At 34.7% G+C, this 144,179-nt stretch overlaps 5 protein-coding genes and 1 non-coding gene across 8 annotated transcripts; 1 reads left to right on the top strand and 5 right to left on the bottom strand.

The window, feature by feature from the left end:
- Positions 1–29,740: 29,740 nt before the first annotated feature.
- LOC138691976 (gastrula zinc finger protein XlCGF17.1-like) lies at positions 29,741–46,500 on the bottom strand. The gene is made up of 6 exons (XM_069814678.1): positions 46,352–46,500; positions 44,038–44,135; positions 42,181–42,291; positions 40,879–40,961; positions 35,740–36,474; positions 29,741–33,388 (listed from the first exon to the last, which is right to left on the bottom strand). The coding sequence occupies exons 2-5, from the start codon at positions 44,131–44,133 to the stop codon at positions 35,775–35,777; spliced, it is 990 nt and encodes a 329-aa protein (XP_069670779.1). The 5' UTR covers positions 44,134–44,135; positions 46,352–46,500; the 3' UTR covers positions 29,741–33,388; positions 35,740–35,774.
- Positions 46,501–51,375: 4,875 nt separating this feature from the next.
- On the bottom strand, positions 51,376–72,116 carry LOC138691978 (gastrula zinc finger protein XlCGF17.1-like). The gene is made up of 5 exons (XM_069814679.1): positions 71,976–72,116; positions 66,757–66,854; positions 62,292–62,402; positions 57,562–57,644; positions 51,376–55,320 (listed from the first exon to the last, which is right to left on the bottom strand). The coding sequence occupies exons 2-5, from the start codon at positions 66,850–66,852 to the stop codon at positions 54,627–54,629; spliced, it is 984 nt and encodes a 327-aa protein (XP_069670780.1). The 5' UTR covers positions 66,853–66,854; positions 71,976–72,116; the 3' UTR covers positions 51,376–54,626.
- Positions 72,117–72,122: 6 nt separating this feature from the next.
- Positions 72,123–79,140, top strand: LOC138691975 (uncharacterized). Of its 2 annotated transcripts, none has more exons than XM_069814676.1 (2): positions 72,123–73,405; positions 75,134–79,140. In XM_069814676.1, the coding sequence occupies exons 1-2, from the start codon at positions 72,481–72,483 to the stop codon at positions 75,238–75,240; spliced, it is 1,032 nt and encodes a 343-aa protein (XP_069670777.1). In that variant the 5' UTR covers positions 72,123–72,480; the 3' UTR covers positions 75,241–79,140. The 2 variants fall into 2 exon arrangements, with proteins under 2 accessions (XP_069670777.1, XP_069670778.1); XM_069814677.1 differs by having other exon boundaries at positions 72,127–73,455.
- A 2,062-nt stretch (positions 79,141–81,202) lies between these two features.
- On the bottom strand, positions 81,203–107,816 carry LOC138691970 (zinc finger protein 45-like). 2 transcript variants are annotated; one of them, XM_069814666.1, is made up of 5 exons: positions 107,652–107,816; positions 105,133–105,218; positions 99,022–99,162; positions 96,212–96,294; positions 81,203–86,642 (listed from the first exon to the last, which is right to left on the bottom strand). In XM_069814666.1, exons 2-5 carry the CDS (start codon positions 105,211–105,213, stop codon positions 85,571–85,573), a joined length of 1,377 nt encoding a protein of 458 aa, XP_069670767.1. In that variant the 5' UTR covers positions 105,214–105,218; positions 107,652–107,816; the 3' UTR covers positions 81,203–85,570. The 2 variants fall into 2 exon arrangements, with proteins under 2 accessions (XP_069670767.1, XP_069670768.1); XM_069814667.1 differs by lacking the exons at positions 81,203–86,642; positions 96,212–96,294 and adding an exon at positions 97,509–98,091.
- A 9,723-nt stretch (positions 107,817–117,539) lies between these two features.
- Positions 117,540–130,731, bottom strand: LOC138691969 (zinc finger protein 239-like). The gene is made up of 4 exons (XM_069814665.1): positions 130,596–130,731; positions 129,370–129,467; positions 122,830–122,912; positions 117,540–119,472 (listed from the first exon to the last, which is right to left on the bottom strand). The coding sequence occupies exons 2-4, from the start codon at positions 129,460–129,462 to the stop codon at positions 118,758–118,760; spliced, it is 891 nt and encodes a 296-aa protein (XP_069670766.1). The 5' UTR covers positions 129,463–129,467; positions 130,596–130,731; the 3' UTR covers positions 117,540–118,757.
- TRNAT-CGU (transfer RNA threonine (anticodon CGU)) lies at positions 121,108–121,180 on the bottom strand. The gene has a single exon. It is a non-coding gene; the product is annotated as a tRNA-Thr (tRNA).
- Positions 130,732–144,179: the final 13,448 nt, after the last annotated feature.

Raw genomic sequence — 144,179 nt, 5'->3', positions numbered from 1 at the left:
AATATAAGTAAACCGTACTTAGAATATTACAAGTTTTAACAAACTTCACAGTTGATTTCCATTGCAAGTTATTGTTACACTCCAACATTCCAAATATCAATGGTGATGATTATAGGAATAGAATTTTTATGCACTAAAATATATAATAAGAAACAATGTCAGCACTAGGTTGTGCATAGAAATCATAGACATAAACAAACGTCATATCGGCATTAAATCCTTGTTTCTCTTTCCATTTCAGAATATAGAAATAAAAGTTTTAATACCCATTTTGAGGTCAGACGGTTGCCTTTCAGGGTGGGAGTTGCTCTCCTGCCTTGGAGAACATTAATAACAATATTAAAACAATAGTAGATAAACCTCCCGTCTGTCTCACGTTCGCACACGCTGCATTTTGATTTTGGTGCTGCATATTAAACAGTTTGAATTCGAATTCCAGTCCAGCCAATTAGAACAAGGTATTGAGTGAGGTTGCACAATTATGTAACTGCCCACCTTCAGTAGCGCCATCTCTCGGGAATTATCGGAGTTGTCGAGTTTGGATTTTGTTTTATTGATAATAATAATTCCACAAAAAATAATAGATAAATTTATGAGAAAACCGATATATTATACGATATATGCAATCAAAATTTCGATATCAATATTACGCTATATCGGAACGAAAATATCGGTATTTCGTAAAAACCGATACAGTGAAACATGCCTTTGCGGTCACTTCATTTAAACGGCCACCTGGCCAAAAGGCCAATTTTCTCTGGAACCAATTGGATTTGCCATAAGATCAATACAAATTGCCTATTTATTTAGCGGCCACCTCATGCGCCGGCCAGCGGCCGGGGTCTGTTTGGATTGGAACCTGACTATAACAGTCACTGTACAACAAGAAATCTTTTCACGGATACTGTCTGACCTATTTTTTCGATGGTTAGAGGACAGAGAGCAATATCACGAGGACAATAGCTAAGTGTACAACAGTACACCCTCCATATCTTGGGGTTAGTTGGTTACTGTTTTATGACTCTTTTGTCACTTTCCACTCCGACCCTGCAGAGCTATAAATTCTTACTCGTTTTTAAAGGATTGAAATACGGACGTTTTCTATCGAAAATGTCACAGTATGTTTTAGGTCAGTAGTTAACCATTCGAATTTTTTATATTTTTTTCTCCCCTTTCCATCTTTTTCTATTTATACCAGCTTTTATGAATTTTTCTTCTTTTCATTCAGTTGATTCAGAGGAACTGTGAAGTTAGTTTGAGAGAGAAATCATGTCTAAGAATAAACCTAGAGTGGTAGGGTATTAAGTTTAGAGGTGAGACGAAAAATGATTGAAGAAAGTGAGAAGGGAACATCTGCGAGAAAAATTGCAGAAATATTCAAATGTGGAAGGACACAAATACACGGTATAATTAAGATGAAATATTAAAAGAATGGGAGGAAAATATGCATGGTGGCCAAAAAATGAGAGAGAATCTGTGTTTAGTAATGTGAATGATTTCGTTTACGAATGGTTCAAGTGTGCGAGGGCGAAGAAATTGAGTTTTGAAAAGGCTAGTTGCAAGAATGGAAGAGGCTGACATTAATATGCACGATTGTTGTACGCGCACAGTACTAAAAAGTCAATGAAATTCAGTACTTTCATGCTGATTCATATCTTAATCAAGCGGCCACCTGATAAAACGGCCATTTTACAAGGTAACTTCAGATGGCCGCTTTAGACAGGTTTCACTGTATATTGTTCCCATCTCTACCATGATCTTCACATCCCGCACGTTTCATGAACAATCTATCCCAACCCAAAGTAACATTAGCTAAAGATAAACTAGGCCTAACATAATCTAAGCCAACCTGGAACTACGCACACGATGCTGCTGCCATCTACTTCAGCCTATGTACAACTCTGCGAATTCGGGCAAAGGAAAGAATGCATCTGCAAGGATTTCTACAGTACAGATTGCATGACAAATCGTGAATGGACGCGTGCAAACTACGAGCTGAAATATCTAATCAACCGGATGGCTGTACATGGCTTTCATTTCAAGCTCTGCATAACCAAGATCTACCACGAACTGAGAATATACAGGGACATCACTTTATTTTTACCAACATTTTTAACATTAACCTCGCTATACTCGGAAACACTGTTGCCCCCTTCCATTACAGGAGTTTGATGTTACTAGTGCAATATGTAAACAAATCATTTTACTAGCTATAGGAGGAGAGAAAAGTAGTGTATCCATTTATGTTGTAGGGAAATACGTTATTACGATTTTCAGTTTGATCATCACTTTTACGGAATTTATCAAAATACAGCAGAGTAGTAACATTTTTTTTCAAAAACTCAACTTTTTAGGCGGCTATGTTCGTTATGTAATGTCTACTTTATTTAGCATATGAATTATTGATGTTAACATACAATATAGAGAGTGCATTTAAATTAAGGGGCTCATAAGTAAAGGGCTGTAAGTGCACTTAAGTTACTTTTGAGAAAATGGGGTTTACATATTTAAGCTTTCGTAAAACCGATGAAATTTTTATTTAAATTTTAATGTGTGATGCGATTAAAATATCCCTTTGCCACTAAAATTTTAGATACTTTTGCTTACACTGGATGCACTTAACTCATGTTATTACAAATGTCACTAGCATTCCTTTGCTTCTAGCCACCTCAATTCAAAATAAGCTAATCTGAATTTTTAAACAAGTTGCTGAAAATGGTTGCCGTTCATTACAATGCAGGCTTCAATTCTTTACGCATATTGTTAAAAACATTTTGAAGCATATTCTCTGAAATTGAATTTATCGTTTCTTGAATATAATTTTTAGTACGATATTATTAATATAGGTTCTTTCTTCTATAGAAAACGCAACCATATTTCTGAAACACACTATACACTGCAGTGTTTACTTCACTGCTTGAAGACTTCGAATGCAACAGCGGCCGTAAGTTTGTGTGTCTGACGGGAGCAAGGACATTAGTGAAGGGGTGAGAGTGAAATACATTCAGAAATGCAGGTACAATAAAAACGCAAGTAAAAATAAAATGATGTCCCTGTATGTGCGAGCGATATCATGTACTGTATATCCTAACCGAGGAGATTCCATAGCAAAGCTCTGTATCGAGTGATAAACTTGACCTATACACATTTGCGCTTATTCCTTTCTTCATAATTCGACACGACATAGCCGTAAAATTCTAGCATCCTTAGCAACAACGACATGTGGTGATAACATAAAACTCCAGGATTCCCATTATCGTCCAACAGTTCAGCATAGGCGGAGTTATGGGGGGCACTGCTCCCCAAATTTGTCTGACTTTTTTTTTCTATTATTCTATTAAATTCAAAAGATTTTTTTGCTTTTGTTTATGATTAAATTACTGTGCTTAAATTGATGAATTTAATGTCTTCAGATCATGTGTCTGGACTGTAATACTGTATTTATTTTAAATTTCTGAAGGTATAAGAATTCCTATGGAATGGAAGCACTGTAATGTTTCTTTTGTAACAGCCTGTACTCATGTGTTAGAAGCCTTCAGGTGTTCAGGCCGCCATTAGGAGAAATATGAATAACATATGGCAAAACAATGCAGAAAAAAGAAAAGTGATCCCGGTATAATGTGTGAACTTAAAGACGAGATTAAATAAAATAATTAGAATTTACATTTCATATGATACATTCGGAAGATAAGCTTCATATAAAAAAAAAGTTTCTGTTAGCACTGTTACGTAGCTTTATTGATGTATGCTTGTGTTTCCGTACAAGAGAGAAAAAAAGGGAGATTGTTTCAAGTTATGCCCTATTATATAGTCGCGACGCTGTTATTCCCGGCGTGACTCCTCCTCTTTGCTTACGTCTGAGGAAGTCAAGGCTCTATAAAGTCTAGGTAGGTAGTATCGTTCGCCATTTTTGTTCTTTCGTTGCCGAGCTACCAGACGAGGGATCTATTTGCCACACCGTTAAACATTATCATGTCGTAGCTCCTATGATAATAAATCAAACGCACTGTAATTCAGCAAATAATAGAGCGGCAAATAACGTCCTCGTGTGCTTTCTGCGAACGCCAACGAAAGAGCCAAAATGGCGGGCTATTATATTTTAAGTATTTATCCAGCCTTAGGAAATGCTTTACATCTTCATCGGCGAATCACAAGACGCACACGTTTAAATGTAGCCGACCTGCAACGTGATTGGCTGCCGGAAATTAGAGCGACGGGACTATAATTTGTACTAGACCTACAGTTCAAGCCCTATACAACTCGGTCCGAAACATCGCGGATATGGATGTAGTAGTATTTATTGATATAGTTCACAAAAGTACAAAACTCAGGCCCAATTGTATAAAACTCCCTGACTAAAGATCAACTATGATCGAAGATCGAAAAGTGAACCGAGTTCAGACACTTCTTCTATTGTATAAAACTTTTCTGCGATCAAATTACCTTGGTTCAAATGCAATCTAAGTTCACGTGAAAAGGATTTGGCAACATCGCATAAACAGATGAAATACGTGATGCGCGGACCATGTTACACAGGTTTGTTCAGTGTTGCCAATCTAGTGACTTTAACTCTTTTTCAACAACAATTTCTTTTAACTTTTATATTGCTTAAATAGGGATTTAGTGACCTTTTTAGCACCCCATAGTGACAAAATTTAATCTTTCTTTGTTGATAATGAGAAATCTAGCGACTTAACAATTACTTTTTGGCGACTTTCCGTATTACATTCTGTTGGAGACACTGGTTTTTTTTGCTATGTAAATAATGGCGGACAATAAGAAGAAGGTTGACTGTTCTCCAAGTTGTTATCATGTTATGGTGTTTGATACTGCTAAACATAATAAAGCTTTATAAAACGACAATTTTCCTTTATTAATACAGTTAATTGAACATTTATGAATGTACCTGTCATATCCATTAATAATTAATGGTTGTTATAAACATAATATAATTATAGGTTATGTTATTTGATACTGCTGAACACGATAGAGCCTTATAAAATATAAGAATGTTTGTGTATTAAGGCAAGAAATTGAAAGAAATATATATAAATGTACCTAAAATATCTATTAAAATTAATAATAATGGATATTTTATTTGCACAATCTGTCACTCGTATATTTCAAACAGAAACGAAATAACTGAACTTGGATCATTTAACTTAATCGGAGAAATTTCTTCAGTCAAAGTTGACTTAGTTTGAGACAAATTAATCTCAGATTAAACTTTATACAACACAAAATTCCAAGTTCAGCTGAAACAAGGATCAATTTAACCTCTGATCTAAGATTAAATGGTTTATACAATCGGGCCTTAATAATTTAACAAAAGATCTATATACAAATGTAGTTCTACATAATAAATATACAATTTCCTAAACTAATTAATCTATCGCAAATCTCAATAATTTATTGGTTCAAACTTGCACTTACGTCTTGTTTCAGTGCATATTTAAACAATCGTCATAACCCTTAAGACTTTAAACCTTATTTACTTGCTCCTTTTCAAAATATAATTGTAATATTTAGGTCTTATTTTACATAATAATTTATTATTCCAATTAGGTGAGCAGATGTGGACATACTGTAAGTCATGAGCCTGAAATAGCTGAATCGGTACATTCCATATGTAGATTAATCTTTCTTTCTTGCAATATTTTCATGTCAACAGAAACGTTTGCGTAAATTCTATGAAGACTACCGCATACCTGCTTAAAAAAAAAACTTGACAAGTTGCTTACATAATCAACCTCAATTTAGTTTCATCATTGTGTCGCATGTACTCATTATCGATTCATTGCTATTATGATGACCAGGGAACGGATTTATATGGACTAAAAATATATGAAATATGTAAATATATATGTAGTTATTTTTACCAAAATATGGAATTAAATATGGATTTTTACCAAAATATGGAATTAAATATGGACTTAAAATTATAAAAAAATGACTATGTACGTTAAATATTGGTACATTTTAATCAAACTAAACAAAAAATATAATGGACGTACCTTATCTTCCAATGTAGTTTCAACAAAACACAATTTTTATTGTCTGTTACCATAACAATAGGTTACAAACATTTCTTTCAAGTGCTGAAAAGTGAATCTTCTTCTATTGTCTCTGAGGATAGATTTATACTGACTAAAAGAGCGTTCGACGTCACAAGAAGTAACTGGTACATAATTCAATTTCACAATATCTGCTGGGGATAAGTCCAAGTTAATCTTCACTGTTGATTCACCACTCATCACAGCAACAACCTTTTGTAGTTCTTCATATCCAGGGTTTTTTGAAAGTACAGTGTCCACCTTAGCTCTTACTGCATCTGCAACTTTACCTCTACCACGATTCAGTTGTTCCACAGTACTATTTATAATTTCAAAACTTTCAGATAGTGAAAGGTGCCTATTTTGGAGACTTTTGAGCGTTTTTATGATGCATGAAAATGTATGCTGAATGTGAGCTAAGTCATTCTTCACACTTATGTCACAGGTAACTGTTTTCGCAGTATCAATTGAGACTGCATCTTCAGAGTCCAATGCAAGGAGAACATTGTTAATAGAGTCTATATGTTCGGCATAATATTCAACTGCTTCTAGCCATGTACCCCATCTAGTTAAAATTGGCTTTGGTGGCAATGGAATTTCAGGGTACATTTCTTTCAACACGTTAACTCTACTGGGAGCTTTGAGAAATACTTTTTTCACTGATGAAATCAACAAATCTACTTTAGGGAAATTGTCTCTGACCACTTCTGCCACACGATGAAATGCATGCGCCACACAAGTAAAATGAGTCAATTTAGGATATACAACAGATAATGCTTGTCCAGCTTTGACCATATAAGGGGCAGCATCGCTAATAAAGAATAACACATTATCGTACATAATACCCTTTGGCCACAGGATACCCATAGCTTCGTTGAACAGTTTAACTATAGTTTTGTTATTGCACTTTTCTAGAACATCACAATGTAAAAGAATTCGTTCAGAATATTGTTCACTTAACAAACCGATAACTACATTACCAACAAGTCTACCTTCTTTGTCGGGAGTCTCATCAATGGAAACCCAAATTGAACTATCTTTAATTTCATCTCTTATCTTCTGTATTGTCTCATCGTAGATGGATGGAGCATACGTCTTCCTAAGTGTTGACTCATCCGGGATTGTATGTTGAGTATATTTTTCAAGGAATTCCCTGAAGACCTTATTCTTTAGTTTGTAGAGAGGAATATCAGCAGAGATGAGAGAACGGCACAGGTCGATGTTAAACTCAGATCTTACATTCGATGTTGTTGGTTGTGTTAAAAACAATTGTCTCTGCTTGGAATTTAGTTGTTTGTTGGCCTGATGTTTACTAGTTGTAATGTGTTGTTGCACCAGGAACTTTTGTGTAGATGATATTGCACACTGACACAAATTACAAAATAATATTTTATTGTCAGTTGATAAACCATCTTCTTTAAATTCTGAAATGTAACTTGTTAGTTTTGATTTTAAATTGACTGAATGACGTACTTTTGGCATATTTACCGTCTTTATAGTATGATTTACAAAACTGAACCTATGTGTACTCTGACTGGCATTTAACTGTTGAGCTGCACAACTGAAGTCTGTTAAAAATTTTAAATTAAATTAATACAGTTTTGTAACTTACTTTCCCATTGTTGATAGGACTGCTAATTTTCAAATAACTCTGATGTTAAAGGGATTACTGAACATGTGTTTAAATCTCTATTGTTGAAATGTATTTTTAAAAGTTAATGGAATTTTGTTTTGTTTTATTGTTAAACCTAATATAATATGGACTGTTTTATATGAAATATGGAAAATATATGGAAATTAACGAAAATATGTACTAAACTCTAAAATATGGAAAAATATGGAAAATAAAAGTAGGATTTTTCAACCCTACACATTGTGAAACATAAAGATAATGCAAAATATAAATTATATTAGCTTTATAAGTAAATATGTATTTACATATAAATCCTTTCCCTGATGATGACTAATAAATTTATTATAATTGTATTCTTATTGAAATTAAAATATATTAGTTAACCAATTTATAAAGTCAAATTTTCTTCTAAACTTTTACTAATTAATATAGCTATCGGAATACATTAATAACTACCTTAATTCTCTATTTTCAATTTTTTTATTATTATTTTAAAAACCTTGACGTAATTCTATCTTATTTTCAAAACCAGTCTTCTTATCTTATTTAATTAATAATAAGTTTTTCTGATTTTAGGAAAATTTAATCTTTGTTGATGCCTATCTCTTAGTAGGTAGTTTCGTTCAGTATCTATAGCGGATATGGATGTAACACTGTAAGAAACATGCCCCCCGAAAATACCTTTATTAAATGATCATATTCCGATATACTGTACCACGGTCAAGCTATAATGGGGGAAGAGGTAGATGATGTCTCCCATAAACCCGTTATATGGGGATTCTAAGGTTATGCTTTGCCCCCTCCCCCCAAGGTAATGGTTGTCTCTCCGCCTATGGTCATAACCGTAAAATTCTAGCGTCCTTAGCAACAATGACAGGTGGTGACAACATAAGACTCCAGGATTCCCATTATCGTCGAACAGTTCAGATCTACATAGAATGCAACATATCACTTACCTGCGTGAATTGCACAGTCTTGAATCCCATGTTTCTAGTGGACATCCCCCACAAGCCGCAGTTGTCCATCTCCGACATGAAGCAGCAAGGACCATACGCACATCTGCAACGAGCACCAGCACGTGAGTGCGCGCAATACTGGCTCAAGTAATCATGCGGTCCTCTCCAACATAATAAAGTAACAATTGTTGTTACAGGAGTGCACTCCTTGTGTAATGGCAGATCTCTTAGTACAGGGACATCACTTTATTTTTACCATCATTTTTAACATTAACCTGGCTATACTCGGAAAGACTATTACCCCCTTCCATTACAGGAGTTTGATGTTACTAGTGCAATATGTAAACAAATCATTTTACTAGCTATAGGAGGAGAAAAAAGTAGTGTATCCATTTATGTTACAGGGAAATACAGTATTACGATTTTCAGTTTGATCATTACTTTTACAGTATTTTATAAAAATACAGTAGAATAGTAACAATTTTTTTTTTTCACAAACTCATCTCTTCAGGCGGTTATATTCATTATGTAATGTCTACTTTATTCAGCATATTACTAACCTAATTTATTCCTGAGAATTTTGTGAGCACTTCCGTAAGAAACCCCAATTTCTACAGCTAACTTCTTGACCGACTTATTAGGACCTCGCTGCATCCTTTCTCTAGCATCTTCTGTCACCTTTGTTGGCCATATTGCACTTTTCTTCCTTTCTGTACACTCTGTTGCTTTAAATTTATCTACCAGATTAATGACACTTCTACGAAAATATTCCGTAATGATATAATCAGGAAATTGTGAAAAAAACTGTTGTTCACATTCAGTTATATTGTAATTCCAGTTCCCATCATCGTCCTTCATACCTACAAACAGTAAAACAAAACTCTTGTTTAAATAATGCTGTTAAGTACCGTACCATATTATAGGGTACCGTACTTTGGGTAACTCTAATCTTCACTTGCGCTCAGTCCACACAGATAAATTCAGTTATGCTACACACCATACCTGTGTGAAAATAAACTTCATTAATATAAGCTCTTTCTTCTATAGAAAATGCAACATATTTCTGAAACACACTGTACTCTGTACTGTTTACTTCACTGCTAGCAACAGCGGCCGTAAGTTTGTGTGACTGACGTTAGCAAGAACATTAGTGAAAGGGGTGGGAGTCAAGTACATTCAGAAACGCAGGTACAATAAAAATTGAAGTAAAAATAAAATGATGTCCCTGTATAATGGCAGATCTCTTAATATAATATGTCAACATGTATGTCGAACATGGAGTAAAGCTACGGTTTGGCTACGGAGATGTTCGCCGACGATCATCGCTGGCGATCTTCGCTGGGATTCTGTCCCGTTGAACGTCAACGAACGTCGCTGGGCTCGACGAACATCGTCAGCGTTTGCCTTGGAGGCAGAAACCTGGCGATCATCGCCGAGAAACCAATTGTAAAATTACAGTAGGTCATGGATTAAATCATTTAATAACGTGATTTATACATCATACGGTAAAACAGAAATCTTTCTGCAATTTCTCCACTAATGAAGACGAGATGGCAATTGATCAAACACAAATCCCTGTTCGGCATGAGACAAAAAGAAGAACCAACGTAAACAATAACAAATCTATATTTTGCAACAACCAGAACTGTTAATACAATTGAGGAAAGTGATTCATAATTGAAGGACACACACGATGCGGCAGATTTAGCTACGGAAGCAGAAGTTTGAGTGTGAAATAGTAAGTGAAGTGGAATTCCGAGCAAAGGAGAGAAGTGCAACAACCTCCTCACATCATTTCTTTTATTTGTAACATTATTTCCTAAATAAATGCTCCTGAATAAAAAAAAATTAAATTGTAAAAAGCAAAAATAAAGTCTTTATATCATTGGTTTTTACCTTAAAGTTATGCTTATCTTTCAGCTAGTCTTATTGGTTTGTGAATAAATTTTGTGGGTAATTTTGCAATATCATTTTCAATTGAACTTGAAACAAATTGAAATTGTTCGGGAGAAAGTCTGAAATATTCCTTAAAATTGGTGGGTTCATTTTCAAGATGTCTTAATATCAATTAATTAAAAGACCCCTCTGTATATCTATTTCTAAACATGACATTAACTGCTTTAAAGATCTGTACTTGTTTTTCCAAGGCAAAAATTATATTATAACGTTATCATATTGTCATCCACTTATCAGCTGATCAGCACGTGAGTGCGCGCAATACTGGCTCAAGTAATTATATGGACTCAAGACTTTACCCTCAAATGTTTCAATTCAATTTATTATGCCATTAGACATAGCCTACATAATAGGCTTCGACAGAAACACAAAAGAGAAAAAAAAATACTTTTGAAAATAGGCATATAATTGAAAACAATGAAAACACAAAATTATATTCCCGCAATAAAAGTCCCAGGGCATAATACACATCACCAGGGAACGGATTTATATGGACTAAAAATATATGAAATATGTAAATATATATGTAGTTATTTTTACCAAAATATGGAATTAAATATGGATTTTTACCAAAATATGGAATTAAATATGGACTTAAAATTATAAAAAAATGACTATGTACGTTAAATATTGGTACATTTTAATCAAACTAAACAAAAAATATAATGGACGTACCTTATCTTCCAATGTAGTTTCAACAAAACACAATTTTTATTGTCTGTTACCATAACAATAGGTTACAAACATTTCTTTCAAGTGCTGAAAAGTGAATCTTCTTCTATTGTCTCTGAGGATAGATTTATACTGACTAAAAGAGCGTTCGACGTCACAAGAAGTAACTGGTACATAATTCAATTTCACAATGTCTGCTGGGGATAAGTCCAAGTTAATCTTCACTGTTGATTCACCACTCATCACAGCAACAACCTTTTGTAGTTCTTCATATCCAGGGTTTTTTGAAAGTACAGTGTCCACCTTAGCTCTTACTGCATCTGCAACTTTACCTCTACCACGATTCAGTTGTTCCACAGTACTATTTATAATTTCAAAACTTTCAGATAGTGAAAGGTGCCTATTTTGGAGACTTTTGAGCGTTTTTATGATGCATGAAAATGTATGCTGAATGTGAGCTAAGTCATTCTTCACACTTATGTCACAGGTAACTGTTTTCGCAGTATCAATTGAGACTGCATCTTCAGAGTCCAATGCAAGGAGAACATTGTTAATAGAGTCTATATGTTCGGCATAATATTCAACTGCTTCTAGCCATGTACCCCATCTAGTTAAAATTGGCTTTGGTGGCAATGGAATTTCAGGGTACATTTCTTTCAACACGTTAACTCTACTGGGAGCTTTGAGAAATACTTTTTTCACTGATGAAATCAACAAATCTACTTTAGGGAAATTGTCTCTGACCACTTCTGCCACACGATGAAATGCATGCGCCACACAAGTAAAATGAGTCAATTTAGGATATACAACAGATAATGCTTGTCCAGCTTTGACCATATAAGGGGCAGCATCGCTAATAAAGAATAACACATTATCGTACATAATACCCTTTGGCCACAGGATACCCATAGCTTCGTTGAACAGTTTAACTATAGTTTTGTTATTGCACTTTTCTAGAACATCACAATGTAAAAGAATTCGTTCAGAATATTGTTCACTTAACAAACCGATAACTACATTACCAACAAGTCTACCTTCTTTGTCGGGAGTCTCATCAATGGAAACCCAAATTGAACTATCTTTAATTTCATCTCTTATCTTCTGTATTGTCTCATCGTAGATGGATGGAGCATACGTCTTCCTAAGTGTTGACTCATCCGGGATTGTATGTTGAGTATATTTTTCAAGGAATTCCCTGAAGACCTTATTCTTTAGTTTGTAGAGAGGAATATCAGCAGAGATGAGAGAACGGCACAGGTCGATGTTAAACTCAGATCTTACATTCGATGTTGTTGGTTGTGTTAAAAACAATTGTCTCTGCTTGGAATTTAGTTGTTTGTTGGCCTGATGTTTACTAGTTGTAATGTGTTGTTGCACCAGGAACTTTTGTGTAGATGATACTGCACACTGACACAAATTACAAAATAATATTTTATTGTCAGTTGATAAACCATCTTCTTTAAATTCTGAAATGTAACTTGTTAGTTTTGATTTTAAATTGACTGAATGACGTACTTTTGGCATATTTACCGTCTTTATAGTATGATTTACAAAACTGAACCTATGTGTACTCTGACTGGCATTTAACTGTTGAGCTGCACAACTGAAGTCTGTTAAAAATTTTAAATTAAATTAATACAGTTTTGTAACTTACTTTCCCATTGTTGATAGGACTGCTAATTTTCAAATAACTCTGATGTTAAAGGGATTACTGAACATGTGTTTAAATCTCTATTGTTGAAATGTATTTTTAAAAGTTAATGGAATTTTGTTTTGTTTTATTGTTAAACCTAATATAATATGGACTGTTTTATATGAAATATGGAAAATATATGGAAATTAACGAAAATATGTACTAAACTCTAAAATATGGAAAAATATGGAAAATAAAAGTAGGATTTTTCAACCCTACACATTGTGAAACATAAAGATAATGCAAAATATAAATTATATTAGCTTTATAAGTAAATATGTATTTACATATAAATCCTTTCCCTGCACATCACCAACTATAAACATATATTCAGTGTTGCCAAGTGAGCGGTTTTGTAGCTAAATCTGCTGTTTTCAGGACTATGGTCAGCTACAGAATTTTACTGTCAGCGGCTAGCTATTTATTTGGCGTTTTTTGATGATTCTGGCAAAGGGAGATGTTATGTATTTTTAAGTTTTTCTTTGTGTAAAGATTTTTCAGTGGGTTATTTTATGACGCTTTATCAACATCTTAGGTTATTTAGCGTCTGAATGAGATGAAGGTGATAATGCCGGTGAAATGAGTCCGGGGTCCAGCACCGAAAGTTACCCAGCATTTGCTCATATTGGGTTGAGGGAAAACCCCAGGAAAACCTCAACCAGGTAACTTGCACTGACCGGGAATCGAACCCGGGCCACCTGATTTCGCGGACAGACGCGCTGACCGTTACTCCACAGGTGTGGAGTTGTGTAAAGATGTTATAATTGTTTTTATATGTACTTGTGGACAAGAATGTTAGTTAATCATAGACCAGAGTTTAGTTTGGTATTATCACACTTTCTCATTGTGCGAGTGTAAAATATCAACGTATTTGGTGTAACCTGCCTCATCCATTGTTGTTGTACAGATAAGGTACTATGCGGCATTCGTTAAACTCTTAATTTAATGAATCTATTGATTTTGTAAATGAATTGATATATTTAATTATAAAGAATAGATAATGAACTGAATTATTATTTAATTTTTCATTCCGCATTATAGTTTATGTAACACAGACATAGACCTACTTAAAACTTTAAACCAAACTCATTGTTGGTAGGCACGTCTCCAACTCAGTGTGAAATCAGATTTCGAACCGACTGTGATTTGATTATTTCCGAAGTGTCCAGTATATTCTTGATGTACTTTATTCAATTTTGAAGAAATACTGTATAATATTTTATTTAACGATGCCGCGTAAAAATCCATACGTACAAAAATTTAGAGATGTGTGGAAAAAACATAGTGTTGAAAGATAGGATGGAAGAAGCTGCCGGTGATAGTTCGAAAGTTCGGTGTAAATGGTGTAAGGTGATACTGAATGCAGAATATTAATGGCGAAGTGCATCAACATTGGTTAAAAATGCAGTAATCATAGATTACGGAACGACGGTTAAACAGTAACAGTGGTTAAAATGTAATTTCTGTGCACCATTCATAATCACCGATTACTAAAACATGGCTAGCTGACACCTCATTTAACCAGAGTAAAGTTTATTATGGTAAATTGTTTCTACAAAATGACTAAAGGAAAGCATCCATACCACTGCAAAGATAATAGTCAACGTCTAAAAACGACTGCGCTCACTACGTTCTACATCGAAATGAACGTGTCCTACATTTTCGCGTTGCATTTGTTTGCCTTTAGGCGCTGTTATGTTTGCGAGTTGTATTTATTTGTTTTTCAGTACTGTTAGGTTAAAATCGTACAAAACGGAAAATTGAATGCAAAAATGAATATATCCCAATGTGAAGCTGCAGTATCGATAGACTTAATTACTAAATTTAAATATATTATATAAAAAGGATGGAATATCCATAAAGGAAAAGGATGCAGAAGATTAGTTAGGAATGTGTGTACGATCTTGGACTCCATTTACACCAGGGAATTGTGCATTATCCTAAGATCCATCCATAACCTCTCTTTGTTCAGCCAGTGACATAGAGAAAGGGATATTCGAGCATTCCTTCTTAAAATACAGAAAATAACAGTTACATAGAATCGTAATATAAACAGTAGATTCATAGGAGAAAAATGGCTGTTCTTATGTTATTTCAAGTGATCCATTTGTAGATTTTGATAAACGAATTCCCTCCTGAAATTTTCTGTCACCCAATTCCTCGTAAGAATTCTCTCTTTCCACTAAAGAACCTTCACGCTCACGCTCTATACAAGTAATTCAAGTACTGTACAATAATAATCGTCTTCGAAATAATCACCTGTGGCTCTGGCCGCCATTTTCCTTTACTTGCTCTACTAATCGCTGGTTATGTCCTTTAACCTCTCGAATTTGGCTGGTTAGAGATTACTGTGGTTAACCTCCTATTTAAATCGTAACCGAGGTTGATCCACCGTAAAAATGCTTAATCAAGGGTTAGGTGACAATTTTAACCGATGGTTACACTAACCGACTTTGATGCACGTGGGCATAAGATTTAATTACCCGTGCTGTTAGAGACAAACACAAAAAGAGTAGGGAGTGTTTTTCAGTTGCTCGGCAACAGTTCCTAAGATACAGTTGCGGAAAAATAACTTTGGGGATTGCAAGTATGTTTCCAATACTACACGCTTCTGGTCAGAGGTGAGTGTTATTTCAATTTCCAAAGAATTAGAAATATTATATTAGACTTTTTTTTTTAATTTTAAATCTCATTATGGTTCGTTCCAAATTTAAGGCTGAGATTTTCAGTGATGCATGTGTGACCATCCCTGAAAGTGGAATTTTATTTCCTTATCCTACCATTGTTAAATTAAATTTTGATCATTCGAGCTGCATTGAGAAGACTTCAAAAATGTTGTAGCACTTATGTATTGCACCAAGATGTATAGTTTGTATTTCGAATTTAGAAGTGATGTTTTAAGAAACATCTGAAGTTTTTCAAATACAGTTTAGTGGGTTTTTTAAGCTTGTGCAACGGTTATTGGAATTCTGAGTTGGCAACACTGCATATATTTCAATTAGGCTGAATTTTCAAAGTTTTCTTATGATGACATATTGTCAGCCTATTTGTGCTCTAACGGTATGGCTAATAGTCTACACGATCACTGAACTGATGTCTGAAGCTTGGAATGGAACAATAAATTAGAAGGAAGCAGAACTTACTAACTTTCCTCATTACTATATACGCTTGTGGAGTATGCTATTTTCCTAGTTATTAGGTTGAATTTTCTTTACCTACTTTGATTAATAATTAATATTAATAAATAATACAATAATAATAAATAATAAATAAACAACATAAATTTTAAAGTGGATTTCGGTTTTCAGCGTTCGTACTAATCCCTTCAAGTGATGAAACAAAATATGGTACATTTTCATGTTAAGACACATCAATCATATACTGCATTATTTGTCAAATCATTATTTTTAGATTACAAGAGAAAATGCATTTTAGTACTAGATAAAGTAATCTTAAATTATTATTATTATTATTATTATTATTATTATTATTATTATTATTATTATTATTATTGAGTTTGAGTTTTAACTCGCTGATCTAATTTTAATAATTATTTGTCCATATATTTCTTGCATTTGGTCTATTGATTCATGTAGACCATTCCATTATTTCAATTCTCATTGTACTAATTTTATAATTATTATTTGATCAATGATTGATGTAGACCATTATATTGTTTGTATTTCATCTCATTGCCATTTTCTATCATTCATTCTCATCATCATTATTTGTTGTTTTGTTCTGTTTTGTATCGTGCAAAACTGTAATTGGCCTTGTGCTGTTGTTTTTGCACGTTAAATAAATAACTAAATAAATAAATACATAAATAAATACATAAATAAATAAATAAATAAATAAATAAATAAATAAATAAATAAATAAATAAAATAAATTATTATTATTATTATTATTATTATTATTATTATTATTGGTTCACTACAGAGCATTCCGAATTTACGTGCTTTGGTGATATATCTAGTAACAGTTGGCAACATTGAGAATACGACCATTATTATTATTATTATTATTATTATTATTATTATTATTATTATTATTATTATTATTATTATTATTATTATTAACGGTTCAGTCATTTCACGTGCTTCGGTGATATATCTAATAACAATTGGCGACATTGAGAAGACGACCATTATTATTATTATTATTATTATTATTATTATTATTATTATTATTATTAATGGTTCAGTGATTTCACGTGCTTCGGTAATATATCTAATAACAGTTGGCGACATTGAGAAGACGACCATTATTATTATTATTATTATTATTATTATTATTATTATTATTATTAATGGTTCAGTGATTTCACGTGCTTCGGTAATATATCTAATAACAGTTGGCGACATTGAGAAGACGACCATTATTATTATTATTATTATTATTATTATTATTATTATTATTATTATTATTATTAATGGTTCAGTGATTTCACGTGCTTTGGTGATATATCTAGTAACAGTTGGCGACATTGAGAAGTCGACCATTATTATTATTATTATTATTATGTTTATTATTATTATTATTATTATTATTATTATTATTATTATCTTTTTAAGCAATAATTTTACGTGAAATCCGCAAAACATACCGACACCCAACATGGCTGCGGTATATAACAGACTTCAGACTTCAAAATGTCAGTTTTAATTGTACCTATAGTGGCGAGCCATTATTTTACCATTTATGTTTAATTTGAGTACACATAGCAACAAACGTTATTTCACTATGATATTATACAAGTCATAAAAAGAATCTTATTCGATGATAATATAATGGGTCACCGGTTCTACTGATCTACGAATCTAGTATTTGTGAAACCCATTGAAATCTAGGCTTCACAACTGGAAAAATTCCAGCGATCTTACAAACTGCAGGGGCTGAAGCTGACAAGGAAGACGATACTGCAGTATCGCTGTCTTTGTCTGCAGCATGTCATCCTATAGAGTTTGTCTGTGTGGTCTTGTGCGAACCTAAAATTACATTCTCAGGTTTATTTTTTTTCCGCTGTATGAAGCTAACAACTGTTTAAAATTGAAGAATGGTGACTTCGTTCACAGCAAACAACAACTCTACATGCAAGTATACACTAGTAACTAAAAATTATTGATGAGTTCATTCTGATACTTAATATTTGTAGGCCTAAACATAATTTAATATATCAGAACACTGTTGTGACATTACGTGTAAAATGAATCACTTATTACGTAGCAAAATGTTTTTGTTTTTTCAGCCAAATGTTTGAAGACAGGTCTGAACTTCACAAGTGATACCAATAAGGCATCATTCATGAGGCAACTAGGTCAGGAGATAATTGGGTAGGATGACCAGTTCCTTTCCCCTAAAGCAAATATACACAACCTTATTTTGATACGGGTAAATCTACATAGCATTGATTTTTAATCATATCAAATTTTGTTTACTGGACATCCTAAAGTGTCTTCAGTAAATACAAGTTTATATTATATATTATCAAATAAAGATTAACAAAGCCACCGGCGTAGCTTAGGCGGTAGCGCGCTTGCGTGCTGATCCGGAGTTTCGCTCAGTCCTGGGTTTGATTCCTCAACCGTAAGGCGAATGCCAGGTAATCTATGGCGAATCCTCGGTCACGTCCCGCAAAATACTGTATCTCTATCACCATTTCCATCGACGCTAAATAACCCAGTAGTTGGTACAGCGTCATTAAATAATCAAGTAAAAACACAAACATGTGTTCTGAGTACATTTTTGCCACCATTTTTAAAAGTAAAAAAAAAAAAAAAAAATCATGACATGATCGGTATCAGTTTCAGTTTAAAATTAAATATATTAGCAAGTAAGACTATATCAACGAATGAAAACATAAATAGTAATATCACAAATTTTTCTCCAGTGTGGTAGAGTTATTTACTATTTAACCCCTTCAGGTCTAGTGTACATTGTTTCTTCTTTTTTTTTCTTCTTTTTTGGAATGTCTTCGATACTTTTACATATTTTGAAAAATTCAATGTAATAGAAATGGAGAATATTATTTTTGACACATTTCTTTACGTGAATTAAAAATAAAATTTAAAATTTTGGGGTCCCAGGGGTAAAATTGTCCCCAAATTTTGATTTTCTGTGTAGACTTGATTCGGGAATTTTGGATCCCGAGAATGATTATGTGATAGGTTTTTTTTTTTCATTTTTTTAATATAAATTCAGGTCGGAAGGAGTTAAAAAAACTTGAAAATGGTATAGATTGAAATAGGCTTACCCTCTGAAACATTAGGAGGGTAATGAAGCTATTAATCTATAAAGGAGTAACATATTTTTATATCCGGAATATAGCTGGACAATTCGAAATTCGCGCCATCCCACCTCGCTGATGAGTACAGATGCCATGATAAATCGCGAATGGAAGCGCGCTAACTACGAACTGAGGCATCTAATGGAAGGGATGGGTGTACATGGTTTTCATTTGAAGCTCTGCACAACCAAGATGTACCAGGAACCAAATACCGTGTGCATATGATCAAGGTTCAGTGTATTGATGTACGTAATTTATTACGGAATCGGAAATGGTATTTTGTTTGAGTTTCAGAATACCGCGTAAGTACTTGCATACAGCCGCTTATAACTTAAAAAAATTAAAAGCATACGTGTTTTTTTTATTGATGGTACAAGGGAAAATAAATAAATACTTAAAGAAATGTTACTTGTACAAAAATAAATCAAAATAACGACGTACTTTCGCAATATTCTAGTAAATTGACAATGTTTCGCCGCTTAATGTTGTTTCACCTCTGACGTGAAAGGTCTAGGATATCATATACATTTTAATTTCACGTGATTATCTGTCGTGCTTTTTTTATAAGTATTTCAGATGCCCAGGAAGCCAGTTTTAGTTTGAACCTCGCCAGTCACCATAACAATTATGTTATCCTAAATTATTTGTTACAAATTTTCTAAAATATAATTTTAAATAGGCCAAGGCCAAGTATAAATATCTATGAAAAATTTAAGAAACATACCTTCAACATAATACGTAACAAAACACATCATTATCTATTAAGTACTGTATGTGCCAATTAGCGTAAACTCAGTGAACTTTAAATCCTGTAAATACGAAGTGAAAATAAACTTGTTTATAACTGATTTATTACGAAAGGAATAATATTAATAAACAAACCTTGAAAACCAACAAAGTGAGTGTATGCATCTACAAATATAGACAGTTCTGACATATAGCAGGCATTCCGAATCTTCAATAAAACTGAAACATTTATGGGATCACAAAACAGCTGTATACAATGAACTTGAAAATCAACGGCGTAACTTTATTGATATAGCGGGCGAGACCCAACAATTTGGCTAGAATTCTGATACACCACAAACCACAAGTAAGACTATAAAAATGTAGTTTATACAATATTTCATACAGGGACATCATTTTATTTTTACTGACATTTTTAATATTAACTTGCCTATACCTCTGGATCAACGCCGTTTCTTACCCACTTCCACAACTGGAGTTCGATGATACTGGCGTAATATACAAACAAATCACTTTACTAGGTATAGGAGGGAAGAAAAATAGTTCATCCATTTACGTAAACTAGGAAATATTGCGCTTTTGAGTTTGATCATTTTCTTTAGGTTTTCGTTAAATCAAAATACAGTACAGCATTAACAATGAGTGTTTTTACTCACGAACTGAGCTGTCCATGCGAACGTATTCATTATGCAGTGTATATTATACTATCTACAGCACATTAGCGTACAATATAGAGAATGAAGTTAAATTGAAAAATAATCATAATATGGATATTTAAATACATTTTTAAAATGGTGGCCGTTCATTTCGATACATGCTTCAGTTCTAATGTGCATATTATCGCACTATAGACTATTCTATCTAATCCCAGTTACCAGTTTCGTTCTTCGTACTAGTAACGCATATTGAAATAATTCTGTACCTACTCTATAAAAGAGTACCTTACGTACTGTAAATTCAATCTTCACTTCTGCCCGATCCGAAAAGATAAAATCACTCAGACATACTATCTACTGTCCGTCCAAGTGGTTATGTCGCAGGGTCGTAGAAAGGAAGGAAATCACGTGACAGTTAATTACTTAACAAGGCCCTTTTATTTAAGTTATTTTAAACAGTTGTATAATATTACGTAGACGTCCAATTCCTAACAGAAATTAATGTTCTCAGAAAAGAGCTAAGACGACAGCCCAGCCACTAGCTGGCGGATAAAATCTGGTGAGGGAAACCGGGATACGACGTAGGCAAATGGACAACTACCTGTGCGAAAATCATTCATTATTGAAAGCTCTTTCGTCACTGGAAAACGTGAACATATTTCTGGAACGTACTGTTTACTAAGACCGCATATAACTGTATATGCAGTCTTGGTTCTGTGTAGAGGACGGTTGAACTTCATTAGTGGAAGGGGTGGGAGTGAAGTACATTCAAAAACTCAGGTACAATAAAAATTGAAGTAAAAATAAAATGATGTCCCTGTATTTAGAAGAATTGTCAATCATTTTGTCATTAATAATAACCGTAAAAATTGCCAAAAACTGCAGCCATATTTTCATTTATTGTCTTGTTTTTATCGCCAACACGCATTTAGTTTATAACACATCAACAATTAACGTTTGGTACGACCGCGAACGTAATTCCATCGACACACACTTATATTGTAACATTAATTTACATTGAAAATCGACATTAGCACAATCACGTGTTCTGGATAGTAAGCCTCCGGGTGACAGTTAATTACAGTGTTGCAGACGTATGGCTGCGGCTAGTAACTAAAGAAGGCTCTGGCTAAAGTGTCCTAACCGAGGATATTCCATAGCAAAGCTCTATATAGAATGATAGACTTAACCTATGCATATTTGTGCGTATTCGTTCATTGATTCAATACGATATGCAAGAAGACAATTTTGGCTGTTGAAGGTTAAAAGAGGGTCAATGACTCTGAAATTCAATTTGATATATACAGAAAACTCATATTATAAATCAAGTTAGAGATTTCCAAGTTTTATGCAAAAAGTTAATAACTTCAAAATTCCATTATATTCGCATTTAACGACATCACTTTATTTTTACCAACATTTTTAACATTAACCTGGCTATACTCGGAAACACTGTTACCCCCTTCCATTACAGGAGTTTGGTGTTACTAGTGCAATATGTAAACAAATCATTTTACTAGCTATAGGAGGAGAGAAAAGTAGTGTATCCATTTATGTTACAGGGAAATGCGATATTACGATTTTCAGTTTGTTTATTACTTTTACGGTATTTTATCGAAATACAGTAGAGTAGCAACAGTTTTTTTTTCACAAACTCAACTCTTCAGGCGGTTGTATTCATTATATAATGGCTACTTTATTCAGCATATTACCGTACTTTCGATAACTCAAATTTCACTTCTGCTCAGTCCACACAGATAAAGTTATTCAGTCATGCTACACACCGTACCTGTGCGAAATAAGCAGGGCCGGGTGTTTATGGAGATCATGAAAATCACGACATTTAAATAGATATACACAATAGGTTTTTACTAATCTTTACGAATTAAGTGATTCTGATTAATAATATGCGGATAAAATAATCACGACAAATCGCGAAATAGAGTTCTAATAGCGAAATATGAACAAATTCGTCAATTATTATTGTGTCGTTTTATAGCGAATTTCATATTCTGAGTTCTTTTTTCGGCCTATTTTTTCTTTTGAATTTGTTATAATATCGAAGTAGGCAACATTGCATGGTATTCCAGGTGTTCTGATTACATTAGTGAACAAAAAAGACGGAGAATTCAACATTTCACTAATAATTTGAAAATGTTAATTTGAGGGCTGCCAAGTTTTTTTTTTTTTTCGTGTTTAATGCATGTGTGTCAAATACAGTCTCAATCCAACAAATATTGTCTATTGGCCATACCGCACCTTTACCAGAATCCAACGAACCTTTAATATTAATTATTTGGAAAGTAATATTCATACTGACTTAATACTCCAATTTCAAAATAATTGTATTTTTCAAAATTTCCATTAATACCCGCCAAGAGTACAAATCAATCTCCAACAATCTCCGCCGACACCAGTATTAAAAAACACAAATGATAAAGTTAATCTCCATAAATACCTGCTCCTGTAAATAAGCTTCAATAATACAGGCTCTTTCTTCTATAGAAAACGCAACCATATTTCCGAAACACACTATACTCTGTACTGTTTACTTCACTGCTAGCAGACTTCGAATGCAACAGCGGCCGTAAGTTTGTGTGGCTGACGGGATCAATAACATTAGTGAAAGGGGTGGTAGTCAAGTACATTCAGAAACGAAGGTACAATAAAAATGCAAGTAAAAATAAAGTGATGTCCCTGTACAATACTAGTGGCTTGTGCAGCAAATGCTGCAAACTAAGTTCATTAGACGTTCAAATAAACATTTTTCAGATTTATTTTCAATGAAGAATACCAGACATTCTGAAAGTTATTTGCTTCCATAGTAATGAAAGATACTCTCTCTCTCTCGGGCCAATACTGAAGAGAACCACGCATATAAATATCTACACCACACCGCCATTAAATATATGAAAAAGACCCAACCCCAATTAATTAATAACTATAAAAATATTATTATATTACGTAAGTTTTATAGCTTTCAGTAACATATACTATATAGCCGCCACTCAGTAAAATATAGAAATCAAAATCTAATTTAAGTTATTCTCTACATCTACTTATCTAGCCCCAAAACGTTTCACTTTCATATAATCAATATAGCATTAATTTGTACAATTAATGAAAAATAGTCACATCATGGCATTAACTACAATAATATTTCACTTCTAATGGTAATAATGTCATCGAACCACCTCAAGTTTTGTAGTTTTTAATATCCAATACACAGCTGTACTCAGAAAATTACACCACAGAATCGAACCTGTAAATTATTTTAGTAAGTTAAGTTTTTAATAACCAATTTAATTTGAGCTCTAAATATGTCAGCATTCTTGCAGATCATGGCCTTCGTGTAATATTGTTTACTGTAGTGTGTGTTTTGTTTTATTCTGAAATGCAATTAGCTAGTTCTCAAAACTGACGACAGATGGATTTTTGAAAACAGGAAAATTATGTTGAAAAATTGACATTTCACTCAAAACTACTATTTTAATGAAAAACTTTGAGTTCCAAGCTTCAGAATGAGGGGTCATTTATTAAAATCCGTTCAGCCGTTTTCCCGTAATTTCCATTACCAGTTCAAATTATATATATATATATATATATATATATATATATATATTATGAAGGACAAAGACAGCAATATTATACTAGTGCGGGTTGCATACTTCTCTGCCGGCATCACCCATTAACGCTTGGAAGCCATTCCGGTCGTGAAGCATAGAGTTCAATGTTAAATGTTATGTTTTTTTTTTTTTTATTTACTGACGCTCTCAACTGCAGAGGTTATATCAGCGTCGCCGGATGTGCCGGAATTTAGTCCCGCAGGAGTTCTTGTACATCCCAGTAAATCTACTGACATGAGCCTGTCGCATTTAAGCACACTTACATGCCATCGATCTGGCCCGGGATCGAACCCGCAACCTTGGGCATAGAAGGCCAGCAGAGTTCAATCACAGTCTAGTATATAGCCTACAGTCACGAAGCTCAATACGTAGTAAATATTCATCCATAGATAGTTGCTAACCGCTAGGATCGCGACTATCGCCTCATTACAGACAATACGAAATAGTATCTGCACAGTCTGTTGTTTCTAGTACCCTCACAACTCAAGCTTCGTGACTGTATATACTAGACTGTGGTGAAACCATGCTTTTCAATCTCACTTTTCAGCACTAAATTCGTAAATGTAAAAAAAATATATACTTATACTTATTGCAAATAAATACGTATTGCCAAGGCCGCCGACAGAATTTATAGGTCCTATGCAATATTGTACTCGGACCCCCGTTGAAAAAAGTAACAATTACAAGTTACCAGTTATTCCAACCATAATAATTATTTGCAAAATAAATAAGATAACCCCATACACAGATACGAACCTAAAAATATACACTTTTGTTACGTTGAAAACTTTTAGCAAAACTTCACATTAGCGCAATATATTATATTCATAAAACATTATTCTTAAACACCTGTATTTTCTAGCTTGCAGTCCAACATCAACAAACAACTCTCCTTGACTTCATTGATGCAAAATCATCAATTATATCATCAAAATTTAAAGACCTAGCACGATCGCTCTCCAGACTAAGAAGCCAAGGTTACTCAGTTGTTTTTGACACATTGTTTATCTGAATATATTTTTTATTTCCTTCATTTTGCTGAAGGATCTTTCAGCATCAGCAACTGTCACAGGAATTGTATAGAATATTCTAATGGTTATACAGATATTTGGAAATAAAGTATCCAGTTTTAATTCTCTCAGACTATTTAGGAGATTCATAGGTTTCAGTGGGGTTGGCCCTAAATTATCACTGATCTCTTTATTAATATCTTCATAATATTTTTTACGCAGTCTAGCACTCTTATTAATATCTTTAAATTTTTTCTGTCTCTCCTTGTGCTTCTCAGCTCCCGACTTATGCCTGTACTTGTCCATTGTGCAGTTAAACTATAACCAGTAACACTAATGAACAGAATTTACTAGACAAACGACAACGAAAAGACGAAAGTTTCGACATGAAACATACAATGTACTGAAAAGGAAACGTATCCTGCGACTTCGGTTTGGGAGAGTCCACTAGCATATTGTGGTGGGCCAGCGGGGGTTTGGTAGTTAAAAAGGACAAGCCAATAAATAATTGAACGTGTTCAGTACAAGCGACGGGAACATAGTTCAGGCAAATGCCGGGGCCCTCAATTGTCGTGTCGTGAATGTTAATGCGGGAAACCGATATTCTATTATATAAAAGTCAAATATTTGCATATGAAGTGGTAATTTGTAATAATTCTACTATTGTTGAGTTAATATGTCAAATTTAAGTAACAAATATTCTTACAAAATTTTATAGTACCCGTATGTATCTACGAATAATTATTCATGATAATAAAAGGTAATCAGACTCACTTAATCTGACGGGCCCATATGCACTCGCCCCCTTTGCCCCCCCCCCTTCTCGGCGACCCTGCGTATTGCCAATTTCAATTACATTACGTCCAATAATCGTATCTGTCGTAATACGACATCATACCTTTCCATCTTATCTTTACTTTAAAATTACGAACCACGTATACAACATACCTGTTTCTTTTTTCGAAAGATGGGACATGACATATGCGCTGAGATCGGAAAAACAACTGAATACCACATAGCGTGAGAGACCTGTTGCTATGATAAGAACAGTTGATTTGCCAAAGATACAGTTCCCATGTAGTGAGTACTTACCATTTGCTGTATACACAATGTCAGCTATTAATACTTTAAATGTCTCATTTTCTGTCGATTTTTATGTTGTTTTATATCTTCACGTCAACTGTCAATGAATATTTTAACGTCAGCTGGTAGCTCGCATCAGCTTATCACGTGATCGTCTAAATTGGCAATGTAGCGTTGTGGTTTCAAGTACATCAGCTTAACTGTCATGTGCCATCTTTTGAAAAAAACAGGTATAGGAATAATTGCATAAAAGATAAAATGCTGTCCACAACTTACCTTTATGGAATATAATAACTGGAACAACTGCACAACTCACAACACAACTACATAACACAACCGAACACGCGCGACTAAGCGATTTCGTGGCCGGGCCGTACGGACACACGTGAAACAAAAGACAATCGAAATGGTGGTAGTAAAATTCACGACTATATTATTAATCTGCAGTGATTGGGAAAAGTGACATAAGTCAGTTTCCACAAACTTTTTTGATCATTTATTGACAACTTACACTGGTTTATGTCGATTTGATTTTTTTTCTGTATGAATTATTGTAATGGGAGGAATACTTATGTATTTTTTTTTTCCAAGCGAGCAGATGTTCCGTAAGTTGTCAATAAATTATCAAAAAAGTTTTGTGGAAACTGACTTAAGTCACTTTTCCCGAGCACTGCAGATTTAAGAACTGACTTCAGTAGTCAATTGCAAGGTTTACGGAATATAATGGCGTTCTCTTGAATGCACGGAAAGAAAATAGAGATTTAGTAACATATTAATTTAGGTTATCATAGCGAAATAAAGGAAAAATATTATGATGTGATTCAAGGTATAACATTGCAATCGACGAAGTCAATTTTCGAAGCAATCTTCGCAAAAGCGTTAACTACGTAATAACCGCGTCAGGGTTTTATTTTAGTTCAGTGAAAATAGCTCGTATTTTACCGAAAAAAAGACAACTCTCAGCTGCCATAAAGTTATTCACTGCTTTAATAACGTTGTTTATCAATCTTACAAAATAATGGCCGTGAAGGACTGGAAAGATGATAGCGAAACAATAATACCATTCTGCCTGGTGAACCAAAGTAAAATGTGAGCGAGGTTTTAATTGGTACGCGATATGTATTTCTTTACTATAGCATTTCCACATTAAGATAGAAATGTATTTGCATTTTTGGGTTCTAGAAGAGTCATAGATATAGCAAACAAAGAAATTGAGTGCCAACGAAAATTTTACACCCAAAATAAGGGTCGAAATTTCCAGTGAAAGTGGGGGCGTGTAGAGAGATGAGGGCACGAGGGATCACTCCTCCCAAGTCGAAGGAGTCGGTAGCAATGAAGGGCAGCATATTACGGATCACAGAGGAAAAGGAAGTTTTTGTAAGGTCGAACCAGTGTTAGGTTAGTTTACGCTTTTGCTATACCTTGCACATACTCTCAATTGTCTAGGAATGTGCCCTTTTTTCCAAGGCATACCAAAACCTAAACCTGTCACTAATTCGATCTTACGAAACTCGCCTGCAATTCTAAGTCTCCCGTCACTTTGCTAGTCCCTCAAATAGCCTGACCTAACCTTGTCACATTCCTCGTCCTCCTGTCACTTAACTCTTTGCAGCATAGCGGTTCAAAAGAACCATTGTTTTCTTTCTCTCTCAATTTTATGGCACAGATATTCCATCAAGAAACCACTTCTTGAGTATACATAGAGGTGCCATCTATGTTTTGAAATTGTGTGCAGAGTTAAAATGTTGAAAAAAATTGATCGAAGCTTTGTTATGGTCCATGAAATGAAAAACATAAAAAATTAATTTGTGCTGCAAAGGGTTAACTATCTTCTCATATAACCCACATAACCTAAATATACACCAGCAGAGAGTGAAACATAACCACGTATGAAATTTTTTGTTAATAAAATAAGAATCTCTGAAACATTGGACACAAATATCAACAATATACCTCTACTAGAAATTTCTTGGTTTGCATATTAATAATACAATAAATTGGAAAAATCATATCAAAGAAATAACCCCCAAACTTAGCTCAACATGATTCGCAATTAGGTTGTTACAACAATTTGTAAACAGCAGTATCTTAAAGACAATATATTTTGCCTATTTTCACTCCATTATGTCCTACGGAATAATATTTTAGGGAAATTCTGCAGATAGTAAAAATATATTATTACAAAAAGAAAAAAGAGCAATTAGAATAGTTGGAGCAAAGACTAGAGAAATGTTAAATGTTATGGTTTATTTAACGACGCTCGCAACTGCAGAGGTTATATCAGCGTCGCCGGATGTGCCGGAATTTTGTCCCGCAGGAGTTCTTTTACATGCCAGTAAATCTACTGACATGAGCCTGTCGCATTTAAGCACACTTAAATGTCATCGACCTGGCCCGGGATCGAACCCGCAACCTTGGGCATAGAAGGCCAGCGCTATACCAACTCGCCAACCAGGTCGACAAGGCTAGAGAATCATGTAGATTATTTAAAAAAAAAAAAATAAAGTTTCTAACCTTAACAAATCAATACATATACTCTGAAATAAATTTCCTCTTATGTAACAAAGAAAATTTTCCAACTAACTCAGCCATACATAGTATAAATACCCGCAGAAGGAATGATTTTCATTCGCCATCATCAAATTTATCATGCTTTCAAAGGGGAGTACGTTACATGGCGATAAAAATGTTCAATAGTCTTCCTGAAGACATTAAGAATTATAGCCAAAACCCTGCATTATTTAAGGTAAAACTAAAAAATTAATTAATATCTCACACTTTCTATTCTGTAGATGAATTCTTGACATTTCACAATACTGTGTAAATATTTTAATACTATTAAATGGTAAACATATTACATTGTATAAAATATTGTTATTAAGGTATTAATTCTGTACTTATTTCATATTTGCATTTTATTGTTAAACGTAAGAATTGGACATGTTCTTTATTCTATGCTATAAAGCAAATGTAAGAATATTATGGAACGAATAAATCTATCTATCTATCTATCTAGAAAACAATGTACTGTAATGTTAACGCTGATAGGTTCCAAAATATTAATATAGAACGAGAATTACACTTCAAATTATTAATAAACCCTATCACTGTCTGTGCAAAACATCTAATTTACATTAACGCAGCTGTTCATCAAAGCTACCTTACCTGTCAGTAACAGATGTACCACCTTTAAGTAATGTTTTGTGAGAGAGAGAGAGAGGAAGGGATGGGGGGGGGTAACACGTCACAGACAAACGTCACACCCATATGTTGGCGACACTGTGTACTTGGTTATAATTGTAACGGCACAGGTGATCAGCTAGGTATGTAACTCTTTCTCCACTCTGGCGCAGTAACTTATATAAATCCATATAATATGTATTTATTTTCTATTATATATAGCAATAAAAACTAATATTAATACATTCATAACAATAAATTAACATTCACTCCATTGTCCTTGTTCAGTATTGTTGTTTAGTCAACTGTCCGAAGAAAGGGTCTGAACACTACAAGTTATGAGACAATTAAACCACGAGATAATGGGGTGGAGTGGCCAGTTCCTTTCGCCCTCCATTGCATACATCGCTGACTAGATACGTGTTACACTAATCAGATATCAGACTGACTTCAGATGTATACAAACGAGAATGATACAGTCCAATGCTATTAGCAGTGAAAGAAATGAACTAGCATAAAACAAACATTTTTGTTAAGAGTGTGGCTTAGGACAATCTCATTCTCAGCCCTTCAATTGTTTTTCCTGTGACACATACTATCAATTGAGATGTACTGCCTGGTAATAGACTTATTCAATATGTAAAAGTTAATTTATTTAGAAAAGATGAAAATTGGACGTAATAATTGAAAATCTCCCCAGAAGAAGGATGTAACATCAGATTCTTGATAATTATGATGTAAATTGTTATGTTATATTTAACGATTCCACACCTGTGGAGTAAAGGTCAGCGCGTCTGGCTGCGAAACCAGGTGGTTGCCGCAGGTGGCCCGGGTTCGAATCCCGGTCGGGGCAAGTTACATGGTTGAGGTTTTTTCCGGGGTTTTCCCTCAACCCAATACGAGCAAATGCTGGGTAACTTTCGGTGCTGGACCCCGGACTCATTTCACCAGCATTATCACCTTCATATCATTCAGACGCTAAATAACCTAGATGTTGATACAGTGTCGTAAAATAACCCAATAAAATAAAATTTAACGACGCTCGCATCTGCAGAGGTTAGGCCTACATCAGCGTCGCCAGTGTGCTGGAATTTTGTCCCTCAGTTCTTTTACATGCCAGTAAATGTACTGACATGAGCCTGTCGCATTTAAACACACTTAAATGTCATCGACCTGGCCCGGGATCGAACCCGCAACCTCGGGCATAGGTCAGCGCTATACCAACTGGCTAACCAGGTCGACCATATGGTGTGTGGAAAAATAATTTTAAAGCATTTCTTAACAACTACAAATTATTGCGTTCTACGGCTAAATAAACTTGTACCATTACTTAGTCAAATGGTTATGATAGTAAAAACAAGCCTAATGAAATACGAATCTGAAACTTTTTTCCTTTCTCCTGAAACATGAATTACAGTTTTGTTGGTTACATCCTTATTCCGGAGAGGTCTTCAATTAATGATTTAGTAAAACATTTTCAATTAATAAAACCGTAAGACTGCAATATTGGCTGCAACTAGATGTGGGGGAATAGTCTGTCATGAGTAGGGTTTCCACCTTTCGACAATGAAAAGTAGGGACACTTCATGCAAACTAGTGGGGGCGGAATGGAATACAATTATCATTGGTCTCAGCCCCTTAAGGCCCGTAACACACTTGCAGTTTTCGCTAGCGAGAAATGTGTTGCGAGAAAGAGGCGAAGAGCCTTCCTCCACACACTTGGCGAGTTCTCGCTATCACAGATCACACCTCGCTATGATCATCTATGCACTATCTTCATGCAGAAAGCATTTTTCTGATTATAGTAATGACTCGTTGGGGGAAATATTATAGGTTATGTATTTACGTATATTGTAGTACTTAAATATATAACCTGTGAGTACATTGTCGTACTTTACAAATTACGTACGAACGCTATGTTGAATCTGAGTATTCAGGTGATGAGGAAATGGAGTTACATGAACACATTTTGTTAATGAAAAGAAGAAGTAGGCATAAAATTAAAGCCAGAAATGTCTGAAAATCACAGAGCGAGTTTTGGATACTGGTTTCGATTTGAATGATGACACGTTTAGGCGTTATTTCAGGTTGAATGGACCACAGTTCTTTGCCATTCATGATATGATAGAGGATTCTTTGCTATGCTCTGATTAAAATTATGTAAACTGTGAAGACATACAGATACATTATTTCAAATGTTTAATTAATACTATTAAATCTCATCAAAATGAAATATAGCCCTATTGATTTTGAGATAATCTGATATTTGTCTCCAGATTTCTTCTTTAAGTTTCGTGTTTTTATAGTTTTCATCCCGTGTATCATATACTGTAAATAGGCCTACGGGTGACATCGTACAAGTTCGACAAGTTTCTGACAGCAATTATCAGCCATCTTTCCTCATTTTCAAATAAAAACAATACAATTCATCGCCACCTGTGATATCTTTTTCTACATTCAATCGTCATAAAGAGTATAAATGTCAAACAACTTTGATAAATGTGTCAAGAAAATTCGCTGAGCTACCGATTCCAGCGAGAAACTCGCGCGAGGTTTTTGCCTCGAACGAGAATCTCTTCCAGTGTGTGGACGCCCATTTGATTCCATGTTATCAATTTTTTAATTCTCTCGCAACACATTTCTCGCTGGCGAAAACTCTGCAAGTGTGTTACGGGCCTAACACACAACAGCGAGAAATATGTAATGCGTTTGTCATGCTATAGACAATGCTTTCCTTTAGCATGGAGTAATGCTCAAAATAAGATATAGCTGACATTGGTTGGCTAGCTATTCTTTGAAACATAGCTATCCAACTACCTGTATTTTCTATTTCCAAAGGCAAGCAAACCTTATTGTAGCCTACACAATGTATATTACGTGAATGAAATTGAACAATTAATAAAAAGTCAGATGTTCAAATTCCTATCAGCGTATATCAAACCCAAAGAACATAGTATTATATACAAGGTTTTCGATGAAAGTGCATTCTGTATGGCGTAATAAAATTCGTGTTTTAATTATCTATACAGATATGGCTCCACTGTGTAGCAACATATTTCTCGCTGTAATATGTCTACACACATACTACATAGTTCTCAGTGTAATGTGTTACAAGCCTTACTATCATAGATGTAATATCAGTGTGCGAAAAGTAGGAACACTACACAACTGGAGGGAGGGGTGAAATACCCAAATATTACTGGTCCTTTCAAAGCTCTTCAATTGTTATGATTATTATTCTTCTGGTCACATTTTTCATTATTATAACCTCAGTTTGATGTTCGATGGTTAAATGTACCTTATAATTTTCTTTACCTCCTGTCAAATTGCGCAAATTTTACATTTTATTTTACATATGGTACGTACTTTAAATTAGATACAAGAATTAGGATCTTTGTCACTGAAACAGGGGCAAAGATCTCAAAACAAATATACAATATTTACTACATAAATTTACAAAATTATTTTTAAATATGGAAATTAAATATTTTATAGTTAACAAATAAATATCGCACCATGGAAATTAATGCAAAACCTAAAGCATGAACTGGCAGAATTATATGCAGCAAGGGGAAGAAATAATTGTAATTAAGTTGAAAGAATGTTAGAATGAAAATCAACGCAAAACATGCTGCGCAAACTAGTAAATTTAATTGAAACAAATCATAAGAATGTCACATTAAATGAGCACTTTAATAGATTCCACAAACGGAGTTTTCGCTATCATAACTTGAACGATTTTCATGTCACCAATTCCCACGTTTATTGCACTGCAGCCAGTCTTCATTTGGGGATCCTGAGATGTTCCATTAGATCTGAATTCAAATTTTCGTTCTGAGAAGGAATTTTACAATGTTACATTTGTTCGGATCAAATATCTGGACATTTAGGGTCGAATTCATAGTCGTCACTTATAAAATGAGGAAACACTTAAGTAATGAGCGTTTCCTTAGCACTTATTTCAGATCGTATTGCAGAGACGCTACTCATTCATATGCCCTGAGCATTCCCTTGACATCGAAAGAAATATGGCAACTTGGCTAGACGTGAGCGCTATCGTACATTCAATTGTTTTCCAGAGCGTTCAAATTGTTAAATCGGTACTATTATTGTACACAAATACAGAAGTAAATGTTATAGAGCTAAAAATTATACAAAATGTCGAGAAAGCATTTTACAGAAGAAGAAAGAAGTGAGCTAAGATAACTAGTTATGAAATATAGATATAATCGAAAGTAAAAAAATCTGATAATTGTTCTCTCCGAAAGAAGAAATTGACATGGGATAAAATTGCAGTTGGGTTTATTGTAAACTTGGAAATATTCCTGTAAGTAAATAATTTTAATTTATTTTTCAGTTATTCTTATGGTAAACAAAGTGGAAGTGGTATAATTACGGAAATTGTAACAGCTTATTCTTTGGGTAGAATACAAACATAAATGCAAACAACACTTCGTTGGGGCCTGAATACTTTTCGGGAAAAAAAAAAAAAAAAAAAAAAAAAAAAAAAAAAAAAAAAATATAAAAATAAATGTACCTGAGATGATGCTGTAGCATAAAATCTCAAAGCAACCAGTACTTTCAGCAGTGGTGAAATCGGTAAACCTCATGGTTGTATTGTGAATTTCAATGAGAGACACCAGAATATCCACAACACTCTTTTTATCGAAAAGATATCTCCTCATTGCTGGTCACTGTACATCTCTAAAGGGTTTTCCATATCTCTGATATATCTTTTGTTTTGCCGAAACACATTTTCATTTTTATTATAGGACTCAATAAATTCAGCAAACTCATAATCATCATCCATTGTACACTGAATCAGCTGATTACAATGCATATAAGGAAACACTTGAATAAGCTGAAAAGCTACCTTATTTGAATAAGTGTTCACCAGTGGGATTTATGAATTGGAAATCATTGTAAGCAACTGCTTAAGACTTTCCTTACGATAAGTGTTGACTATGAATTCGGCCCTTACAGGACAAATTTGAAATTCTTTCAACCATTTATTATCATAATACCACAGTCTACTATATACAGTCGCGAAGCTTGAGGTGATTTTTTGCAAATCTCGTGATAAAGCGCTCCAAGCAGTTAGCAACTAGAAACAATAGACTGTCCACGGTCGACTTTCGACTGTGTCGTATTTCCATCGAGTGCTAGCTCGTTGCGTATTTCACATTGATGCTTGTGAAATGTTCGTTATTGGTTGTAATGAAAATGTTAATGGCTAAAATACAATAATTGGAATAATAATATTTTACTAGAGACGTAGAAAAATTAAGTTTGCTTTAATGAAATTTATTGATCACGTTTTATTTTCAATTCTGGTGGGATTATTATTGCTTAGGCCTACTTTTTTTTTCAAAGGATATGTTTTTAATTATAGCTGTTAATTTTGTTGTTTTTTTTTATTTGTTACTTTACTAAAGACGTAGAAAAAGTCTGTTACAATAAAATTTATTGATCACGTTTTATTTTCAATTCTGGTGTGATTATTATTGCTTAACCTCATCCCACTTTGTTAACTAAGTAATCCTACACTACAAGTACCGGTACACGTAAGTTACTCCATTAATTCATATTTCCATTATTATTGTTGTAAAGGGAAATGCAAATTAATATTTATTGGTTTCATAGTTAATTACCGCTATAATCTTGAATGAGTGAAGCGATTATAGTAAATTTCAGTTCGTTTTGCACAAACAAAAATAATATTAACCTATTTCTTGCAGGTATCTTCGAGTTTATGGCGGAATTTAATATACTTCATTAAAATAATAAATTAACTTTATGCATTTAATATGTCAATAATGGAAGGAAGGTGTTAATTTTTCCAAAAGAACACAACGAAAGTGTAACATATTTTGTCGTCTACTAGGAGAGAGATCTGCGATGATGAGGCGATAGTAGCGATTCTAGTGGTGGGCAACTACCCATGTTTGCATTTTTACTACATATTGAGCTTCGCGACTGTATATAGTAGACTGTGATGATACACTGCTCTCTAAAATTAACTGAGCGTAATGGGAATTAAATGAATGGCTTTTATAAAACACGCTATGAAATGTTTCATGTAAAACAATTTTTATCTCTAAAAACAAAAACGAGCAAAATTGTGTTAAACTTTATAATTGAAATATCTCAAAGAATAACCCCCTGAAATTAATTAAATTACTTACCGTTGACTCTGTGTATTGAGGAATATTCATTCCACTTACTTTGCATTCAACTTGGTTCCGGAAGTGTGCGTACGAACATGGTATCTTAGGCTTCCTACATGTGAGAAGGATTTCTCACACACATTACATTTGAATGGCTTTTCTCTAGTGTGAGTACGTAGATGAATTCTAACAGTTCCCGGTTGAGAAAAACATTTGCCACAGATATCGCATTTGAATGGCTTCTCGCCGGTGTGTGTTCGTACGTGCGCTATTAAATTTCCCGATTTTAAGAAACCTTTCCCGCAGATATCACAATTGAATGGCTTTTCACCCGTGTGAGTGCGAACGTGATCCCTTAGGATTCCCGACTGCGAGAAGCATTTCCCACAAGTATCGCATTTGAATGGTTTCTCGTCCATGTGCGTGCGCACATGCTTTTTTAAAGTTCCCAAAAAGTAGAAGCATTTCCCGCAATTGTCACATTCGAATGTCTTTTCGCCAAAATGTGAATGAAAGTGCATTTTTAAACCGCGGCGAGTTCCTAATACTTTCCCACAGATGTTGCACTTGTATGAAGTTTTCTCTTTGTCATTGGTGGACTGAGGCTGCAAACTGATCTTTCTTCTCATTATCTGGTCGTGAGTCTGCGACTCGAGTTCACTTTCAGAGGCAAGGTTCTCAGATGGCACACAAGTATCAGGAATTATGTATTTCATCTGCATCGTCTCAGTCTCATCAGAATTAATAAAAGTACTGAAAAAAAGAAAATGGCATTAGCACAGTAACACGGGTGAATACAATAAAAATTTTCAGTTTTCTAATCGTTAAGCTTATAAGGTCACATCCTAGCGAAGTGCCAATTACATTTAATAACCTCCTAATTTTTATAAACTTATACACAAAATGTCAATATCCGTCATTGTTCTTAACTTCACTTTTAAAAACATTTATTGTTGTGTTACCTCAATATGAACGGTGAATCTGAGCACACAATTATTTTAGAAGAGTAATCTCACTAGAGGTTTTGATCTAGAGGAAACCACAACTCTAGTGGGATTTAATCGATTATTACACGATTAGAAGAAAGTATATAAAGATTAGAAGAAATAAAGTACTCCTATACAATAATAGTACATTATGCAACGAGCCTATAATGGTAGTAATTAAGATGCGAGTATGTTTATGAAACGAGCGCAAGGGAGTTTCATAATTTTCATACGAGCGTCTTAATTACCATTACAGCCAAGTTTCATACGACTTTTTATGCTCGACCATATTTGTAACTTGAAATTATTCATAAGTATTCATGTTATTCTTATCTGACTGGGGAGCGGAACTGACCTTGTGCAATATCTCGTAAATTGTGAGATGTGCGCAGACGCGAAAGTATTGATTTTTTCCGAGAAAGAAATGTCATTGACCTTCACATAATATAGAGAGTAAAATAAAAATTAATCTTGATATAACCTTGAAATTAATTTAGACACTGAAAAACGAGATGACAAATTGAATTTATTTCAGTATTATTTACAATTAACGTTAATTATTATAGTAACAGAACATAACCTTCTGCGACAGTATTGGATTTCCAGCCTCCGTGACGTTTCGCTAGTTGTCTTTCGATTGCATATCAGAGAATAATCGATACTTGCGCTTTCATATTGCTACAATGGTGTTTTCTGATTGGTGGAACACCTGAACTTTAATGAATAGGTGTACTTTAATGAGGTCCATTAAAGGGCTGCTACCAGGTGTATAATTACTACATTTCGGCATGGTCGAGCATAAAATATGAATTGACTTACTAACCTATCTTGGAAATGTATTATTCTATCATCTCATTATTACAAACTAGCTAAAAGCTCCCGGTGTTGCCCGGGTTGTCCTCTTTGCTTGTTAGACTTTTCGGAAAACTCAGAAACTCAACTATAGAAAACCAAAACGAACTGTCTTTACTAAGATTTCCTCGTCCATAAAGATGAAATCTTTACATAGAGTCATTTACACCAATTAATGAACTTCTTAGCCGAATGCCTAAAAAGGATTAATTCAATTTAAAACAACTGTAGGTCAGGTAATGAAAGAAAACATTTCATCACGTGTCTTATGTTCAAATTTTTTAAATTTGTATGTGTGTGTGTGTCTATATATATATATATATATATATATATATATGTGTGTTTACTTATTTCGGCGGTGTTAAGGCCGTCAGAACTTCTCTTCTACATTACCAGAAATACAAATAAAATAACAGAAAATCGAACTATAAATTAAATAAAACCAAACGAAAATATATACAGGCTACAGCCACACAAACTTTAAATGAGTTAGCATTGCTTTGATTTTCATTCTCCATTCTCTAGAGTCCACAAAGGACTCTGGCTTCTCCTACAGCTCTCGCCCAATCTTTCTTGTCCGCAGCACACCTCCAGCATTGCCTTGAAGTTCAGCAAAACAAAAACATACCCCTCGACCCACTTAACGTTAACTCAATGTTCTACAGATCTTATATTTTATCTCTGCCGGTCAGTGACTGTTAAATTCCAAATGGCTTATCGTAGTCGTGCGAGTCAGCTTGTCCAAAATCATTACAACCTTTCACCAGTCTCCTTTCCTTCCCATCACAAACGTGACGCTGCACAGAAGCAGAGATAAAGAAATTATAAGATCTGTACATTGATCTATGCTGTGCTGACATACATTTCACGTAACTTCATGTCTATATATGCATTCACTTAAATTTCAGAGACAGGTGACGATGAACAGGGAATTTCCTTGTTCCCAGTCTGAACCCATTGGGGTGTCATCGTGAACCAAAATTTATCTCTGTATCAGTTCTACCAAAGAATGAATATAGCCTATAGGTATATTTTAATTTACATTGAAAGATTTTTTTTACCCCTTGATCGCTGTACGCCTGCTTATATAATACCCAGTTTTTTTAATCATGACTTGAGAAATTATATCTCACAAATTCAGAACATATTAATTATATTATTTATATACAGAATACAGATACAATATAAATACGCAAGAAGTCATTTTTTAACATAAAGACTAATATTCTGAGAGACATATACCGGTATTTTAGAAATTAAGACATTGTTCTTTCTACAACGCATAACATACTACAACATTGATTATACTGATAGAATTTCGCAGTAATAAATTTTCGGACATGAATAACACTACATATATTTTAAAATTAATAAAGTGTTATTTTGAGTGGGCTTACGTACATTCACATACTACATTAGCAAAATGACAAAAGTATCATTGAAGTGCTTTTTTATATGTGTAAATTTTTTTTCACTCCTTTTTATAAAATATAGTTGAGAATGTGAAAAAAACACAGTTTTTAAATTGATGTCTGCAACTTTGAGCGACTGTCCTTGAGCTTCATTTTAATAGATGACCATTACAAATGCTAGTCGCATTGAAATTGCAATTGCTTAAAATCGAAAGGCATTTTAGTGGGAATCATAGGATTACATGGGATAAAAACTTCTTCTTTCGTTTTGACAGTTAATATTGTCACTTCTATTACGTTTTTCATTACTTTTTTCTCACCAATTCTCACTACATTGCATAATTTTGGTGGGTCAATATTTTTCGCAATAGTAGTATCGGTGATTCAATATTAAGTATTCAATTATGTGATGGCAATCCTTGTGATTTCAAAGAATTCAGTTGGATAAATACAGCCTGCTCACTATGTACAACTGCATCGAGAAATTCATAATACGGTTCTGGACTGCATAAATATACTTACTGTATTAATTGTCTTCCAGATTTTAGCCTTCATGATGTATCAACAATGTAATTTAATTTCGTGTTATAATTTCCAAGGCCTCGTGAAAGTCGATGTTGAATACAACAGACAATAATAAAAAACAATTGACTGTAGAAGATTTTGCATTTTAATACTATACATAAATATTTGATCTACTTATTGCAGGTTAGAATCAATATCAATCAATCAATCTTCTTAATGTATCCAGCTGTTTGCTGACAACATAAAGTCCACTGTAGTCTATTCAGTTGTACTGCAGGTTAGAATAATATTAATATATTTCAATAAATCTACATGGTAGCAGAATTTTACTGTACACAGCAAAGATAGTCTGAAAATATAACAATACGCCTACAGCTCAAATAGTTTTACTACAAAGTGTACTACTTGCAAACTTCCACTCGATAATGAGTTTTGGAATAATATTCTGGGGAAATTCCACAGATGGTAACAATATATTTCTATTATAAAAAAGAGTAATTAGAATAATGATAGGTGCAAAATCTAGGGAATCGTGTAGGACTATTTCAAAAAAACTACAAATAATGCCCATGGCTTGTCAGTATATCTTTTCATTAATAATCTTCCTCGTACGTAATCGTGAAAACTTTGTAACTAATTCAACAGTTCATAGCATAAATACACGTCAAAAAAATTACTTTCATACTCCATCGGCAAGTCTATCGTGATGGCAGTAAAGATTTTTAATAGCCTCCCTATCAATATAAAAAATTATACTCAAAACATAAGATTATTTAGGGCCAAATTAAAGAAGTACCTAATTTCTCACGCCTTCTATTCTGTAGGTGAATTCATGACATTCAATAACACTTCATGAAATTGATACTAAAACTTTGTGTTGTACTAGTAGACTATATTGTAAATCTCGTCTGTATATATTTCATCTAGACTGTGACTATAAATTAAGACTTTATAATAGTATTAAGTTTTTTGACTTGTTCCATATTCTAGCTGTAAGCAATGTATGAATGCCATGGAATGTTAATAAATATAATACAATACAATAACTTTGGTAATGCAGATTTCGGAAAACAACGTTTAAAGTTGAATCTATATTACTGATCACTATGAAGCGAATATTTGAGTAAGAACATTTAATGAATATAAATATTCTCGGAATATATACAGATTATATATAAAATTGTTGAGAAAAGAACACTCATTAATATAAACAAATAGAGAATAAATTGTAATTTGTTATTTTGTTAAGGATCAAACCCTTATTCTACACGTGCAGGATGATCATACATTACCTTAATACAAAACAATTTATAAATGATCTACATCAACATTTTCAACTAACAAAACTGTGCGTAAATTGACGACATACATTCTCCACTCACCTCTCCGTGAAGATCTCATGTTCTTCTGTCGTCACTTCTTCCTTAATCTCCTTTTTAACAGTAACCACGCCAAACGGCTCTTCCTGAAATCAGTAAATCAATCGCTTATTTCAGAAGATACACATGTTCTTAGCTACTAAGGTTTCCGAAAACTGCAAAAAACTGTCTATAGCTTATAAATATTGGATGTATGTTATTATTTTAGGGTGATATTTTACATAAATTGGTAAAATCTCGTAAAATCTGAATAGGCAAAAAAAAAAAAGGTATATATATATATATATATATGTGTGTGTGTGTGTGTGTGTGTGTGTGTGTGTGTGTGTGTGTGTGTGTTTGGAAAAATTAAAAAACCTTGTTTTAAGAGACACTTTTATATATTAGAACTACTGTACTGTATAGTGTATTATTCAGGCCTATTCCCTTTAAATACACCACAATAAACGTGTTTTGTTGCTATAAACGCAGTTTTAAAGCACTTTCTATTCTTCTTTTAGGATATTTCAGTTAATCCGAACTTTTGTTAAACCAGTCAATTTATCCCCACAATTAGTCTGGATTAAGAATGTTTTACTGTATTTAGAAATATTTTAAATAAAACTTTCATTAACTGGGTCCTGGGTCATACACACATTCCCACTAATCTTCATCGTTTTCCTTTATGGATACTCCATCTTTTTCATATAAAATATATTTTAATATAGTAATTAAGTCTATCAATACTTCAAAATCACTTGGGATATAATAATTTTTGCATTTCGTTTTCAATTTTGTACGATTTTAACCTAACAGCACTGAAAAACAAAGAAATACAACTCGCAAACATAACAGCGCCCAAAGGCAAACAAATTCAACACGAAAATATAGGACACGTTCGTTTTCATGTAGAACGGAGTAAGAAGAGTTGTTTTTAGAAGTTAATTATTATCTTTGCAGAGGAATGGATGCTTTCCTTTAGTAATTTTGTAGAAACAGTATATCATCGTAGATTTTACGCTGGTTAACAATTTTTAAGTAATCGGTGATTATGAATGGTGCACAGAAATTACATTTCAACCAAGGTTGCTTATCAATTGTCATTTCATAACCTATGATTACTGTGTTTTTAACGGATGTTAATGCACGCCATTAGAGTCCAACAAACTGAGATAAAATTGTAAGAATGATACTGAAGAATTTAAAATCATGTAATATAACAGCACTCTGAGTTAGGCTTTATGAAGATGTTAGCCTACTAATAGAAAATAGAAAGTGTTCGAAAAGCACGAGCTGGGAACAGAAAAATCAATAAATTTCACTCACAACAGACTCACTCTTCACCAGTGGGCATTTACTGGGCAGTGGAGTTCCCTCAGTTTCTTTTTCCCATTTGGCATCGTAATTGGAGTCCGTGCTCTCTAATGTTCTTTCTTCCTGTGGAATACATAGACAATTTCGTAATTCACTGTTGTTCGCTGAATTAATGTCTTAAAGTTTTTTAGTGTCCTTTTGCGTGCTAATGCTTGGTTAATATACAACAAAATGAGCAAATACATACAATGCAATGAATGACATGAGAACTGAATTGCTATTGCTTAAAGATTTACGGTAGTTGAGAATGACTCGTCGGTGTTACTTATACCGTTTTCCATCTAATGGGATAAGCTCGGAAATAAAGGGTTTTAGGGCAGGTTAAAAAACTTAAATTAGACTTGTCTTCTCTCCTTTTCTCTTATCTCAATTCTTTTATTTTTTATACTCATTTAGATGTAAATTGCACATTACATAACTTGTATTGTTATTAATGAACTATTTATTATTATATTATAATTTACTTACCTTGCTGAAGAGTAGATCCGAAATCGTTCCGTACTGTTTCCTTGTCAAGTCTAATGTCTTATCCATAAGGCCCGTAACACACTTGAAGAGTTTTCGCTAGCGAGAAATGTGTTGCGAGAAAATTCAAAGATTGATAACATGGATTCAAATGGACGTCCACACACTGGAAGAGATTCTCGTTCGAGGCAAAAACCTCGCGCGAGTTTCTCGCTGGAATCGGTAGCTCAGAGAATTTTCTTGACATATTTATCAAAGATGTTTGATATTTATACTCTTTATGGCGATTGAGTGTAGAAAAAGATATCACAGGTGACGATGAATTGTATTGTTTTTATTTGAAAATGAGGAAAGATGGCTGATAATTGCAGTCAGAAACTTATCGAAATTGTACGATGTCACCCATAGGCCTATTTATATGATACACGGGATGAAAACTATAAAAACACGAAAATTAAAGAAGAAATTTGGAGACAAATATCAGATTAAGTTATCTGAAAACAAATAGGGCTATATTTTATTTTGATTAGATTTAATAGTATTAATTAAACATTTGAAATAATGTGTCTATATGTCTTAATAGTTTACATAATTTTAATCAGAATTTAGCAAAGAATCCTCTTATCATATCATGAATGGCAAAAAGCTGTGGTCCATTGAACCTGAAATAACGCCTAAACGTATCATCATTCAAACAGAAACCTGTGTCCAAAACTCTCCCTTATTTTCGTAAGATACAATGTGATTTTCAGATATTTCTGGCTTTAATTTTAGGCCTACTTTTTCTTTTCATTAACAAAATATGTTCATGTAACTCTATTTGCTCATCATCTGAATACTCAGATTCAACATAGCGTTCGTACGTAATTTGTAAAGTACGACAATATGCTTACAGGTTATATATTTAAGTACGACAATATACGTAAATACATAACCTATAATATTTCCCCCAACGAGTCATTACTATAATCAGAAAAATGCTTTCTGCATGAAGGCAGTGCATAGATGATCATAGCGAGGTGTGATCTGTGATATCGAGAACTCGCCAAGTGTGTGGAGGAAGGCTCTTCGCCTCTTTCTCGCAACACATTTCTCGCTGGCGAAAACTCTTCAAGTGTGTTACGGGCCTTATATACTAGTGTGTTCAATCAGTACAAAATCGGCATTAGCAACACTAGCGAGTTGTTGTCAATTACTGATTTAGCGAGTTTTTCAGTACCCTATAACAACAATAATACAATTTCCTATATTGATAATAAGGGATCTAGTACTTCTTCTAGAGAATTCGAAACATAAAAATGTTTTGAAGTTGATAGATTACAAGGAATTGCCTCTTATACTTACATCCAGGCAATGATCTGCCTCTTCTGTATCTGAGCTATCACCTGAATGTACAGCCAATGGGTCGACCTCAGGCTCCATCTTGATCACATCCATCATAACTGAAACAACAGTGCCAGGAAATATGCTGTTTATGAGCTGCATATGCGACTTGGTTCACTTCAATTGAAAACGTATGCAATATTGAAGGCCTTATTACGATATGAACTAAGCGCGACCTTTTATTAAAAAATGTCAGTTATGCTCCGTAAGTTACGTCCTCAGCTCATCTGTGAATGTAGGTATGCTTAGAATTGCTTATTTTCATTCATTATTAAGGCAAGGCGCAAAGCGATACAAGTGATGTTACATAAGTTTAGAGATAAATGACTTTGAAGTTGAAAAGGAAATTAAAATAGTAGCTATATTATGCAACGAGCCTATAATGATAGTAATTATGAAGCGAGTATGTTTGTTTATGAAACGAGCGCAAGCGAGTTTCATAATTTTCATACGAGCGTCTTAATTACCATTATAGGCAAGTTTCATACGACTTTTTATGCTCGACCATATTTCTAACTTGAAATTATTCAGAAGTATTCATTTTATTTGTATATGACAGAAGATTGGAAGTGACCTTGTTCATAGCTCTTAAATTGTGAGATGTGCGCAGACGCGAAAGTATTGATTTTTTCCGAGGAACAATAATGTCATTGACCTTGATGTAATGTAACATTAACTAATTTTGATATAACCTGGAAATTGATTTAGAATTGAAAAACGAGATGACAAATTGAATTTATTTGAATATTATTTACAATTAACGCTAATTATTATAGTAACAGAACATAATCTTCTGCGATAGTATTGGATTTCCAGCCTCCGTGACGTTTCCCTCGTTGTCTTTCGATTGCATATCCGAGAATAATCGAAAACCTGAACTTTAATGAATAGGTGTACTTTAATGACATGCATTAAAGGACTGCTACCAGATGTATAATTACTACATTTCGGGATGGTCGAGCATAAAATCTGTTACACGACTATGTTGCTGTAAACCTACAGTTGTACATGTTTGTACCTATATTTTTAACATACATATAGTAAATACCTATTCTAAAACAGTTTAGGTATAAATAGGTCCTAAAGTCACTTGTATTATTTTGCCAAAGAAATATTTTTGTGGAGAAGTAATATAAATGCAAGGGTTTCCAGTATTTGTATATTAGGCTATTTATAAGAATAATAAGAATATAACTTACAACACTGAAACATTCCTGTCTTAAGACAGCATTTGAGCTTTCTTAGTATATTATGATACAAAATGTGTACTGTATGTAGTCTATAACCGAAAGAAGTGGGTTAAGAATACTTTTAATGTTCAATGAAATTCAGTCTTAGTCGCTGTCCATTATGTCACTAGCTTCATCTTCTCTCTCTGCTGCAACATTTGTCACGAATGCTTCTGAAGGCCTCCTACTGCCTTCCTTGAATATATATATATATATATATATATATATATATATATATATATATATATATATATATATATATATTTTACAATAAGAATTGAAATGTGTTGTGACTGTGATAAAAGTATTGAAAATTGGTTTATAGTGTCACATTGGCAGTAATAAAAATGTGCAATATTCGTTCAGTGGCCGGTGAATACTCTATCTTGACCAATTACTGTATTATAGTAGTGTCCAATTTTATTTGTAAAATATTATTGTAGCAGTAGGAAAATATAAAAATAATGTTGTTGGTAGTTACTTATTTCCTTTTGTTAATGTGTGTTACTTTTGCACCTAATCCTAGTTTTTATTCATTTGTCATGTCCTATATTACCTTGTATGATCCTTACGATGAAATACAACACAATCGGGAAAATTGTGAAATTTAGTAGGCTAACTGACTATAAATAGACCCTATAGCCAATTTCTATTACACTTATTTCGACAGTAAAACACTTACACTTCATGGACATAATTATTACACCGACAGAAAACAGACATAACCCCTACATATGATTTTTTCGTCCTTGCATCAGATTGCAAATGTAGAGAAATGAAACAGAGCTTACAAATGCCATGTGTGACTGGAAGCAACATTGACGAAGGAATGGATGCATGTTATTGTTAGCAGGATACAAATCTGTGTTATTTAAAGACATGCTGTTAGTAATGTTTCTCGTTCCCGTTTTACATAATATACGAAGTACGAAATTTGCAGGAAATTCTGTACTCCGATTTTGTTTTGTGCGGAAATCAGATGGTAAAATCAAAACTTATAAGGAAATTAAGAATAATCTATAAAACGAAAACTTTGCATTTCTAACCTTTGTTATCCCAATACACAGTTGAAACGAAACAGCGAGCCTCAAATTTACGACTTAATGTATTTCATGCCTCGACGTTTAATGACACAGATTTCCTACAAGATGCACAATAATTTATACAAAATAAATGACGAAGGTAATGTATTTCATGCCAGTACGGTGTATCATCAAGTATGTCGTGGTCAGAATTTTTCAGTTTCTCCATTGCTTGCGTATTCCTATGTAAAATGATGAAACCCAAACCAAATATTAATATTCTGGAGCAACTCGTTTGAAGCTAAACACATAAAAGCGGAAACTAGTCAAACCTGATCTGTCACAAATTCGTATATACAAGGTGTATAAGAGAAGTACGAAGGGAATTGCGTCAGCGATAGTTTAGCCAAAGATATTCTAAAATTTACAAACCTAGATCTCACCTTGTGAGTACATTCTTTCCCTGATGATTTTTTGTATAAAAGCCAAGATTCATTTAATACTAATCATAATTTTAATACAAGACATAAATGAGATTTCCATCCACTACCCGCTGTTACATAAAAAAAAGGAGTAACATGTATTACAATCTACAATACACTGCCTAATTATGGTATCTTAAAGTTTGGAAGGACCATGAAAAAATGTTTAGGTTAGGGTGACCAGATTTCAAAAATGAAAAAAACGGGACACTTATTAAAGTTGACATGCATCAATATTTTATCTAAATATTCATTATTACTTGTGTTATATAATGTCAGTGAGCAATATAGACCAATTTTATTTATTTTAAAGTAATAAATACTTCACTGTTTACAATAACTAAACCATAATAATTATGCAAGTACATAATAGAATAGTATGGACATTTGGGGTAAGTCATTGTTAACAATTGTTTATATTACTAGTCTGGATTAATTAGGTTAATTTATTTGTATAAAAATACTTCAGATTAACTGGACCTTACATTATATCCATGTCATTATATTCTAAACTTCTTTCATAACAACATTTTTGCCTAATATTGACTTTTAACTATTTTAATATTCTTCACAAAGATCAACTGTATAATCAGCATCGTATTTCTTTGATGAGTGAATTTCCTCTAGAAGGGTTAACCTTCCCTTCAGGACACTATAGAAGTCCATGCAATACACATTTTTGAAATGACATTTTGTGATTAACTTGGCATTCATTTAATTCATTACGATGACATGTGATGGAAACATTATAGGATTAATGTTTTATGTGATTATTAAATGAAATAAAAATTATTTTAACAATAACGCAACGGGACGCAATTAAAAAAAAGACAGGAAATTTGGCGGGACGAGCATACCTTCCTCGGGACAGGTGACAAGAGGCTGAAAAAGGGACATTACCGTCAAAACGAGACGTCTGGTCACCCTAGTTTAGAATTAACAGAATTAACCAAATTTCTATGCTATACACATACCTTCTACAGAACTGAGGAATTGTTTCTGCATGTCAATTGAATTAATCTATTTGATATGAATTGTACAAGTTTGCATAGCACAACTAAGAAATGCTTGTAAATTGAATTAATCTATTTACTATGTATTATAGATTTTTGTATAGCTTAACTGATGAATTGGAGGTCTATATGCTGTAAATTGGATAATAAACTGTATAACTCAAGTGATGAATTGTTTAGATTTGTAAACCGCTTGCTATGTACTGTATATTTCTTTTAGAGCCATCAATGTAGCTCAGTTGGCAGACTTGCTAGTCTGCTGATCCAGAGCTGTGCCTGGGAATGGATTAGATTCTGTTTGGGCTGATTACCTGGTTGGGTTTTTTCCGAGGTTTTCCCTAACCATAAGGTGAATGCCAGGTAATCTATGGCGATTCCTCGGCCTCATCTCGCCAAATACCGTTTCACTATCACCAATCTGATCGACGCTAAATAACCTAGTAGTTGATACAGCGTCATTAAATAACCAAAAAAAAAACCTTTTGATACATGAGCAAATTATTTCGGGACGCAGGACGCATTGGTCGAAATCGGGACTGTTGGCAAGCTTACGGGAAGAGTTTACTTAAATTTGGAATTGTCAACATTCATGCATGACAATTCTTCACGAAAAATATATAAATGCAATACCAAATGTTTAATAGTTAACATTTATTTGAGATTTAACACACATTCAAGATCAACTAGTGAGAGACAAATAATAGAACCAGAAATATAGTTTTAAAAAATCCCAGCAATTTACCAGTATTAAGCATATAAACAATTAAATAACTTGCGTAAATTTATAACCTATAAGGAAGGTTACTTAGTAATAAAACGAAAAAAGACAAAGTAATAATACTTTCTGAATGAGCAGAAATCGCGTTCGGAGTTACAGTAGGAAGAGAAATCTGTAGTACAGAAGAGCAGTGTAAAAGAATAAAAAAAAAAAAAATATTGTACTATTTACGAGTTCGAGAGCTTTAGACGTAAATTTCTGTTGGATTGGTCTGAAAGATGCATTTTGGACATAGTAAGATACACGCTACTAAATGATTGACAGCAGGAAGTCTCATGACTAAAACATACTGCACACAAGTGAACAAGTATTCATATGATGTGGATGAATTCAATGTTTCAGTCTGAAAAAAAAAAAAAAAAACTGCGAGCGGACGAAAGAGATTAGTATTGTTACTAATTTATATATATTTATAGTTACATAAAATATAAAATAAATACATAATATTGCGCGCACACAGTTGACCAAGCTTGTGTTTGGGGGCAGTTCCTACAAATTACTATTTTGTACTGAATGAAACATAACCAAACTTCAATAAAACTACAAAACCAGCGAAAGGGAGAGAAACTGGTAGAAATTAGTACCGGTAGCCTATTTATTACTACATACAATATAAAATAAATAAAAATTACTATTGTAATGAACGTCCGTTTGAGCAAGACCGTATTCAGAGGATATTCCTATAAGTAACTATTTCGTACTAAATGGAATATAACGAGTTTTAATAAAATTATAAAACCAATACAATTATTACAAAACAGGAATAATTACGAAGATAAAAGTAGAGAATCAATAGTATATTGACATTAAGAAAGAGAAACAAGGGATGAAATTAAGAAAAAGAAAAAAAAAGGAAAGGGACATGAATATTAAATAATTTTTTTTTATTTTGATATACCGAAGTACATATGATGTTTCCATGCAGATATTCTGCGTCATCACATGATGAAAGAGTGATGGAACGGAGAAAAATTCTCTCCGGCGCCGGGATTTGAACCCGGGTTTTCAGCTCTACGTGCTGATGCTTTATCCACTAAGCCACGCCGGATACAATCCCGACGCCGTTTAGAATCGTCTCATATTAAGCTCCATCTCTTGGGTTCCCTCTGGTGGCCGCCCTCTCCACTACGTCATAGATGTCTATGAACGCAGGACCGAAGTCCATACATGTGTTGAGGTGCACTCAGATGAGTGACTGATTGGCCGGGATCCGACGGTATGGGCGCCGTCTTAAATCACAAAGTGATTTATTACGCATATCACATTTATTTTGATGTACCGAAGTACATATGATATTTCCATGCAGATATTCTGCGTCATCACATGATGAAAGAGTGATGGAATGGAGAAAAATTCTCTCCGGCGCCATAGACATCTATGACGTAGTGCAGAGGGCGGCCACCAGAGGGAACCCAAGAGATGGAGCTTAATCTGAGACGATTCTAAACGGCGTCGGGATTGTATCCGGCGTGGCTTAGTGGATAAAGCATCAGCACGTAGAGCTGAAAACCCGGGTTCAAATCCCGGTGCCGGAGAGAATTTTTCTCCGTTCCATCACTCTTTCATCATGTGATGACGCAGAATATCTGCATGGAAATATCATATGTACTTCGGTACATCAAAATAAATGTGATATGCGTAATAAATCACTTTGTGATTTAAGACGGCGCCCATACCGTCGGATCCCGGCCAATCAGTCACTCATCTGAGTGCACCTCAACACATGTATGGAACTTCGGTCCTGCGTTCATAGACATCTATGACGTAGTGCAGAGGGCGGCCACCAGAGGGAACCCAAGAGATGGAGCTTAATCTGAGACGATTCTAAACGGCGTCGGGATTGTATCCGGTGTGGCTTAGTGGATAAAGCATCAGCACGTAGAGCTGAAAACCCGGGTTCAAATCCCGGCGCTGGAGAGAATTTTTCTCCGTTCCATCACTCTTTCATCATTAAATAATTTGCTTAATTTTTTCTTAAATTTATTAAAATAAAAACACCTAGGTCAGGATTTATTATCAAAATGGAGTTGTCGATAGTCATATTATATGTCACCATACAGTTCATAAACAGTTGAAGGGTCCAGGGAAAACACACGTTTAGCCACATTGTGCAAATTTTTCAGGAGAGCGTTTACAGACTTGTAGAACTGACAGTTTCTTCTCATGTAAGCGCTTCCTTAATATGCTTATAATGTGGAACCAAGAGAGTTTTCCTCCTGTATGATTAAGGAATCTTGAACATCTCAATTTTAACTGCCAGAATCGATTACAATATAAATATTACTAAACTTGGACTAAAAGTGTTTCTGCCATGAACCTTTCAGTAATATCGAATTGTGTGATAAATGAAATATTTTCTTGTTATGGCCCACTCACACTAACGCATCATACTGTGGCATATGAATGTATTTAAGTGGGGGGGGGGGGTCTGGAACGACGCACCATGTCGCAATTGGTTTGAAAGAGAAAAATAATTTTGGAGATTTGGAAGTTGTTGGGTAGATGTAGAGGTTTTTCTGTCTGAACCTGAATTATTGTTGTTATCTTTTCATATAGCCTGTCTGTGCATGTTCATGTCTTTATAGGTTAGAAATTAAAATGTATTCTGAAAAACTAATTAATTTGGTGAATAAATATCCATTTCTTTATGACAAAACCACAAATAGTATTGCAATAACAGCCCACGTGATATTTCCTGGAAAGAAATTGGTAACACACTAGGACAGCAGTTTTCAAAGTCGGGGGTCGCAGGATGATTAAAAAAAACAAAAGAAACGCCTTACTGACAACATTTATTTTGTACTTAGGAACATAAACAACATTTAACATAAAAATAAAAGTTTCACTAGTTATAAAGTAAAAGTTAATTAATTTGATAAATATGCCTATTTTTCAGAATGGAGCTTCTTAAATCTGGACCAAGTATTCGTTACACATAGGGATACCATGTCAAGTTCAAGAAGATTTTTCGCTTTTGTTTAGTTGGCAATCATAGACAAAAAACTTAATTTACATACATACAAAATTGCAAATGTTATAAAAAATTTAAGAGCTTCTTTTGCAAGCTCGAGGTATTTAATAAAAAACTTCTCTATGCTCTACGATTAAAATGTCTAATTTCTATATTCCATTACCAGGTTGATATTTTAATGAATTTGTCCCTTTTTCTTTTTTTGATGTCAACTAGTTGAATGTAAGTGCTTAAAAACTGATTCAGAATCCATCTGTAACAGTCATAATTGTTTCAAGTTTCTTCTGGAAAATACTCAAAAGCTTTTGTTTGAAGTAATACTTTCAGTAGTATCCATTGGTTTTGAGCGAAATTATGGTTGTTAGAATTTTAGAGGAACTTGTATTTTTAAGATGGAGCCAAGAACCAGGACGGTAATAACAGAGGGACGCAAACAGAAGTGTTGTTCAAAAGTAGATCGCGCTTTCCGAAAGTTTAGAAATCACTGAAATATACTAGACGGCATACTCAATGGCCGGTGAGATGGAGCTACGATAGAGGCGCTTGCCAATCAATTGCATGTTCTGCCTCCAAGTGTTGCCTACTTCCGACCTAACGTCACGCCACTATACATTTAATCCCTTTCGCCCGGAAAGACTATTTAAGATAGAGTCTTGGGGTATGCTCTATAGAAAGAGCTCATTGTGTCATTCATGACTATCAAAATCCCATATTTTTAGGTGGTATAGTTCCTGAGAAATGACTTATTTTATGTTTAATACCTGAAAAGTGCATTTTAATTTTTTAAATGGTTGAACAAAGGCGGTACTGAACATAACGATTTATGATATATGTGTTTGTCGTTTTGAACTGCTAATTTTATACACCTATGAGTCAAAACTGAAAATCACTTTTATGCACGGAGCTATCAGAAAAATATTTTCCTTCATTTAAGACATCAACATACAGAACTTACTGTATCAAGTCTCATGCATTGCGAAATGACTTCATGTTTCGTTAGTTATTAAATCCCGGGTCACTCAGGTCACTTATGCGAAGGGAGAACCATTCAAGCACAAACATTGGGTTTGCTTATATGACTCATCTTAATGAGGTCTTATGAAATACTACATTTATTCAGCTGGAAGGGTGTCTGTGCCTTAAATGTTCCAATTTACTACCTTTCAAATTACTATGATTGAGTGAAGGAACAAATTTCATATTAAACAATAAATCAGTGTGCCGTACTTAGTTCAATTAAATTAGTAGACTCTATTATTAGAGTTATATATTTCACGTGTTTTATTATTGCTTTAGTGTAGTGGACTATTAAGTATTAATAGTCAGAGAAGTGCAAATTATGTTTTATTTATAGTGTATTGTAACAAGAGTACGACAAATGGTGTGCGCTTCCACATAAAGGAAAAGGTGTTATTTTATTTCAAGAATATACTCCAGGAAATAAATGGATTTTTTCTAAGGAGGGTCTATCTTCCTCTGAATGGCGGGACGCAATTAAGATGAATGCTAACGTAGCACCAGTGAGAAGTCTTCATGGGAGATCCTTGGACGGTTTCCGTTGCAGATACTGCAACGAGATTGAAACCTTAGCACACGTCCTAGGATCCTGTCAGCATGGAGAACTCCTGAGAAATTCACGCCATCATAACATCCGAAAACTAATAGCACAAGCCCTTAGAAACAAATCCTTCGAGGTCCATGAAGAGGTGCACTGCATTGCGTCTGAAGGCGGCAGAATTAGAAGAGCGGACATCGTGGCTCTAGACAAGACTAATAGTAAAGGCTTTATACTGGACCCAACTGTTAGATTTGAGATGAGCCAGACCCAACCATCCGAGGTCAACAAAGAAAAACAACAAATTTATGAGCCTACTATTCCGTATTTTCGAGAAAAAATATCAGATGGAAGGCACCTGGGAAGTACATGGTTTAATGATCGGAGCGAGGGGCACCATCCCACGATCAACCGTAAACACTATCAAAACATTTGGAATCCATGACATCATTCCAAAAATAATTACTTCAACCATTAAAGGGTCTGTGGCAATTCTGAAAAATCATTTATACGGAATATCATAATACTCCCCCCTTTTCTATTCGTTAGTGTGTGATTGTTACAAATATATGTACAAATTTATTATTTCTTAAACTTAAGCTCCTAGTTCACATTTAAATTTGGCTCATCTATCTTACTGTAATCATTACTATTCTTATATGTGTGTTATTCTGTGTTTTTGGCAACCCAGGATGCCTGGGCAGACTATTTCTTGAAATAAATTATATATGTAATCATCATGTCTCTTCAGGCAGAATCAAATATTAATTCTACTATTCACAAACGTGAAATTATTCCAGGACAAAGTAGAAAAAAATATTTATAACGTATATAACTTCCTTAAAAAATTGTCTTCACCAGAAAACCCCGCGAAAGTATAGATTTTTATAAAACAAAGCAACTGACATTGGAGGCGTGCAAAGTAGGAAGTGTGCGAAGGATTATTTATGAGGCTAAAAAAACTGTCGAACAATCAAATGCGCCCATTTTCAAATCACCGGGCAAAAAGAATGACAAGTCCAAAAGTAAAATAAAATTAGATGACTTTGAGAAAGATGTCCTGCGGAGAACAATTATGCAGTTTTATGATGATGGTCAGTATCCCACGGCAAACAAATTGACAACTGCAATGAGGGAGAAAATTAATTATCAAGGGTCTGTTACTTCTAGATATCGCATTTCGAGAAATTAGGCTTTACATATACAATAGGACGAGATTTTGGAGAGATTTGAAATAAATATCGGGAATGACAATGCCGTGATGCTATAAAAAAACGAGAGAGAGAGCGAGAGAGAGTTTTCTATTAGTAGCAACTCACCAGTCATCAAATATGCCATCTACTACCTGAGAGCAGACTAGATAAAATATTATCGCACTGCGTATGTAGATGTGAGCGGGCCATAACATTCTTGTGGAACACAATGCTTGTTAAGACTATGTCGCATTGGTTAGTTGCTAAAAATACAGTACTTCAATTGCCTTAAGACAGAAATATTCATTCACTCAGCATCTAAATCGACTGCCCCATTATGAGTACGGGCGTGGTATTTTAGACTTCCTAAATGTGAAAAAGATTTTTCACACGTAATACATTTGAATGGCTTTTCGCGAGTGTGAGTACGCAAGTGAACTTTAACAGTTCCCGATTCAGAGAAACATTTCCCACAGATATCGCACTTGAATGGCTTCTCGCCGGTGTGTGTTCGTACGTGGGATATTAAATTTCCCGATTTTGTAAAACCTCTTCCGCAGATATCACAATTGAATGGCTTTTCGCCCGTGTGAGTTCGAACATGATCTTTGAGAGTTCCAGATTGCGAGAAAGTATTCCCGCAGATATCACATCTGAATGGTTTTTCCCCCGTGTGTGTACGTATGTGCTTCAGGAGGCTTCCCAAAAACAAGAAAGATCTCCCACAGTCATCGCATTCAAATTTCCTTTCACCGTAGTGCGTTCGGAAATGCATTCTAAGTGTGCTACGAGTTGCCAGTAACTTGCCACAATTGTTGCACTTGTAACTGTTTCGTTTTTGTTCACGGGACTGTGTCTGCAATTGGCTGTTTCTTTTCACTAACTGGTCGTGAGTATGGGAGTCTAGTTCACTGTCACAGGCAAGATTCTCGGATGGCACACATGGGTCAGGGATTATGTACTTCATCTGCGTCGATTCACTTTCATCAGAATTCAAAGTGCTGCAATCACAAGATGCCATCAGTAAAAGCTACAATATTCAGGACAGAAAATCTTCAATAATACCGCTGTATAGTATAGGGACATCATTTTATTTTTGATTCAATTTTTATTGTATCTGAGCTTTTTAATGTACTTCACTCCCACCCCTTCTACTAGTAAACTTCCAACCCTTCACGACACAGAGCCGAGGGCGCGTAAGCAGTACTGAGTTAGTGAGTATAGTACGTTCCAGAAATATGTTCGCGTTTTCCAGTGACGAAAGAGCTTTCAATATTGAATCATATTCTCGCACAGGTACTGTCCGTTTGCCTACGTCGCATCCCGGTTTCCCCCACCTGCTTCTGTTTGCCCCTCTGTAAAGTCTAGTAGCTGGGCTATCTTAGCTCTTTTCTGAAAACATTAATTTGTGTTAGGAATTGGACGTCTACGTAATATTATACAAGTGTTCAAAATAACTTAAATAAAAGGGCCCCGTTAAGTAATTAAGTGTCACGTGATTTCCCCCCCCCCCCCTTTCTACGACCCTGCGACAAAACCATTTGAACGGACAGTAGATAGCATTTCTGAGTAATTTTATCTTTTCGGATCGGGCACAAGTGAAGATTGAATTTACAGTACGTAAGGTACTCTTTTATAGAGTAGGTACAGAATTATTTCAACATGAGTTACTAGTACGAAGTATGAAACTGGTAATTGGAATTAGGTACAATAGTGTATATTGTGATAATATGCACAAAAGAACTGAAGCCTGTATCGATATGAACGGCCACCACTTTCAAAACTGTGTTTAAATATGCATATTATGATTATTTTTCAATTTAACTTCATTCTCTATATTGTACGCTAATGTGCTGTAACAGTACAATATACACTGCATAATTAATACGTCCGAATGGATAGCTCAATTCGTGAGTAAAAACACTAAGTGTTAATACAGTACTGTATTTTGATTAAACAAAAACCCAATGAAAATTATCAAACTCAAAATTGCGATATTTCCTAGTCTACATAAATGGTTGAACTACTTTTCTTCCCTCCTATAGTTAGTAAAGTGATTTGTATTTTACGCCAGTATCATCGAACTCCAGTCGTGGAAGGCGGAGCAAACGGTGTTTGCTGTTTCAATCGTTAATAGAAAGGTATAGCCAGATTAATATTAAAAATGTTAGTAAAAATAAAATGATATCCCTGTATACAGTCACGAAGCTTGGGATGATTTTTTGCATTTCTTGCGATAGTTGCTAGCTGCTTGGAGCGCTGTGAGTACTAGGAACAATAGACTGTGCCACAGCCATCGTGATCTAATACAGGCCGTAAGGCAGACCATGTGACTCGTGTCATTTCAACCATATAAATTAGTTGGAATGCATTAAGAGTAACATATATTTCTCTAAAATGTAGTGTAATTGCATTAATAAAATTTAAAAGCGCTCGGGCTCTCCTGGGCTCTAAAGCGCGCGCTTGCCCGTATGGGCATCAGTTGAATTCACTGCTCTATAGCATCTATTAGATGCTTTATGGTTGTGCTAACAGATGGAGTTACTTGTCAAAAATGTGACGCTGAAACGTGTGTTCAGGTTACTGCCCAGCGATGATGAAATTTTTCCTTAAAGGGGATTATTCCTGTGTTCGTCCATGGTCTGGAATTTAGGTTAAGTTTAGATTTAAGACCTCTCCTGGCACCACATTATCATAATCATCCTATCACATCATCGGGGTAATGTAACTCCGCCTTCCAGGTGCCCCAACCTCAGAAGTGGGTTACAATTAAGCCACGGTCAGGAGAGAAGACCAGAAATGTCGAAAAGACAACCTGGTGGCATTGGATTAAAAAAATATTTATGATGATTGGTTAATTAATATTAACCCGGCACACTCACAATCACATTCATACAAATTTCCAGACTCTAGACACCCAGGGAATTCCTCTTCTTCAAGAAAAATTCACCGAGAGCTGAGCCCGGGAATCGAACCCGGGACCACCTGATCCGGAAGCCAGCATGCTGACCAACAGACCACGAAGGCAGTCAAAATTGTGTTATGCAATAGAAATTACTAAGACTTGTTATTTGTCGTCCATATATTGGTAAAATGTCACTTGTCACTAGTGTCTTTTATGCAATAGACCCCTGGAGGGAGCTAACAATTCTCTCAGTTTACATTACATTGACACACAATTAATGTCCTACGTCGTCATTTATTTCATACAGGGAAAGGAAGCATAAATTGAAGGCACTAACCTCTGACTTAAGTCTTCATGTTCCTCTGTAATTATTTCTTCCTTAATCTCTTCTTTTACTGTAACCACGGCAAAAGGTTCTTCCTGAAATTAGGAAATATATTAGCGGTATAATTAATGGAGGCAGGTTGAGGGGCTCAGAGTCTTTGCAGTACAATATAGATAAACCGCAATAAAGTTAAATATTAACTCACAGAAATTTCGTAATGTCAATATGAATGTGTACTTGCAGTGACGGTTCGTGCCTAAAATGACTAGGGGTTCACTATTGTTAAGATATTACATAGATTTCCAACAATTTAAACAATATCTCATTTCTGAAAAATAAAAATAGTACATTATGGAACGAGCCTATAATGATAGTAATTAAGAATCGAGTATGGATATTTATGAAACGAGCGCAAGCGAGTTTCATAATTTTCATATGAGCTTCTTAATTACCATTATAGGCGAGTTTCATACACTTTTTATGCTCGACCATATTTCTAACTTGAAATTACCGGTATTCAGATGTATACATTTTATTTGTATCTGACAAGATCGGAAGTGACCTTGTTCTAGGTCGTGAATTGTGAGATGTGCGCAGATGCCAAAGTATTGATTTTTTCCGAGGAACAATAATGTCATTGACTTTGACGTAGTCCCGTTAAACTTGATAATATTATAATATTATAACCTTGATTATTGAATTCGACATTAAAAAACGAGATGACAAATTGAATTTATTTGAATATTATTTATAATTAACGCTAATTATTATAGTAACAGAACATAACCTTCTGCGACAGTATTGGATTTCCGGCCTCCGTGACTTTTCGCTAATTCTCTTTCGATTGCATATCCGAGAATAATCGATACTTGCGGTTTTATAACGGTACAAAGCTGACTTGTCATTGGCTGAACACATGTAAGCTGAGTTATCATTGGTTGAAGACCTGTACTTTAATTAGTAGGTGTACTTTAATGACATGCATTAAAGGACTGCTACCAGATGTATAGTTAGTACATTTCGGCATGGTCGAGCATAAAAATATATATACTATAGTCCCGACGCTGTTATTTCCGGCGTGACTCCGCCTCTTTCCTTACGTCTTAGAAAGTGAAGGCTCTATAAAGTCTAGGTAGGTAGTATCGTTCGCCATTTTTATTCTTACGTTGCCGAGCTACCATACGAGGAATCTATTTGCCACACCCTTAAACATTATCATGTCGTAGCTCCTATGACAATAAATCAAACGCACTGTAATTCAGTAAATAATTGAGTGGCAAATAACGTCTTCGTGTGCTTTCTCCCAACGCCAACGAAAGAGCCACAATGGCGGGCGATTATATTAAGTATTTATCGAGCCTTAAGAAATGAATCAGCGAATCTTAAGACGCACACGTTTAAATATAGCCGACCTGCAACGCGATTGGCTGCCGGAAATTAGAGCGACGGGACTATACAGTTCTTTAAAGTAGACAGTTATCTATATTGGACCTTTTTTATTTATTGTTGCTATTAATGACTTAACCTTTAATCTTCCTATTGAACGAATTATTTATGCTGATGATACCACTCTAGTGGCTTGTAATTCGATTTAAATGAATTAAATTTAATTAAGGAAAGTACTTTTGCTATAACCAGCCAAATGTTTTCAGCTAATGGGCTTTTATTGAATGAAGGAAAGATTCAAGATTATATATTTCGTCTGAAGACTTCATTTCAAACCAGTGTTTCTGATGTTAAGTTATTAGGTTTTCACTTGGATTCTAAATAATTGTCATGGAAATCCCACATCTATACTAATAATAAATCTGTAGCCAAAATTTTTCTGGTAATTTTCAATTTTCCAAAAATATTTTGTGTTAACATGTATAATTAACCACCCTGAAACCGAAAATCGCTTTTTCGAAATTTTTGTTTGTATATCTGTCTGTCTGGATGTTTGTTACCTTTTCACGTGATAATGGCTAAATTGATTTATATGAAAATTGGAATATAAATTAAGTTCGTTGTAACTTAGATTTTAGGCTATATGGCATTCAAAATACTTTATTTAAAAGGGAGGTTATAAGGGGGCTTGAATTAAATAAATCGAAATATCTCCCTTATTATTAATTTTTGTGATAAATCTTGCATAAAAAAAGGGAATTAACATTGCACCAAATGAGTGGTCTCTGAACCAAAATGATCGCATTTTAATTATTTAATACAATTTAAATTAAGTGACATATTAAACGATTTATCCTTCTATCAAACACGAATGTTCCCTGGATCAAACGTCCTATTTTAATTATGTAATTACTTTATATTTATTTCTATCAAGTGCAGCGGAGCGCACGGGTATGGCTAGTTGACAATATTTGTGTGAAGTTATCAAGAGTTCTATTCGTACCGAGAAAACTGAAGAGTTGCATTCAACTGATATTGTCAGAAATGTATATCTTTCACTATTTCAGTGTCATATAAATTATGGAATGCATATATGGGGACATGCCCAGATGTTACAAAAATATTATTACATCAAGAGAAGACACTTAGGATAATGCTGAACAGAAATTATAGACAGACTTGTAGATCTTTATTAATTCAAACTAAAATCATGACGGCGTATAATTTATATTCATAATAATTTACATGATTATAAGATAAAGTCACAAATACATACAATTAATACAAGAAATAATTCAAACGTCCATATCCCATATTGTAGGCTCAACTCAAGTTTGAATACATGTTTTATTAATGGAATTAAATTTTTTAATAAGTTGCCTGTATCAGTTAGAAATCTGCCAGACGAAATTTTGAAACGGGTTATATATGAACGCCTAATTGAAAAAAGCAATTGCCAACCGCCCACATTCTCCAGAAACCATAAAGTATCTGATACCAGCTGCCATACAAGAATGGCACAATCTTCCTCAAGAAGAATTAGCTAACCTGGTTGTCAGCATGTCACATCGTGTCCAGGAATGTCTATGAGTTCGAGGAGGCCACACACATTATTTAACTGACTCAAGATCTGTTTTTGTTTCCTTTGTCAAATTAATGAGGTTAGGATTTGTGTTGCAAATTGAGACAGACTTTTGTTTTTCGTTATGTGTGTAAGAAGTTCATAATTTTATTTTGTTTTTTCTTTAAGCAATTGACATGTAATAGGAATACATAGAACTTTGGGACACATCGATGCAGAAATAACAAATTCTGTAATATGCAAAACTTTTTTTGACCAGTACGGGCTATTCCATATGAAATCGATCAGTACAAAATACCGCAATTTTTTTATACTCTAATTTTTTCCCTACTTATACAAGGTGCAGAGGGGAGTGCATTTTTTAAAATATACTATCGAAAGTCAAACGGTTTTCGTATTATTGAGCGACAAATTTAGCGTATTTTATAAAAACAAGCCTCTTTCAGCGCTCAGAACTCTGGAACCGTTTACTGCAGAACAATGAACGAGAGCTTATTTTGAAGCTGACATTTGGTAGGTTATGTTAAGAAGTAATCCTTCTTATTTTTATACACAGAGAGACAGATAATCTGATTTTACTTGCTTTTAGGCTTTTTGGCCATTTGTAAAAATGTAAAAAAATATTGAGAAAAAAAACCTTGCATTATTAAGAGGGATTCGGCATTGTTTGCTTAGTGGCTCGGCAATAAGTTTCGAGGGTATTAAATAGATTATTTTCACACGCCTAGACCTGAACGGCGCAATACTGCACGCACTGGCCGAGAGCTGAAGATAAGCGAGCGTTGGGCGTCATTTTACTCCTGTGTTTATGAAAACCTGTGATAAAGATAGCACAGCCATGCGCTGCTAGACGACACATCACGTGTTTATGTCTCCTGGCCTTGCTTGTCTCAGCTAAGCTCCCGTCTCACAGTCAGCTGGTTAGCTCACGCGCATACTATTTATTTTCTTTATTTGATATTTTCAATACTTCCTTATCAACATACCATCAGAAAAAAATATGTGTTCATTTGTACTTTCAATGCAGAATCTAAGTATATATTTCAAAAATATTTTTTCCAATCCAAAGGCGTCTTAATGAAGAAAAATCTAAATTTCTCCATTGCCATATAAAGTAAGAAAATCTGTTTATATGTCAATATGAACTTTAATTTCTCATTGGGTGAAAGGGTTTCGGAGCTACAACAGTTTAAAGTTGCTAACTTTATGAAAATACGATAAATTTAAATATTTTTAATTTAAACACTATGAAGTTCTGATGCCTCAAACTTTGCACAAAGCATTGTATCACAGTTCTCTACGTACAAAAAAAGTTTCATTGTATTTAGAAATTGTAAGGTCAATTTTCTCTATATTTCGGTCGATTTGAGATGGAATAGCTCGTATATACATATTATGAAAATTAAAAATTGATGCTAAAAAACTGCATGGATATCTCTTATCATGTTTAATATCATAACGCAGGACTATTGAACTGGCATAAACGTAATTTTAAAATAAAACAGCCAAATTGGGAATGACACCGAAATATTGAAAGTTTGAAATAAATTTTGCTTCAAAATGAAACCACTTTGTTGGGAACCTACTTATTATAGTCCAACAAACTGAGACAATAGTAATTAACATTGTGCGAACAATACTGAAGGGCTGACCATGTAACATAAAGGACTTTGAGTGACGCTTTAAGGACATGTACAGATATTCCTTGCGGGAGAATAGGAAACGGGTTGAACAGCAGGAGTTGAGAATAAAACAGCCAATAAACTTCACTCACCACGGACTCACTCTTCACCACAGGTAAAGTACTTGACTTTGGAATTTCCTCGGTTTCCACTTCCCATTTGAGACCATGGCTGTGGTCTGTGCTTTCCAATGCTCTGTTTTCCTGAGAAGTGAACAGGTATAATAAATTATTACTAGTTCTTTATTGTTTGTAGAGAGGTGAATTAATTTCCTGGAGTCTCTTACTCCAGTTCTGCATGCTAACATCGATAGCACTGTTGCCAATATATCTTCCTACAATCTCGAAACTTTTCAGCAAAAAGTAGCTAAATATCGTCACAATTTTTTTTAAATCCCCAGAAATGTCGCTAAAAATTAATAATAGATATCACTAAATAAAAATAAGAGAAACATACATATGCAGAGAAAAATATAATTTCCTCACCGTCACCCTCTTCCATGGAGTCTGGTTGTGTTGTTGAAGGCTGTGATGTTGAGGTGGAAGCTGTGGGAACAGCTGATTGTGAATACACTGCACTTGATCCAATCATTGACACTACACTTTTTGGCAAACTGTAACTTCGGCAATTTTCACCTAAGCGTATCAGGGAATTTCTAATGTGTAAAATAGATGTCACTGTTTTCATGTTCATCTTATTATTTAATTTAGATTTTACAATGTTAAGTTTTGAAAACTCAAAAAAGTTTCATAGCCGTGGTTCAAGAATTAAAACATAAAATCAATATCCCGAATTTAAAAGAAAACTTACAAATTAAACGAAACCTTTTAACTCTATTAAATATAGAATATAATCTAAATTTAACAGAAGAAATACTGAAATCAGAAGCAAACACTGAAATAGTGAAACAATTGCCTCTAGAGATAATTAATATTAGGTACCCTCCACAAAACTGGTTTCATTTATACACGGACGGGTCCTTGATCTCCAGAGAAAAAGGTGCTGGTGCAGGTGTTATGTGCTGTCTCTTCTCACTTTATAGATCTCTTGGATATGGAACAACAAGTTTTGATGGAGAAATCATTGCAATAAGTGAAAGTCTCAGGAATCTTCTATTTCACATCAATAAATTTAAGAATGCAGTTATATTGTCAGACTCCAAAGCAGCTATTCTATCTATAGTCTCTAAACACACACCTTCATCTCAAACAGCAGAAATAACTAAAACGCTCTCTCAATTAATATCACTCAATAAAAGAATTGTATTCCAATGGATACCATCCCATTGTGGAATCCTGGGAAACGAGAATGCGGATGCTTTAGCGAAGAAGGGCAGCACTGCTACTTACAGACCTGTTACTAAATCTATGTATTACTCTCTGAAAAGATTTATTAAATCTACATACTTAGACTTCAACGAACAAAATTTGATAACACAATCTAAAGGAAAAAAATGGAATTCTCTGCATCATAATCCACATTTAATTCCCGATTTACCACGAAAATCATCTGTAGCTGCATTTAGATTGGCAACAGGCCATGAATGTTTGGCCAAACACCTGCACAGAATTGGAATATATCAGTCCCCTAACTGCCAAGTGTGAACTCAAACCAAGAAATGGATTCGGAACACCTCAAAATCTGTGCTTCAGTGGCTGGTCATGATAATATCTTTGAAAAATATTGGAGTGCAAGAGGTCAAATGACTTTATTGTCAAACGCCTGGCAATAGAAAACAACAACAACAACAATGTTAAGCTGGCTAAAGAGTTTTTCCACTTCTGCGTTTGAATGTGAAAGTGAAAGGGCCTCCATTGCTAAATTTGCGATATGCTTTTGTGTTATCTGAATCTAGTGGACAGAGTCATCTATATTCCTGCTCCTACTTTTTAAAGTAGTGTTGTTAGTGTGTAGGCTTTCCCATGATGAAATGTTTTAGTACACTTGCACTAACGCTTTTTAAATATATATTGAAACCAGAAAAAACTACAAAACTACAGTCTCAGTGCTGAAAATTTGTTTCACTACAACGAACAGAGTGCACAAAATTTCAAAACACAACTGCCACGGGTCGGTTTAGAGTGCTTATACTTACAGGTTATATATTTAAGTACGACAATATACGTAAATACATAACCTATAATATTTCCCCCAACGAGTGATTACTATAATCAGAAAAATGCTTTCTGCATTAAGGCAGTGCATAGATGATCATAGCGAGGTGTGATCTGTGATAGCGAGAACTCGCCAAGTGTGTGGAGGAAGGCTCTTCGCCTCTTTCTCGCAACACATTTCTCGCTAGCGAAAACTCTTCAAGTGTGTTACGGGCCTTACATCAGCTGCAGCTCGCAAAATTCGGTAGAAAAGTCGCTAATCATATTTTAACAAATTTGTCACGGAGACTTGTTCAAAACTCCCTAGATTTAGCGACATATCGCTAAATATGGCAACACTGATTGATGGTCTCCTCTCAGGCTACTGCATTGATATCGACGTTAGGTAAACCACACAAAATAAACTGCAAAAAAATCTGATGCTGTATGTTTATATATACATACTAGGTTCAAAAAGTTCCCGGAATTTGCTAGTATCATAGAAACAACGTACTTTAAACACTATTCTACAGCATTCCCTTCAAAATAGTTGCCTTCCGCAACAACACACTTTTGCCAACGCGTGTAGAGTTCCTGGAAGCAGGCCTGGAAGCCATTTTGTGAAACCCGTCTTAGTGCTCTCGTCGCGTTTGCGATAACCTCTTCAGCATTGAATCTCCGTACTTTCAGATGACTTTTCAGACGGGGAAACAGAAAGTAATCAGGTGGTGAGAGATCAGGAGAGTATGGTGGGTGATCCAAAGCAGTTATGTTGTGCTGGCAAGAAAATTCTTTACAATAATTGCGCGATGAGCAGGTGCATTGTCATGCATAAGGAACCACTTGTTTTCTACCCACTTTTCTGGACGTTTCCTTCTCACTGAGTCCCGGAGGCGAAGGAGGATTTCTACGTACAATTCTTTCATTACAGTACGACCTTCTGGAATGAACTCATGGTGGATGAGATCCTGAGAGTCGAAGAAAACTTCCAACATAACTCTGCCTTTGGAAGTGTCCCTAGGAAATTTTTGCTTCCGAGGAGATATTTTCAATTTCCACTCAGATGACTGTCGTTTAGGGACTGGGTCGTACAAGTAGCACCAAGTCTCATCACCAGCAATAATTTTGTTTGAGAAATCTCTGCAGGAGTTTTGTGTAACAAAACACAGAACTTGATGTTTGTACGTTGCTCTGTGGACATAATTACAAAATGCGACGAACAAACAAAACACTATGATAAACAATTGCCTACAACTCAAAACCAACAATCGCCATTATCAACAAACTTTAAGGAAATGACATCATGAATGTTACCAACAAAACAAATGTATAATATCCCTTGTTATATATTAATACGAAAAATGGTAGTAAAATTCCGGGAACTTTTTGAACCCAGTAGTATATATATTATATACATATATACACACACACGAAGGTCATTTCATACGTTAAGGCAACTATATTATATCAGCCAATAAAGCTGCAGGACTAGAAATTCACTATATGCGATTCAAGGACACTGGAATGTGCTTTGCAATTCTAGTACCAAATTGGGTCCGGGTACAGGAGGCAATGGATAAGGGAAACTGAAAGATGCGTAAATAGAATCACATGGTAATCTCGTGGTACCACCATGAAAATGTAATACACGGGAAAGTGAAAGTTATTTAAACAAATTAAAGAGGAATGTTGTTCCGGGGACAGGTATCGATCCTGGGACTTCTGGTTGAACGTACCAGCGCTCTACAGACTGAGCTACCCAGGAACTACACCCGACAGCATCTCAATTTTTCCCCTCATATCCACACAACTCGAGTGGGCTGACAAGACGCCAGAGACCCACATCGAGTGCACACAAACTCTGTGTGACTGGAATTGTGGTTTTCTGTTAATGTACCTGCAGTAACGTATATATTATGCAAGTCCAGTTTTTCAGGTAAAGCTCTCTGTGAACAATTTTTCCCTTGAAATTATTCAACTCTGCTTCACAGGGAAAACTGGACTTGAAAGTTATTTGTCTTTTGTTAGCTAGTGTCCAATGTAAATCGTCTCTTCTTTACTATGGTAGATGGTAAACCTAATCTACCAATAAGCGTATATGCTAGGCATATCAAAAGCCTGAACACAACAAACATTACACGTCACTGATCCTCGATCTTACGAAAATTCGCTTATTTATGTTTCTAGAAGTTGGCAGCAGCAATGCTAAGATACAAAACGGAGAGATTTCTGTGAAATATTTCTTCAGTGGAATATAGATATGTAGTGTTTGTAATTGTAATTGAATTTGTGCTGTTTACTCGTATATATTGATCACTGTACCATTTCTGTTTCATTTGATCAATAAATAACTCAACGGCAAATCAGACATCACTTCCGTATGTGGTGTGTGACGATATCAAAGTTCCAATTTAAAGATGTTTTGAGGTTGACTGTCTCGAGAAAATTGTCTCTTAACACTTACCATTTGAGGATCAATTGCCTCTTCTATATTTACATCACCACCCGATTGTAGATCCAATGGATCTACCTCCGGTTCCATCTTGATGGCATCCATCATAACTGAAACAACAGATCCAAGAAATTATTAGCCATTTACTATGTATGAGCTGTTAATACACTTGCATGTATGACCTTCAACTTAATAGGAAATCAATGCGATGCCAAAGGGTTTATTGTATAAAAATTGGCAATTCTGCAGAAAAACTACACTGAAGAAGTTGTAGTTGAATCAGTGGGAGCTGAAAGGCATTAAATCAGAGGAAATTCTCTTCAAAATATGTGACTGGTTCTCAGTCAAATTGGTATTAAATTGTAACAAAACTAACATAATTCAATTTAAATCATGTCCAAATTCAACATCGCAAATTTGTAGCGCAATAATTAATAATAGATCCCTATTAGAAAAACAACAACCAAATTTCTTGGCTTAAAAATCGATAATGTGTTAAATTGGAGAAATCATATTAAAGAAATTACCCCCAAACTAAATTCAGCTTGTTTTGTTATTAGATCTATGCAAAAGATAGTAAATATCAATACCTTAAAAACAATATACTTTGGAAACTTCCACTCGATAATGAGTTTTGGAATAATAATCTGGGGAAATTCCACAGATAGTAACAATATATTTCTATTACAAAAAAGAGTAATTACCAGGGAAAGGATTTATATGTAAATACATATTTACTTATAAAGCTAATATAATTTATATTTTGCATTATCTTTATGTTTCACAATGTGTAGGGTTGAAAAATCCTACTTTTATTTTCCATATTTTTTCATATTTTAGAGTTTAGTACATATTTTCGTTAATTTCCATATATTTTCCATATTTCATATAAAACAGTCCATATTATATTAGGTTTAACAATAAAACAAAACAAAATTCCATTAACTTTTAAAAATACATTTCAACAATAGAGATTTAAACACATGTTCAGTAATCCCTTTAACATCAGAGTTATTTGAAAATTAGCAGTCCTATCAACAATGGGAAAGTAAGTTACAAAACTGTATTAATTTAATTTAAAATTTTTAACAGACTTCAGTTGTGCAGCTCAACAGTTAAATGCCAGTCAGAGTACACATAGGTTCAGTTTTGTAAATCATACTATAAAGACGGTAAATATGCCAAAAGTACGTCATTCAGTCAATTTAAAATCAAAACTAACAAGTTACATTTCAGAATTTAAAGAAGATGGTTTATCAACTGACAATAAAATATTATTTTGTAATTTGTGTCAGTGTGCAGTATCATCTACACAAAAGTTCCTGGTGCAACAACACATTACAACTAGTAAACATCAGGCCAACAAACAACTAAATTCCAAGCAGAGACAATTGTTTTTAACACAACCAACAACATCGAATGTAAGATCTGAGTTTAACATCGACCTGTGCCGTTCTCTCATCTCTGCTGATATTCCTCTCTACAAACTAAAGAATAAGGTCTTCAGGGAATTCCTTGAAAAATATACTCAACATACAATCCCGGATGAGTCAACACTTAGGAAGACGTATGCTCCATCCATCTACGATGAGACAATACAGAAGATAAGAGATGAAATTAAAGATAGTTCAATTTGGGTTTCCATTGATGAGACTCCCGACAAAGAAGGTAGACTTGTTGGTAATGTAGTTATCGGTTTGTTAAGTGAACAATATTCTGAACGAATTCTTTTACATTGTGATGTTCTAGAAAAGTGCAATAACAAAACTATAGTTAAACTGTTCAACGAAGCTATGGGTATCCTGTGGCCAAAGGGTATTATGTACGATAATGTGTTATTCTTTATTAGCGATGCTGCCCCTTATATGGTCAAAGCTGGACAAGCATTATCTGTTGTATATCCTAAATTGACTCATTTTACTTGTGTGGCGCATGCATTTCATCGTGTGGCAGAAGTGGTCAGAGACAATTTCCCTAAAGTAGATTTGTTGATTTCATCAGTGAAAAAAGTATTTCTCAAAGCTCCCAGTAGAGTTAACGTGTTGAAAGAAATGTACCCTGAAATTCCATTGCCACCAAAGCCAATTTTAACTAGATGGGGTACATGGCTAGAAGCAGTTGAATATTATGCCGAACATATAGACTCTATTAACAATGTTCTCCTTGCATTGGACTCTGAAGATGCAGTCTCAATTGATACTGCGAAAACAGTTACCTGTGACATAAGTGTGAAGAATGACTTAGCTCACATTCAGCATACATTTTCATGCATCATAAAAACGCTCAAAAGTCTCCAAAATAGGCACCTTTCACTATCTGAAAGTTTTGAAATTATAAATAGTACTGTGGAACAACTGAATCGTGGTAGAGGTAAAGTTGCAGATGCAGTAAGAGCTAAGGTGGACACTGTACTTTCAAAAAACCCTGGATATGAAGAACTACAAAAGGTTGTTGCTGTGATGAGTGGTGAATCAACAGTGAAGATTAACTTGGACTTATCCCCAGCAGACATTGTGAAATTGAATTATGTACCAGTTACTTCTTGTGACGTCGAACGCTCTTTTAGTCAGTATAAATCTATCCTCAGAGACAATAGAAGAAGATTCACTTTTCAGCACTTGAAAGAAATGTTTGTAACCTATTGTTATGGTAACAGACAATAAAAATTGTGTTTTGTTGAAACTACATTGGAAGATAAGGTACGTCCATTATATTTTTTGTTTAGTTTGATTAAAATGTACCAATATTTAACGTACATAGTCATTTTTTTATAATTTTAAGTCCATATTTAATTCCATATTTTGGTAAAAATCCATATTTAATTCCATATTTTGGTAAAAATAACTACATATATATTTACATATTTCATATATTTTTAGTCCATATAAATCCGTTCCCTGGTAATTACAATAATAGTAGGTGCCAAATCTAGGGAATCGTGTAGGACTATTTTCAAAAATGTACAAATAATGCCCTTGGCTTGTCAGTATATCTTTTCATTAATAATCTTCCTCGTATGTAATCGTGAAAACTTTGTAACTAATTCAACAGTTCATAGCATAAATACACGTCAAAAAATGACTTCTATACTCCATCGGCAAGTCTATCATGCTATCAAAAAGAAGTGCGTTATATGGCAGTAAAAATTTTTAATAGCCTCCCTATCGATATAAAAAATGAACTCAAAACATAAGATTATTTAGGGCCAAATTAAAGACGTACCTAATTTCTCACGCCTTCTATTCTGTAGGTGAATTCATGACATTCAACAACACTTCATGAAATTGATACTAAAACTTTGTGTTGTAGTAGTAGACTATATTGTAAATCTCGTCTGTATATATTTCATCTAGACTGTGACTATAAATTAAGACTTTATAATAGTATCAAGTTTTTTGACTTGTTCCATATTCTAGCTGTAAGCAATGTATGAGTACCATGGAATGCTAATAAATACAATACAATACAACACAATACAATATAATACAATACAAGCCAAGTAGAGTAGAGCACAGTAAAAAACACAACGTCACTGATGACTCGTATTACATTCAAATATTGATGTCACAAGGTCGTGGAATTGGGGGCATCGGAAAGGCAGGAAGTCAACGGCATAATGCTTTCCTCGTCTGTTCGCGTTGCCAGTGGCAACAGTTTCTTGTACGAGAAGGCTGACTTAATTCTTTCTTGCGCTGATCGATAGGTCTGGCTTAAACAGTTTATAATGCTAAGTAAAAAAAAAAAAAAAGAAAAACTTCCAATTTTGACTTAATACCTTTCAGCACCGACCGATTCAATTGTTTTATGAGATGAACTATTGCTATATGAATAATTCAGCGACATGAAAAACACTGAAGGTGAATTAAATCGGAAAATACACAGACCTGTGGTCTTATACCAAGTGCGAGATTCTGGGCATTAAGTTTAATAAATAATAATAATAATAATAATAATAATAATAATAATAATAATAATAATAATATATTCTCAAGAAAATTAGCAGTTTAGAGAATCAGTGAACTACATTATATAATAATAACGACGTAAAATTTCTACTTATTATGACAGGCCGAAAAAAAATCACAATGATATATCTTTAAGCGTCTATGTCAGTGAACAGAAATCGGCTGTGTTCGTCCCAACATCAGCGTAACGGGTCCATTCGTTATCACAGACCACACCTCACTATGATCATCTATGCACTGCCTTCATGCAGAAAAATTTTTCTGATTATAGTAATGACTCGTTGGGGGAAATATTATAGGTTATGTATTTACGTATATTGTAGTACTTAAATATATAACCTGTAAGTATATTGTCGTACTTTACAAATTACGTACGAACGCTATGTTGAATCTGAGTATTCAGATGATGAGGAAATGGAGTTACATGAACATATTTTGTTCATGAAAAGAAGATGTAGGCCTAAAATTAAAGCCAGAAATATCTGAAAATCACATTGAATCTTACGAAAATATGGGCGAGTTTTGGACACTGGTATCGATTTGAATTATGATACGTTTAGGCGTTATTTCAGGTTGAATGGACCACAGTTTTTTTGCCATTCATGATATGATAGAGGATTCTTTGCTACGTTCTTATTAAATTATGTAAACTGTTATGACATATAGATACATTATTTCAAATGTTTAATTAATACTATCAAATCTCATCAAAATAAAATATAGGTAGCCGAAAGATCCAGGAAGGTGAGTTTATAGAATATAATATATATTATATGCAAATAATATATAAACCTTATGTAGGCGTATTTCATATTTGAATAGTGGGAGGAAGGTGTCAGTTTTTTTTTCAAAAGAACAAGATATCGCAAGTACAATACATTTTATCGTCTGCTACGGAAAGTCTCTATGATGAGGCGATAGCAGCGATCCTGATGGTGAGCAACTATCTATGTTTGCATATTTAGTAAGCATTGAGCTTCGTGACTGTATATATTAGATTTTGGTAGTACTGAACGCCCTCTCTATTTACTTCAGTGCTCGAAAGGCCACTCAATAATCTCTCTTTAAACTCTTTGGTGCCGACCAAATTTTGACCTAATGCTTGCAGTAAATTCTGCTAGATTATTGGGCAGCGATCCTATGGCCTTACAATTAATCTCACACACATATCTAAAACTTTTCGTTTCTAACTTCTCTTATCTCGATACAAACAAGAAACGAAACAGTAAGTTACAACTCAAAGTTACGATTTAATGGAGTTCATACCTCGCACAGATTAATTCCAATTTTCCCTTATACCGCACAATACTCTGCTTTTGAATTATTTTCTTAGTATACGCGTATCAAGGTTGATTTCGAATCACTGTTACGTGATGCATTCCACGACAATTTTTTCATCAAGGATGCCGTGGTGATAATTTCTCTCTCTTGTGTTCGATAATTTTACGTTTGCAAAATAATTAAACCTAATCGCCATGCGTGAACGAACAAGACAGCCATATTTCGTTAAAGTGACGTAACTTATACGCAAGAAATGCGCACAAACTAACCAAATTGTGTTAGTGGATCTCACTTCCGTTCTTGTTGTGTTCGATTATTGGCTACTCTCGCTTCATGCACTGGCTAATGTGATATCGATCGCAGGTTAGGTCGTACAGTTCACATAATTATTACACCCTGGATTGCGATCGTGGTACATTTTTTGTAACTTAATTTGAGGAGAGAAGGCTGTGGTGAAAGACGCGCCTACGGTATATAGTTTCAAAGTAGAATGGCGTGCGCGGGATGTGATATGAAGCTTATGGATTTCGGAGGAATTCTGCGAAATACAGTAGAATGGAAGGATTTTCTGGTATCGCACGGCATTTACCGGCAGTCAGTGTTGTGTCCAAATTGTGGGGACATCAGACATCTGGTAATAGGGAAGGACGACGGGTGTTATTACCGGTGCTTCAAACGTCACGGAAAGCTGCAGCGATGTAATTTTCAACGTAGTGCTAGACTGGGTTCTTTCGTCGGCGGAAGCAACTTATCCGTTCAGCAAATTCTGAAGTTTTGCGGTCTCTGGTGCCTTCTACCAAATCCTAGGCACAGAGTACTACGGGAAGAAACCAGCATTACGGCCAAAACTGCAACAGACTGGTCTAGCTTCTGTAGGGAGGTGTGCTTGGGTTGGGTGTACGACAACAGACGGCAGATAGGAGGTCCCGGAAATGTAGTCGAGATTCATCAGAGTAAATTTGGGCCTCAGAAATGCAACAGAGACAAACGCATTGAGGGGCAGTGGGTTTTCTGGGGGGTGGAACGCGGAAATGCTGGTAACTTCTTTCTGGTGCCTGTACACAACCGCAACGCGGAAACTTTGGTAGAAATAATCAGACAGTGGATTCTTCCTGGGACGACAATAGTGTCAGATTGCTGGAGAGCTTACAACGCTTTGCGAAATGAAGGCTTCCAGCATCTCCTTGTTGACCATTCCCTGGAGATTGTTGACACGGCCGCCAGCGGTGAGATCCACATCGAGGAGAACTTCACGCGCCCAGCGGGACAGACCTTGCCGATACACGCTCAGGACATCGAGAGGAAGTTGCGCTCTGTCAAGAAATCGATGCCTGTTTTCGGCGCAAAACAGTACTTGGAGGGCTACTTTGCGGAGTACATATTCAAGTCGAACTTCCCCAGGTCTCGTCTGTTGTGTGAGTTCTTCAAAAGGGCGGCACTGATGTACCCGCCACCACCATAATGGGTACCTAAGTATTACTGTAAAACTAACCTCTCATGATACTACACACCTAATCTAACTTAATCTCTGACAATACTACAGATCTAATCTAACTCTGACATTACTACACACCTAATCTACCTCTGACAATACTGCACACCTAATCTACCTCTGACAATACTGCACATCTAATCTAACCTAACCTCTGACAATACTACAGATCTAATCTACCTCTGACAATACTGCACACCTAATCTAACCTAACGTAACCTCTGACAATACTACAGATCTAATCTCTGACAATACTGCACATCTAATCTACCTCTGACAATACTGCACATCTAATCTAACCTAACCTCTGACAATACTACAGATCTAATCTCTGGCAATACTGCACATCTAATCTACCTCTGACAATACTGCACATCTAATCTAACCTAACCTCTGACAATACTACAGATCTAATCTAACTCTGACAATACTACACACCTAATCTACCTCTGACAATACTACACACCTAATCTAACTTAATCTCTGACAATACTACAGATCTAATCTAACTCTGACATTACTACACACCTAATCTACCTCTGACAATACTGCACACCTAATCTACCTCTGACAATACTGCACATCTAATCTAACCTAACCTCTGACAATACTACAGATCTAATCTACCTCTGACAATACTGCACACCTAATCTAACCTAACGTAACCTCTGACAATACTACAGATCTAATCTCTGACAATACTGCACATCTAATCTACCTCTGACAATACTGCACATCTAATCTAACCTAACCTCTGACAATACTACAGATCTAATCTCTGACAATACTGCACATCTAATCTACCTCTGACAATACTGCACATCTAATCTAACCTAACCTCTGACAATACTACAGATCTAATCTCTGGCAATACTGCACATCTAATCTACCTCTGACAATACTGCACATCTAATCTAACCTAACCTCTGACAATACTACAGATCTAATCTAACTCTGACAATACTACACACCTAATCTACCTCTGACAATACTACACACCTAATCTAACCTAATCTCTGACAATACTACACACCTAATGTAACCTAACCTAACCTCTGACAATACTACAGATCTAATCTACCTCTGACAATACTGCACACCTAATCTAACCTAACGTAACCTCTGACAATACTACAGATCTAATCTCTGACAATACTGCACACCTAATCTAACCTAACCTAACCTCTGACAATACTACAGATCTAATCTCCGACAATACTGCACACCTAATCTAACCTAACCTCTGACAATACTACAGACCTAATCTACCTCTGACAATACTGCACACCTAATCTAACCTAACCTCTGACAATACTACAGATCTAATCTCTGACAATACTGCACACCTAATCTAATCTAACCTAACCTCTGACAATACTACAGATCTAATCTAACTCTGACAATACTGCACACCTAATCTACCTCTGACAATACTACACACCTAACCTAACCTAACCTCTGACAATACTACGCACCTAACCTAAACTCCGAGAGAGTACACACGTAATCTAATCTAACCCAACGTCTCATATAATACTACACATCTAACCTATCCTCAGAGAATAGTACACAGTTAATCTAATGCAACCTGTTACATAATACTGCACACCTGTTGTAACATTCCTCACGTTTAGTTTCATTTCGTTTGCAGATATTAACATCCCTGCTACACGACGTGTCGGGAGACATCTAGTGGCGACTGTTATAATTACATTTACTTCGTTGAGTGTGTGTTCTCTGCAACAAGATTCGGAGTGATGGTGTACAACATTCCTTACATAGGCGGATGGATGACGTTACATCGTCTCTTTTAAATCTATTGCAAATGAGTGAAAGTTACAATTACATTCGTGGTTTTTGATGTACAGAGTGATTAAATAGTTTTTATTCATTTATATCCGCACGGATAACCTACACAAACATTATCTAAAAATCTATATTGAAAATAAAGATAGTGATAAAGAACTACAACTAAATTTTTGGGCATTTGGACTGATTCACCTCTCAGCCCCGTAAGACGCAGAGTTTTCGCTAGCGAGAAATGTGTTGCGAGAAAATAAAAAAAATTGATAACATGCATTCAAATGGACGTCCACACACTGGAAGAGATTCTCGTTCATGGCAAAAATCTCGCGCGAGTTTCTCGCTGGAATCGGTAGCTCAGCGAATTTTCTTGACACATTTATCAAAGATGTTTGACATTTATACTCTTTAAGACGATTGCATGTAGAAAAAGATATCACAGGTGGCGATGAATTGTATTGTTTTTATTTGATGAGGAAAGATGGCTGTAATTGCAGTCAGAAACATATCGAACTTGTATGAGGTCACCCGTATGCCTATTTATATGATACACGGGATGAAAAGTATAAAAACACGAAACTTAAAGAAGAAATCTGGAGACAAATATCAGATTATCTGAAAATAAATAGAGCTATATTTTATTTTGATGAGATTTAATAGTATAGATTAAAAATTTGAAATAATGTATCTATATGTCTTAGCAGTTTACATAATTTTAATCAGAACATAGCAAAGAATTCTCTATCATATCATGAATGGCAAAAAAAAACTGTGGTCCATTGAACCTGAAATAACGCCAAAACGTATCATTCAAATCGAAACCAGTGTCCAAAACTCGTCCTTATTTTTTCGTAAGATACAATGTGATTTTCAGATATTTCTGGCTTTAATTTTAGGCCTACTTCTTCTTTTCATTAAAATATGTTCATGTAACTCCATTTCCTTATCATCTGAATACTCAGATTCAACAAAGCGTTCGTACGTAATTTGTAAAGTACGACAATATACTTACAGGTTATATATTTAAGTACGACAATATACGTAAATACATAACCTATAATATTTCCCCCAACGAGTGATTACTATAATCACAAAAATGCTTTCTGCATGAAGGCAGTGCATAGCTGATCATAGCGAGGTGTGATCTGTGATAGCGAGAACTCGCCAAGTGTGTGGAGGAAGGCTCTTCGCCTCTTTCTCTCAACACATTTCTCGCTAGCGAAAACTCTTCAATTGTGTTACGGGCCTCATGTGGGGCATCCATGTAAATAAGCTTGTTAAAAATTTGTCAGCCTTTTATGCAGTAGGAGTTCTTAGCAGAGTCGAGATATTAATAGCTGTATACTATAGTTATGTCTACCCGATAATATCTCGTTATTCTGCTGTGAAAATGTTTAAATGGCAAAGAAACATTCTGAAAGCCATGAATGATGTACTAATCCAGGTTAATACGAAATCTATATTCGAACAATTAAATATTTTGCAATATTCCTACACATCGGCATATAAGTCATTATAAAATAGAAAGAAGTCTTAAGGGCATTTCGCATAAGGCTGTGATTTTCTATAATAAATGGCCACAATGGTTAATCAGGCAACATAAAGAACCATGAAAAACATACATTTTACACAGTCATCTACTTTACAGTGTAGAATTTGGGTTATCAGCATTGGAATAAGTTAATTTAATATTTTAATGGATAGGTTTGTTTTAAAAGTAAATGGAGCTCACAATTTAGTATAATATGGTTTTTACATTTTAAGTATAAAACTGGTAAAAGTTTTATGCTTATCATTAACATAACAACGACGCCATTTCCTCGTATTCTGTCGTATACTTCAGTGCTCCACGATTGTGTTCTGTTTGCAAATCACGTAAGCATAAGCATGAAGGTTTGGAGTTTGCAAACTTTCATGTTAACGTCTTACGGTAATGTTTATGTCAATGCTTATGTGAATCATTGTGAATGATCCCATTTGGTAGCCTGGGCGCAAACTTCTGTGGTTATGTTACGGTTATGTTTAATTTTCATTGTGAATGAGCCTTAAGATAAAATTATGTTATACTGGTAGATTTCATTTAAGACTAGGTTATAGTAGGGCATCAAATTAATGTATTTAGCATGTAAAATGAATAAGGTTACGCAATAGAGTCTTCTTCAGTAAATTTAGAAAATACATATAGTTTAGATGAAACGCAGGGATGTCAAATAAATTTGTACATTAAAATGGTAACGGAATAGTAAAGAAACTGAAAAGTTTTTGTTACAGTCTGTAATTTTGTACTAAGTATTAAATGGCCCACAGATGGAGCGACATGTTGTAGAATACATCGTACTAACAGTTGGAAATAAATTCATTTTGATATGTCATTCGTGTTCTCCCAGGAAATGTAAATAATTGTAGTCCGGCAGGTAGTACGATTTTACTGATCGCTAGAGATGGTAGATTTACCGAACTAATTTACAAAATTTAAGAATCTATATATAGCGGGGGCCTTTAGATCAATTATTTTTTCAATTTCGGAGATTTTGTAATGCACTTTACAAACGTGTATTTTACAGTATTGTTTGAACGATAGTATATTTTCAATATAATATTTGTAAAAATCTTAATATACATTACACTATGAACAGCTGAGTGAAGATTAGCAATCTGGCCAATGTACAAACTTCACCATCAACTTCAATGTGAAGGAATAAAAATGATTCAGGTACTTATAATATTTCGTGTTCAATTGGAATAATTTGTATATCTTTTTGTTAAGTGAAGTTTGAATTGTTTAAATAAAGTTCAGTACATTTCAAATGCAGTGATTTGTTTCTTATAATGTAGGCTATATTAATTAACACTGCCTTTTGCTTACGAATTTTACATGCATTGTAGGATTGCAGCATACATAGAAGGCATTGGTCTTCATGACAACTCTAGAGCAGTTATTTGTAATATTTCAACATACTTATCTAGGCTGGCAACTATGAATAGAGTAAAATCAACTTTCAATTGTGGCGGCCATTTGCTGTAACGACCAGAAAACACGCTATCATGCAAAAGCATGTAGGCCTAATATATATCTACTTAAAGACGTGTGGGTTAATTGCCCTCATCGAGGGAATAATAATGAATTATTTGGACACAGTGTTAATAAAATAAGCTCATACTTAACTCCAAATATTCAACACAAATTAGTTGTTTTAGAAACGAACTGAAAAATGTAAGAGTATTGAGATGCTAAAAGCTAAACAAATGATATTTAATTTCTAACTTTAAAAATAACAGCAAACGCTAAGGAAGAACACTCTCTTCTTTTCCCTTGTCTAAGGGATTGACAGATCTTAAATAGTAATCTGTAACTCATAAGTAGAGCCCGGAAGTTTGGCAAAATGCCTTTTTTTATTGGGTGAAAGTAAATCATTATTTGCATAGATACAAATGTTTTTTTTTTTTTTTTTTATTCAATGCAGTGGCACTTGACTAGAGTCATTGGCCGTACAATGGCGATAAAAACTAACAGGAAAGAAAACGAAATAAAGTGAACAATGTGCAAGTGAAACTATGAAGGAGTGAATGTCAGGACTGCTGCATTCTTTCTCTTGCCTCCCAGTACCTATCCACAAAGCTGACAGATGAAAGAGCTGGACAAATGTGATTTGGAGTAAATCAAAGTGATCGGACAATTTTTATTTTGTCTTTTTAAGGTGTTTCTTACTAATAAATGGCTTTGTTGTTATTTGTAATGCAATATTTCTTCGTCTATTTGCACTTTTCTAATTAATTGTAATGTAATGTGTATGAAATTTAAATATTTGAAACAGTGACTAACTTTATTAACAATACTTACTTACTGGCTTTTAAGGACCCCGGAGGTTCATTGCCGCCCTCACAAAAGCTCGCCATTGGTCCCTATCCTGAGCAAGATTAATCCAGTCTCTACCATCATATCCCACGCCCCTCAAAGTCATTTTAATATTATCTCGGCCTCCCAACTAACATTCTGTATGCATTTCTGGATTCACCCATACATCCTACATGCCCTGCCCATCTCAAACATCTGGATTTAATGTTCCTAATTATGTCAGGTGAAGAACTAACAATAGTAAATAAAAGTAATTTATTTCGGTACTTAATCTGCTAATAATAATCGTGCTTTAATAGTATTGGTCTAGTTTGAATAATGATCGACAATCCACAGTTACAAATATAATATTGTCATGTCTTCACAATATCAACAATCAGCTTTATAATTTTAAATATTAAGCTCGTTCTCATAGAAGTTGTCACGTAGCATTTCTAATTGTTTGCTTTTATATTTTCACATCTTACTGTTACAGTTTTGTGCTACACGTGTTTATTATTGTAGGAGAAAGAAATTTGAGTGAGGAACAATCAGTTATTGTCGGGTGACAGAAGGTATAAGATCTGTTAGCTAGAAGTCCTAAATTCAGTAAACCATTGTAAAGTAAACTTCATGCTTACGTTAGTGATTTTGGTGCCCATGTGTTTTCAACCGATGGAACAGTTTTGTTATGTAAGGTTTGTGAAAAGACAGTTAATCACGAAAAAAAAAAAAATATTTTATAAGTCAACATGTGTCACCTACGAAGTAAATATGTGAGTTATGTTGATAGAATTGAAAGATATGATATGCTCGTAAATAATCCACCTAATGATTTAAGACGGCGCTCATTCCGTCGCATCCCGGCCAGTTAGTCACTCGTAATGAGTGCACCTCTGCACATAGTGTGTTGGACATTGTGCCGCTGTCACACATCTGTGACACAGTGCATGAGGGTTGGCCAGTAAATGGAAACTAAGAAGTGGAACTTAAACTGAGAGGATTACATCTGGCATCGGAACTGGAATCCAGTGTGGCTTAGTGGATAAGCCTGAGCACGTAGACCTGGTTTGAGTAACGGTGCCATAGAGAATTTTTCTCTGCTCCACCCATCCTTCAACACAATACCAATTTCCAAAAATTGAATTCTATCAATAAAGGTCACTTTCCATAATGTCCTAACTGCCAGAGTCTCTTTCCAGTACCTTGAAGATATTTCCATTTATAAAAAAATCACGTTTCCTGAAAAAGTAGCTTTTTGACTTAGCACCAATTGGAAAGTCACTCTTCAGTTCTGAGTAACAATCTTAGGCTAGTCTGGTCACCAGAATTTACCTCCAGCGGCAAAGTATTGAGAATAATTAAATATAATGTGAATAGAAAAATAATTCAGAACTACACGAAAACTTTAGAATAGAATTAAGAAGTATTACAGTTGATCTTCTTCACTGTGTCAATGGAAATTTATAAAGAAAATTGTTTCACACACGACTGAGGGCAATTCCGGCATCTTATGGATGATGACCAGGATATAAGGTAAGTGTGAATTTTTTTTGCCGAGGTTACAGGTCTTATTTAGCCAGGGGGAGCACTTATTTTTTTAGACACTGCATCAACTTAGAGAATAGGCGTAGGGAAAAATTGAAACTATAATTATCATGGCAATGGCAGTTAGAGAATCTTATAAAACTAATTTTATGAATTTAAAAATTATGACCTCGCCAATAATCGAAAACTTCCCCGGAGAAAGGATGTAACACCAGATTCTTAAAATAAGTGATGTAGGTGGAAAAATATTTGTCATTTTATAACAATAAATTAAAGCGTTCAACGACTAAAAAAACTTTTATTCTTGTTTAGTCAAATGGCTGTGATAGTAAATATACACGTCATGAAATATGACTCTGAAATTCTTTGCATTTCCCCTGAAACATTAATTAAAATGTTTGTAGTTACATCCTTATTCTGGGGAGGTCTTCAAATATGTGTACTCCAAATTTGTCAATGAAAAGAAGTACTGTACACTAGTAGGTTGGAGGATAAATATCACTAAGAAAGAAGCAACAAGGTGCACGTAGATGTTATATAGGTTAGCTTTAATAAAACCAATATCAAAATTTAAGTTTTAAGTTATTTTTCATATAATAAGTCTTTAAAAAGTTGTTCATAGAAAAGGACTTTACTAAAAAGATATCTGCAAATCTAAGAAATTTTAGTCTTTAGCACACAAATATCTAAACTTGTACTTATTAGGGTCCGTTCACACGGTATGGAAATTTCTCGAAACAGCAATTCATTCGAATCGATTTTTATTTTCTTTTTTGCAGATAGAAGTGTACACACAGTTAGATTTTTTCTCCCATGCATAATGAAATTTAAGTTACATAAGGGAAAATAATTTGAATTTCCCAGTCTCCGATCGGGTCAAAAACTTCATATATATAACTGATATTTAACCCTTGCAGTGAATTTTGGTGAAGTCCTGATGGCCTAATTAGTCAAATCCACTCTCCTCACCTCCACGCTGGAGCTGGCAGGGATTTTTTAAGATGTGAAAGAGAGTGGTGTGCAGAAAGCAACGGGAAGCTAACGAATTTGCTTTTCCCAAGAAAAATTGGAAACTTGGCATGATGAGTCTGTTATTGGTAGAAGATCCTAGACGTAAAAGAAGCGAAACTGTATTGGAAAGAGTGGGTAAAGAAAGATTGATGCTGAAACTGATCAGATAGAGGAAAAGGAACTGGCTGAGTCACTGATTAAGAAACTGCCTTCTGAAGGATGCACTAGAAAGAATAGTGAACGGGAGAAGAGGTCGGGATATAAGATATCAGATGATAGACGACATTAAGATACACGGATCACATGGGACGACTAAGCGTCGAATTCATAGTCGTCACTTATAAAAGGAGGAAACACTTAAGTAATCAACGATTCCTTAGCTCTTATTTTAGATCGTATTGCAGAGACGCTACTTTTTCATATATATTTAATATATATATGAACGATTTACTTAAAATTGACATTTAGAAATATTCTGGTACTCTGTATTCTTATGCTGATGATACTGTGATTATATTTAGCGGTTCGAGTTGAAATGAAACTTATCAAAATTCTAACAGTGGTATTAACATTATTAAAGAATGGCTGGATGCTCATTTACTTTCTTTGAACGTTTCTAAAACAAAATTAATACCATTTTCATTAACATCACTAAAAATAAATAATAATAGAAGCATAACAATACATGATTGTTACCTACCTACTTGCTCATGTAACGCTTTGAGTACATCCTCACAATTTAAATATTTAGGCATTATTATTGACCAACATTTAAAATGGGACAAGCATATCTCCTTCCTGTGTAACAGATTGCGTAAAACAATCCACAAATTTCCATTCTACGCTCTTATTTACCTGTTTATGTTCTGCGTACTGTGTACTTAGCTCAGTTTCAATCAATAATTCAGTATGGTATATTAGATTGGGGAGGAAAGGCAAAATCGAATGTCCATCTTTTAAACTTACTCCAAAAAAGAATGATCAAAATTTGTCTATATAAACCTCCTGATTACCCAAAAAAATTAATTTTTCAGGAATTTGGTGTATCAAATCTAGAACAAATTTATAAACAAACATTGCTGATTTACTTCCATAAAAACCACAATAAATTTAAATTTCATCCTCACGAATACCATACGAGACAAAACTACAGTTTCTTTCTAAATACTCCCAAATCCCACACAACTGCTGGATTAAAACACAGCAGAAATTTTGGACCCAAAATATATAATGAATTAATTAGAGCTTACCCTGAGCTAAGTACACTTAACACACATGGATTTAAGGAACAAATCAGATTAATTCTTTAATTGTTTAAGCTAATTGAGTTAAAAATTGATATGCTAATATTTATGTACTTTGTATTTTCTATTTCTATATAGACCCTATTATTACATGCTGTATTGTTTTACTATTTATTAATGTTATTGTGCTCAATGAACTCTCTTAATTTTGTGATATATATTGTATAACTGATCTGAACTGCGTCCGACCACGAGCTTCTGCTATTTTGGGCTGCAATGCCGAATGTAGCTCAAGTGTAAAGTATTAAATAAATAAATAAAATTTCCTTGATATCGAAAGAAATACGGTAACATGGCTAGACGTGAGCGTTTTCGTACATTGAATTGTTAAATCGGCATACACAGATATAGAAGTAAATGTTATAGAACTAAAAATTATCCAAAATGTCGAGAAAACATTTTATAGAAGAAGAAAGAAGTGACCTAAGACAACTAGTTATTAAATATAGAGATGTCGTCGAAAGTACAGTATCTGATATTTGTCCTCTGCAAAGAAAGAAAGTGAAATGGGACAAAATTGCGTTTGAGCTTAATGGAAACTCCGGAAATATTCCTGTAAATAAATCATTTTAATTTACTTTTTAGTTATTTCTATAGTAAACAAAGTGGTAGTTGTATAATTACGAAAATTTTATCAGCTTATTCCTTGGGTAGAATAGAAAGGAATGTGCAAATAACACATAGTTGGAACGTGAATAATTTTCGAAAAAAATTCCACTTAAACGTACCTGAGATTATGGTGTAGCATAAAATCTCAAAGCAACCACTATTTTCAGCAGTGTTGAAATCGGTAAGCCTCATGGTTGTATTGTGAATTTCAATGAGAGACACCAGAATATCCATAATGGTGTTCTTGTAGAAATGGTACCGCCTCTTAAATTGTTGGTCATTGTAATCTCTAAAGGGTTCTACTTACTTACTGGCTTTTAAGGAACCCGGAGGTTCACTGCCGCCCTCACATAAGCCCGACATTGGTCCCTATTCTGAGATAGATTAATCCAGTCTCTATCATCATATCCTACCTCCTCAAATCCATTTTAATATTATCTTCCCATCTATGTCTCGGCCTCCCCTAAGGTCTTTCTCCCTCCGTCCTCCAAACTGACATTATATGCATTTCTGGATTCACCCATGCGTGCTACATGCCCTGCCCATCTCAAACGTCTGGATTTAATGTTCCTAATTATGTCAGGTGAAGAATACAATGCGTGCAGTTCTGCGTTGTGTAACTTTCTCCTTTCTCCTGTAACTTCATCCCTCTTAGAACCAAATATTTTCCTAAGCACCTTATTCTCAAACACCCTTAACCTATGTTCCTCTCTCAAACTGAGAGTCCAAGGTTCACAAACATTAAGAACAACCGGTAATACAACTGTTCCCGAGTATCATTTATATTTGTTACTGTTGCTCCAAGATATTTGAACTTCTCCACCTCTTCAAGACGATAAATTACCAATTTTTATATTTCCATTTCGTAAAATATTTTCGTCACGAGACATAATCATATACTTTGTCTTTTCGGGATTTATTTCCAAACCTATCTCTTTACTTGCGTCCAGTAAAATTCCTTATCTCTGATATATCTTTTGTTTTGCCGAAACACATTTTCATATTCATTTTCTTTATAGAACTAAAAGAAATCATCAAAATCATAATCCATATACTGAACGAGATGATTCCTATGAATATGACGAAACACATAAGCCGACAATCTACCTGATTTGAATAAGTGTTCACTTCAGTGGGATTTATGAATTGGAAATTATTATAAGCAACTGTTTAAGGGTTTCCTTACGATGAGTGTTGACTATGAATTGAGCCCTGAGAGGAAGGCAGAAAATATGGACTGGAGAATGCTGTGTTTGCAGTGAAAGACCCACCCTTGGGCAGAACACTATGAATGAATGAATACGGGAAAAAATGTAACCGTATGTACACTTCTGTCCGCACGAAATGGATTCGAACAACCGTTACGAGAAATTCCATTCCGTGTGAACGGACCCTAACACTATCACAATGTAAATCGTGCTTGAAGATATTTATCTTGTATTATGTAAAATTTAACGAAGTCATTTGCATTTTTGTAAAGTTTAACATGTGATTGAATATAAAAATGTTGCAAATGTTTATTAATATAAAATTGTAATGTGTAAACCCTTCATTTGATAACGCAGTCCACTTCAATAATTGCCAATATCTAAATTACAGTCACATACTAACCTAATGAGCACACAGAGAATAATATGACAGACACTTTTCACTGTAAGTCAAAAGTAAACATTATGCGGACATTTCGCACTTTCATCAAACTAAAGTCGCAAATATGTTGTTCAAAATTAAACTTCACCTTCATAGAAACAAATATGCTTATGCAAGGTATGAACGTATGTTTTCAGTGTGAACATAAACGTTGTATTGGTATGGCACTGTACTATGAATTCGAAACACTGCGTATAGCTGCAAATATAAACATTGAAATTAGATAAAGCTGGATGAAGTTATATTAATACGATTTCTGATCACTGATTTTGCATGCATGGTTTTAGTCTGTGGAATTCTCTAACACACTTCAATTTTAGATTTGAATTTAATCTTTGCTGTGCTGCCTTGCATGATTTTTCAGGCTTCTCGATAGAGAAAAACTCTCAGAACAAACATCACATTTGTATGGTTTCTCGCCAGTGTGCTGCCGTAAGTGCGTCTTCACACTGCTAGATTGAGTGAAACATTTTCCACAGACATCGCATTTGAATGACTTCTCCCCTGTGTGTGTGCGTAAATGAACTTTTAGCACTCCCGATTGGCAAAAACGTTTCCCACACACGTGACACGTGAATGGCTTCTCGCCTGTATGCAGACGTTTGTGAAAAATTAGAGTTTCATTTAATGAGAAACATTTTCCACACACATCACAATTGAATGGCTTGCCTATGTGGTGGCGTTGATGTGCATAAAGCGATCTGTTTGCAGTGAAACATCTTCCACACTCGTTACACTTATACGGCTTTTCCCCTGTGTGAAGACGTTTATGAACAGCAAGACTTCCCAATGTCGAAACACTTTTACCGCAGATATCACAAACGTAAAGTGGCTCACCTGTGTGATAACTTACATGGCTTCTTAGAGTCTGTGAATGGTTAAAGCCCTCACCACAAATATTGCATTTGAATGGCTTTTCGCCAGTGTGGATACGAAAATGGACTTTGAGATCGTTGGAAGTTGTGAAACAGTTCTTACATACGTCACAATTAAACGGTTTTTCACCCGTGTGGGTACGTAAATGAACTTTTAAACCACCCGATGAACTAAAACACTTTCCACAGACATCGCATTTGCACGGTTTTTCGCCTGTATGAGTCAGTAAATGCCTTTTGAGTGTAAAGGAACGCGCTAGAATCTTGTCGCAAATATTACACTTGAAGGATTTGCCTCCGACGTTCCTCGAAATTGAATTGTCAATCTTGTCACTGCGAGAGTGAGATCCGGTACTGCTTGATTTTGAAATCGTTTTATGGTAATTACTGGAGTCAATTGACTTTTCGCAGGCAGGTGTCTCTGAGTGCACGTAATTTTTAAGACTTTCTCTTACAGTCACGTCATCTTCCTCTGGTGTATTGTTCCACTGTGATAATATGCTGCTGTCACTAATTCCTGCAATGCTGAGGTGAAAATGTAATATGGTTGTTAATAATAACTTCTCTCATTGCCTTTAGTTACAAATCATTATCAGTAACATGCAAAATTCAGTTACTCTAATCTGATCTCTGTAAATTAATACAATATTTCACAGTCTTACACCGAACATAGGTACCCATTCAGGAATACGCGGTGAAACAAAAAAAAATAGCATAACTTCACTTTGTTGATATTTTCATCCGATAAGTTATAAGTAATCACAAATTTATGAATGAATTTTTCAGTCTATAACTTATATTACATAAAACTGGACTATAACTCTAGTCAAATATTTAAAATTATGGATGTGTGGAGGATGAACGTTTTCGCTGTTAGGGCAACATGGAGTCCTATTTCATAAATTGTTTATGAACACATGGTTCTAAACAAAGGGTTAAAAATTTAATTATATAAATTATAGTTAGTTTAAAGCTAAATGATCAAATTACATGACATACGTTTGAATAACAATGGGTAGATTATTTTAACACTCACGTAATGGATAATCAGTTCAATGAAACGTGAGGTACTAAATTATAATTTCAACATTGCTGCTCCATTAGTTGATCAATTACTTCAATTTAATGATGTTCTAGCTGTTAATTTCATTCCAGGCCAATTCGTCTACAGCACAAAGTCGAATATGCTACAGAAAGTCCATTAAAAATGTCCACAACCAAAATGTCCATTCAAATAAGGCCACTATTCAAAATGTCCGATTTTGAAAAATGTTCACAAATCAAAATGTATAATATATAGAAATTTTCTCTAGTGAAAATGTATAGAAATGTCCACAATTCAAAATGTCCAATATATAGAAATGTCCACAAATCAAAATGTCCAATATACAGAAGTGTCCACAATTCAAAATGTCCAATATATAGAAATGTCCACAATTCAAAATGTGCAATATATAGAAATGTCCACAATTCAAAATGTCCAATATATAGAAATGCCCACAAATCAAAATGTCCAATAAATAGAAGTATCCACACATCAAAATGTCCAATATAAAGAAATATCCACAAGTCAAAATGTCCAATCTATGGAAGTGTCCACAAATCAAAATGTCCAATATAAAGAAATATCCACAAGTCAAAATATCCACTCTATAGAAATGTCCACAAATCAAAATGTCCAATTTATAAAAATGTCCACAATTCAAAATGTTCAATATTTGGAAATGTCCACAAATCAAAATGTCCAATTTATAAAAATGCCCACAATTCAAGATGTTCAATATTTAGAAATGTTCACAAATCAAAATGTCCAACATATAAAAATGTTCACAATTCAAAATGTTCAATATTAGAAATGTCCACAAATCAAAATGTCCAATTTATAAAAATGTCCACAATTCAAAATGTTCAATATTAGAAATGTCCACAAATCAAAATGTACAATTTAAAAAAAATGTCCACAATTCAAAATGTTCAATATTAGAAATGTCCACAAATCAAAATGTCCAATTTATAAAAATGTCCACAATTCAAAATTTTCAATATTAGAAATGTCCACAAATCAAAATGTGCAATTTATAAAAATGTCCACAATTCAAAATGTTCAATATTAGAAATGTCCACAAATCAAAATGTCCAATTTAAAAAAATGTCCACAATTCAAAATGTTCAATATTAGAAATGTCCACAAATCAAAATGTCCAATTTATAAAAATGTCCACAATTCAAAATGTTCAATATTAGAAATGTCCACAAATCAAAATGTCCAATTTAAAAAAATGTCCACAATTCAAAATGTTCAATATTAGAAATGTCCACAAATCAAAATGTCCAATTTATAAAAATGTCCACAAATCAAAATGTCCAATTTATAAAAATGTCCACAATTCAAAATGTCCAATTTATAAAAATGTCCACAATTCAAAATGTTCAATATTAGAAATGTCCACAAATCAAAATGTCCAATGTATAAAAATGTCCACAATTCAAAATGTTCAATATTAGAAATGTCCACAAATCAAAATGTCCAATTTATAAAAATGTTCACAATTAAAAATGTTCAATATTAGAAATGTCCACAAATCAAAATGTCCAATTTAAAAAAATGTCCACAATTCAAAATGTTCAATATTAGAAATGTCCACAAATCAAAATATCCAATATACCGTATGATTGTAAAGAGATGATTATTGAACATTCTTTTTCGGAGAGCCCAATTTCGCCAAATACCATCTCGCTATTACCAATTCGATCGACGCTAAATAACCCAGTACTTGATACAGCATCGTTAAATAATCATGGAAAAAAGTGAGAAGGTGTTCATACGACCAATAATGTAGTGGAATATTTCCACTCTAACTTTCATAAAGTGTTTTATCACGTCAGTAGGCCTATTTGGAGATATTATATAGAAAACATAAAACAATAAAGGAATTAGACACAGAGTCCCACAACTTAATTCAAATTCGCTATAGCCACATAAACGTAAGACATCCCCAAAACAAGAAGTATATTACAAATCAACGCGAATTGAAGGGAGTGTATACCGATACAATCAATATAATGACAATAATCACGGGAAGCAATACTTGCGGGCATTTTCATTATATCATTTGAATCTGCATGATGACTCCAATTCAGGAGAATTTTAGAAAATACAATTAGTTACCGATACAGAATATTGTAACTTTAACTTACATTTCATTGTTAAATGATTTATTCACATTCGATATATATATATATATATATATATATATATATATATATATATAGTTCTGAACATTTATGATACCATACATGTAATAACTTCGGACATTTTTTATAATGGCCATTTAATGACTGGCATTTTGTATAGTGGACATTTAATGACAATGGATATTTAAGGTATGTCCATCCAATAACTGTGGACATATTCTATACTGGACATTTGATGACTGGGGACATTTTTGATACTGGACATTTAAGATAATTGCCATTTTAAGCACTGTGGACGTATTCTATACTGGACATTTGACGACTGGCGACATTTTTCGTACTGGAAATTAACGATGAACATTTCGTAGTGGGATAATTTACTGATAATCTTTAATTTCACTTCACTACTGACAACACGTCTTCGAACACACGAATGTTACAGATACCACGATAGTAATTTTGTAACTGTTAGACTGGTACAATTTGAGATGCTAATTAAGCTATGCTATATACTCTAAATTAAGCTCCCTAATTTTATTCAGATTCCATACTGTGTATATTATTATTTATAATATTGCATAATACAAAGCAGAAATATAATTTATTATTACTTATACATTCATATAGAAGAATCAGTATGAGTTGTATGAGAAGAATCAATAACTTTCTTAAGTCATGAATGTTTAATAATGGAGGAAAAAATGGGAGTATAAGGGTACAGTGCATCAGTTATTCATAGATTTAAAAAAGGCATATGATTCGGTTAAGAGAGAAGTTTTACATGATATTCTTATTGAATTTGGTATTCCCAAGAAACTAGTTCGATTAATTAAAATGTGTCTCAGTGAAATGTACAGCAGAGTTCGTATGGGTCAGTTTGTGTCAGATGCGTTTCCAATTCACTGTGGGCTAAAGCAAGGAGATGCACTATCACCTTTACTTTTTAACTTTGCTCTAGAGTATGCCATTAGGAAAGTTCAGGATAACAGAGAGGGTTTGGAATTGAACGGGTTACATCAGCTGCTTGTCTATGCGGATGACGTGAATATGTTAGGAGAAAATCCACAAACGATTAGGGAAAACACGGGAATTTTACTGGAAGCAAGTAAAGAGATAGGTTCGGAAGTAAATCCCGAAAAGACAAAGTATATGATTATGTCTCGTGACGAGAATATTGTACGAAATGGAAATATAAAAATTGGAATATTATCTTTTGAAGACGTGGAGAAGTTCAAATATCTGGGAGCAACAGTAACAAATATAAATTATACTCGGGAAGAAATTAAACACAGAATAAATATGGGAAATGCCTGTTATTATTCGGTTGAGAAACTTTTATCATCCAGTCTGCTGTCGAAAAATCTGAAAGTTAGAATTTATAAAACAGTTATATTACCGGTTGTTCTGTATGGTTGTGAAACTTGGACTCTCACTTTGAGAGAGGGACATAGGTTAAGGGTGTTTGACAATAAGGTGCTTAGGAAAATATTTGGGGCTAAGAGGGATGAAGTTACAGGAGAATGGAGAAAGTTACACAACACAGAACTGCACGCTTTGTATTCTTCACCTGACATAATTAGGAACATTAAATCCAGATGTTTGAGATGGGCAGGGCATGTAGCACGTATGGGCGAATCCAGAAATGCGTGTAGAGTGTTAGTTGGGAGGCCGGAGGGAAAAAGATCTTTAGGGAGGCCGAGACTTTGAAGGAAAGATAATATTAAAATGGATTTGAGGGAGGTGGGATATGATGATAGAGAATGGATTAATCTTGCTCATATAAGGACCAATGGCGGGCTTATGTGAGGGCGGCAATGAACCTACGGGTTCCTTAAACGCGAGTAAGTAAGTAAGTAAGTCATGAATGTTTAGGTAGTAATGTTAGTGCTTCAGATTCAATGTTGGCAACACGAATTTCCAGCTATCATTAATTCTTCGTACATCATCATGTGCACCTTCGAGTATACACAGAAAAGATTAAAAAATTCAAATCAACATAGCAACTGTAGTTTCATTCGCAAAACTGCATGACATGTTGTATTTGGCAATGCATCTCAGAAACGACTACAGTTCTATTTATTCTCAGATGTTAAGTTTCTTTGCCATACATCATGAAGTAATATCTCCGACAATTCTAATATTGGGCCTATTCCACAAAGGTATGGTGTTGTACATTACAAATTACTGATGAAAGATGTTGTAAAGTATGGAGTTGTGTCTTTTTATTCCACGAAAGTATTACAGTATGTTGTACATTATCAATGAATCGCTACAAGTGACGTCATGTCAAACATTAAACAGCTGTTTATCTTTGTATTTCATTCGTCGAATTAGGTTATGTTCGTGTCTTTAATGTTTTAAAGCAGGTTTCACAACAGAGATTCACAGTGTTGTAATATTTTATGAATTTCGTAACCCTGCAAAACATTAAACAGCTGTTTATCTTTGTATTTCAATCGTCGAATTAGGTTATGTTCGTGTCTTTAATGTTTTAAAGCAGGTTTCACAACAGAGATTCACAGTGTTGTAATATTTTATGAATTTCGTAACCCTGCAAAACATTAAACAGCTGTTTATCTTTGTATTTCATTCGTCGAATTAGGTTATGTTCGTGTCTTTAATGTTTTAAAGCAGGTTTCACAACAGAGATTCACAGTGTTGTAATATTTTATGAATTTCGTAACCCTGCAAAACATTAAACAGCTGTTTATCTTTGTATTTCATTCGTCGAATTAGGTTATGTTCGTGTCTTTAATCGTAATGTTTTAAAGCAGGTTTCACAACAGAGATTCACAGTGTTGTAATATTCTATGAATTTCGTAACCCTGCATTGTAATTTATTTTAGTTTACTTCTTAGAAAATGAAATATGTACTTCCTTATTATCATCATCAAGTTCTTCCGCGATCCGTTGTAGTTTCCCATAATAACCAACAGATGCCACTAATAACGATGTTCACCCGCAAAACTTAATTGTTACGAAATTGCGAACACAGCAAAATTAGTGATGTGGTGTCAAAGAAGATGAAATTGTTCCTTTTGAAGGAAATAGAAAAAAACAAAAGATATTCTACACCACATATTTATCAAAGTATATCTTAATACTAGGAAATAAATATATTTAAATCGCATTAGTCTTCTTTCCCTAGTAGAGAATATTTGACAATTCACTAGTAATTTAGTAGAAAAGAATCATGAAAGATATCTTTGGTAATTTGTAAGCATGGAATGGTAAAGTACTACTGTAGAAAAGTCCTTTGTGAACAGAAATTCTAATATCTTTACTACTTACTAGAAATTTACTTGTAATTACAACACCATACCATGTGAAATAGGTCCAGTGGGAGTCAGGTGATTAGCATACTCTGACTATAACATGAAACTGGAAAAATGTAGTTGATAAAAAAGTGTATTAAAATAAATATAGTCTGAAACTACACAAAATAGTCCCTTGATATTGAGTAATATCTCTATCACAGATGGCTTTATGGTTTGAATCTAATGGTTTCTTGCTTAATTAAGAAAAAACTATCAACATAACTTTCAGCCTAAATTATCTAATAAATAAGGACAACAGACTCAACTACACAAATTTTCTAGGACTTTTTATAGACTCCAGTTTAACATGGGATAACCACATAGAATACATATGCACAAAGCTATCAAGAGTTTTATATTTGTTAAAGAAATTAACGACTTGCGTTTCTCAAAATTATTTAAGATGTGCCTACTTTTCTTCCTTTCAGTCGATAATCCGATATTCCCTAATTTTCTGGGGAAATGGAACGAAAATCGGAAACGTCTTGATTTTACAAAAGAAAGCGATTAGAATTTTATGTAAATCAAACTATCTGGAACATTGTCGGCCACTTTTCAGACAATCACGGATTTTAACAATCATAAATTTGTATATATATGATCTAGTACTTTACACTCGACAAAATATAGACAATTACTCATTACTGGCCAATATACATGATCATGAAATTAGAAATAGTGAAGAAATTAATATTCCATATTGCAGATTACAAAGAGCAACACAAACTTTTTAATTATGGGGATGAAAGTATGTAATAAGCTCCCCAGTGAATATTATAAATTACCAATCAATAGCTTCAAGACTAAATTTTACAATTGGTTATTACATAATCCTTCTTATCCATGACCATAACAAAAAACATGCCTTTACTGAATACTTTTGCGTTTGTAAAGTAGGCTTTTATTCAACATTACTTTTTTCCACTAGTGAGATAAAGACTTTACCTCACAGTTTGAACTTTATCTCACAGTTCATTAGTATTTTCCTAGTACCGGGGCACACATGTATACTTTTCCACTCAACTATTACTCAAGAAGTTAATATATTAGTTACTAGATGTCACTACCTCTACTTCTTTATTACTGTTTCTTAAATATACATACTCACACTCCTCTTTTGTCTATCTACTACGTCGTAATTTCTGCATTGCATCCATATCAAATACGTATTTCTTTTTTTTTTTAATCTTGTAATAATTTACCTTTTGGGATGCGAGGAGACTTGAACCTGCGAAGTTGGGTTTATAGGATTTTAAAATCTTAAAACAACACGTGTTAGTCAACTGACTAAAGAGACACGATGATAAATTGTGTTTTAATATTCCTCTTAAGTTTACAGAAGTAAAATGTACAATTATTTTAATCACATTAGTCCCGTAAACATTTCTAAATAATCCCTGAAACTTCAAAAAGACGAAAATACACGTTTAAAGTGAAAAAAATATATTAAAATTATATAATTAATTATAATTTGTTACTTATCCAACGCCTTAGATACCATTCTTCACTAATCATAGCCACCTACATCATAGCCTACCTAGTACACGTATAGATTCTAAAATCCATGCCATGATAAATGTGATTATATGGGGACTTATTTTCAACATATTTTCTTTTATAAAACATAATTTTTCGTTATGGTCATGGATAAAATTACGTATGGTACTTGTGAGCGTGATCTTTATTGCGCTCGTGTAATTTAAGGACTCGGCTGATGCCTCGTGCTTAAATCTTTCCACTCACGCAATAAAGATGCACTTACGTCACAAGTACCATGAATAACTATTATTCTGTTGCTGAGTTTTTCAACACAAATTTATATGAAATTGTATTTTAATAAATAGTTTAATAGCAATTTAGTTAGTTTTCTTTAATTTAAAAGTTTCAAATTATTTCATGTTATCATTGTATTATTTAAATTTTACTGTCTAGTGTTTTTAAAATGTATTTATATGTTTTTGAATGTATTCTGACGAAGCCTAATACTGTATGTCTAACGGCCAAATAAATTGAATTGAATAGTTAACAAGTCTGACAGTGAAAAGAATGGACCCAGGTTCTGATCCCTGTTGGGACAAATTACATGGCTGTGGTTTTTCCTGGATTTTCCTCAACCTATTACGAACAAATGCTGCGTAACTTTCGGAGCTGGACTCATTTTGCTGGCGTTATCACCTTCATTCCAATCAGATGTTATATTACCATAGCAAGTGATACAGCATCGTAAAATAAACCAATTTAAAAAACTACACAAAATAATGTAAAAATAATTCTAAGTTCAGTTTCTCTCCTGCTTTATAAATACATTTTCTCAAAGTTTGGCAAAATCGTATAAATATTTAACTATGATGAAATTATATGCATGAAATTAACTTGGTATTTTTTGGAGTAGAGGAAATGGAAAAGGAACATTGTGGTGAAAAATACGAGAAGATAATAGAAGTGTGCTGGGAGTGTTTTGGAATGGATTTGAGAGACGGATAAATTGTGGATGTATTTAGAAAAGGGAGAAGAAATCGAAATCGCAATCCAGATCAAGTTAGGCCTATACTAGTGAAATTCAAGAGCATGACAACGAAGGATAAGATCGTGAGAAACAGAAGGTTGCTAGGGGACACTTCCACCAGAATGGACAATGATTGGAGTTACGAAGTAAGGAGCAGAAGACGAGTTTTGGTCCCTTTCCTGAAAGAAGCTAGGAAAAGTGGTCAATTTGCAAGACTGTGTGGTGACAAATTAAAGATTAACAATTTGATCTTTAGTGTTGAAGAATGTCTCGAAAGCATCAAGGAGCCGGTAGTAGGTTCGGAAGAAATGGAGAGGAATAGGAGAGTCCTGAAGGAGAAAATTAGGGGATTAGTGTCGAGGAGCATTGGAAATGATATCAGCTCGGACAACATTCATGAAAATAGCAAGGCAAGCACGACACGGAGTTCATCAGACAGACATGGAATGCGGAAAGAAGCAACTTCGTGCGATCGAGTAAAGCCTATGACGTCATCTGAGGAGGAAATATCAACATGTAGCAGAAATCTACAAACGCGTCAAAATTCCTGCAATCAGCATTTCGAGGCGATTACAAGGCGAGTACGTGAGTTGCGGAGTCAGGGGAAAACAACGACAAAGCAAGTGAAGCAAAATGGAACGGATTTGGGTAGCAGTGATGAAGGAATAAGGGCGAATAGTAAAAAGAAACATTACGATTTAAGAAGTTGGTGTAGTGGGGGAAAATACAAGAAAATAGTAGGGGGGACAAGGATATCAATAGGAAGTGAAGTGAGGGGAGGATATAAGTGTGGGGTCAGCAATGGAGAAGTGGGGAAATATAGATGGATAGGCCGGTGAAGGAGAGGTGACAAGATACATTTAAAGAGGACATAATTGGAAGAGACGGAAGTAAGTTATGACTTGCATAAATTTGCTATGTAATAAGGTGGATGGCACTGTATACGAATATGTAAAGTGCCATCTCACCGGAAGGAAGTTCTTAATGACAAATATATATCATATCATATTATATGTATGAAATTGTGCAACCCACTACTTTCAACACCTTACATCCCTTTCGCATAACACACTCACCTCTCAGTAGAGACTTCAGTTTCCTTTGTCGTTACTTCCAGCTTCATTTCTTCCTTGAGTGTGTCTACGTTATACCACTCTTCCTGCAAATGTATACAATTCATGGAAAATTTGGCACTAATAACTGTAAAATCATTGAATTGATTTTCTATGCTGCAAACTAGAACATAAATATAATTTCCTTGTAGTGTAATTTCTAGATCACAATGCTGCTTTTCATGGTGTTATCTGATAATCATTCCGTTGCAACTATATCGATCTCATTCGTAATCACTAATCAACATTCGGGCCCAAGACGTTACACCCAGAGACATTTCGCCCAGAACCCAGCATGATTCAATTTAATTTCCATTCAACTACTAATTATGTAATACACTATAACACATGTAGTCATTTCGCCCAATTCTTAATTTAGTCCATAACACTTTTATGGCCAGTTTTACATTTCAGTCAATTTTTATGTTAGATTATAATGACCAATTTCACATTGTTTATCCATAAAATGTTTAACAAACTAAGTTTGACTGTCACCGTCAATCTCGTAGGCTTCATTCTCATCTTCATGATATAATTTCAGCTTTCAACTAACAGCTTTCAACTATGTTAAGACATCGTTATTGGTTTTGTACTGTTCATAGTTCTGAACAATAATCTCCACAGGGATTTGATTTCTTAGATATTTCTTCTAAGTTTTGTGGTACAACTGGTCTATTTCTATTTTCATACCTGCTTATGCGAATTCTCGGACCTCATCTCATCTCCCTACATCTCGCCAAAATATTCTAAACAATTGCACAAAATTGTAAAAATTGTAGAAAATTACTAGATTGTAAAACTATAAAAATTTGTAAAAATTGTAAATGTAATATTGCAAAATTTTGACTTGTTTCACATCTTAAAGCTTCATTGCTCATGTAAGATCTGTGGAATAAAATGAATGAATGAATGAATGAAGACATAGCCGCCTACAGTAGCAGTGGATGCACTAACAACATTGGCTGGAGGTTCATTTTGGTAAAGCATAGCATTCTCCCTTCAACATCACTAACTTTTACAGCTATGTTGCTATTTTCATCTATGATAGATATATGTTACTCTGCTCAAGATGAAGGTGAGGGGGATGTATAATTTTAATATAACATTTTCTTTTTCTAAGGATTTATTTCTCTGAATTGGTTCAAACATACAGGATACGATTATTGAGGCCTTGATGGGGATTATTTAAAAATATTTTTTTTTTGCATTTAAAAGAAGTTAGGATCTTACAAGCATTGAAAAATGTTGTAAAAATTTCCACTTTTTGAAAAAAAAAAAAATTAATTTTGGAAATCACCATCGTCATCTTCCTAACAGGTGATAGTCCTAGGACTGTTATGGTCTACAAAATTTTTCCCGCTATCTCTTCACAGGCGACCCAGTGATCTTTTCCCTGATGGTCTGTAGCTCAAGATCGCTCGAGGAATCCTGGCGGAGCTAGTTGTCTTGATATTGATGAATATACTGCAGTAAAGGTTCCATTCTCATTTCTTGTAGGATGTCTTCATTTCTGTTATGATCCCATTTAGTGTATCCTGCTGTTCGGTGCATAAACTTCATTTCACTGGCAGTAATTCTATTTTCATCGCTTTTTTTTAAGGTCCAAGCTTTGCTGCCGTAACAAAGAATACTTCTTGCTAAGGTCTTGTACAGACGAGTGCGGGTATGTTTCTGGACTAAAGAAGGTTTCATTACACTGCTGATAATGCCTGCAGATTTATTGAATTTAAAAATTTTTTGTGAGATATCTAGTTGAAGTAGAAAGGAAAGCTTGAAACCAAGATAATTGAATTCATAGGAAATGCTTGCTCCTTGGTAAAAAGCTTAATGGCATCTCTAAAAGGCTGCAAAATACCAACAAAACCAACTTTATTAGGACTTTACGAATATGATTAATCCAGTCCCTACTATCATATATCACCTCCCTCAAATTCATTTTAATTTTATCCTCCCATCTACGTCTCGGTCTCCCCAAAGATCTTTTCCCCTCCGGCCTCCCAACTAACACTCTAAATGCGTTCCTAGATTCACCCATACGTGCTACATGCCCTTTATTCAAAAGGGAGGTTATAAGGGGCTTGAATCAAATAAATCGAAATATCTCCCTTATTATTATTTATTGTGAAAAATGTTGCATAACGAAAGTTTCTTTAAAAATGATTTCTGATATGTTTGATTCCAAGCAAAATTTTGATGGGACCAAATTGCATCAAAAACGGATGTTCTCTGAACCAAATTATCATATTTTAATTATTTGCATATAATAACAATTAAGAAATATGTTAAAGGAATTATCATTGCACTAAATGAGTGGTCTCTGGGCCAAAATGACCGCATTTTAATTGTTTAAATACAATTTAAATTAAGTGACATATTAAACTATTTATCCTTCTATCAAACACGAATGTTCCCTGGATCAAACGTCCTATTTTAATTATGTAATTACTTTATATTTATTTCTAACAAGTACAGCGGAGCGCATGGGTACAGCTAGTAAATCATATATTACAAAATACCTGTACTAAAGCAATCAGAAAGGTACATTATACAACTCATGCTTTTTTCAAGATTGTAATCCTAACAGTCTCTGAAAAAAAGAAAATTATATGTATGCATTTCTAATACTGGTAAGATAAGATCTTTCCGGACTCCCTTAAAAAAATAATAATTGAGGTAAAAGTAACAGCTAACAAACTGCGCTGCATGGCCCAACAGATTAAAACAAGAAAGTAGAATATAAAAAAGAAGTGAAACATTAGATAATCTCCACTCACCTTCGTTTCACATTTCACCATAGGGGAATGAAATGACATGGGAGATTCCTCGAGTTTCATCTCTGAAGGGAGATCATAGCTGTGGTCCGCACACTCCTCCTTTATCCCAGTCACATGCAGATTCAATGAATTATCTTCTCTCTGAACAAAAAACGTCGTCAATGACAAGTTTGCTAAAAGTATGTAAAATTCAAGTGTGACGCTATTCTCTATATTTTGCAGCTTCAATACTATTTGCAGTACACGAGACAAATTATTAAAAGAAAAACAGCTGAATGTGCAATCCCTAATTAAAAGTAACTCAAATTTCCTATAAATGTACGAAAATTTAGATACTTCTGCACAACTACTTGATGTCTGTCCAATTTCGAAGACAGACTCTACTATTTAAAAAATTAATGATATTTACTTACTACTTACAAAAGGTCTTTAAGGTACCTGGACGTTCATTGCCGCCCTCACATAAGCCCGCCATTGGTCTCTAACCTGAGCAAGATTAATTCAGTCCCTACCATCACATATCATCTCTCTCAAATCCATTTTAATTTTATCCTCCCATTTACGTCTTGGTATCCCTAGAGATTTTTCTCCTCAAGTCTCTCAACTAACACTCTATATGCGTTCCTAGATTCACCCATACGTGCTACATTCCCTTCCTGTCTCAAATTTCTGGATTAAATTTTAATGTTCCTAATTATGTCAGGTGAAGACTACAATGTGTCTAGTCCTGCATTGTATAACTTTCTCCCTTCTCCTATACCTTCATCCCACTTACCCCCAAATATTTTCCTAAGCACCTTATTCTCAAACACCCTTAACCTCTGTTCCTCTCTCAAAGTGAGAGTCCAAGTTTCACAACCATACAGAACAACCGGTAATATAACTGTTATATAAATCCTAACTTTGAGATTTTTTAAGAGGAGACTAGATGACAAAAGGCTTCTCAACTGAATAACAGCAGATTTTTTCATATTTATTCTGCGTCTAATTTCCGCTCGAGTATCATTTATATTTGTTAGTGTTGCTCCGAGATATTTTTACTTTTGCACCTTTTGAAAGGATAAATTTCCAGTTTTTATATTTACATTTCGTACAATGTCCTGGTCAAGAGACATGATCACATACTTTGTCTTTTCGGGATTTACTTCCAAACCTATCTCTTTACTTGCTTCAAGTAAAATTCCCGTGTTTTCCCCAATCGTTTGTGAATTTTCTCCTAACATATTCACGTCATCCTCATAAACAACCGGCTGATGTAATCCGTTCAATTCCTTTCTGATATCCTGGACTTTACTAATGGCATATTGTAGACCAAAGTTAAAAGTAAAGGTGAAAGTGCATCTGGTTGCTTTAACCCGCAGTGAATTGGAAAAGCATCAGATAGAAACTGCCTATACAGATTCTGCTGTATGTTTCACCGAGACACATTTTAATTAATCGACCTAGTTTCTTGGGAGGATCGAATTCAATTTAAGGATATTATATACAACTTGTCTCTTAACCGAGTCGTATGTGTTTTTGAAATTTATGAATAATTGATGTATTGTGGCCTTATACTCCCATTTTTCTACAATATCTGTCGAATACAAAAAATCTGACCAGATCTATTACGCCTGAAACTATATTGATGATCCCCAATAATTGAATGACTGCCTAGAATATCCTTGTAAGTCAGTTTTTACAGTTTGTCAGGAAATTAAAAATATGTTTATTCCATATTAACATTGTTAAATATTACAAAATATGACTGTGTTACGTCTGTATTAATACTTCAGTAAGTATTCGCACCATTTATATATACAGTAGCTTGCAAATTAATCCGAACAACGTAATTACTTATGCAAAACACTCAAACGGGATAAAAAAAAAGGATCTAAGACATACCTCAGTAATCTATGTGGCCTCCCTTGTTCCTAATAACAGCTCTGAGACGATTTGGCATGGATTCCACTAATTTCCCACAAATATTCTTCATTTCTTCATCGCGAAACCATACACCAATGAGGGCAGAAATCATCTTCTCCTTTGTAGAACAACCCATTTTTTGCATTCTTCTTTTGCAAATTGACCACAAGTTCTCAATGGGGTTGATGTCGGGTGAGTTGCCTGGCCAGGGAAGTACCGGAATATTCTTCTTGTTGAAGAATTCTGTAGTTTTTTGAGACGTATGGCATGGTGCCAGGTCTTGTTGGAACACACCTCTGCCATCCGGAAATGATTTTTGCAGCTGGGGTACGATTCTGGTTTCCAATAAGTGAATATATTTGTCAGAATTCATCATTCCCTTGATAGGTATTAATGCTCCAGGCCCTTCATGTGTAAAACAACCCCAAAACATTACTTTAGGGGGATATTTGGGTGCTTGTTGGAGATGAGCTGCTGTTACTTTTTCGGATCCTTTCCTTACCTAACAAAACACGGTGGCCGTGGACCTCGAAATGAGACTCATCGGAAAAAAGTACATCCTTCCAGTCATTCACTGTCCAGTGTTGATGTAATTTTGCCCACATTAAGAGTTTTTTGCACATAACAGGGGTTAGCAGTTGCTTCTTAATAGGCTTACGAGCCCTTCATCCAGCTTCCAAAAGCCTACGCCGCACTGTTGTGACGTGAATATTCGCCCCAGTGGTCGCCATTAACTTGCGGGTTAAGTCGACAGCAGTTAGTCTAGGACTTAATTTACTTTTCCTGACAATTAAACGAACATCTGCAGGTGAAGTCTTCCTTTTCCGGCCACAGTTTCCTTTTTTCTAGGGTGTGATGGATGCAGTCTCCCTGTATCGTTTTATGATCGAATTAACAGTAGCCAAACTGATGTGACATTCTGCAGCAATTTGCCTCTGTGTCATAGAAGAGTGCTCTGCTAATGTTATAATTTTAGACCGTTTTCGTGGAGTTGTATCCATTTGTGAAGACGACAGAATGTACACAGGATTGCAGTATTAAGTCTTCAATACAACTGAAATGCTTATAAGTACAAAAGACAGGCAAAATGTCGCATAATATAAAAAAAATAATAACGACAGACCTTCAACAATGGAATTACACGTACTACAGATGTCAATTAAAGCGGTATGAGCAACTGTGAGGCCAACAATGACAGAAAATGTAAAAATATGTCGTGTTTGGATTAATTTGCACGCTACTGTATGTATTGTCTTCATCTTGCAATTAACACAACTTTTTCAACATTTGCAGTAGGAAAACGTTGTATGTCAATCCAGAAGAACAACGGTGTAAAGCAAAGAAACTTAAATATTGTCCATATTTCCTGGTAGATTCTTTATGGTTGTTACATTTCAGAACATTAAATAATAATAATAATAATAATAATAATAATAATAATAATAATAATAATAATAATAATAATAATAATAATAATAGGCAAATTTATATCATAAGAACTTGAAACAATTTACACAACTTAGATTATTTGTTTAGGCATGCAATATCATTATTACACAGACAAAAATCTTTTTTTCTTTATTCTGTTATTAGGCCATGGTAGAATTCAGAGTAACCATGACCTCATTACCTTTAACTATTTTCCTTTAGCACTCTATAGGCCTACATTGACTTACAACATTATTCTACTCACCGGTCCAGTTCGTTTCACAGCTGGTTTAATGTCCCTTTCTTCGAAGTATATTTTCCCCTGATCCTTTAGTGTCTTACGTACATTTTCCTTCCATTGCATGATATTAATCTTACGTTTTCTGTTTCTATTTAAGTTTTTTATGAGACCATGTGACACGCTACAAGTATGATTGCCTGCCATTTTATTTGCGCTACAAAGTTATTCAGCTCAGCAACACAATCAAAATACTACAGCAAGACGATGACAGCACATGATGCAAGATGTGCGATACAACATTTTTCAGCCGAAAACTCAGTTTGACAAAAACAGACTTACAACGTTATTCTAAGCAGCTATTCAATTTCATCTACATTTGAAGTTAATCTTCTCAAAAGAATATTGGACAAAATTTTGTATGACGTCAATAAAAGTGATATTCCTCGAAAGTTGCTACAGTTAAGAAATAATGATGGAATAAAAAATAAAAAACTGGCATGATTCATTACACGAACATTCCACATCTTAAGTTTCTTTTGAAATGTAACTATCTGAAGTAATAGCTTTGATGAAGTCTTAAAATGCTGTATAAAACATTTATTTATTTATTATTTTGCTAATAATTGTAACATAATAGTACATTATGCAACGAGCCTATAATGATAGTAATTAAGAATCGAGTATAGATATTTATGAAACGAGCGCAAGCGAGTTTCATAATTTTCATACGAGCTTCTTAATTACCATTATAGGCGAGTTTCATACGACTTTTTATGCTCGACCATATTTCTAACTTGAAATTACCGGTATTCAGATGTATACATTTTATTTGTATCTGACAAGATCGGAAGTCACCTTGTTTAGGTCGTGAATTGTGAGATGTGCGCAGACGCGAAAGTATTGATTTTTTCCGAGGAACAATAATGTCATTGACTTTGACGTAGTCCCGTTAAACTTGATAATATTATAATATTATAACCTTCATTATTGAATTCGACATTGAAAAACGAGATGACAAATTGAATTTATTTGAATATTATTTACAATTCACGCTAATTATTATAGTAACAGAACATAACCTTCTGCGACAGTATTGGATTTCCAGCCTCCGTGACTTTTCGCTAATTCTCTTTCGATTGCATATCCGAGAATAATCGATACTTGCGGTTTTATAATGGTAGAAAGTTGACCTGTCATTGGCTGAACAGTTGTAACCTGAGTCGTCATTGGCTGAATGACCTGACCTTTAATGAGTAGGTGTACTTTAATGACATGCATTAAAGGTCTGCTACCAGGTGTATAATTACTACATTTCGGCATGGTCGAGCATAAAATATAATATATACAGAAAAACTTTAGCTCGCCCCTGAAAGAGTAGAACTCGTGCTCACGGGCGGATTTCTGAATTGAAATTAATAATTATAGAATACAATTTGTCTTATGTCTACTATGTAATTATAGTATATAAATTTAAATTAACAAATTTTTCAATTTTTATAAAATCCATACATAACTTTTTAAATTTAATACTAGAACTATTAGAATTGACAAGATTAGGATATTTAAATATAAATTTGTTATATGTATATTCTTGGGCCTAAATTACTACTATGATTAAATACTGTAACAGTGTTGCATTTTGGTTCCAACAATCTTAAAGAATTCATACCTTTTGTTTCATAACTATGAGAAAACAATTAAAAAGTATTTCGATTTTTATGTATGAATTTTATTAATACAATGTAATAAATTTGTCTTTCGTTAAGTACATTAAAGTCTAAAAACAAATTTTCAGATGGAAAATCAATAGGTTTATGAAGACATATTTTAATTATTTTCTTCTGTAATAAATAAAGTAGATTAAAATTGGATTTAAATGAGCTACCCCATCCTATAATTCTATACATAATTACCGATTGAAATAAGTTAAATATATTGTGCGTAATAAACTTATTGACAAGTAATTCCTCAATAAAACAAAATAATATACTATTTTACGTAATTAATTACAAAGGTAATTAATGTGTTGGTTCCATTTCAAATGATTATCGAAAATTATGCCTAAATACTTAACTTCAGAGGACTCTTTTATAATCGGACATTTACACTGTATAAGACAACATTAAATCCAGACGTCTGAGATGGGCAGGGCATGTAGCACATACGGGCGAATCCAGAAATGCATAGTGTGTTAGTTGGGAGGCCGGAGGGGAAAAAGACCTTTGGGGAGGCCGAGACGTTGATGGGAAGATAATATTAAAATGAATTTGAAGGAAGTAGGATATGATGATAGAGAATGGATTAATTTTGCTCAGCGTAGGGACCAATGACGGGTTTATGTGAGGACGGCAATGAAACTCTGGGTTCCTTAAGAGCCAGTAAGTAAGTATAAAAACAAACATGACAATGAATTCTGGAGTGGTTTTGTTTAGTTTAGTTAAATCTGCTAAATATAAATTTGAAAGGTATCTTTGTTATTCACAGAAATGTTATAGATGTTGCATACAGAAAATGAATAATAGTGCACTTCACTTTACCTCTAATAGAGGTTTCTTGTCTTCCACATCTGCCTGTGTAGCCAATGGGTCGAGTTCTGGTTCCATCTTGATCACATCCATCACAACTGAAAGAGGAGATTAGAACATAGTTCTTCTGATATGTCGAAACATGTCCCAAGGTATTTACTTGCTACACAGAAAATATCTATGGAACATGCTTCTAGAGTTAAATGTCAGCTGTGAGCAGAATGGGATGAAGATAAATACAAACAAGGGGAAGACGTGGTCATAGAAAAGAAAAATAAACTTTCGGAAATGAGGAAGCGCTATTGTCATGTTTAGGCAACAGTGAAACGGGAGGACTGTAATAGCTTTATCACATGTTGACTTGATAAGACTATATATATATATATATATATATATATATATTAAAAAAATGTCGAAAGTTCCGCGCCTATCATCTGTTACGTATTAATGCGCGTAAGCCTTTAATGCCAAGAATGTACTTCTATGAGCCATTCCAACGCAATGAGAAATAGTGCAACTCTTTTTCTTCATAAATTGTCTTATTTATGGATAATCCGCAAGTTTTTTTGTTGATTTTTTATGAGACAATACTAGTCTTAATTTAAAAACAAGGTTTAGTGTAAAATAGTGATAACCAATTTCTACGCCATCGGCAGAATTTAGAAGAAAAGAAGAAAGACTGGAAATCAGTAGAGAGATTTAAATGCAAAACAACTCATCCCAATGTCTTCAGAAATATTGAAGACAAAACGCGGTAATATGAAAGTAGATACAAGGAAATATCATGCAACAAGCACAATGGAAAAACTTCATGGATCTGCGCTATTCCAATACTATGAAATGTGATATTAGACCTACATGATTCATTTGTAATTCATATTACTTCAATTGCTGTATTTTAGGCAATCGTAGGTTGATTAAACGTTTCTTCAATAAATGTATCATTTAAATGATAATATAAAGTATTTAACTATCAGTTGGAAATTCTAAATCACCTTCTGTACTATTCAAAATATACAAAGCTTATGTTTCCGACGGAGTTGACTCTGTAAATTTATCTGTTTCTAATTTACACAGGTCAGGAAACTTAGGGCCGAATTCATAGTCAACACTTATCGTAAGGAAACACTTAAGCAGTTGCTTATAATAATTTCCAATTCATAAATCTCACTGAAGTGAACACTTATTCAAATAAGGTAGCTTGTCAGCTTACTCAAGTGTTTCCTCATATGCATTGTAATCAGCTGATTCGGTATACAAGAGATGATGATTATGATTTAATTTAATTTATTGAGTTCTGTAATTGAAATGAAAATGAGTTTCGGCAAGCAAAAGATATATCAGAGATATGGAAAACCCTTTAGAGATGTATAATGATCAACAATTTAAGAGGAGATACCGTTTCGACAAGAACACTGTTGTGGATATTCTGGTGTCTCTCTTTTAAATTCACAATACAACCATGAGGCTTACCGATTCCGCCACTGCTGAAAGTACTGGTTGCTTTGAGATTTTATGATACAGCAGCATTTCAGGTAGATTTAAGCGGCATTTTTTTTTCGAAAAGTATTCACGTCCCAACAAAGTGTCATTTGCATTTTTGTTTGTATTGTACCCAAGGAATAAGCTGTTAAAATTTGCGTAATTTATCACTTCCACTTTGTTTAGCATAAAAATAACTGAAAAATAGATTAAAATGATTTACTTACAGGAATATTTCCGGAGTTTGCATTAAACTCGACTGCAATTTTATTCCATGTCAATTTCTTCTTTCGGAGAGAATATATATATATATATATATATATATATATATATATATATATATATATTTTTTACTTTCGACGATATCTCAATATTTCATAACTAGTTATCTTAGCTCACTTCTTTCTTTTCTGTAAAATGCTTTCTGGACGTCTTGTATAATTTTTAGCTATATAATATTTACTTCTGTATTTGTATATGACAATAATGCCGATTTAACAATTTGAAGGCGCTGGAAAACAATTGAATGTAGGAAAGCGCTCCCGTCTAGCCATGGTGCCATATTTCTTTCGATGTCAAGGGAATGCTCAGGGCATATGAAAGAGTAGCGTCTCTGCAATACGATCTGAAATAAGTGCTAAGGAAATGCTCATTACTTAAGCGTTTCCTCATTTTTTTTAAGTGACGACTATGAATTCGACCCTTAGTCGCCACGGCAATCTAGTGGTATATCACTGGACTTATAATCCTGTGAACCCGGGTTCGATTCCGGCGTACCCCCCGATTTGTGTTGGACAAGGCCCGTGGTCCAGGTAACACAGGGGCTTTCTCCCACAGGTCCGGCTCCCCTGCGGCAGCCCAAAAATCTTCATTATAATATATATCACCTTACCGCCGGTGTAACGTAGATCAGCCTCTTATAGCTTACATTGGACAACGACCGTCGGTAAATTGGACTACACAAACCGACTTCAAGTGGGTAAGCGACGAAGAGTTTAATACCCGCCATTAGAAAAAAAGAAATTAAGAATGGTAAATAATATACTTACATAACTGTTCCAATATCCTCTCGTAAATAATTACGAAACTTCCAATATTAATGTAGCACAACTAGCTCTCGCCGTGTATATTGTTATTTATATTTAGATACGCCTTTGATTACTCTAATAGGAGTTTTAATGAACTGATATTCAATTCGACTGGTACCGGTTGTGCTAAATGATACACGATCAAGGATGCCGTGAGAATTCCCTTTCATCGTTAGTCATTTTTCATAATGGAAGATAAATTCATTAATGAATTTTATTATTCATATCTATTGTAGAATGGAGTCTCTTCTCCAATGTGCGAGTACATATGTGGTGCAGTTGTAAAACATTTGATTTGTTTAAGGCATGAATTGCTGGATAAACATCACCGACGTTCTCCTTCCAATTACAATTAACAGCTTCATATTAATTACAAGAAAGTGACTAATTTTGACGTCAGTTAGGCAAATGATCGACTCTGAAGGAATATCAGGTTGATGTGTATCCCTGTCTTTATTCTCATTTAATCTCTCCAAAAGAAGTCTAGGCTTACGTACCTTTAAACTTCCTAATCTGGGGAAACCGGCGTCACCCAAAATTACATATAAAGCTACAATATAATGCTTCCAATTATATTACTGAAAATTCTATTTAAATTTATCGACATGGTTAGGACCGAAGAAAATGGAAAATATGGTTCTTTTCTAACTCACATTCCCAGTCTTCCATTCCAGTGAATGAAGAAATACAAATTCATGTACTTATAATTATTATTATTATACTTATTCTCAGAATAACTTATATAAGAGCATTTGCTACTCAAGAACGGTTTTAGTAAACCTAAAAAAATTAATATCAACAAACGTAAGAAAAAAATAATCAGCAATTTTATTGTAAAGATTAATAATATTCTCGTACTTATGTCTGTCGTGTAGTCAGCTGTTGCGTTGATCTGATGTGTGTCTTGACCTATCGCGTGTAGGTGTGCACACTAATGGAAAGAAGGTAGCAGACTACAATTTAGGATATCGGACACCAGAAGGAGCAGCATTCCACTGTCTGCTGATGATAGTGGAAGGAACACACAGCGTTCATACAAAAATGTGGTGTTGGAAGAACATCTACCTTCATACATTGACCAATGTATCTGAAGTCAGGGAAATGGAAAAACACATTTCATGATTTGACAATTTCTTTTTAAAAATTGCTCACTTTCATCCGAATTAAAGTGATTCAAATTAAGTGCACAGTATTTATTCTACTGCTGTTAAACTGCGAGTTTTATATTTTTAGAAAGCGGTTCATCTAAATAGAATACATTCCGTTTATATTTCTAATTTATATAGGCTAGTTTAAAACATTGAACATTTTATTTTTTTCTTACCTTCAATTTTAGGGACAGAAAAACTGATGTAAGGAGAGACAGACTGATGTAGGGAGAGACAGACTGATGTAGGGAGAGACAGACTGATGTAGGGAGGGACGGACGGATGTAGGGAGAGACATAATGATGTAGGGAGAGAAGACTGATGTAGGGAGAGACAGACTGATGTAGGGAGAGACAGACTGATGTAGGGAGAGACAGACTGATGTAGGGAGGGACGGACGGATGTAGGGAGAGACAGACTGATGTAGGGAGAGACAGACTCATGTACGGAGAGACAGACTCATGTAGGGAGAGACAGAATGATGTAGGGAGAGACAGAATGATGTAGGGAGAGACATACTGATGTAGGGAGAGACATACTTATGTAGGGAGAGACAGACTGATGTAGGGAGAGACAGACTGATGTATGGAGAGGCAGACTGATGTAGGGAGAGACATACTGATGTAGGGAGAGGTAGACTGATGTAGGGAGAGACATACTGATGTAGGGAGAGGCAGAGTGATGTAGGGAGAGGCAGACTGATGTAGGGAGAGGCAGACTGATGTAGGGAGAGACAGACTGATGTAGGGAGGGACAGACTGATGTATGGAGAGGCAGAGTGATGTAGGGAGAGACATACTGATGTAGGGAGAGGCAGACTGATGTAGGGAGAGGCAGAGTGATGTAGGGAGAGGCAGACTGATGTAGGGAGAGGCAGACTGATGTAGGGAGAGACAGACTGATGTATGGAGAGGCAGACTGATGTAGGCAGGGACATACTGATGTAGGGAGAGGTAGACTGATGTAGGGAGAGGCAGAGTGATGTAGGGAGAGGCAGACTGATGTAGGGAGAGGCAGACTGATGTAGGGAGAGGCAGACTGATGTAGGGAGGGACATACTGATGTATGGAGAGACATACCGATGTAGGGAGAGGCAGACTGATGTAGGGAGATGCAGACTGATGTAGGGAGAGGCAGACTGATGTAGGGAGAGGCAGACTGATGTAGGGAGAAGCAGACTGATGTAGGGAGAGGCAGACTGATGTAGGGAGAGACAGACTGATGTATGGAGAGGCAGACAGATGTAGGGAGAGACATACTGATGTAGGGAGAGGCAGACTGATGTAGGGAGAGGCAGAGTGATGTAGGGAGAGGCAGACTGATGTAGGGAGAGGCAGAGTGATGTAGGGAGAGGGAGACTGATGTAGGGAGAGGGAGACTGATGTAGGGAGAGGCAGACTGATGTAGGGAGAGGCAGACTGATGTAGGGAGGAACAGACTGATGTAGGGACAGACAGACTGATGTAGGGAGAGGCAGACTGATGTAGGGAGAGGCAGACTGATGTAGGGAGAGGCAGACTGATGTAGGGAGGGACATACTGATGTATGGAGAGGCAGACTGATGTAGGGAGAGGCAGATTGATGTAGGGAGGGACATACTGATGTATGGAGGGACATACTGATGTAGGGAGAGGCAGACTGATGTAGGGAGAGGCAGACTGATGTAGGGAGAGGCAGACGGATGTAGGGAGAGACAGACTGATGTAGGGAGAGACATACTGATGTATGGAGAGACAGACTGATGTATGGAGAGGCAGACTGATGTAGGGAGAGACATACTGATGTAGGGAGAGGCAGACTGATGTAGGGAGAGGCAGACTGATGTAGGGAGAGGCAGACTGATGTAGGGAGAGGCAGACTGATGTAGGGAGAGGCAGACTGATGTAGGGAGAGACAGACTGATGTAGGGAGAGGCAGACTGATGTATGGAGGGACATACAGATGTATGGAGAGACATACTGATGTAGGGAGAGGCAGACTGATGTAGGGAGAGGCAGACTGATGTAGGGAGAGGCAGACTGATGTAGGGAGAGACATACTGATGTAGGGAGAGGCAGACAGATGTAGGGAGAGACATACTGATGTATGGAGAGACATACTGATGTAGGGAGAGGCAGACTGATGTAGGGAGAGGCAGACTGATGTAGGGAGAGGCAGACTGATGTAGGGAGAGGCAGACTGATGTAGGGAGAGACAGACTGATGTATGGAGAGGCAGACAGATGTAGGGAGAGACATACTGATGTAGGGAGAGGCAGACTGATGTAGGGAGAGGCAGAGTGATGTAGGGAGAGGCAGACTGATGTAGGGAGAGGCAGACTGATGTAGGGAGAGGCAGACTGATGTAGGGAGAGGCAGACTGATGTAGGGAGAGGCAGACTGATGTAGGGAGGGACATACTGATGTATGGAGAGACATACTGATGTAGGGAGAGGCAGACTGATGTAGGGAGAGGCAGACTGATGTAGGGAGAGGCAGACTGATGTAGGGAGAGACAGACTGATGTATGGAGAGGCAGACAGATGTAGGGAGAGACATACTGATGTAGGGAGAGGCAGACTGATGTAGGGAGAGGCAGAGTGATGTAGGGAGAGGCAGACTGATGTAGGGAGAGGCAGACTGATGTAGGGAGAGGCAGACTGATGTAGGGAGAGGCAGACTGATGTAGGGAGAGGCAGACTGATGTATGGAGGGACATACTGATGTATGGAGAGACATACTGATGTAGGGAGAGGCAGACTGATGTAGGGAGAGGCAGACTGATGTAGGGAGAGACAGACTGATGTAGGGAGAGACATACTGATGTATGGAGAGACAGACTGATGTATGGAGAGGCAGACTGATGTAGGGAGAGACATACTGATGTAGGGAGAGGCAGACTGATGTAGGGAGAGGCAGACTGATGTAGGGAGAGGCACACTGATGTAGGGAGAGACAGACTGACGTAGGGAGAGACAGACTGATGTAGGGAGAGGCACATGATGTAGGGAGGGACATACTGATGTATGGAGAGACATACTGATGTAGGGGGAGGCAGACTGATGTAGGGAGAGGCAGACTGATGTAGGGAGAGACATACTGATGTAGGGAGAGGCAGACTGATGTAGGGAGAGACATACTGATGTATGGAGAGACATACTGATGTAGGGAGAGGCAGACTGATGTAGGGAGAGGCAGACTGATGTAGGGAGAGACAGACTGATGTAGGGAGAGGCAGACTGATGTAGGGAGGGACATACTGATGTATGGAGAGACATACTGATGTAGGGGAGGCAGACTGATGTAGGGAGAGGCAGACTGATGTAGGGAGAGACATACTGATGTAGGGAGAGGCAGACTGATGTAGGGAGAGACAGACTGATGTAGGGAGAGGCAGACTGATGTAGGGAGAGGCAGACTGATGTAGGGAGAGGCAGACTGATGTAGGGAGAGGCAGACTGATGTAGGGAGAGACATACTGATGTAGGGAGAGGCAGACTGATGTGGGGAGAGACTTACTGATGTATGGAGAGACATACTGATGTAGGGAGAGGCAGACTGATGTAGGGAGAGGCAGACTGATGTAGGGAGAGGCACACTGATGTAGGGAGAGGCAGACTGATGTAGGGAGAGACAGACTGATGTAGGGAGAGGCAGACTGATGTAGGGAGGGACATACTGATGTATGGAGAGACATACTGATGTTGGAAGAGGCAGACTGATGTAGGGAGAGACATACTGATGTAGGGAGAGGCAGACTGATGTAGGGAGAGGCAGACTGATGTAGGGAGAGACAGACTGATGTAGGGAGAGACATACTGATATATGGAGACAGACTGATGTATGGAGAGGCAGACTGATGCAGGGAGAGACAGACTGATGTAGGGAGAGACAGACTGATGCAGGGAGAGACAGACTGATGCAGGGAGAGACAGACTAATGTAGGGAGAGTCAGACTGATGCAGGGAGAGACAGACTGATGTAGGGAGAGACAGACTGTTGTAGGGAGAGACAGACTGATGCAGGGAGAGACAGACTGATGTAGGGAGAGACAGACTAATGCAGGGAGAGACAGACTGATGTAGGGAGAGACAGACTGATGCAGGGAGAGACAGACTGATGCAGGGAGAGACAGACTAATGTAGGGAGAGACAGACTGATGCAGGGAGAGACAGACTGATGTAGGGAGAGACAGACTGTTGTAGGGAGAGACAGACTGATGTCGGGAGAGACAGACTGATGTAGGGAGAGACAGACTGTTGTAGGGAGAGACAGACTGATGCAGGGAGAGACAGACTGATGTAGGGAGAGACAGACTAATGCAGGGAGAGACAGACTGATGTAGGGAGAGACAGACTGATGCAGGGAGAGACAGACTGATGCAGGGAGAGACAGACTAATGTAGGGAGAGACAGACTGATGCAGGGAGAGACAGACTGATGTAGGGAGAGACAGACTGTTGTAGGGAGAGGCAGACTGATGTCGGGAGAGACAGACTGATGTAGGGAGAGACAGACTGTTGTAGGGAGAGACAGACTGATGCAGGGAGAGACAGACTGATGTAGGGAGAGACAGACTGATGTAGGGAGAGGCAGACTGATGTAGGGAGAGACAGACTGACGTAGGGAGAGACAGACTGATGCAGGGAGAGGCATATTGATGAAGGGAGAGACAGACTGACTTATCGGATTTACCAGTTAAGCTGAATACATTAGAAATGTAAAAATAATTGCTTAGAACTATCATTTATAAGGTAGAAAAACAAATATTTAGATATTTAAATATGATCACAGTTGAACACATTAAGAGAAAATCAAAGCAATAAACTAGTCTGAAAAAACTCAATTAATAAATAGTGCTTATGCGTATTATTTAAGAACTATTGTAATTTACTACGCCTGTTGAATTAAGTAATTGTGCATTTTAGCCTTGAAACACGATACAGTCTCAAGGTTCTAATATTGGCAAGAAGATAATTTCAGATTCTAGAGATGTAGATTGTGAATGATTGAGAGTAACAGCATGTTCTGTGCTTAGGTATAAGGAAAACAGTTTGTTTTTCACGCCGAATGTCAAAGGGTTAAAGAGATTAGAGATTCTGAAAGCAACATGACAGGTAAGGTGGACGAGAGATGTGCATGACTTGATACAGCAGCAAGAGTGAAAGTAGTTTTCTTAGTTTCTCAAATCGGAGCCACGACAGCTGTTCGAAGTATGGTGAAATGTTCCATATAAATCTAATGCACATATAATGGCCAAGCTGTAGCTTTAAGGTTAATATTAATGTTATATCAGTTAATAGAACATTGCAATAATCAAATAACGGCATCATAAGATTCTAAACAAGGATTTGTTTTATATAGAAAAAGGGAGGATATCTTTTATGTGGGTTAGAAAGTAGTAAACTGAGAACACCTTTTTCGAAATATTTGTAATCTGATTGCTCTAACTTGAAGTTTTCGTCAATATATTATTATTATTATTACAAACAGGTTTACAATGTAATATCACTTCTTCCATTGACCAATGTCCTATGTTCTTATTCTTTTCCTCCAGTTCTCTCTATCTTCCCAATCCCGTTCTTGCAGTCCTTTCTCTGCCAACGCTTTATTTATGTCTTACAACCAGATGTTGTGCAGTCTACCTCTGCCTCTCCTTCCCTCTGGAATCCAATCTAAGACTCTTCTTGGTAACCTTCCATCATCCATTCGATTGATATAAGTGAGGTGGGATATGATGATAGAGACTGAATTAATCTTACACAAGATAGGGACCGATGGCGGGTTTATGTGAGGATGGCAATGAACCTGTGGGTTCCTTAAAAGCCATTTGTAAGTAAGTAAGTAAGTAAGATCTACAAGGTACAGAAATATTGTTTATGACAAATGCCGCATTTCGAAAGAAGATTAATAGTCTTTTGTGCCCTAGAATAATAGTCTGGGATTTCTCTGGGTTTAATGTATGCCCATATTTTTTTACACCAGTTGTGATCAGTAATCACAACACATGACAAAACCCGACATTTGCTTTCTAAGTGGTTTAGAGAAAAAGTAAAAAAAAAACTATCTGTAGTATTTCCAGTGTTGAGATGTGCAGGAAATTTTTATAATAGCCTTTAATAGTAAAGCTGAGGATAAAATTACATGTTTGAACTAAAAGTATATATTTTTGTAAGAGTTATTAGATTATTAAATTTGGACATGTCGTGTTTTGGAACTAACTATTGCATATGTCGGATTTTGGAACTAACAATAAAATTTATGTCGGACTTCGGAAATTCTAATAACATTATTTCCCATAAATGATCCACATTTTATACTAAAAAGCTATTAATTTTATTGAATCCATGGAATATAATAAACAATTGTCATTTATTTATATATACCGTCAGAATAATATATTTAACTTTCATTAAGTGTACATTTTAAATCCTGAAATTCTCTTCTCCCTGTGGTTCACAGATAGTCAATCTTCTTCATCCTCATCCTCGTTATAAATACGGTCTGTAATATTTTTGAAATATTCCAACGTTTCCATGTCTCTCCAGTTATCTTAAACATTTCTTTAAGTAATTTGTTAACATTACTTAGTTCTTCCTTATAGATTATGCATGTGTTTTTGTGCAAGTGTGATTTTTCCATCCAGAGCACGTTTTCCCTTTTTTCAAAATCCTTTGTACAAATTTACAATTCTTCTATAGCTTTATTCACCCCTGATCGCAACTCCATTTTTTATTCCTTTATCTTGATTCTTTTACAGAATTTTAGTTTGAAATGCGAGCCATTTGTCGATTTTCTCAGTAAGTTCCGTGCACTCACGAATTATGATATTCTAAAAGAAAACACTAGTGGCATAAAGAAATCACACACTTTCTTTGTCTTGAGCAAAGATGTCGACTTCTGGAACGTTACTGGCCTTCATAGTTCACACAATGGAAGTGTAAATGTCGGACTTTGGAATAAACTGCATATGTCGAGTTTTGGAACAATACCTTAACAAAATAAGTCGGGCTTTGGAAAAAAACTCCATATTTTAAAGCTTCATTTATGTTAGAAATATCGAGTTTTGGAGGATGAAATAGTATTTGAACCCAAAGATATAAGAAATGACCGTAACTCATTTTTCATAAAAATGGCAGATGTCGACTTTTGGAACTATACACCTCACATCTTTTACAGAACTTCCATTAAAAAAAATGAAGCCCCTTACTTAACTCATTTCTGAGAAACTTGGAGATACACATATATGAAAGTTAATTAGTAGAGAGTAAAGACAATTATCCTTATACCTTTAAGGGCAACAATCTATGTACGCATACAACAATTATGTGAAAACATGCACTGACACTTTTGACAATATTTACCATAATATTTATGTTAGCCATACAAAAGTTTTATCACAGAATCTCGGAAGAAATCTGAACTGAATGACAAACAGTTCACTTAATTTAGATTATTAATCTGTCGTTAATAATTTAATTCTTGCACCAAATCTGAAATACACTGAAACATAAGATCACATAGGTACAAATGCCTGGTAAACTAATGATCTCATTGGACCTAAATTTTTATCACATCTTACATATACATACAGCAATAAGAAACTCACTTTTTAATTAATTTGAGAAAGATTTGTTGGTTTTGTGATATTTTAAAACATTCGACTTTGAAAAGAATAATTTTTACAGCAAGTATAAAATTATGAAAATAACTTAATTTTCAAGTTACAATAATAAAAACTGAGTTACACTATCATAAGGCAATATGTAAGATCTGGTAAATATTTGGGACTAATGGCATCATTCGTTTTCAAAAAAAAAAAAAAAAAAAAAAAAAAAAGCACCTATGTGATCTTATCCCTCAACTGGTATCTATGGGTCAATATAGACCCACATTGCTTGATATCGTAAGGCACACTTAAAAAGCGATACCAGTTAAGGTTAAGGTTAAATAAATTTTTCATTTGTTGCAACAATTAAACAAATTGTAAATGACAAATTATTAATATTCTAAATTAAGTGAGCTATAAGATATTCAATTCACAATTGTTTTAACATTCAGTGGTAAAATTCATGTATGCCTATCATAAATCTTTTGGTAGACATTGTCGAAAGTGTTACTGCAGGTTTTGCCATAATTTTTGTATGCGTTCGTAACACTCTGCTCTTAAATATTAATAACCTATCCATTAGAATGTCGTAAATGTGACGTCATATGGCTACAAAAGTTGTACAGGTACGGATTATATGTTTCCATAATTGAAGTACAAGTCTCATTTCGGAAAATAACATTCAGCTCAGTTCATTTTTGGCATTTCCCCTCTATTATGAAAAAGACTCGATCCAGTACTTTGATTTAGCCTCGACGTAGCTCAGTGGTTAGAGCGCTCACTGTCAGGTTCGACCTCTGGCTTCGGAATTAATTTTTCTCCATTAATAAGCAATGGTAACCTTAACAGATAATTCTGTAGGAACAAAACATTAAACTTCACGTAATTGCAACAGACTTTGAATTTGAATCATCTTTATAATAGTGTTATCATGTGTACGGACATTTCTTCTTTCACCTCAGACATATTGGAAAAAATACGGAACACTTATCAGTCATCACTAAGTAAGTTTAGTATGCGCATCCATCAAATACGCCAATCTTTCAAAGATTGTGTGCAGTAAAGAAAACTGTTAGGGAGAATATTTGCATTAAATTTAAGCTTTCTTATGTAAGTCGTTTTCAAATTGTTTTTACCAAGTTATTACATAAATAGCTACAAAATACACTAAATTACTCACGTGACAATATTCTTATAAATCAATCCGTCTTGGCCTTGTAATACTTCACCAAAAAATGAATTTCACATAACAATTGTTTATTTTTTAAGAATCATGTCATGAAAGGCAACACAATCCTCACGGAAGAATGATTTTACTGTTCCTACAGACAATTTATTTTTCTCATCAGTCCATAGAGCTTTCATGCGAGAAAATAATGTTTCGACACACGCATTTGTTCCAGGGATACACATAATGAACTCCACTACCGTCTTCAAATTTGAGAGTTCTCCTTCAGTACTTTTAAAAATATCCACCCAGACTTCATCTAAACGTTTGCTGTTGCCATCACTCGCCTTGAGAAATTAATAACTCACAATAATATTGTTTCATAATAGTCTATCTACAGTCACCTGCAATGATGAAGTGAGATGTTTGTAATTTGTAATGTAGAATAGACATTGTACCTCTTCCGTTTTTTCTCAGTTTAGAACCATAAAATACGTTACGGAAAGCTGTCCCGAAGACTTTTCTCGGGACAACGGGACGCTTAAGCGAAAAACTGGACGATCCCATAATTTACTGGACGTCTGGAAACCATACCGAGAAGTTCACCGTTTTCATTTTCCATAAAGCTCAATTTCCCGATTTATGCATGACTATTTACAAATGAAATTCACTCTAGGAGTGGTATGTTATCATCTTCTTTCTGGGCATCATGTTATGACGATCTGTATATTTGTAAACAACTGCACCATTTTCTTTCAATTTTGTTTTTTTATGTTTGTAATGGAGCAAGGAAACACCATTTTATGGAAATTTAATCACCACACGTCTTGTCTCAAGTTAGTTGAAAAGGCGTGCTAACATTCATTTCAAGTTCTCTAATTTTGTCTCCAATCACTTCCTTACTGCTACATAAAACGGGATATTTTCTAGAAAATTCTGGATAAATTTGTATTTCTTGTCCAAATTTTTATATCAACGTATCTTACGGAAAGTTCCGGATGACTGTTTAGAATTTGTATATCACTTACAAAGTTTCCAAATGTGTTTATAACTAAAAAAAAATATTTAAAACTACTTCAGACATCTGTATAATATTAATTGGACTTCTATATATGTTTATTGTGAAAAATCGTCTAACAGAATACGTATTAATTAGGGTAATTATCTATATGATACCATAATGCCTTTTAAAAAAGTAATCAATCTCGGAATCGCATCCTGCAGGTTTGGTGGCATCAGTGTCATTTTGCTCGTTGTGCAGACGAGCATGAGCTTTCAAATTCCGTGCATAAGTGAAAGTTCTGCCACACAAATCGCATTCGAATGGTTTTTCCCCCGTATGAATTATAGCATGGTCTTTCAGAACTTGCAATCTTGCGAAACACTTGCCACACACGCTGCATTTGAATCGCTTCTCACCTGAATGTCTGTAACTATGATACTTCAATTCTTTCGACTCTGTGAAACATTTCCCACATGAATCGCATTTGTATGGCTTTTCGCCAGTGTGCATACGGATATGTACTCTCAGTGTCCCCAACTGTGAGAAACATTTCCCACAGGTATCGCACTTGAATGGCTTCTCGCCGGTATGAGTACGAACATGTGCGTTTAGAGTACCAATTTTAGGGAAACATTTCCCACAAATATCGCACTTGAATCTCCTATCTCCGTGTGTACGGAAATGCATTTTGAGACTGTGGAGAGTCTGTAAGAACGTGCCACAAATAGCACATTTAAATGAACCGTCATCCATTGTACTGCTGGATTCAAACTGCAACTTATTGTTACTTCCAAAGCCAGGGTTTTCTGTGAACTCACAGTTTTCAGGACTTCTGTGTTCATCCTGATCCATTTCGTTGTCATCACTAATTGAAATGCTGCAATCAAAAGATCACACTTGTGAAATATATTATTATTATTAGCACAAAAATATTTAATATCCACATTAATGAGTGCCATGTGTTAAATTGTGATGTACGGGAAAATAAGCGAGTACTTTGCATACGGAACCAGGGTCCTCTTTCATAAAACTTGATAATTGTAAACTTAGGCGCAGTTATGGAGGTACATGGGGGCAATGCAAACTTGTGTGAACTCTTTTTCTTTCCTATTAACGTTAGAAAATATTGAATTCAAAAGATCTTTTTTGCTTTTGTTTACGACTAACTTTCTGTGCTTAAATTGATGAATTAATGTCTTCAGATCATATGTCTGTACTATAATATTTATTTTAAATTTCTGAACGTATAAGAATTCCTATACCTCATTTGAGGAATAGAAGCACAGTAATGTTTCTTTTGTAACAGCCTGTACTCATGTGTTAGAAGTCTGCACAACAATGCAGAAAAAAGAAAAGTGATCCCGGTATAATGTATAAACTTATAGACGAGATTTAAAAAAGTAATTATTGTTTACATTTCATATGATATCTTCAGGAAGGTAAGCTTCATATAAAATATTTTCTCTTAGCACTATTACGCAGTTTTATTGATGCAAAGATATGTTTCTGTATGAGAGAGTAAAAAGAGGGAGATTGTTTTAAGTTATGTCCTATTATAATTTGTGGTAGACCTACAATTCAAGTGCTATACAACTCGGTCCCAAACATCGCGGGTATGAATGTAATACTGTCAGAAACATGCCCCCGACAATACTTTTATTTAGGCCCGCAACACACTTGAAGAGTTTTCGCCAGCGAGAAATGTGTTGCGAGAAAATAAAAAAATTGATAACATGGATTCAAATGGACGTCCACACACTGGAAGAGATTCTCTTTCGAGGCAAAAATCTCGCGCGAATTTCTCGCTGGAATCGGTAGCTCAGTGAATTTTCTTGACACATTTATCAAAGATGTTTGACATTTATACTCTTTATGACGATTGAATGTAGAAAAAGATATCACAGGTGGTGATGAATTCTATTGTTTTTATTTGAAAATGAGGAATGATGGCTGATAATTGCAGTCAGAAAATTATCGAACTTGTACGATGTCACCCATAGGCCTATTTATATAATACACGGGATGAAAACTATAAAAACACGAAACTTAAAGAAGAAATCTGGAGAGAAATTTCAGATTATCTGAAAATAAATAGGGCTATATTTTATTTTGATGAAATTTAACAGTATTAATTAAACATTTGAAATAATGTATCTATATGTCTTAACAGTTTACGTAATTTTAATCAGAATATAGCAAAGACTTCTCTATCATATGAAAGGAAAAAACTGAGGTCCATTCAATCTGAAATAACGCCTAAATGTATCATCATTCAAATCGAAACCAGTGTCCAAAACTCGGCCTTATTTTCGTAAGATACAATGTGATTTCCAGATATTTCTGGCTTTAATTTTAAGCCTACTTTTTCTTTTCATAAAAAAATATGTTCATGTAACTCCATTTTCTCATCATCTGAATACTCAGCTGAAAATATAATATTATAGATATATTAATTTGTCCTACAGAATAATATCTGTAATATTGACAATTAATATTTGGGGAGAAAAATTCGCTCCAGCGCCGGGGATCGAACCCGGGTCCTTGGGTCTACGTGCCAAGCGCTCTGACCACTGAGCTACGCCGAATTCAATCCACAGTACCGGACCGAACCCTCCTCCTTCAATGTTACCCTTTGTGGCCTGACTCCAAGTTAGGCATATATGTTGACGTATATGTCCAATGTCAACTGCCATTATACTAGGAGCGCACTCAGCTGAGTGACTTGTTTGGCCGGGATTCCGCAGTTAAGGGCACAGTAATCTGTACAGACATATGCAATGTATATATATACTAATATTGTCATAGTTTATGTTGTATCAATTTACTTATTTATTTACAAATGGCTTTTAAGGAACCCGGAGGTTCATTGCCACACTCACATAAACCCGCCATTTGTCCCTATCCTGAGCAAGAATAATCCAGTCTCTATCATCATATCCCAACTCCCTCAAATCAATTTCAATAATATCCTCCCATCTACGTCTCGGTCTCCCCAAAGGTGTTCTTCCCTCTGGCCTCTCAACTAATACTCTATTAGCATATTCGCCCATACGTGCTACATGCCCTGCCCATCTCAAATATCTGGATTTAATGTTTCTTATTATGTCAGGTGAAGAATACAAAGCATGCAGTTCTAAGTTCTGTAACTTTTCACACTTTCCTATAATTTCACCCCCCTTAGCCTCAAATATTTTCCTAAGAACGTTACTCTCAAACACCCTTAATCTCTGTTCCTCTCTCAAAGTGAAAGTCCAAGTCTTACAACCATATAGAACAACCGGTAATATAACTGTTTTATAAATTCTAACTTTCAGATTTTTTTACAGTAGACTCGATGAGAAAAGCTGCTCAACCGAATAATAATAGGCATTTCCCATATTTTTCTGCGTTTAATTTCCTCCTGTGTGTCATTTATATTTATTGTTGCACCAAGATGTTTGAATTTTTCCACCTCTTCGTAAGATAAATCTCCAATTTTTATATTTCCTCCCATCCTCCCATCTACGTCTCGGTCTCCCCAAAGGTGTTCTTCCCTCTGGCCTCTCAACTAATACTCTATTAGCATATTCGCCCATACGTGCTACATGCCCTGCCCATCTCAAATATCTGGATTTAATGTTTCTTATTATGTCAGGTGAAGAATACAAAGCATGCAGTTCTAAGTTCTATAACTTTTCACACTTTCCTATAATTTCACCCCCCTTAGCCTCAAATATTTTCCTAAGAACGTTACTCTCAAACACCCTTAATCTCTGTTCCTCTCTCAAAGTGAGAGTCCAAGTCTTACAACCATATAGAACAACCGGTAATATAACTGTTTTATAAATTCTAACTTTCAGATTTTTTTACAGTAGACTCGATGAAAAAAGTTGCTCAACCGAATAATAATAATAGGCATTTCCCATATTTTTCTGCGTTTAATTTCCTCCTCAGTGTCATTTATATTTATTGTTGCTCCAAGATGTTTGAATTTTTCCACCTCTTCGTAAGATAAATCTCCAATTTTTATATTTCCATTTCGTACAATATTCTGGTCACGAGACATAATCATATACTTCGTCTTTTCGGGATTTACTTCCAAACCTATCGCTTTACTTGCTTCATGTAAAATTTCTGTGTTTTCCCTAATCGTTTGTGGATTTTCTCCTAACATATTCACGTCATCCGCATAGACAAGAATGCTGCATCAATAACATTGCCCAATAAGAAATGAGGACGTACACACTACACTCACCTCTCTGTCAAGATCTCATTTTCCTCCGTTGTTATTTCCTGCTTAATCTCGTCTTTCATTGCAACAACGCCGAATAACTCTTCCTGAAAACAATAAATATCGATGTAGGTAGATTGAAAAGTTCAGAATCACTGAAATACACTGTAATTTATAAAAAAGAAATAGACTTGATACCAAATCACAAATATTTCATACTACAGAAAATAAAAAATTAAAGCAGTTGCATAGCATTGTATACACCAGCCGAACTTCATTTTTACATAAGAAAGAATGAACAGCTACAGTAAACGATATTACTATTTGAGTAAAGCCATGGTTCCACTATGGCAATCATCATTTACTGTTGGTGATCATCGTTGACTGAACGTCAGTTCAGATGTTTGCTTGACAGAGAACATCTTTCGTATTTTAAATTACGGTAACTCTGAAAATTTTGACAATAGGAACCATGTTTAGGCCCGTAACACACTTGAAGAGTTTTCGCTATCACAGATCACACCTCGCTATGATCATCTATGCACTGCCTTCATGCAGAAAGCATTTTTCTGATTATAGTAATCACTCGTTGGGGGGAATATTATAGGTTATGTATTTACGTATATTGTCGTACTTAAATATATAACTTGTAAGTATATTGTCGTACGTTACAAATTACGTACGATCGCTATGTTGAATCTGAGTATTCAGATGATGAGGAAATGGAGTTATATGAACATATTTTGTTAATGAAAAGAAAAAGTAGGCCTAAAATTAAAGCCAGAAATATCTGAAAATCACATTGTATCTTACGAAAATAAGGGCGAGTTTTGGACATTGGTTTCGATTTGAATGATCATACGTTTAGGCGTTATTTCAGGTTGAATGGACCACAGTTTTTTGCCATTCATGATACGATAGAGGATTCTTTGCTATGTTCTGATTAAAATTATGTAACCTATTAAGACATATAGATACATTATTTGAAATGTTTAATCAATACTATTAAATCTCATCAAAATAAAACATAGCCCTATTTATTTTCAGATAATCTGATATTTGTCTCCAGATTTCTTCTTTAAGTTTCGCGTTTTTATAGTTTTCATCCCGTGTATCATATAAATAGGCCTAAGGGTGACATCGTACAAGTTCGATAATTTTCTGACTGCAATTATCAGCCATCTTTCCTGATTTTCACATAAAAACAATACAATTCATCACCACCTGTGATATCTTTTTCTACATTCAATAGTCATAAAGAGTGTAAATGTCAAACATCTTTGATAAATGTGTCAAGAAAATTGGCTGAGCTACCGATTCCAGCGAGAAACTCGCGCGACGTTTTTGCTTCGAACGAGAATCTCTTCCAGTGTGTGGACATCCATTTGAATCCATGTTATCAATTTTTTAATTTTCTCGCAACACATTTCTCGCGGCGAAAACTCTGCAAGTGTGTTACAGGACTAAAAGTAACCTAAAGAAAGGGAATGTTGGCTTGTTTACAGACTACCAGGAGGAAATGAGTTGTGAACAATAAATTGCATCGTAACACATTGTATAGTAAAGTAAACTAAAACTTAAAGGAGAATGAGAAATGTAATTGACTTTGTGCCAAGAATACTCCAGACATATTCATTCTCCTAAGAACATTGTAAAAGTCACTTCATGGAGGTTGTGTTAATACATGAAAAGAACACGAAATTTAACAACGAAACAAGCAGTGAACACTACACACCTCAGATCCACACTTGGAAGTGTGATGCCCTCTTTAGTTTCCTCAATTTTCACTTCACATAAGCTGTTGTCCGAGAAACATGCGGGGTCAACAAATTTCCTTGCTGTGAGACCACAGACATCATAAATTCGAATGCATTATATTGTCAATCTATGTAGATATGCAATATCGTACGATACAATTCAGAATAGCTTATATTTATTCACGACGGCTAGGTGAAGCATAAAGGCTATCGGTCTTACTAATAAAAACTCTATATACAGACGTTTAACTGTCTTATACTTATATAGTGAGTAGCTCGTTTATACGTCGTGTGTAAATTCCTTACTAATAATCACTATATATGTCGTGTAGAACAGTACGACTGTTACACAGCTACGTCATAGTTTCGTCATTACTTTGTTACGAAAGGTAATAGAATATCTGAGGTTCTCTATTGAATCCGGTAGAACGCTATAGTATGCCATGTTAAGTATCGATAGAACAACTGGCTCTGATCGATTACCACACTATATTTTGGTCGAAGAGTACAAGCTACAGCAATATTATTCTATTATTTTGTGCTCTTTGGTTTATTCTTCTGTGGTTACAAGGCAACCATCATCATAAAATGACAGTCGATACGAACAGCTGTTAGAGGGGCGGCCATTTTTTCTCTATATACAACGCTTAAACATGGGGTTTCGTGTATATAACTACTGCAAAGCAATTTCCATTGTATAGTTACAGGCTGTTTATATATCCATAGCTTATTCACGGTTTATTAGTAACGTTTTCTCTCTCATCTCTGCATAAGTCTCGTACAAAAACTATACACGGTTTATTAGTAAGACTGTATAACAAGTGTGAAACGGAGTTAGATAGGGCATTCCACAGACAACCGGTGCTTGTGTTAAAAAGATGAAATCCGTTTTAAGAAAGTGGGAGATAACAGAAAAATGTTATGTTTTATTTAACGACGCTCACAACTGAAGAGGTTATATCACCGCAACCTTGGGCATAGAAGGAGATAACAAAATCTTAGTATATAAAAAAAACGGCGAAAAACTTTAAATGAAGATGAACCAGACGACAATGTATCAGCCTCTACATTCCTCACGTTTAGTATCATTTCGTTTGCAAATGTTGACCACCTCGGTCTACGTCATGTCGGAAGTCATCTCATGGAAGAAGCGGAACGTGATGGCTTGCAACTCTTGTCTCCATTCTTCATAATTGCATTTAGTTCGTTAAATATGTGTTTTGTGCATTAATTCATGTGACTATGCGGTGATATATAGTGCAGCGAAAATTGAAATGTGTTTTAGCTGTAAATGTGTGCAATAGTCGTTCAATGGCGGGTGGATTCTCTACCTTGAATCAAAACTGTTGTAACTTACAGCATACAAAGTGACTTCAGTGTATAAGAATCTTGGGTAATTGATGGTTCATTTTGGAAATCGGATACGCAATCTCCAGAACAAAGATATCTTGATCCCGAGATAAGGCTTTTCACATATAAGTTAGCTACAATAGGGACATTTTATGCAAAGGTTTACCGTTAGATGGCAGGAGCGCCGTATGGGACGCGTCCCATACGGCGCAAATTGTTGTAGGGATGTATTATGTCATATACTACAATTGATTACGATCTTCCGCTTTTTGATTTTCTGTGCGTGTCAAAATGATATTTATAATTATGCGGTCTTACTAATAAAAACTCTATATACATACGTTTAATTCTCTTATACTTATACAATGAGTAGCTCGTTTATACGTCGTGTGTAAATTCCTTACTAATAATCAGTACATACGTCGTGTATAACAGTACAACTGTTACACAGCTACGTCATAGTTTCGTCATTACTTCATTACGAAAGGTAATAGAATATCTGAGATTCTCTATTGCATCCAGTAGAGCGCTCTAATGAGCCATGTTAAGAATCGATAGTACAACAGGCTCTGATCGATTACCACACTATATTTTGGTCAAAGAGTACAAGCTACAGCAATAATATTCTACTTATTCTCTGCTCTTTGGTGTGTTCTTTTGTGGTTACAAGGCATCCATCATCATAAAATGACAGTCGATACAAACAGCTGTTAGAGGGGCGGCCATTTTTTCTCTATATACAACGCTTAAACAAGGGGTTTCGTGTATATAACTACTGCAAAGCAATTCCCATTGTATAGTTACAGATTGTTTATACATCCATCGCTTATGCATGGTTTATTAGTAACGTTTTCTGTTTCAACGCTGCATAAGTCTCGTATAAAAACTAGACACGGTTTATTAGTAAGACCGATTTTGTATAACCTGGTATAATGTAATATAATTCAGTATTTTCTTATCAGATAATTTAATTTAATTTACAATAAATAATAACGTAAACCTGTATAATATTGAGCGATTCCCCTTAAGAGATGGATGAGGAAATCTGCAGTATGCAGAGCATAGATACGAGTAAATTGAATATTCATGAACATAAACCGGGACTTTGAGAACAAGGTGCACGGATAAAAAAATAAATAAAAAAAAAAAAGCAGCTTTGTAGAAGGTGAATATTACCTCTTCAATCATTAGCATTGTAAGTACCATACGCTAAAAACAGGATATGCAGCCACCAATGTGTGTGTGTGTGTGTGTTTGTTTTTTTAGGGAAGAGACTATCGGGATTGAATTTCTCGTAATTTTTTTTCTCTGATTTTAGAAAGATCAAATTCAATGATAAGGTGATATAATATGATCGCAATAGTATCCTGTGTTTTGTAGGTTAAGAACATGCAGCTTTGAATACTATGTAGGATGATTTTGAATATTTGAAGTAAAAACATGGTTTTAATAAATTAGTCTACAACACATTAAAAATTTATTCACGAAATGAATTTCACAACAGATCCTCCTGGTTAATAAACATCCCAGTTAATCGAGAGTTTACTGCAGGTGTAAACTTCAGATACTCCTAGAAGTAATTACTGAATATAATCTAAGCTGGTTGTCGACATTGCTCATGTTTTTATTATTTTTGTCTTTTCCCTTTTCCAAAATGAAACTGTAGCCAGCAATTCCTTAGTTGAAGTATTTCTTTTTGTTTAATAGCTAACACTTTTAAGGCGCAATTTAAGTAGTTAGATTTGTTAAAGTTTAAAGCATATATTCAGAATATTTCGGGACTTGAATGAAGAAAAGAGACTTTCTCTGGTTTTTACATATGCGAACAAAACAATAATTTGGCATTTTCAGTTGTTTTTAAGGGTATCTAATGTACTAATATAATACGTAAACCTTCAATATTTATATACCTGAAAACAAATGCACACGCAAAGCGCATCCCTCAAAGTATACTCGCGCTATCTGTTGGTGCTAGTTCAGGATATCCCCACAGTCTACTATATACAGTCGCGAAGCTTGAGGTGTTTTTTTGCAAATCTCGTGATAAAGCGCTCCAAGCGGTTAGCAACTAGAAACAATAGACTGTCCATGGTCGACTTTGGACTGTGTCGTATTTCTATCGAGTGCTAGCTCGTTGCGTATTTCACATTGATGCTTGTGAAATGTTCGTTATTGGCTGTAATGAAAATGTTAATGGCTAAAATATAATAATTGGAATAATAGCTAATATGGGACAAGGAGGAGACGTTTGTAGCGATATAAATTGTAGCAACAGTAAGAGAAAGAGGCCAGAGTTATCCTTTTTCCGATTTCCGAAAGATTCAGAAAGGTTCCTGGGTTTCCACATGAATGCTGTGCAGAAACAAAACTCTTAATTTTGAAGTTCTCTGTGACTGTTAGAATACATTATATCCTTAAATTTCACAATGAAATGTTTCAGTCTAACCGAAAGGACATTAGATACCGGTTAAAGTTCTGTCACTTAGGCTGCTAAATTTCCAGTAAAATAAAGGTTAGGTCTACTTTTTTTTTCAGAGGATATATTTTTAATTGTAGCTATTAATTTTGTTATTATTTTTATGTGTTATTTTACTAAAGACGTAGAAAAAAATTAAGTTTGTTTTAATGAAATTTATTGATCACGTTTTATTTTCAATTCTGGTGGGATTATTATTGCTTAGGCCCACTTTTTTTTTTCAGAGGATATGTTTTTAATTATAGCCGTTAATTTTGTTGTTATTTTTATTTGTTGCTTTACTAGAGACGTAGAAAAAGTCTGTTACAATAAAATTTATTGATCACGTTTTATTTCCAATTCTGGTGTGATTATTATTATTATTTCTTAACCTCGCTCCGTACGTAAGCCTACACTACAAGTATCGGTACACGTAAGTTACTCCATTAATTCATATTTCCATTATTATTGTTGTAAAGGGAAATGCAAATTAATATTTATTGGCTTCATAGTTAATTATCGCTATAAACTTGAATGAGTGAAGCTATTATAGTAAATTTCAGTTCGTTTTGCACAAACAAAAAATTATATTAACTTATTTCTTGCAGGTATCTTGGAGTTTATGGTGGAATTTAATATACTTCATTAAAATAATAAATTAACTTTATGCATTTCAATAATGGAAGGAAGGTGTTAATTTTTCCAAAAGAACACGACAACGAAAGTGTAACATATTTTTGCTAGGAGAGAGATCTGCGATGATGAGGCGATAGTAGCGATCCTAGTGGTGGGCAACTACCCATGTTTGCAATTTTACTACATATTGAACTTCGCGACTGTATATAGTAGACTGTGATATCCCTATTACACAAGATGTATCCTCAGAACCTAATCAGGGCACGGTACCATACAGGGGCAGTCTCTTTGAATGGCATGTGTGAGCATGTTAAGTCTAAGTAAGTTTAACAGGCTTTAAGCAATTACAAACATATTTAGACTTACATTATCTGAAGGACTTGTCTCTTTTACATTTACGTCTTCACTAGATTCTACAGCCAACGGGTCGAGCTCCGGTTCAGTCTTGATTATATCCATTGCAACTGAAAGAACAGTGGTACAAAATTAAGTGGGTCTATTTCATGTTCTACAAAATGTTAAAAATGCTGAGGACAAATACCGATTTTGTAAATAGATATAATTGAAAATAATTCTAATTCTAATCGTTTAATTGAATTTAAGTGGGTTAATTCTCTATTAATTCCCCCTCTCAAGATAGTTTAAAAATACTATTTTTTTCACTAGTTAGATCAAAACTTGAATATTGCAGTACTGTATGGAACCCCTATCAAATTAAATATATTAACAATACTGAGAGTGTTCAAAAAAGATTCATCAGATTTTTGTTTCTTAAATCATTTGGTTACTATCCCTCCTGGAATAATGAAAGTAGTATCTCGTACTCATCTCTTTTGTCTCTCTTTAATTTTGAAAGTTTGCAACACAGAAGAAATAATATTGATATAAAATGCCTCCATAATTTTTTTAACAAGCTGTGTAAATAGTCATCTACTGTCCAGGATAGCAATACATGTACCAAGAGAGAACTGTAGACCAGTAAAACATTTAATATAAACTATGCTAGGACATGTTATTATAAGTACTTCTTAGAATCTGTTCCTTCTATAATAAACTGAGCAATATTGACATCTTTCAGGATAGAACCACACTCGAGAGAAATAAATACCGGTAGCATTCAAAACACTCCATAAGTATTTTGCTAATAAATAGGTCTTAACTGGTTTGCATATTGTATATTTGGTCTTCCTTCTTAAATTATTTCATATCAATTATCATTACGAACTCGCTCCTAATTCTGACTTAACGTAGGTCTAGCCCCTCATCAGTTGTTGTATTATTGTTACTAATCTGTGACTAGTTATTTGAATTTCATGTTTTCTTCATACTGCAAATACTTTTGTTTTTGTTAACCGAGATTTACATGTAATATTTGCTTAATATCTTTTGTTTAGTATTGGATTGTAGCTGTTTAAATTTAATACCATTATTATGTATATACTATTATTATGTATTACTACTGTTATTTTCATTTTATCTACTCTGTAATTACATTGTTGAGTGGATAAATAAATAAATAAAGTTCATTAACCTTTTACTAACCTGGTATAAAACTAAAAGAACATAATATTGAATAGATTTAAAGGTATTACCTTCCACCCGGAACGTTTTTTTACGGTAAGTATATCTTATGATTATGCAAATAAGATAGAAAGGATGCAACCAAGGAATTTAGACGTGATTTACGTGAATTTCCAAATGTCGTTCAGCTTCACTAAATAATGAACGTTTTCATACATGCATTTCACGGATCAAGGTAGGTATGGAAACGAATGATCATAAGTATTAGTAACGGGGGAACACAGGGTTGCCAGATTGGGCTACTTAAAATTTTAATTGGCTATTGATTTTTACCATTGGGCTACTTGCGACTTTTTGGGCTACTCAAAAATTTTCGGGGTTATTTTTGGGCTATTTTTTTCTGATTTGGATTTGTTGAATATTAGGTAATTTCCTAGAAGACGGGCAAAATCCAACATGGCTGACCAAAACTACCAAAAACGTTCTGTCAACTATGAAGTTCAAATGTCACCAAACATCGCAAAATCAAAGATGAAAAATCAAATATATATTCATATTTTTAAAGAAGAACAAGCCCTCCAAAAAAAAAAATGAAAATATATTTAATTTTTCGCCTTCGATTTTTTTGGCGTTTCGTGGCATTCGAACTTCATAGTTGGTAGTACTTTTCTGGCAGTTTTCGTCCGCACTTTACTCCCAAAAATCACTAAAACACAAAACAAAACATAATAATTTATCATCTTATCAAATAAAATTCAATTCTCATCGAAGTCTTCAACGACAACCTCTTCACTTCAAGTATATGACACAGGCTTTAAGGCAATCTAAACTTAAACCATGCAGGTAAGAAAGAACTAAACCAACACTTTGTCGTACAGTGAACTTTGCATAAATAAACCACGTGTTTATACTAAATGAAATTCTCTTTGAACACTTATTACACCTAAACTTCTACAGAAAATTCAGTAAATAATTCCTTTAAACCACAGAAAAACAGTTTTCTTCTCAACATTCAACACAATCCTTCTTCACCAGCGAAAGAACTAAACCAAAATCGACACAAAATTTAATAGATAAATTTCAGAACACGGTTTCCTTCCTTTCCCTCTTACTTCAAAATTCCAACCTTGTGCACACAAAATAAATTATTGGCACTGAAAAGTGTCCTTTCGTAAGCATGATGATACGCATTCGACAAATGCAGACAAATCTACAATGTAACACCACTCACGTCAAACAACCAAGAACAACAGGACGTTATTATCCATTAAAAATTAATGAAAATTCTACTAGAATAAATGACAACTATAGGCAATCAAATCGAAAGAAAATCACAAAAATCATAAAATGAGAAACTTTCAATAGCTTTAGCCATGAGTCACAACATACCACCACTCACGTTAAACAACCAAGAACAACTGATAAAGTCATTATCCATTCAAAATTAACGAAAATTCTAGAACAAATGACAACTATAAACAATAAAATTAAAAGAATATCACGGCGACACCTAGTACAAAAAACCTAGAACTAACATGTAAATGTCACTAAAAGATCACTAACATTTAACTCTGAAATAAAGAAGTTGGTAATACTTACTATATTCAACCAAGTGCCCGTGTTCTATGAAATTACCGACTATTAATAATAATAAGTGTAGTAACAGTGTTCCTCTCCGTAAAAAAAACCTGTTAGTGTACGTCTCGCTTTATTCCACCACCACCTTATCCACGAGAAACGACGTACCGATGCGAGATATATATTTATTGTACATGTCACATGACCAAGCCAGTGTAAGGGGATTTTCTCGTTTTACCATGACCAGTGCCAGCAGAAATGCAGTGGCGAAGTGCAGTCTGCAGGCACATAATAATCAGTTGCTGTTTTTCCTCCAATTCAAGCGTTAGTATTTTTGTGAATGCCGATGTAGTTTTATTACAATAATCTTAAATTAGAAACTAGGATCTTTTGTAAAAGTGATATACAGTTTTTAAGTTATATTAGAGAATTAATTTTTTTACTTTTTTGTATCCTAATTATAATGTAGGCTAATTATTCAAATCTGAGTCCTATAGTGAAATAATTTTAAGAGAACTGTGTTTGTTATAGAAGTGATATACAGTAACATTTTTAAATTGTGACAGTGAATAACTTTTTTATACATTTATTTTGTTTATAATCCGCGAAATATTAATTTGCCATTTATATTGGGCTACTTTTTCTGAATTTTGGCTACTTTTCCAGCGAGCTTTCGCTACTTTTAGTTATACCAACCTGGCAACCCTGGGGGAACATTGATACGATATCCTTCCGCCTAACAACATAAAAGCTGCATGTTATATAAAACAAGTGAATCTACTGACAATGCTCCCCTCTATATCAAAAAAAAAAAAAAAATGTGCATTTATGTAACGAAACCCGGAAATGGTGAATCTAGCACACAGTTTGTTGTGGTGATTTCGGAAGTGAAAATCCGCCGTAAAAACTATCTTATTACAGACCAATACTGACATCACAAAACGAGAAAGCACCGGTCCCTGCCCACTTTATATGCAAGCATAACAAAAACCTAACCTTCATACATTCGTATATGCAAGGTATAACAAAAGTCTAAACTAATATAGCCTAACCTGTCATAGATTCGTGTATGCAAGGCATAGCGCAACGGTGACCAAAACTCGAGCTGGAGTGATTACAGTAGACAGACAGCCTATGAAGTAAGGAGACTGAGGAAAGGTACTTGGCATGAAAACTACAACCAGTGGTGGTTCCTGTACTAACATCTTGATCAATCCCGCGGATAAAAACCTCAAGCTTTGCTGTATCAGTAATGTCACTGCTGTCATCAAGAGCCAGTCAATAATATACGATTTTTCTGGCTTATTTTTTTAACTTTCCTCTTGAATATAATCAGGAAATTTCTAAATTCTTCTCTCGATACTTGGTCGAGAAATATGTAGTTTTTCAAAATTGAAAAATTCTTATGGACAAGTTATTTAGCTATGTTAATCATTACTCTTTTCAGGAATTCTGTTGTATTAATAGGGTTTAGAGCACGAGATATTTCAAACTACATTAGGTAGCCGACTTTCTTACATTTATTTATGTCATTTTTTTTCTTTCTGGCTACGATTTAAGACACGCCAATTCCCGGCGTTTAACAGTTCGTTGGTACATAATAATGAATCAGTTTTTCTACAATATTATTATTAAATGAATAACTAATAAATAGTTACCCTCATCTAAATATTAAGAATATTAAAATTGGGATGAAACCTAATTATTTTATCCTCCTAGGGAGAAGATCTAAAAATATATCAATATCCATGCACTACAGAAGAATTACCGGTATATAAACATATACTTAGTGGCTTTTAAGGAACCCGGAGGTTCATTGCCGCCCTCACATAAGCCCGCCATTGGTCCCTATCCTGAGCAAAATTAATCCATTCTCTATCATCATATCACACCTCCCTCAAATCCATTTTAATATTATCTTCCCATCTACGTCTCGGCCTCCCTAAAAGTCTTTTTCCCTCTGGTCTCCCAACTAGCACTCTATATGCATTTCTGGATTCGTCCATACGTGCTACATGTCCTGCCCATCTCAAACGTCTGGATTTAATGTTCCTAATTATGCCAGCTGAAGAATACAATGCGTGCAGTTCTGTGTTGTGTAACTTTCTCCATTCTACTGTAACGTCATCCCTCTTAGCCCCAAATATTTTCCTAAGCACCTTATTCTCAAACACCCTTAATCTCTGTTCCTCTCTCAAAGTGAGAGTCCAAGTTTCACAACCATACAGAACAACCGGTAATATAACTGTTTTATAAATTCTAACTTTCAAATTTTTCGACAGCAGACTGGATGATAAAAGTTTTTCAACCGAATAATAACACGCATTTCCCATATTTATTCTGTGTTTAATTTCCTCCCGAGTATCATTTATATTTGTTACTGTTGCTCCAAGATATTTGAACTTCTCCACCTCTTCAAAAGATAAATTTCCAATTTTTATATTTCCATTTCGTACAATATTCTGGTCACGAGGCATAATCATATACTTTGTCTTTTCGGGATTTACTTCCAAACCTATCTCTTTACTTGGTTCCAGTAAAATTCCCGTGTTTCCCTAATCGTTTGTGGATTTTCTCCTATCATATTCACGTCATCCGCATAGACAAGCAGCTGATGTAACCCGTTCAATTCCAAACCCTCTGTTATCCTGAACTTTCCTAATGGCATACTCTAGAGCAAAGTTAAAAAGTAAAGGTGATAGTACATCTCCTTGCTTTAGCACAGTGAATTGGAAACGCATCTGACAGAAACTGACCTATACGAACTCTGCTGTACGTTTCACTGAGACACATTTTAATTAATCGAACTAGTTTCTTGGGAATACCAAATTCAATAAGAATATCATATGAAACTTCTCTCTTAACCGAGTCATATGTATTTTTCAAATCTATGAATAACCGATGCACTGTACCCTTATACTCCAATTTTTTCTCCATTATCTGTCGAATACAAAATATCTGGTCAATAGTCGATCTATTACGCCTCAAACCACACTGATGATCCCCAATAATTTCATCTACATATGGAGTTAATCTCCTCAAAAGAATATTGGACAAAATTTTGTACGACATAATAATAATAATAATAATAATAATAATAATAATAATAATTGGCCTAATAACAATAATACATTATTCAGTGTGGCAATTCATGTTTCTATATACTCCTAATTGAACCAATGAGCAAAGTAAACATATTACATTTTGCCCAATAGAAGAACAAAAAAGCTCCCTTTCATTCTTTACGAAACCACCTCTAACTACTTGTAGAGAGTGTGTTTGTAGAGCGACATGATATCGTCATTGCTTGTCTTCAGTACGTGAATGAAACACACAGCAATGTATAGGAAACTCCTCGTACTGGTTTGAATATCTGTGATTACACGATGTAATCACGACACCTGCTTTGGTCACCGCTGGCATAGCATGAAATTTCCGTAATGTCACCAGTGTTATTTTTTTAAGTAGGGTTATAAATAATTACCTTTACATCTAAATATTAAAAAAAAAATATATAGAACAAAATTTAAAATAACTTATGAACGATAATAAAAATTTATAAATCTTCATTTACAATGATTCTGGTTGACGTTAACACTTCGTTTAAAAACTTAAAATTGTTTAATGACACGTTAAAAGTGTTATGATGTTCCTGTTGAGCTTGCATTCTGCTATTTGCATTCGTCAGTAGTAGGGGAGGGGGTGTGTTGCTCTTATGGTGGGGGCTGGTTGTCTGTATGCTATGACGTACTATGACGTCGAATAATGTGTGGGTATTGAACTGTAATTGTGTATTAGTATATTTGTGGGTGTGTTATTGTATGTTTGTATATTTCGTATTGTTCTAAGATGTTTAACTGTAGACTTTTTGGTGTGATGTGTAAAATTTCCATATCTGTTTCTATATTACTGTAGTCATGATTATTGTTGATAATGTGGTCTGCGTAATTTGATGTGATGTAAGGTTTGGTTATAGCTTTAATGTGTACTTTATATCTTGTTTGAAAGGTTCTTACTGTCTGTCCTATGTAAAAATGTGCGCAACTATTGCATTTTAGTTTGTAAATCCCAGTTGAATTATATTTATTTGAATGTTTAATGTGATTATTTAGATATTTCTGTGTTGTGTTATTTGTTTTGTATGCTGTCTTGTATTTTAGTTTTATGAATGAAGTTGCAATTTTGAGAGTATTGGTATTGTGATATGTGTTTATTCTCACGCGGTGTTTGTGTTGGTTTGTTCTGTTTTTGTCTTTTTTATCATATTAGACTTATATCCATTGTCTTGTCATTGTCTTGCCGTCTGTCTAAGGTACATAAAGTTTTTAAAAATGTTTAACACTTTTAACGTGTCATTAAACAATTTTCAGTCTTTATTTATACATATAACGTAAGAAATTAGTACTGTACAGTACCAAAATTATTACAACAATTTACCTAAATTCATTAGTCATATTCCAGCAGGAAATATTTTCACAAACAATAATAAATTTGGTCTAATATTTCAGAAAACAATGGGTCACAAAAATTCTTTAAACGACCTTTGGTATTAAAATATTGTGTAAAATAACAAATTAATCAACATAATAATCTTGAAGTGAATACTAATCCACTCGTTATAAAAATGCAACTAATGAAAAACGGTTTCATTACCATCTCCATTAAATTTAATCTTACCTATTATCCCTGAAATATTGAAGAGTAGCGTTCAATGAAAAATTTGGCATAGTGGTTTATACTTCTGTAAAACAAGCCCTGCTCATCAGCGTATAGTCTATGACTTGAGAGCAATGATTGTTCAAACATTCAAAACCTACACCATGATATTTAAGATATTTTAAAAGGCTGAAATCTGTAAGATACCGAATGACGCCCATTATATATGACAAAATCCTAGAACTTTGCACTCCCTTACCTTACATCATTTTCCTGAAGTGAGTTTCATAAATTTTACATATTTTAAAAATATCATCAGAAGTTTAAAGACAACGTATATGATTATGTCTCGTGACGAGAATATTGTACGAAATGGAAATATAAAAATTGGAAATTTATCTTTTGAAGAGATAGAGAAGTTCAAATATCTTTAAGCAACAGTAACAAATACAAATGATACTCTGGAGGACTTTAAACACACAATAAATATGGGAAATGCCTGTTATCATTCGGATGACAAGCTTTTATCATCGAGTCTGCTGTCAAAATATCTGAAGGTCAGAATTTATAAAACAGTTATATTACCGGTTATTCTTTATGGTTGTGAAACTTGGACTCTCTCTTTGAGAGAGGAACATAGGTTAAGGGTGTTTGAGAATAAGGTGCTTAGGAAAATATTTGGGGCTAAGAGGGATGAAGTTACAGGAGAATGGAGAAAGTTACGCAACACAGAACTGCACGCATTGTATTCTTCACCTGACATAATTAGGAACATTAAATCCAGACGTTTGTGATGGCCAGGGCATGTAGCACGTATGGGCGAATCCAGAAATGCATATAGAGTGCTAGTTGGGAGGCCGGAGGGAAAAAGACCTTTAGGGAGGCCGAGACGTAGATGGGAAGATAATATTAAAATGGATTTTAGGGAGGTGGGCTATGATGATAGAGACTGGATTAATCTTACTCAGGATAGGGACAAATGGCGGGCTTATGTGAGGGCGGCAATGAACCTCCGGGCTCCTTAAAAGCCAGTAAGTAAGTAAGTAGCATCAGAAGTTTAGAACAAAAACCATTTATTTCTGAACCATAATGATTTCGTCTTTCCTTCAGACTCTAATACTTAGGAGCTACCAACACATTTATAGAGTACTTAATTTTTATGATCATATTTCTAGGAAATAAAACAAAAAATATAATAAATTACATTTTCAGCATTGTTGTACAGTAATGGTCTTCATATCTCACTGCGAAAATAGAGCCTGGAATAGAATGCTGTTTGAGAAATTTGCCCAGTTAGGGTTTCCCATTAAGAGCAAATGCCAGGTAACTTTGGGTGTCATCTTCATCTTCAATCACGCTCTCTACTTTCAAACTCATGTTACAGTATCATACAAACAGGCCAGAGTCCGATGTAATTGGTGCCCCTAATTCAGGACAGATTCATCATAATCATTAAAAAAGTAGGAAGAAGCGGATGTGGCATAAATGCCGATGTGAGCAGTGTTCGAGAAAAAATTGTACACAATGGACAAGACATACGGTAAGAATAATTGAGGATCGTTTTTGCAAAACTTGCTAACTGCAAAATTGAGATTTTTATGGATTCTTTAACATAAGACAGGTCTCTACATGATGTTCAAGGCGTCTTATTAAAATTGGGTTATTTCTCTTCATTGTAATGTGTAAAAGTGTGAGCGTTTTTTTAAAACTTGCTTTCTAGTTATACAGAGGTGTGAAAATTATTAGAATAACCTTAATTTTAAAGGTGTTTTAATAGTTCCTTCACAAATATTAATTGAATTGATGAACATTGGTATATAATATTACTATACTGATGTAGGATATATTTACTACTAACAATGCCGGAAAGTATTGTTGTACATTGGTATTTTTCTTATTTTACAATTGTTATGGGAATTCAGAAATTATTATATTATGTTGGCGGAATTGGAAATATAAAAAATTATATGCACAAAACAGATGTATACGTTCATTTGAACCTTCACAACAATGTAAACGCAAAGAACAATTTGTTTAAAGCATTTCTGAATTAATTTTTTATGTTTCCAGTTCCGCCAACATAATATAATAATTTCTGAATTCCCATAACAATTGTAAAATAAGAAAAATACCAATGTACAACAATGCTTTCCGGCATTGTTAGTAGTAAATACATCCTTCATCAGTATAGTAATATTATATACCAATGTTCATCAATTCAATGAATATTTGTGAAGGAACTATTAAAAAAACCTTTAAAATAAGATTATTCTAATAATTTTCACACCTCTGTCTGAACACTTTTTAATGATTGAATAAAATTAATAAAATCGGTTAAAAACCAGATATGTTTCGGAGGAATGCTCCTCCATCTTCAGTGGTAGTACGACGACTGTAACAAGAACATAAATTGTGTAAAGCTCTTGGTTAATAATGAAATTTTACAAAGATACATAATCTAAAAATCAACAATTGTTAAAAATAACATGACCTAAATGTTGTCCAGTTCGCATGCATATTGTAAGCTTAAATACAAATTAAATTAATTAAAATAGTTGTTTAAAAATTAAAAAAATGCGATATCTAATAGTAAAATATATAGAGTACAAAGTGATTAACCAGAGAATATGTAATTAGTGTATGATATTGAAATTAAAAAAAAGCAATGTTGAAATGTCAAGATTATTAAGAATGAACAATATGACAAAACCGAAGTATTGATCATTTCAAAGTATTTGGTAATTAAGATTAGTGATAAAAATAGAATAAGGAAATAGACATTTAAGATGTATTAAAAATATACTACCTGAAGATAAAACTTGTATTTATATTAACCCATTAATGCCCAGCATATGATTAAAAATACGGGGTGAGAAAGATTTTTTCATTCATTTCCCTTTGACTCCAGGTTAACAATTTTTTTCATGTAGGCAGTACATGGATGCGGTTTAAGATTCAAGCATTGTTGAATGCTCTGTGATCGTTTCTCTTGTTGGTATGAGGTTTCGAGTTTGGATCTTAAAGAAAAGAAAACTTTGATTGGAATAAAGGTACTTATTTTCAATATAAATTATATCATGAATTATGAAACTAGTGCTAATATTACTTGTTAGGTATTCGTGAATAATTCAGGCCATTTGGTGCACATGTATCTTTGTATAGAAGCCTTGCAATTTCAGTTTCTAAATATGGTATGATATATCATACACTGAGCAGTAACGATATAATTTTCTGTGTATTCTGTTAGATGAATTCTCCTTGGAGTATGTGTGAAATAGACGACAAAAAAACCTACAAACTCTAAGCCTAGAGTAGAGGTGTTCAAAAGTGAAGTTTTAACTACAACCCTTGCAAAGAGGTGAAAGGGGTATACTACGGAATACTGACGTATTATCCCTTCTTCACAGGGTGAGTGAGTAGGTACCGTACTCGAGACAGTGATGGCATTTAGCTTACTGTTTATTACTCACACAATTCGAGAAACTGTAAAATATGCTGTAATGAATGATTATCCATATATCATAGGATCTATGGAAGACATGTATCAATACCTTGACATTTTGCTTTTGTCTGGATATCTCTAATTGCCTTCGCGAAGGATGTACTGGGAGATTCGTCCTGATAGCCATAACATTCTAGTTGCAAACTGTATCACCAGAAACAAATTTGAAACAATTCATCATTTCTTCATTTCAGTCACAATAACACAATTGACAAGAATGATAAAATATACAAACTTAGGCCCCTCTTCAATCGTCTAAATGAAATGTTCCAGAACATTGTTGACATTGTTCCAAATTCATATTCAGTTGACGAAGGAATGGAACCATATTTTTTTCATCATAGTATCAAGCAATTCATACGATGAAAAACAATCAGATCTGGGTATAAGCCTTCGTGCTTGACGACGCCTGCAGGGTACCTTATAAAGTTCGAACCGTACACAGGGAGAGTCGAATGAGCACCAGGGGTAACTCTAGGAAATGCTATTACATAGATGCTTTGTATTGGATTGCTACCTGATGACAGTAAACTGTTTATAGACAATTATTTCACTTCCTTTGGATTATTGTAAAAATTTTCAGCAGAAAATATCACGTGTTTTGGAATTATAACAGCTGATAGAATTGAAAAGGCACCTCCAAAGGATCTGAAAAAAATCCGTTAGAGGTACTTGCCATGCCATCAAAGACACATCTAGTAATCTGACGATGGAATGACAATGCTCAGGTCACTATAGCAACAAATGCAGCAACACTAGATGTAGTTTGTTTAGGCTCATGCTCACGTGGAGAACTAAGGATAAGAGAAAAATCATTGTTCAATAACCGAAAGTTATAAAAATGTATAATGCGTGTATGGGTGGTGTGGACATGTTTGGCAAATTGAGAGGGCTCTATCGACTTCGACTATGGTTCAAGAAATGGTACTGGCCACTTATCAGACTTTTATATCAACGGATCAATAGTCAACTTGTGAATGCTGTACAGATAATATCAGAAGGCAATATCTTTGCTGGAATTCACAAGAAAAATTGCAAAGTCATTGCTTTCAACACCACTAATAAGCATTTCTAAGACTGTAACACCTACAGGGAGAAACCAAGTTCTCAATGAAATACGTTTTATAGACTTGATCACCTAGTTGTCTGGTAAAGCGCAGATGTGCTTACCGTGGGATATGTGTTAAATTTTGTTGCGTCAAATGTAACATTGATCTTTATCCTGATACTTGTTTTCTAAAATATCATATAAAATAATAATTAAAGTGATTAGACATGGATATATTGTTCAAATATTAATTCAAAATTCCTTTCTTATATTGTAGGGGCCTATTAAGTATTTGTATGAAAATGATACTGTAACTGCCCAGCGTATGTTATATCATACAGGTCATATCTACTATACTGGAAGAGACAAAATTGTAATTTTTGTGTATTTGTACTCAGTAAGATGTAACAAATATAATATTATAAAATTATATGATTATGAAAACCTTTTTTTATCTGGGCATTAATGGGTTAATAAGTACAATGAAAACTGAGTAGGAAGAATGGACAGAATTACAATCAAGATGTTGAACTCACCGCTGGTATGGATGTTCGACCGCGTAACGTAGCTTAAGGAAGACTAGAGATGACCGATATTTCACAAACCGATATTTTGTCACAGGTATTTTTTTGTCACAGATAAACCTGTGACTGATGACGCGAAATATCTGTGACAAAATATCGCTATCGAAATCTGCTCCGTATTCAGTACTCTGTGACTGATATTTTCTCCTCTACGTCGTAGGTTTGCGCGTGCGCATGGTACAATAACAGCAATCTGGCGGTAGTTTCTCCATGTTATTATAAATTATGTAATTATTACACGATTTAAATAATAACACCATTGGTTACCAGTACTTCATCTTGTGTAAAATCCTGTCTGAACAACTGTTTTGTTTTGTAATTATTTTCCAATGTTTTTCCGAATACTTATGTTTAATTAATTTTTATTCTATGACTATAATGTTAATGCACGATTTGTTTAAACGAGCGTTGAGGGACTTCCGCCGATTTTGGAATAGACACCGACCCACTTAGGTTAATTTCAATTAAGAAACACGCCAAACGAATTATCTTTGCACCAAAAACGGATGCTCCCTGGACCAAATTATCGCATTTTATAATTATTTGAATGCAACATTAGTCAGAAGTCGGCGGAAGTCCCTCAACGCTCGTTTCACCCACGACTTAAAATAATTGATCCATTATATTATATACAATAAAAAGGATCAATTTTTAAAACGATTAGGATAATCATATTATAACCTCAATTTCTCCATACCCAACTACATTTAAAAATGATCAACTGGTTCAATATCTATAATATAACCTCTTTGTTACATGAGGTTAACTTTTGATATGTTACTGTTCAGTTAGGTAAGTATTTATTTGTTAATGGTACATTGTACATAATTCCTTTGTTGGATTTTCCCGTATAAATCACTGATGAGTGGTGTGTATAGAGAAATCGTATTCATATTTCACTGCTCTTCAATATTTCCTGCTAATTTTTATCGGTGTGACAAAATATCGGTGTAATTCATGCTACGAATCGATATAAAATATCGGTGTGACAAAATCACCGATAAAAGTCACAGATATTTAATTGTCACAGTCACAGTTGTCACAGATACTTGAAAATATCGTTTAAGCTCATCTCTAAGGAAGACTGACTACGAAAAGAACATGACGCAGATTGCGTGACCAATACTACGTTGATCGTTTCCTGTTCAACTCGGAAGTGATGTAAAGATCAAAAAGGATGTTATTATCATATATAGTTTTATCGTTTAAATTTTGAGGGTTAATCAATTTATTTTTATAAATTCCAATTCATTCCAAGATGTTTAATAATTTTCCTTTCCTGTTAGTGTGTAAGATATCCATATCAGAGTTAATGTCTATGAAGAAATGTTGATTATTAAATATAGCCTATGTTCACTGAAAGCTGAATGCGAGACTTTCTGCTATAAGTGAGACATACATCAGAACTTGCTTACTATAGTGTTTTGTCTCTCCTGTAAAATTTAGTTTTTTTTCAGTTAGCAAGTTTTGCAAAAACGGTCCTCAATTAATCATGCTCTCAATAAACGAGAAAATGAGTAAATCATTTCCAGAACTGAACATGTCCACCGTCAACAGAAATTTTGGTAACGACAGTTCTTGAATCTCATCACGGCTTCCACAATATATGAAAACGTGGGTTTACAAAACTCAAATTAGCCACCGGCATGGCTCAGTTGGTTATGGTGCTTGTCTGCCGGTCTGAAGTTGCGTTCAGGCACGGGTTCGATCCCCGCTCGGGGTGATTACCAGGTTGCGTTTTTCCGAGGTTTTCCCCAACCGTAATGTGAATGCACGGTAATCTATGGCGAATCTTCGGCCTCATCTCGCTATCACCAATCTCATCGACGCTAAATAATCTAATAGTTGATACATCGTCGTTAAATAACCAACTAAAAAAATTAAAAACCTCAATAGGTCACATTATTCAGCCTTGAAATCTGCAGTCCTTTCTACAACTCAACATGTCCAGCAGTGAGTGTGTTCCATAATTTAACATGTGCATTTTCTTATAGAAAAAGTAATCGTAGAAGGATATTTTCTGCTGAGACGTTTTGAGTGTTTAATTTTAAAGAAACAGCTATGTATCATTTAAATCATGACAAGAAAAGGTTTCATCCTGGGATATTACTTACTTACGGCTTTTTAAGGAAGCCAGAGGTTCATTTCCATCCTCACATAAGCCCGCCATTGGTCCTTATCCGAGCAAGATTAATCCAGTCTCTACAATCATATCCCACCTCCCTCAAAACCCTCCCATCTACGTCTCGACCTCCCCCGAGTTCTTTTTCCCTCCGGTCTCCCAACT

This window comes from Periplaneta americana, chromosome 16 (genome assembly GCF_040183065.1).
Source record: "Periplaneta americana isolate PAMFEO1 chromosome 16, P.americana_PAMFEO1_priV1, whole genome shotgun sequence".
Taxonomy (NCBI): domain Eukaryota; kingdom Metazoa; phylum Arthropoda; class Insecta; order Blattodea; family Blattidae; genus Periplaneta; species Periplaneta americana.
This window is presented reverse-complemented; position numbering and strand designations above follow the sequence as displayed.

Bases quoted from the DNA above. Each gene is read 5' to 3' on its own strand.
- LOC138691976 (XM_069814678.1), bottom strand. From the start codon at position 44,133: ATGATGGATGTGATCAAGATGGAGCCTGAGGTCGACCCATTGGCTGTA. The intron at 42,292-44,037 runs GTAAGTATAAGA...TGTATTCCACAG, and splicing joins AGGCAGATCATTGCCTGGAT to GAAGAAAGAACATTAGAGAG. The intron at 40,962-42,180 runs GTGAGTGAAATT...TACTGATTTCAG, and splicing joins TGGTGAAGAGTGAGTCTGTT to GAAGAGCCGTTTGGCGTGGT.
- LOC138691978 (XM_069814679.1), bottom strand. From the start codon at position 66,852: ATGATGGATGCCATCAAGATGGAACCGGAGGTAGATCCATTGGATCTA. The intron at 62,403-66,756 runs GTAAGTGTTAAG...TTCACTTCTCAG, and splicing joins AGGCAATTGATCCTCAAATG to GAAAACAGAGCATTGGAAAG. The intron at 55,321-57,561 runs GTTAGTGCCTTC...TTGTGATTGCAG, and splicing joins CATGAAGACTTAAGTCAGAG to CACTTTGAATTCTGATGAAA.
- LOC138691975 (XM_069814676.1), top strand. From the start codon at position 72,481: ATGGCGTGCGCGGGATGTGATATGAAGCTTATGGATTTCGGAGGAATT. The intron at 73,406-75,133 runs GTGAGTTCTTCA...TTTCGTTTGCAG, and splicing joins CCCCAGGTCTCGTCTGTTGT to ATATTAACATCCCTGCTACA.
- LOC138691970 (XM_069814666.1), bottom strand. From the start codon at position 105,213: ATGGATGTGATCAAGATGGAACCAGAACTCGACCCATTGGCTACACAG. The intron at 96,295-99,021 runs GTGAGTGGAGAT...ATACATTTGCAG, and splicing joins TGGTGAAATGTGAAACGAAG to GAAGAGTGGTATAACGTAGA. The intron at 86,643-96,211 runs GTGAGTGTGTTA...TTTTCACCTCAG, and splicing joins ACTGAAGTCTCTACTGAGAG to CATTGCAGGAATTAGTGACA.
- LOC138691969 (XM_069814665.1), bottom strand. From the start codon at position 129,462: ATGGATATAATCAAGACTGAACCGGAGCTCGACCCGTTGGCTGTAGAA. The intron at 122,913-129,369 runs GTAAGTCTAAAT...TATTGTTTTCAG, and splicing joins AGACAAGTCCTTCAGATAAT to GAAGAGTTATTCGGCGTTGT. The intron at 119,473-122,829 runs GTGAGTGTAGTG...TTTTGATTGCAG, and splicing joins AATGAGATCTTGACAGAGAG to CATTTCAATTAGTGATGACA.